The sequence below is a fragment of the Python bivittatus genome, unplaced genomic scaffold (assembly GCF_059951505.1).
Source record: "Python bivittatus isolate LINGU-HERP-01145 unplaced genomic scaffold, Pbiv_v1 ctg000080_np1212, whole genome shotgun sequence".
NCBI lineage: Eukaryota > Metazoa > Chordata > Lepidosauria > Squamata > Pythonidae > Python > Python bivittatus.
The window spans coordinates 21897177-22011070 of NW_028277035.1; the positions used below are offsets into that span (position 1 = coordinate 21897177).

General features: G+C 38.9%; 2 protein-coding genes and 1 long non-coding RNA gene across 5 annotated transcripts; 2 read left to right on the forward strand and 1 right to left on the reverse strand.

The window, feature by feature from the left end:
• The first annotated feature begins 2858 nt into the window (after positions 1–2858).
• On the forward strand, positions 2859–9998 carry LOC103059878 (uncharacterized). Its single transcript, XM_007421113.3, has one exon. It carries the CDS (start codon positions 2925–2927, stop codon positions 5793–5795), a length of 2871 nt encoding a protein of 956 aa, XP_007421175.3. The 5' UTR covers positions 2859–2924; the 3' UTR covers positions 5796–9998.
• Positions 9999–14561: 4563 nt separating this feature from the next.
• On the reverse strand, positions 14562–18726 carry LOC112541167 (uncharacterized). The gene is made up of 3 exons (XR_003085205.2): positions 18547–18726; positions 18308–18437; positions 14562–16363 (listed from the first exon to the last, which is right to left on the reverse strand). It is a non-coding gene; the product is annotated as an uncharacterized LOC112541167 (long non-coding RNA).
• A 122-nt stretch (positions 18727–18848) lies between these two features.
• Positions 18849–69131, forward strand: CSNK1A1 (casein kinase 1 alpha 1). 3 transcript variants are annotated; one of them, XM_007421098.4, is made up of 11 exons: positions 18849–19412; positions 20208–20314; positions 40821–40947; positions 44943–45041; positions 47146–47229; positions 51072–51211; positions 52988–53066; positions 53893–53967; positions 54279–54385; positions 55494–55606; positions 67657–69131. In XM_007421098.4, the coding sequence occupies exons 1-11, from the start codon at positions 19290–19292 to the stop codon at positions 67662–67664; spliced, it is 1062 nt and encodes a 353-aa protein (XP_007421160.1). In that variant the 5' UTR covers positions 18849–19289; the 3' UTR covers positions 67665–69131. The 3 variants fall into 3 exon arrangements, with proteins under 3 accessions (XP_007421160.1, XP_007421158.1, XP_007421161.1); XM_007421096.4 differs by having other exon boundaries at positions 18850–19412; positions 55494–55642; XM_007421099.4 differs by lacking the exon at positions 47146–47229 and having other exon boundaries at positions 18856–19412; positions 55494–55642.
• The last annotated feature ends 44763 nt before the right edge of the window (positions 69132–113894 follow it).

Genomic DNA, 113894 nt, shown 5'->3' on the forward strand with positions numbered 1-113894 from the left:
CCAATCCCACAGCCAGTCCAGAAGGATACCATGGTCAATGCTATCGAAAGCTACTGAGAGATCAAGAAGCACAAGCATAGACCCACCACCCCTATCCCAGCTCCACCAAAGGCCATCAACAAGAGCAATAAATGCCATCTCCATACTATACCCCAACCTGAAACCTGACTGAAACAGTGCAGGTGTAGGGCTTAGATCAATCCCAGTACTTTGAAATGTGCCTGGAAACCTATAGGAAGCCAGTATAGCATCTGCAAGATAGGTGTTATATGGCTGTAGCAATTGCAGCAACTGTATTTTCTAAGTAGTTTTCTTCAAAGGCAGGCTATAGTGCAAGGCTATAGTCTAATCTTGTAGTGATTATGACATGTGTTACCATTGCCAAGGCCTCCTGATCCAGACAGGGCCATAACTGGCACACCAACCAAAGTTGGGTGAAAGCTTCTTTGGCTACAGTCTCCACTTACCAATTCAACAGTATCAGTAAGTCCAAGAGAACCCTACATTTGTGGACTTGCTCCTGCAGGGGGAGTGACATTCCATCCACCATTAAAACCACAGCAGAAAGCCAGATATTTCTGGACAAACACCAATTCTATCTTGCTAGAGTTCACCTTCAAACTCTTTTAACCCATCCAGACCTGCACAGCCTCCAAACATTAGCTCAAGACCTCCACGGCATCAGTATCTATATCCCAGAGATATACAGCTAGTAACACTTTGCCAAAATATAATCTGCCCATAAAGTACAGAAACATCTAGTGAGAGCCTGTTGAGCCCCACTCCCTTGTAAAGGACATTGGCTGAGGGTCAGCTGACAGGTCTTCTTAATGGTGGCCTCCAATCAATAGAACACATTACTCTCAGAAGAAGTGGTTCCAACCCTCCTTGCTCCAAAAGCAAATTAAATTGGTACTATTCTATGAGGCTTTCAGCCGCTAGTTGTGTTTGAGTGGCCATCACAATCTTCTTATTGCTGACTGTTTTAATTGTATATTGGAATTGTTGCTGCCAACTTGAGTCCATATGGATTGGGCAGACTTTAAATACTGTTAATAAATAAATGATGATGCCTGAACCTGAAGTGACCTCTCTCAGTTGTTTCATGTAGTTGTGAAACAACCAGAAAGAACCAAACTCTGTAGTAGTGCCCATTACATTGACCTATCTTCTTTTCTCCACTGACTGGAACCATCTACCATGGTAGATGATACAGAATGCTACTAAAAGGTTAAATGAGACCAAAAGGGGCACATTCCCCCCATCCAGGTCCCAACAGTCAACCACAAGAGTAGTCAATGCTGTTTCCATCCCTCACTGAGGTCTGACTGAAAGGGGTCCAGTTAACCTGCTTCCACTAGGGTACTAATTAACTGACACCCAACCATTTTCTGAAGAAACTATCTCTAGATTGGAAGCTTGGATGCAGGGGGACAATTGTCCAATATATCTCAATCTAGAAAAAGCCTCAACCCTCTTTTCCATATTTTTTACAAGAGAAAAAGGAAGATAGGTCCTTCATGTTTCTTTGTACTGATGGGTAGCTAGCTGCTGCAGTGTTCACAGGAATAGGAAGCTAAGATTATTATTCAACTATGGCCAATATCTAGAGAAAGAAACTAGAAAGAGGAAGGAGACCCTGTGATCAGTGAAAGGTACTGAGTGATCACAGCAGTAATATGAAACTGATTAAAGGCTTTCTTGGTTGTTCCCTTTCTTCTAGCTGGGAAACCAGAGAGAGAGAGAAAGATTTAAAAGTACCACCAGACTGCATATCCTTCTGAAACAGTGTAATCCTATTCAGAACAGGCAGGTCTATCACCTTCGTAATTAGGGCCATAACAAGCACCTTCATCTTATCTGGATTCAATTTTAATTTATTATCTCTCATTCAGCCCATTACTGACTGCAGGCAAGTATTCAGAGGAGCCACATTACTGCACAGAAAAATAGATTGGATATCATTAGCATACTGAAAGCACCCAATTCCAAATCTCCTGATCCCTCTCGGTGGTTTCATGCAGATATTGAAATGCTTTGGGCATAGAATAATTGCTCCCATTTTGAAGAAAAACTGTCTCCAAGTAATATAATCAGAACTCTACCTGACAGATAGGAACAGAACTACTGCAAAGTTGTGCCCTCATTCCTGAATCTCTGAGTTGCTCCAGAAGGATACCCTGGTCAAAAGCCATTGACCAGATCAAGAAGAACCAATGGAGTCACATTCCCTCCCTCAATTCTCAGACAAAAATAATATCTTAGGCCAGCCAAAGCAGTTTCAGCCCTCTAGCTTATCCTGAAACCCTTCTTAGATTTTTCAGACTAATCTGCTTCTTCCAGGACTGAGAAGCATCACTCTTTCGGTCATTTTGCCTAATCATGGGAGGTTACCAGCTGGCCTTTAATTGCTCATCTCTGTTTGATCCATGGCAAGCTTCTTAAGAAGGAGCCTAATACCTGTCTTTTTTCAATAAGGAGTCATTCTGCATTTTCTCAAGAAAGTGAATCAACTTTTTGGACAAAAAAAAAATTGTATCATCAAAAAATTAAAATATTTATATTTAAGAAAGGAAGGAAGGAAGGAAGGAAGAAAGAACGAACCTTTTTACAGACAGTAACACTGAAGCTGCAATCAAAACCACTCTAAGTATCCACGTATATGTCAAACCAAACCCAGAACAAATAGAAATTAAACCTCAAGTTCATCTGCACCAGTTTTGCTTCCTTTTTCTAACACGGAAGAAAAATAAGAAAGTTCCACACACCCCCAAAAAAGAAGTTCAAATTTTATTTTTGATGTTCCTCATCTAGAACATTCTTCTCATTGCACAATCCATTGGATTACATACAGATATTTCACAGCAGTAACAACCATTTCAGACTCTCAAACTCTCACAGAGCTGTTAAAAACTGTTAAGAGGATGTTTTTCCTGACAGTTCTATCAATGTGGCTTCTTGTGTTTAATCAAGATCAAATAGTGACTTCTTACACATTTGACAACTGTGAGGTCCATGAAATCTTTCAAAACAAAACCAAAGTTCTGTGCTACAATCGGCATTTGTCAGAAGTCCCAACCTATCTACCAACCAAACTTGTATTTTTGGATTTATCTCAGAACAGTATCCCAAGCCTGAGGAAGAATGACTTCAAGAACTTCAACTACTTGCAAGCTCTCAACATTTCCCAGAATAAAATACGGAAAATTGAAGATGGTGTTTTCATTCACACAAGCCACTTGGAATTTTTGAATCTTACTGCAAATCAGCTGCAATGTCTCTCCAGCTCTATGTTTGATGGGCTCATGAATCTTACCACCTTACTGCTTGCCAGCAATAAAATATACAGGATTGATCCTTCTGCCTTTGCCAACTTGGGGAAATTAAAGGTAATCGATTTATCTTCAAACAGATTGTATACCCTGAATGCTATGCATGCTGTCTTTAACGTGGAATCTTTAAAAGAGTTGCACATCAAAGACAATCACTTGCAGGACTTCTCAACCAAAGATATTATTAGTGCACCTCCATTGCTTCATGAGCTAGATGTATCCTATAACCCAATTTTCCTCATTAATATTACAACTCCAGTTTTGCACAGCCTTATTTCACTTGATTTATCATTTTCCAGTGCCAGTGCCTCTATTTTATGGGAAATAGAAGATCCTTGTTTTCTACAAGGCTTAAAGGCATTATATTTAGGAGGGATAGCAATGAAGCCACCTGAAATATCAAAAGTGATCCAAATGCTGAATTGTTCTCAGTTAGAGATTATCCACCTAAACCAGTTAAACATAACCGAGTCAGATAATCTTATTGAAGAGGTATGCCAATGGCAACAGCATGTACAAAGTCTTAACTTTCAAGGCAATATGTTCACAAGTGTTAAGGCAGGGGCTTTTGAAAATTGCACAAATTTAAAGTTTTTGAATATGTCATTTAACAGGTTGAAAAGCCTACCAATGACATCCTTTCAATCACTGAATTTGTTACATTTCATTTCTCTGTCAAACAACATATCCACTCCTGTACCAATTACTACTCCTAATGTATCATTATTAGAAAGCCTAGATCTTTGCTTTAACAAAATCCATAACATTTCCTCTGATGGCTTCAGACATTTAAATAATTTAAAGACCTTCTACATCAATGGAAACCACATCACTTCTGTCCATTCACATAACTTTGGTAATCTAAACAAACTACAAGAACTAAATCTAGGGCAAAATGGTTTAAGGACAATCAAGCAACCTTTCTCAGGAAGCTTAAATAAATTGGAAGTGTTGGTGCTAAGGCAAAATAAGTTGAATATTATAAAGAAAGGTGTTTTTAAGAATCTTTCTTCCCTTCGGTTTCTTAATCTGGCAGACAATCAGATTGCTGCAATAGAATCAGGAGCTTTTGAAGGTCTGAGCAATCTACAGACTCTTATTCTCGGACACAACAAGATCACTGAACATACTTTTCATGAAGAGACTTTTCAAGGGGCAAGCTCTTTAACAGACCTTGATCTTTTTAATAATTATATTAGCTATGAATCCTCAGATGTGCTTACCAACCCACCCTTTAAACTTCTGAGGTCTTTAAACAAACTAAAGATAAACAGCCAGGGTCATGATGGACTTAAGAATTTTCCAGTAAATCTTTTAGAGGGTTTGGAGTCCCTTGTACAGATCCATGCAGGCAATTTGGCAATCTCTTCTTTAGAACCAATGACATTTAGCTTTACTCCTACTCTTCAAGAGCTTGATTTGAGCAACAATAAACTTAATTCAATAAGCAGTATGTTATTTGGGCCTGTATCAAGACTGAAAGAATTGCACCTGAATAGAAATGGGCTAAATTCTCTCAGTTTTTTTCTCCATGCCAACCTTTCAAGACTGACTCTCTTCAGAGCAACTGGAAATCTGATAAGTGTTATCACTGAAGAGCAAATAAACACTTTAACTTCCCTTCTTTTCCTAGATCTCAGGCAAAATCCTTTCACCTGTACATGTAGTAACCAAATGTTCCTCCAGTGGTCATTACAGAATCCTAAAACTCAGGTGCTCCATTTCTGTCAGTACACTTGTGCTTTCCCACAAAAACATAGGGGAGACCAACTGTGGACTTTTAAAACATCTTCTTGCTTTATTGATTGTGAGTTTATCCTGTATATTGCAAACACAACAGCAGTTCTTTCACTTATGCTTGTCTGCTTCTTTTATCAATGGAAATTGCACATGATCTATATGTTTCATCTATTACTTGCTTACTATGTTGACAAGAAGCAAAAAAGAAAGGGGCAAGATATGGGATTTGATTATGATGCATTTCTTTCCTACAACACCCATGATGAAAAGTGGGTGATGAATTACCTACTTCCAGTGCTGGAAAGCCAATATTGTTGGAAACTTTGTTTGCATCACCGAGACTTTAAACCAGGACAGCCCATCATTGAAAACATTGTAGACAGTATCTACGCTAGCAGGAAGACCATTTGTATAATAAGTCGCCACTATCTGGAAAGCGAGTGGTGCTCCAAGGAGATACAGGTAGCAAGCTTTCGCATCTTCGATGACCATAAGGATGTCCTGGTTCTTATTTTCCTGGAAGACATTCCTACTGAATATCTCTCCCCCTATCACAGAATGAGAAAACTGCTAAAGACAAAAACTTACCTCAGATGGCCCCAGGATGAGCAGGAAATTCCATTGTTTTGGCACAAGCTCAATATGGCTATGAAGACAGGAGATGGAAAAGAGGATGAAAATTCAGTTTTGGCTGTATTTGTTCCTAATGAAATTCCTCATTGAGTATAGCTACAGTATGTTTAATCAACACATCTCCTGTCTGCTATTTGTCATTGGGCCAATTGTTTCTTATGAAAATTTCCCCCCTTCATTGAGAAATAGTAAAAAACAGAACTTTAAGAAAAGTTTGTTTTCTTCATGCTTTCATGTTGAGCTTTTCATATTGATCTGTTGCTTTAATATGTATATCTGTGAACGGGAAATGTTACATCTAAAAACTAAACTTACAACCTGTTCCTAGGCATCTTTATCTAGAAATTAGTCCCACTGTGTTCAATGGGTTTTATTCCCATGAAATGTTAAATACAATTGGAGTTTTCCTGTTTTCAGCAGATTTACTGGGTGTAAATTTTATTAAAGTCAATGGCATTTACTTCTTCATCAAATAATTTTACTGAACATCTACAACAAGAGACAATACAATCCTATACTCATCTGAATTTGGGGGGAATTGGACTACAGCTAGAGAGATACAAAATAGAAAATAACAGCTAAAATGGGAATAATTATGATATCTAATTAGATGTTGAGAATTCAAGTATAAAATCATCATTATTTCTGTCCCAGAATATATTAAGGGTAATAGACAACATAGATTTAAGCTTGTAGACTCACTTGAATTTCTTTTAAATGTATACTGAGAAATAAATAGAAACCATCAATATAGTTGTCTTGGAGGAGAATTTGTTCAGGAGTTTTGAATATAATATTGATAATTATTCAGACCTATTTCTAATTTGAATTTATTAAATCAACAGAAAATTAATATTTTCAAAATATTAAATTAATATCTGCAATGCGTATGCCATCTCCATGTATGATCCCTTTCTTCAAAGAACAAAGTTGTCTGTAATGGTAATAAAGCTGTTAAATGTTGGTCAAGAGACTTTAAAGCATGTTTTTAAAAGTAAAAATGGGGTTAAACAGTGTGTTTGTGAGGTAAATTTCTCCAGCATCTTGCTACTTATTCACATATTTTGTATTTCTCTAAACTTCGTAATCTGTGTTGTTTTGAAATGATAAAATTGGCCAAGTGGAATCTTATGCAAATCATATGTAAATCATATTCCAATATGTTTTTTGGATGACTTAAAAACAATGTGAATCTTTAATTATTCTAATGCTGTATATAAAAGTGTTGTGCTGTTTCTTTTTGCATGCTTCATTCTGTTATCTTGCTTTTCTCTAGCCATACATTTATTTAATGGAAATATTCTTACAGTTTAGAGCTATAATTTGGGTGTTCATTCTGAAACTCTCAAGAGCAATTTAGTTGTCCTCATGACTCATTTTCTTGTAAACATGTACACACATAGACCTAGTTACATCTAAGGAAAGATGGATGGAAGCAAAATGGATTGTTTCTTACTGAGGATTATTAAGTATCTTATAGTTCCTGCTACAAGGAGCAGAGAAGAGAGAAGGGTAACAGATAACCAATTATTGATATTCCATGCCTGGTGCTATTCATAAGGAGGCTGGAGAACAGATAAGCACGCCATTTTTCTGTCAAATGGAGTACAATTAGTTGCAACTCAGTATTTTGTTTGGAAATACACCCACCTGTCCATAAAGAAGGCTAATAATAGCATCAGAGGGAGGTTCATGGTGGCATTACATGGGATGGTGAGGAACAAGCTTGCCAGTTTTCTTCTGTGACCAATTCCACCTCCCATGATAGTCACTTTATGATTAAGTAATCTGTTCCATGTGCATGAAAGCCATTTTGTGAGAGTTCTCATTACATGCTCCCAAATTCCAATGTGCCCCTCAACCCCAAAAGGTTGGCCTACTGAAGTGCAGGAAAAGAGAGGTGGGTGGAACTGTAAGCAATGAAGGAACACCTTTACCATTGCAATTTATCTAGCTGATTCTGTCATAATTCAGCTACCTCCAATTCTCTCCTGTACTTTAACAGGTTGATTTGACTCTGAACAACACAAAAACTTTGCTTTAACGACAGACACAAATGCAGAAGAGAATCATGATGTAATTTTAGAGAAAGAGATAAATTTATAAGTGTACTTGTAACTGCTGCTGCTGCTGATTGAAAGCCACTTCTTTGTATTTTTTTAAACTAGAATTTCTGAATGTGCTAGGTACTCTGATTAGCATATATATATTTTATGGAGATTTCCGATCTGCATGTGTTTCTTTTTCATTTGGCAATGCGGTAAATGGCCACCTTAAATTTAACCCACATTGTGCTAGGTCATTATTTGCTGAATATGCCACTATTGACTGCTTCACACAACATGTTAAACCATAAACTACAGCTGACAAACCAAAATATCTAGACCCACACAATGCTCTAAACCAAAGTCTACCAGACTTGGTTTAGTGAGATACATAAATTGGGACATACCACCTGAACCAGTTCATAAAATGTGTGTGACCAAGAGTAAATGAAAAGCAATAAAAAAGAGAAATTCCACATTTTCTCACGTCTTATGGCGGTCTCCAAACTTTCCCCATGTCAGTTCATTACTGATTCATTAATTATTCTGAAATGTGATTATAACTCTACATACAGGCTTGTTGTTGTTCAGTCGTTAAGTCATGTCTGACTCTTCGTGACCCCATGAACCGTATTGCACCAGGCCTTCCTGTCCTATACAGGCTTGTATGACATATAAAATTTGGGTTTCTCTTACATTGTGTCTTTAATTCCTCAGAAATTACTGTAGTTCTCAATCTCATTTTTATGATTTATTCTGCTGTTATTACTGCTTTTCATACTCAGATATTACTTGAATTTTAACAACTATTTGTATTTTTGAAAACAATATAGTATATTCAGTTACTTAAAATTAATGAAATATTGAACATTGTCATGTTTTTTAATTCCCTACTTGTACTCTATTTTCCCTTTCCCATTTTTTCTTTATTTTTTCCTTTTCCTTAAAAAATTTAATAAAAACATAATGAAAAAATAATAATTCCGAGATGAATATGATCCTCAAGCAAGAGCCTCAATATATGTAAAGGTTTAAATTTTTTAGCTTACTTAGAAAAGATACTCATTTTGAATTAACACACATTTCCAACTCTGAGTAATATTGCCTTAATAAAATAAGCAAAGTCACGTGATTTTTCTTTGAGAAGGTTTTAGCAGCTTTATAGAAGGGACAGTAAGAAGGTTTTTTTAGTGATAGCAACTGTATACAGGATCAACATTAAGATTTAAACAATAATGCAGGTATCCATTAGGTGGCAGTATTATTATAGAATATTGTAAATCTAGAGCAGGAATGTGGGCCTTTTGCTCTTCCACACCATATATGGTCTACTTGGAGGCCAATAGATGGGAGACCTGTTTTTCCTGATTCTCCAAGTAGATATGAGTCAAGTTACAACAGCTTCCAAACAGCCCAAATCTCATAAAGAGCATTCATAAAAGAGAGATAGGGAGTGCTTTATGTGCTTTTTAGTTATTGATGATACATAATGATCCAAGGAATACTACAAACAAATTAACACCAAATATCTTCTGATTTAATCATGATTTTTTTTTTTTTATTAGAAACATCAACCATCCCTGAAACCTTTTTCAGATAACTCTTCACAGATATAACTGATTCTTGTGTCAGCAGTATTTTGCAACTTAAGGGAGGGTTAGTACGGGTGTGAGGCAGAAGAAGGCTCAGACATACAGGAATAAAGAACTAAAAAGCAGGCAATTTTCTGAACTACCAAAGAACGCTGTAAGAAAATAGCTTTGGAGAATAAGAGCAAACTTTTCAGAAAAAAAATAAGCAACATGGTGTGAACAAATATATCAGGTTCACAAAGCACTGCTAAATTAGAGCAGCTTCTTTACAGTCATCCATAGGAATGCATGAAAAGCATCTGCAGAAAGAAATTGTTGCATACCTATTGCAAGGGAAATCCTAAAAGGCCAGGAGCTGATCAAGAAGGGGAAGGGGATTTAATTATACTGGTCTGGATGTGCCAAACTGTAGAATGCTGTCTTAATATGTGCTAACAAAGTCAAGAGGGAAAACATCACTTCTTATGTTCAGTGCCCTCAAAGATAGTAGTGAATTAGAGATGCTAAATATAACTTGATGTGGGTGTGTTTTTAAAGCAACTAAAGTAAGACATTCATTTACTAATGAATTTTCTGTGCAATCCTATGCATCTCTATTTACAAGCAGGCTCTGAATTCAAAGGGTCTTGCTTCCAGATAAATGTGCAGACAATTTCAACCTGAGCTTCTTTGATTAAGCAGTTGACTTAACCAAGCACGCAGAGGAAAAATATATAAATGTTTATGGGAAGCAAATAAGGGAGTTTATATCTATATCTATATCTATATCTATATCTATATCTATATCTATATCTATATATCTATATCATGTATGTATACATACATACATACATACACACACACAAACACATACACACACATACCATATCTGACAAAACAAAAACAAAAGTAGCCCCTTCCACAAACATAGATGTGCTTCATTACATACACGCTCATCTCTCTGAATGATGCCCTGCATACCAATATTGGTAAACAGAATTCTGGAAAAGAACATTTTATTAAAATGATTGTTTAGATTGCTGGCAAAAAGATATGGCAAATTAAAATATCTACTTAATAATTTCTTTGTGTTTTTTTGTTAATGGTATTTAGTGCTTAGTTTAAATTATTTTTAAAAAGTGGCTTTTCACTTACAGGTTTATTCAAAAATATTTAACTCAGCAGTTGCTGCTTCACACAGCTAGATGGTTAAGAAATAATTACTGACTTTGGCCTTCTGCACATAACTGGTTAGCAGCTCTCAAGGGCACAACTTTATTCATCTGCAAGGGGACGGGTACAACTGTGAGCATGGGGAAGTAATCTTGATCAGTATGGCTGGAAGAATTCTTCTCTGTTTTGTATTTGCTGCTGAGACAGTTTGCTCGTATTCTCATCTTTTTGATGCCAAACAAGAACAGCAAACTCACCACTCCAAATAAAGAACTTCTATGCAAATATGATCCTCTTTGTGTGATAAATTCCTCCTGGATTTCTGAACAAATTGTGTCTTAACAAATTGTGTCTTAACAAATGGTTCAGTTGTATAGGACAGGTTTCCCCAAACTTAGATTCTTCAGAGGTTTTGCTTGTGTGCTGCTGACTGGGACAATACCAGGAAAAAATAAGGATGAGGGCAGGAAATCTTTCCTATTCAGGAAAGATGCTGACTCCATATAAACACTACATAATTTCTGCTTTTCTATTATTTCACAGAGACATTATTTTGAAAACCTTTTATAAACTATTTTGAAATTCTCTTGGAACTATAAAATGGGCTATAGATATCTATCTAGATACCTGCATATGTCTTCCCAAGAAGCTTGTGAAGAGCTCAAAGCCTTAGTAAATATCCATTAAGTACAGAGAGGGGGTCTTTGAGAGGACCTCAAGATATGTCATCAAATCTTGGTTTAGGGGAAAAGATATGGACCTGGCACCACAGATCGTGTACATCTTTTTTCAAAAGATTTTTTTTTAAGTCCTGCAATGCCTGCACATGTATCTTTTCACCCAAAGCATCAGAGGAAAAAAATAGAAAAATCAGACAGTGACCACCACCACACCAAAAACTGCCTTACAAGAAAAGATTAAATAGATTCCCCTTTTTGCCACTCCTCAGATCAAATTTGCAATCCCTAGTACCTACATTTTCTCTTCTAAATGTCAGGAGATTTTAACTTTAGTTACAACTGAGTAGAGCATTTTTGATACAGGTCAAGAACTAGATTGAGGCCAATTGCTTTTAAAAACTTGCAGTTGATGCAAATTGTTTGTGCTGTGTACTATATATTGTACAATTATGTATTGCTTCATTAACCAGATGCTTCCTGTTTCTTGTGTTATGAGAAACAGAGAAAAGCAGAAGGACAAAGTAACAAAACCAGGAGCTTTTTTCTTATTCTAGAACCACAGTAAATGAGAGGAAAATGAGGAAAATTCACTACAATGAATTGAACATAATTTTCTTTGCTTATAATACAAAAAAAGCTGAGAGTATGTATAGATAAATCATGGGTCAGTAAAGTAAAACAAAATGTGTATTTTGTTGAGGTGTTCCTACTAGAGGACAGAAGCCTTACTATAAAATGTGTGAACTCATAGGATGCTTTGTTCAGCTCAATCCATAAACTTACATTATTTACAACTAAGCGTGGAAAAGGTTGTTAAAAATAATTGGAGAAGTTCAATTCATCTAGGTCGTTGGTATAAATGTCAGCATGGATACAAAGAAATAAAGATGTCATATATATCAAATTTATATATAGAAAAGAACAACATTTGTATATTTCCCACCTCTTTATTCCTGATAAGGAAGTCTGCTTGACTCTGCAGATTTAGACATAACTATAATTCAAATCTATGTGTTTAAATGTGGATAATATTTTCCAGCACCCATTTGGAAAAAAGAAGCTATGAGAACGTTTGCAGGATTACACTGCTAAATTTACCCAATTGGAGAAGTTGCATCACCCTTTTCTGGGGATAAAACAAGTGCCACCTTGGGATAGTAAGATCAATCACTATAGAAGATGTTTGTCCCTTTGGACAGTCCTTAGGATGGCTTATCTCACTTGCCACCATGAGAGAAGATGTGGATTTTACAGATGAGGAATTTCTTCTTTTGCTGGTTCCATTGAATTGTTACTTGGTGGTATAGGATGTATTAAGGACATAATGAAAGTGTGGGGAATGGTCTGGGAGCAAACATTAGAGCAGTAATGAATGGGAGCAGATATGGTAGGAGGCTGCAACTTGACCATTACAAAGAAAAAAGAGTTGGCTTGTAGTTGGCTTCTCCTACTTTCAGGTTGCAGTCTAATCAAGGAATTCTAGATGAGAACAATAGTAGACTTGCCAACTTAAAAGTGCTCAACACCAGGCCAGTTCCTAGTAAAATCCCCTTATACAGAATTTAATCCTGGATGAAAGCCTTGACCTAGCATGTATTACAGGGACTTGACTGAGAGTAGAGGGGGTAGTTAATATTTTCCTGTCCCCTGGGATACTCTGTGTTGCAGCAGGCCAAGGTTGGGGGGCAGGGAGGTGTTACAGCTGTGGTTTATAGGAATTACATTTCACTGGCCAGAAGCTCTATTGAAAATCTGCCAATGTAGAATGCTTGTTGCTGTATTTGGGTGGCCAGAACATGTATGGGTTCTGTTAGTGTACTGTCCATCCCACTAAACAACACTCTCTCTTCCTTAGCTAGCCAAGGTAATCTCTCACAACCCTAGATTTCTTGTCCTGGGAGATTCATTGTCCATACCATAGTTGTTGAATTAGGAGTGGTTCCAAAGTTCATCTGATATGATGACCATAGATCTATAGTAATTGGTATCTGGCTGCGTGCATGCAGCAGGACATCTGCTGAATTTGGTATTCCGGCTGGTGATGGTGTTCTTGATGGAAGAGCTCTCTGATGTCATGCCCAGATTGCTTTCTGACCAGTTTTAGACTGCAGTTGCCGTAAGTATCTGCAGAAATGATGAGTTAGCTAACCTAAGTGCTTGATGGATCTGGAAGTTTTTTGAATGCATTTGGGGAGCTTCCAATCTGTTGTTAATACTGCTGAAGCTCTAGTTGATCTGTGGAATGTAGAAGTGGACTGGTCACTTGGCACTATCACTTCTAACCACATTCTTCCTTCCAGTAGAGCTCAATCATCAGTTTCTTGGTTTACCAAGCTGATAAGAGTGATGAAGTAGATGGGCAGAGGGTTGGAATGCAAATGGAGGAACTCTCACAGTGAATTGGTTTGAACACAAAATAGCTCCTTTCTTCATGTGGCTTGAAATCATACTGTGCAGTAGTACTCTTCTGCTCTTCTGCTTCCACTGCACCTGTACAAACAGGTCAGTGATGTTATACCACACTGGTCTATTCTCTATCAAGATGCTGGGAGAAGGGAGAAATTGACTATGAGCGTTTTTTGTTATTCTTTGTGCACGAAGTTGGTATGATTCACCTTAATTTGGACTCCAATATTGAGGTAGGCCTTAGGGAAGTAAGCCTGATAACCGCCTGTCAGGTTTAAGTGACTTCCTTTTAACTTGCAGAGCTTGAGATAGACAGTGTGTGTGGAGAAATGAGGACTGCTACTTATTTACTTGGTCCTTGCCCTTGTTGGCTGATTAAATCAGCCCAGCTGAGACTGACCCATAGTTAAGGGAGGTGATCAATGTTTCTCTGAGTGCAGGATGTATTCCTATGTACTACTAGTCATAAAAAACCCAACACCCTTTATTTAAAAAGCCATCCCTTACCCAGAAAACCTAATTATAGTCCAATCTCAAATATTCTGTTTTGAGACAAGGTGATTGAGAATGCAGTGGCCTCACAGGCTGCAGACTGCAGCTGGATAAAATTGATTTTCTCGATCTATTTCAATTGGGGTTTCATCTGGGATATGGTACTGAGGCTGATTTGGTCTGCCATATGCTGGAAACTGGATGATGGAATGCAACCCTGCTAGTTCTCCTGGACCACTCAGTATGTTTTAATACCATCAATCATAGTATCTTTGGAGGCACTGTTTTGCTGTGGTTCTAATCCCTCCTGTAAAGTCATACCCAAAAAGTAATGCTAGAACTACAATTTCTAGGTCAGCGACTTAGGCTTTGATCAGGTTTCTATTTTATCCCTACAGCTTTTAACATATACCATATTTTTCTGTTAATAAGATGCCCCCATGTATAAGACGCCCCCCACTTTTCCAACCCAAAATTAAGAAATCAGTATTTTAAAGATAAAGCAGCACACATTTTTATTTAGTAATTAGGTAACATTTACATGATACACTCAGTGGGAGCAGGTCCAAACTGTCTCTCTGCAGCTCTATTTCCATGCTCTTTTGCATAACTGATTACATTGTTTGAATTTTGAAGAGTAAGACATTCGCTTATTTTTTTATTTTCCGACATCTTTATGGGCTCAGAATGCTCTGACATTACCAGTCCCTGTCACATCTGCACACTGCCTACACGCTCTCCACCTCCAACGGGATGTGTTCCAATTGGTTTGTTCAGCATCAGCTGACATCAATTACATAAGGCTCGTGATTGGAGGAAGTCTGTTTGCAGAGACAAGCTATTGGCAGTTTCACTTGTGATTGGAGGCTCGTGATTGGAGGAAGCCTGTTCGCAGAGACAAAGTATGGGCAGTTTCGCAACCGCACGGTTCTCTCCTCGGCTTACTTCCTTGCATAAGATGCCCTTCAACTTTTAGTGTAACAATTTTAGAAAAAAGTATTGTCTTATAGATGGAAAAATATGGTAACTGAAAACTTCTGGGAGAGGTCATCTCGAGCTTTGGAGTTAGGTGCCATCAGTACACTTATGACATTCAGTTCTACTGCTCCTTACCCTCTAATTCCAAGGAAGCAATCAGTATGGCTGAATGCTGCCTAATCTCAATAATGGGCTGGATCAGAGAGAACAAGCTGAAATTAAATCCAGATAAGATGGAGGTGCTGTTAATAAGGAAAAATCTGGACTCAGGGACTGAGATGAAGATTTGCAGTTTGGCGTGTTTTTTGTTCCCTAACTTGCACTTGCAAATGCCACCATGGCAAGGAGCACATTTGTAAACCACAACACAGCAACAGTTATCTATACTATGGTTGCAACCTACCTGGACTACTGCAATGTGCTGTATATGGGGACATCCTTGAAAGTGTACAGAACTTGAAAATGGTACAAAATGCAGCAGCTAGGCTGCTGATTGGTGCAGTGAATAGGGAATCGTATGGTTCCTGTCCTGAAATATTTGCACTGGCTATCAGTTGCCTATTGGATACTGTTCACAGTTTTAGTAGACTTAGAAAGCCCTAAACAGTGTAGCGTCTCCCTGTAAGAGTGCTTCTCCCATTACGAACCAGCCCAACTACTCATATCAGCAGGAGCAGCCATTCACTGTCAGAGTTTCATCTATTTATTATATAGGAAAAGACCTCCTATGTGGCATCCAGACCATGAAAACATGGCTCCCACTCTACAAGCATTTAGGTAGTTGGCAAAGCACATCTTTCTATCAAGCCTTTAATTGCTGATTGTTTATTAAGATTTTAATTGCTTTGTTTCTATTTTGTATTTTCTTTACAGTCAAGTTGCCCTGATTGTTAAACAGATAAATCTGGCAAGAAATTAACAATAAATAAAATTCTTCATAAAGCAATGCTGCATGTTATTTTTTTTTCTAATATCCTACATGACAATCTTCCTCCTCTTATTTTGTACCACCTTTTCTCATCTCCATTCTTCCCATACATCACTGCAAGTCCAATCTGAAAGGTTAAACTAGAATTGCTTGATACAGGTTATGTTGTAATGCAAGAATATGTTGACAGCAACTCTTGATACAAAATGTTTATTCATCTCTAGTTTGACTGTGAAGGTGGTTCTATCCCCTAATCCCTCAAAAACACTTTGAGGAAAATCTATGATGGTCTGCACTGACACTGACCTATCAGGGAACTAAAATCAGTGTCCTGTTCCAAGTTGTCACAGATCCTGCAGCAGCAACAAAACCCATCCATTCCCTGCTAAAAGAAAGAAAGGCAAATTATTTGTACTCTAGCCCATACAAACCCTTCCTTTATATTGTGTTTATTTGTCTACCTATATGCACAATAATCCAAGTAATTCCTCTGAGGGGGAGCAGAAAAGCTGTCAAACAATATTTCCCCTTGAAAATTTGGTTAGTGTGGCTTTAGCCCAGGATGCGGGATAAGCAAAAGTAGGGAATCACCATAGAGTTGCGGTATCTCAAAAACAAACGACCTTCCCAGCAGTTTCAAACAATTGGCTGAGTTGTAGAAGAGGAATGACATTATGGAACCACAGCCAATCCTGGAGCAATGAAGACATTTGGGAACTGACTTCAGCTCCTAGAATGAATCTTCTTGTGGAGAAAGGATAATTTCCCATTTCATTTTTCGAGATTTTCCACTTTCTTGTGCTACCCTATCAGAACTGCAAAAATCTGAGAGTTATTTCTTTGGTACCATCTAGAGGTTGACCAGATTTTTGCAGCTATGCATATGGTAGCTCTATACTTTCATCTTAAATTTTTTTAAAAAATATGCTCACTATTCATGTTACCAAAACATTAGGAATTAAGTAAATTGAAAGTGGATTAAGTTGCACATCCAGAATGTAAGATTTTGTTTTATTGAGAGGAAAAATAAAAATGAAACTAAACACAAAAAACATTTCAGCTATTTTTGCCACGGGTGCATATTTGATAACATGGGACAAATTAAGAAAAAAAAATTAAATGTACCTCAATAAGCTTTGCAAGGAATATAAATTTATAATACCAAAATAACTTCAAGCAGTTTGAAGTATAGCGTCACAGAAATACCAATGATTAAATAGAAGCATTAGAATTAAGATGTCTTTGTTGTTTTGTTGCTTAGCTTTACTCTGTAGAACTGCTTTGAAAATCTTTTGCTAGTAGCATCTATCTATCTTCCCTGTGGCAGCCCTTTAAGTATTGGAAAGACCACTATCATGTCTCCCCTTAGGCTTCTCTTCCTTAGACTAAACTTACCCAGTCCTTTTAACTGTTCTTCACAGGATTTTGCACCATCCTTGTTGCTCTTCTCTGCATTCTTTCCTCACTGATTCTGCACATTGTGTTACCTGCTGCATGCTATATGCATCATGTAGTCTTCTTGATTCTGTTATAGGCATTTGTTTTACGGTACTGATAACTCACCCCAATCCCAAAGGATTCTGGGTAGCATAAAACCAGCCATTATGGTTGCAAACCTTGGTTTATGTTATCTATGCCCAGCCATGCATGGCTCATTCTCTATAGTTAAACAATCCATGGCTTAGTCACACACTCATGTCCAGTCCCAGCCACTACAAACCCACAGGGGCGTGGCTCTTTCATACATCCTCCTCACCTGACCGAGCTTCCAGTATGCCTTATCCAGAATGGTGACCTTCCAGACCGGCTTACCCAGATCTGGTCTATCCTTCCACTCTAGCAGGCTGAAAATCCCCTCCCGCAAGATGTTAAGGGGAAAGGAAGCAGGCCTCCTTGAGGGCAGCCACCTTATTTTGGAACAGTTTGCTCCACCCCAGGTTAGGATGGGGTGTTCTTTCCTGAGAAAGGAGATAAAAACATTGCTTTTCCAACAGGCCTTTGGGCCAAAGGGTACAATTCGATTGGAAGCAGCTGATCCAGGGAATATTTTCCTTAGTTCAGAGACCACATGCTTTATTCTGTTCATTTTTACTGTTTTATTGTTCATGTTTTTATTTTATTGATAGCCACATAAAATCTTAGGGAGAATTATTTATATATGTATAAATATATATGTATAAATAAATATTGCATTATTCCAGGAATCATAAGGGATGTATCCAAACAGTGCTGTAAAATCCATTTATTTTAGAAAATTTCCTAACAGCTTTCAATCCATTATTAATTTACCCCCTCCTTTTGAACAGAAAACAATGATCGCATCTTGTACCTTGAGGAAGGAGCAGTGATTAATCTTTGCTGAATTAATACAAAATATTCGTACAGTAAGTTTCATTCCTTTCTCTATGAAATAGCGTAGTTCTCCCATTTCTGGATTACAGTTTTGTATACCCGTCTACCTGAAAAAAAGTGTTGATGAACATATGAGGCCAGTATATAAACACTATACAACTGACAGAGTTAGGGTACAAGTGGGCTTAATCTAGTTTAACAGTATACTACACTCACCCGAGTCTTGACATATTCCTAAAGCCTCTTCGCTTCGGAAAGCGCATGCGCATAGCCGGCCTTTTTGTACTTGAACGATAAAGTAACAAACCTTTTTTGCATGTGTGGAACGATGGTAACTGCGTAATTCTAATTCCCTAAAACGGAGGGCGGGGTTTCTCCGCTTCAAAGAACAAGTCTGCCGCCTTTTGCGCATGCGCATGTTTTGAACCAGCCTCGCCCTGCTAAGGCGTTAAGATCACGCACACTTCCTGCTTGTCCTCTTTTCCTCCCTTTGGGAGACGCATGCGCAGGCTGGTGTTCTCCCCAGTTTCCCAGAGTACTCAGCGCGGTGAAGAAGCGTCGGTCGCGGGCTGGAGGCATTTTGTGTCCTGGATATCGGCAGCGAGAAAGAAAGCGAGCGAGCGACAGACAGACAAGATGGCGGCGGCCGAGTGAAGCGCCAGTTGGTGGCGGCGGACGGACGGACTCGCTCGGCCTTTCTTTTCCCTCCCTCCCTCCCTCCCCTGACCCGAGAGCGCCTGTTCCTGAGAAGGGGAAAAGCGCGCTGACAGCCGGGAAAGTGCGTGGGACGTCCACCATCCAGAGAGGCCTAGCGCGAGCAAAGCCGCCCGGACCAAAGCCCTTCCCTCTTCGCCCTCCCCTGTCCCGTCCCTGGCCGTGGTCGAGCAGGAGCTCCCCGAAGAAGAACTCGCGGGCTCTCAGCGTAGGAATAACCCCCTTCCCCCGTCCCCTCCGTCGCCATGGCAAGCAGCAGCGGCTCCAAGGCCGAGTTCATTGTCGGGAACAAATACAAGCTGGTGCGGAAGATTGGTTCGGGCTCCTTCGGGGACATATACTTGGCCATCAATATCACCAATGGGGAGGTAAGGGCCGGCGGGTGCCCGGGCCTTTCCTTTTCCCTCCTTCGACGTCCGCTGCCTCGCCAGTAGATAGAGGTCGCGTTCACTCAGACGGGCTCTCACGTGTGCGCCGGATCCGGCCGGGTGTCCGTTGCATGGGAAGGGTGGGGGGAGCTGTTCCTCTCAAGTGGAGGCGCTCAGAGTTATTCCAGGTCGCATTTTATTTTGAGGTCTGATCACCTTCCTTTCTGTAATTAGGCTGAGTGTGCTTGGAGAGTGCTGTCGGACTTAATTCCCGTGGTTTAATTTTGCATTTTGGCAATGTTTAAAGCAAATGCAGGTACTTCTGCCAAATAGGAACTTAAATTATGTGGGCAGAGGATAAAAACTAAGATAATGTGGATGCGTGGGATTGCAGTGTTTGATTCAAAGGATTGGGAAATGCCCCCTTTCACATAAAATGTCCACATTTTGTGTAAAGTAGTGATGTATGAAGTAAATAGTGCTGTATAAGTGCTTTCATTATTTTCTGGGAACCAGTGAAAATACTCTTGTAAAAAGATTGCACTCTTTTTTTTCCATGTAGTCACACTGATCTTGTCCAAAAAGTAGGACATGATTTAAAAATATGGCAGAATAACTTTAGGTGCCTGAAAGCATTCTTTTCAAGAATGGATTTCTGTACAATTATTGTGTAGAATATGTTCACAAAGGTTGCTTATCCTGAGGATAAATGATTTTTCCTATCCTCAGTTTTTGTGAAGCAGAAACCCTCTTAATCAGTAGGACTGTTGACCCATGTCTCCTTTTCCACTGTAGGAAGTAGCTGTGAAGTTAGAGTCACAGAAGGCCAGGCATCCCCAGCTGTTATATGAAAGCAAACTATACAAGATTCTGCAAGGGGGAGTTGGCATCCCTCACATAAGGTAAGAACCATAGCTTTAGGCAGGTAGAATATTTACTATCACTTTTCTCTCAAAGGATCAGTTTATTTTGTTCTGCATTAGAGGAAGTGTTATATGTTACTGAGTGTTGTGATAAACTACACATATAAAAGAAGTTGAGGGCTCCTTTTCTTTTGGCTGCTTCATATGCCCCCAAGTTTCACATGAATTCTCTGATCATTCTCTGAAATACAAGGGGTAGCTGGCAACTCCTGGGATGTACCAATGGAAATGGCTGCTCTCTTTTGTGTTTTTGTTCCAACATGTCTTCCTCCTTTGCTCAGAAAATGGCGGATGTCAGTACTTGAACATTCCTGAGAAGTAGGGAATGTTGTTTCTTTCTATTCCCTTCTAATATTAATGTAATATTCAGGAAAAAAATTGGGCTTGTGAGGACCAGGGAGAGGAGATACGTGGAAGCCCCTTTCTGTTACTGAGAACACATACATCACTGAACTAATTATACACTCTTGCTGAAGCAGCTGCTTTCTTTTTGCTCTTTGAAGCTCAGCACTTTTCTGGAATTTTATGGTGAGTTATATTTGAATGCTTGATTTTGGAAATGGGAAAATTTAGTATCTAGACAAGACAGGAAATGCATTAAAGATTCAAGGAATATTTTCATATAAAAACACTTTATAACATCTAAAAGTTCTACAACAACTGTTGATATGTGCCATAGATATCTGAAAAGAAATGTTTAGTGTTAGTATTGAATATTGCTAGTATTAAATTACAGCATGGAAGTATGCAGATTGTTAAACTGCAAATTTACTTTTTAAAAATCTTTGTGGAAGAGCTCTTCTGTTTCTCTTATAGATATTGCACTGTGTTATCTGCCATTTATACCTAAGCTTTTGTTTGTGCTGGCAAAAGTTGATTTTTAAAGTTACTACTTATAGTTATTCTGAATTAATTTTCTATGTATAAATAACTTTTGTCATTTTAAACTACAACAATAGGAAATGATGTCTTTGCTATGAGAGGAGGCTGTATAATTGTGAAATTCATAAACTGCAAGGAAGTATTATGACATAAAGCTGCGTCTTTTACAGAATGGATATGGGATTATTTGATGACGCATTTACATGAAGCAACTACTCCCTCCCTTATCCCAGCTGTAATTAACACTATTTAATTGTGATGATAAAATTGTGTGTATTGTGTAATAGATTTTTCTGTTCTGTCTTTTGTTTTTAACTTTGACAAAATGCTCTGTTCAGGCTTGTCCTGTGTTAGGCATACTTATCATATACAGTTGGGTGATTTTGCTTAAAAATCAGTTTGGAGTTGCAGTACAGAGTTTACAAGAAACAGTGCAGAGGCATTTAAACCATTTAGATATCCTGAATTTTTTATGTGTGGTACATAATTTAAGGCAATTGATATTTAAGTGCTTATATAAGTAAAATTAATAGAATGAAATAGAGTACACTCTGTATATCATATACAAAATATGCTTTGGTTAATTTAATACTTTTCATGTTTTCATTAATAAATTTTCTGGAACAAAGCATTACTTTTGAGAAAGGATGTACAAAATAGTTTAGACTCAGAACACATTTGTTCACTAAGTTGTGGTTCAAACACAAAACAAAACATGGCTGTTTTGAGTGGAAAATGTCTTGCCATTTAGAATGGAGTGTTATACTTTGAATTTTCCTTTCTAGGCTGGTAGAGCAGGAAGGACCTGTTGTGCCCCTATTACTATTGGCTTAGACTGGGTAGGGTGATTTGGAGGTGAAGTTTTTGAACAAAGCAACAGGCATTTTAAGGAACTTATTTGTCCAACTGCCTAGCATGGAAACCACTGCTTTTTTTGGGTAAAGATTCCTGTAGGGAAGTTGGACTTCTGTAGCTTTGTTACATGTGTAACCTCCTTTAGAAAAGCAGGTGGAATGTAAATGCAAAAAGTATTAGTATAATATAGGTTTGATTGGCCCACTGATTTGTGTAGCTGTTTGAACATAGGCTCAAAAATATAGTTTTTGTTTATGACAGCATTTTAAAAAGCAAAAGGGGAAGCTCTGGTTAATTGGCTTGCTGATCTTTTATCTTCATCATTACACTCTGTAGTCTCTTTTGCCTCTTTGTGGTGATTTCAAATGTTTTTAAAAATGCGAAATACTGTTTGATGTGATGTGCACTCTGTTTATGCTCTTGTGCAATATTGATTTAGTAAGTGGTGCATTTTGCTATAAAGGGATGTTCAAACTTGTAGATTTGACTGTTTGCTGTTCTGTCCCCTTTAACTATTCAAGCGTAAAAACAAGAGTTCCTTTGCTCAGCAAGTATGTGTATATGACTTCATGATTATATTTATTTTTTGAGTGCTTCTGAGGATATAAATGCAATTTACTTTTAAGGTGCACGTGTTGGCAACCAGGCAGAGCAGTTTGTATGTGTGTATGTTTCTCAGGGTGGGGCCTCTTTACTGGCCAGCAGTTCCCTCCCTCCCTCTAATGTTCTAGTTCTACCTGGTAGAAACTGCAGTTGTTTTTGTTTTTGTTGTTTGTTTTATCAGCTTGCCAGGTGCTGGGAAGTAAAAGGAGGTAATCTGTAGGTGAACCTTTAAATAGTGGAGTGGAAGAATGTTCCTGATTTTGGGGGTGTGGGTAGGTTTAGGTATACACAATTTAGATTAAGAAGGGGGTTATTTTGAAGCAAACCCAATTTGGGTTACTGGAGTAGCCTTCATTTTCTGCATGAATTTCCTCCTGCCTTGGAGGAGATAATTGATTTGAAGAGGGATTTGATGTGGGAGATTAAGGTCTATGATGATGGTGGTTACTTTTAGCATTTGTCCTGCTTGGTTGCAGGGTCCACTTGGTCGCTCTGTGTTTGTTCACATGACGAAGCCATCAGTGCATGAGTAGATGAAGGGTTTGCTTTTCTGCCAGCTTGTCACAGAGCTGGTGCTGTTTGGGGACTGCGAGAGAGTGTCCAGCCCAAGGTCACCCAGCTGGTTTTTGTGCCTAAGGGAAGAATAGAATTTGGATCTCCACTCCTAATCCAGGTCTTAACCACTATTGGCTCTCCGAGTAAGGTCTGTGGTGTTTTTGCTTTTAAAGAGAGGGAGACTGGTAATTACTCTTTACATTCCTTTCTTTAAGCATCTTCCAAAGACAAGAAGGATGCACTTGTACTTGAATTCTTGGAAGGCAGCATAGAAGGAGGATGAAACAAATACTTCCATAATGGGAATTTTCGAAAAATTGTTAAATATTTCTCTGCCAATTTTTCTGCAAGCTGGCTTGCTGATAGCACTCAATATGAACTGCTACTTTATCTAGTCTTGTGATCCTGAGGTGAAAAGAAGGGAGCTGGAGACTTTTTTTTTGAGTTCCTATTATTTCATATGGCTGAAACAGTCAAAGTAAAATATGGGATGGTTTGATGAAATACAGTACTTAAACTAGTTCTAGCTTTGTTTTGTCAGATCACTTCAATTGATCAGTAAGGATGAGATACTGTTTTAAGTACTTCTAGTCTTAAATGTAGGTGAGATTTTGCCTTAATGTTTATGTCATGATAACCTGAGAATATCCAGTTACTTAGGGGGATACATAGCATTGAGTTACCCAAGACTAAATTTGAATATTGTTATCATTTTGTCTATCTTTTAAATGCTTCTTGAATTAATGTTTAGTTACATTTACTGAGTGGATTTATACTTTACAAGAAGATAAAGCCATTTTTTGTGAGTGTTGGTTAATATAAAATTGTGGTTTATAAAACTTGGTTTGTGGCATAGCATGATATAAGGACTCCGCCACTCTGGCTTATTTAATAAACTATGGCTAAAGAAATCTAACCTTTTTCAGACATGTGAATCAAGTTATGGTAGACCTGATTATTCAGTTCAGGCATGGAGAAAGAAAAACCTATTGTGATTTGGTGTAATGTGCAAAATGACAAGGCATTGTTTCAGTTAGCTGGTATACATAGTTAGCATTTGATGAGTTTCAAGTGCTTTGATTTGTTATTAAGTTTATACTGCCAAGCAGTTGTTTGTTGTTCTGCTTCTAGAAGCTACTAAGTTAGATGCCTAGAGGAAGGAAAATGAAAGTAAATTATGATTTGTTGGTACACTTGGAGTTTCTGTGGGTTGTACAACCTAGTGTAAATAACATCCATATGAATTTATACTGTTTCCCTGTGTACCCAGTGTAACATTTTCTTGAGATTCTAAGCTTATTAGTGTCGACAGCTTGAAGATTAATGATAATTTATGGTTAAGTATGCAGATAATTATTGGATGAATGTGCATAAATCATTGTTATATTACTACTAAATTCTGAAAATATTTTTGTTAACCAACATTGGTTAGTTTCTAGTTCTGTTTGCTAATTCTGTGTTTTGACTATATATTGCTTTTCATTCATTTTTGTAAGATGATTTGGAGGGCTTTATGCAGCTGTAATTAGAATACAGATAAGAAAGCATTTATTTGTGTTTGAGCTGAAAGTGGTAACATTATTGAAGAGAGTACACTGAAGATAGAATAGCAAAATTCTGCTCCTTCAGTGATGCTAATAATTTTGCATTGTCAGTTACTTGTATATAGAGAAATGAAACAGCAGAGGTCTGTTCTATAGCACTGACAGTTTTTCCAGAATGTTATGCATATAATTGGCAAATTGTATTGTTCATAAACAAGTTTGCAATTGAAGTATATTGTCTAAAATTGTATTCCAGTGAAAGCCTGAAAATACAATTTCTAGCCCTAAATTGTACCACATGTGATTCCTTCCACATCTGTATTGTGAATAAAGGAGTTCACTTGAGTGCAGTTACTGAAATAATCTGTGTGACATCAGGATAGAACTGCATTGTCATTGCTTTCTAAGCACCAACATTTTCTATTAGAACATTTATCAGTTAATGAGAAATGAGCATTCTTGATGACCACAGGATGTCAGAGTTGGCACATGGGGAATGAAAAATAGAATGGATGGGATATATACCGGAACATCCTGGAATGACTAGCTGGAACTCTGAATAGAACCTCTCTCCGTAATGCAACATTTCGTTGCAGAACTTAATGTTCTGATCCCTGTTTAACTTGGTGCATCTTGTGTGTTTGTCACAAACTTGAATTCAGAAAACAACAGATGAACTCATATCTTTGAAAGCTTTTCTGAAAGCTTTTTCTTGAATTATTATTCTGAGGCTTTGAAAATTGTTTTTGCCATAGCTCAGGAACCAGCAGTTTGGATAGAGGAAATACTAGTGCTGTAGGCTAAACTGAGAAGTCAATCTCCCCTCTCCCCCAAAGATAACATTGGGAAACCAATTTCATATAGTTGCCAAAAAGACTGAATAGACCTGTGTACACTAGGAGTGAATTAACCAAGAGAATTAAGAATGCATACTTAATAAGGAAAGTTTACCTTTTCATTTTATTAAGTACTCGCTGTTTAGTGAAACACAGGTGAAATATTTTTGCACAAATGTCAAATGCACATTTCTTGTTTAGACTGTTATAATTTTAGCTAATAAGAAAAGGCTGGAATTTAAATCTAAAAACAAGATTGTACATTGTTGAGAAAGTGACCTTTCTAAAAGTTTTGACTGATTTTGTATAACAAAGGGTGTTAACTTGTGCAAAAAGTGAGAGAGATCCATCCACTACTAGTGACTAATAATTTTGTGACAAAATGATAGGCATTTATACCTAAATAAAAATGAGTTGTGATAAATATGCTGATGGGAAGATGTACAATTGTCCATTTGTCTATTATACAGATTAATCAAGCCTATTACCATTGTCTGATGATAATTTTGATTAAATATTTGGGCTGTAAAGAAAGTTTTAAATTGGAAAATGCTGAAATAAAATTATCATAAGTGGCAATCCTTTGCATGACTAGAAATAAGTAAATTTGATTGAATATTAGGAGGCTTCCAGAATTATCTTTTTGTCTATGTACTACTAGCATAAGGGACAAGGACAGTGTGCTACCCAACATATATTTTATCATTTGTAATTTATAAATATTTAATTGTAAGTGATTAAAAGAAGGATGGGTAGCTGTTGCCTTCAAGATAACAGCCTTTGGGGATAGAATGTTCTTGGCCAAAAAGATAGTCACAGTAGTGCTTCTCACATGCCACAAAGCCCCGGGCCTTAACATAGAAGAGTAAATGATCTTGCTAGTACAGGTCCAGTTTTAAATCCTTAATCTGAAATACCAGGTTGGGTAGTTGTTGCAACCAGCCTCTGTTTTCTCAAATGTGTCTGTGGTCCTACTCTCAGCATTACAGATGGACATTGCATTAGAGTTGATTGCTCAGTGGAGGAAATAGGAGTAGGGCTGCTGCAGTCTGCTGACCTTGCACTTCTTCATTCAGCACTGGGATCACATGTTATAGAAAGAAAATCATCCCAGATACAGTGGAACCTTGGGTTACGAATGCTTCTGTTAACGAACTTTTCGGGTTACGACCAGCTCCGGCTGCAAAATTTTGCTTCAGTTTGCGAACTCCGCCTCGGGGTACAAACAGGATACACGGCCATTTTCCCTCCCGTGACATGGTCCGCGGCCATTTTCCGCCCCTGACACGTCCGCGGCCATTTTTCCGCCCCTGGCACGTGGTCTGCGGCCATTTTTCCGCCCCTGGCACTTGGTCTGCGGCCATTTTTCCGCCCCTGACACGTGGTCTGCGGCCATTTTCCGCTCCTGACACGTAGTCCGCGGCCATTTTCCGCCCCTGACACGTGGTCCGCGGCCATTTTCTGCCCCGACACGTGGTCCGCGGCCATTTTTCCGCCCCTGACACATGGTCCGCGGCCATTTTTCCACCCCTGACATGTAGTCTGCGGCCATTTTCCGCCCCTGACACGTGGTCGTAGGGAGGGGGACTCTCCCTTCAAGCAATAGCCGCCTCCCTGTCCTCCATGCCAGAACGGATTAACAGAATATACATTGAACCTTATGGGGAAATTTGCTTCGGGTTGCGACCAATTCAGGCTGCGACCAGAGTCACGGAACGAATTAAGTTCGTAACCCGAGGTACTACTGTACTGTAATTCCTGCATCTTGTATGCTTCTGAAGATGCTTGGAGAACATATTAAAGTTGATGCTAGGGCAGTTTCTAAAGCTTTTAAGTACATTACTATGCATGACTTCTGCATCTTTTCTGTCCACACAGCCATGAATGGACCACTGAAAAGAGGTAGATGAACTACCTCTATGGGAGCTTACTATTCATATAATTACTTGAATAAAGAGACTATGTATTGGCAAATTAATTATCTTTTCTATATGTATTTGTTTCATATAGCATGGTTATTAACTTCTACCCCTTTTGCCAGCAAAATTATCAAATTGATAGAGTTACTGTTGTGAGATTCTACATGAACTAAATCCAGTCTTAGGCAAGATTAGAGAGTGCCAGTGTGGTGTAGTGGTTAAGGCATCAGGCTAGAAACCGGCAGACCATACATTCCAGTCCCGCCTTAGGGACGAAGCCGGCTGAGTGACCTTGGGCCAGTCACTCTCTCTCAGACCTAGGAAGGAGGCAATGGCCAACCACTTCTGAAAAACCTTGCCAAGAAAACTGCAGGGACTAGTCTGAACAGTCGCCAGAAGTCAACACTGACTTGAAGGCACAAAAGAAACAATCCAGTCTTACATAGCTATGCTTCCCTCTAACTCTCCATTCTTTTCCAGTGTAGTCTCAGATCAGTTTTAGAGCATATTTGGATGTCTGTGTAGAAGTATCCATTTTGCTTGCACATTGGGATTCAGCCATTATTTATGGAACAAATTAAATACTAAACTGGCAGACTGGCAGAGATTTTCCTCTTGTCCAGTCCTTTGCTAGCTGCATGCAAAACTTGAATGTGTTCATTCCCAGAAAGCACAGAATCATAGAACAAGAAAGGACCATTAAGATGATTGAAACCAGCCTTTGTCCAGGAGTGCAAATCAGATCATCCCCACATCAAACCCCAGTCTAGCTTTTGCTTGCACATCCAGTGAAAGTGCAACTACCACCTCCCTGACTTATTGGCATTGTTTTTGAATTACTGTTACTGTTAGGAAAATTTTCCTAACATTCAACTATAATTTGCTTTCATGTAACTTAAATATATTTTCCTGCATTTTTGGATGATAGAGAACAGGTCTTAGCTATCTTCAGCTCCTCAGTCGTACAACTAAATATTCCTAGTTCCTTCAATTTCTCTTTACAGTACTTAGTTACTAGTTTCTTGATTATCATCATTTTTTATTCTCCTAGCTTCTTCCAGTTTCTCTGAATCCTCCTTCACTGTTATACCCAGAACTAGACACAGTAGTGTGGAGCCTGACCAATACAGAATAGAGTGGGACTATCAATCCTGTTGAATGTATCCTAAGATTGCATTTGCTTTTTCTGTAGCTGCATCCTACTGCTTCAATTTTCAGTCAGTTACTACTTCAAGATCTTTTTTAAAGAATTACTGTTAAGCCACATATCCCACATCCTACACGTTTTTCATATTCATAACTTTGTACTTCTATTTAACTATTTTTATTCTGCTTTTGTTGGTCCATTTCTGTAACATAAAAATATGTTTGAATTTTATTTCTGCCTTCTACCTATCATTCTTTTGTGTTCACTGCAACTCTTTATTTAAGTCATAAATCAACATGTTGAAGATTACAGGCCCCAAACTGTATGTTGTGGCAGTCTGATTGAGATCTTACTCCAGTTTAATAAGGAATCATTGATTAGCATTCTTAGAATCCAATTTTGTGTCAGCTATGTACTCGCTTAGTTGTCAGCCCATTAGCAACACTTAACTAGCCTGCTAATCAGAATGTTATGGGGTACTTTATTCAGATGCTTTGCTGAAATCAAAATATCTACAGCATTTCCAGAGTCTTCCAAGGAATTTAGCTGATCAAAAATGTCATATGGTTAATCTGGCAAAAGAAATCCATGCTGATTTCTGGAAATTATATCATTGTTTTTGTGGTACTTAGAGATGGATTTCCAAGATTTCTAGAATCTTTCTGGGTATGAAGGTCAGAATGTAATTCCTTGGATGTTCCCTTTTCACCTTTTTGAAGATTGGGACATGTCAGCTCTTTGAAGAAGGCAAGTTCAGGAAACTGGAGTTGCCATGAGTGTTGGAATGTACTCAAATGCGATTAGGGTATTGCAACAGAATTATGAAAGCTTCTCTACTTCAACTTATACCTGATCCAATTAAGGCAGAGTTGTCTTGAGTTTCTCGTGCTTTCTACTTTCCCAGGACTCAGCCATATTTTCTGTATTGGTTCAGCATTCCCCTCCTTCTATAAGTCAGTCCCACATTCTTTCACATTACCTTCTCTGTCTTGTGCACAGCAGTGTGCCCAGCAGCTCACCAAGGTCAGTGGACAAGTCTGAATATGGTAGGGAAATTTAGATGAAACTGGAATGTCCCCTCCTCTTCCCCCCCCCCCAAATTGTGGAGAGAGCAAAGTAACAGAAACAAGGAGTTAGCAAGTCCAGGGGCAGTTCAGGGAGGCAAGGTTTACATCAATATTTTGGGTGAAACTGGCATTGCCATTTCCCAGAATCATTCCATATTGGGGTAACTTGCCCAGAGAATTAAATATCCAGGCTTTCCTTTCCTGCATTTAGGAGCCAAAATAAACTCTACCTTGTATTCTTATTCCCCATCTATGAGAACTGGTGGGGAAGAGAAAGGTACTAAACATAAAGGACAGGGAGATCCTTCTTGCGCAAGGGAAGAATGTGAAAAACTGGAAATATCTTTATTGAGGTGGGCAGTTACAAATGGAAGACCACTAGATTGAACTGACCTATGACAAGGAAGCAGCCAATAAACGTTGAGTTTAGTTTCTAGGATGAACAGGTAGAAGATAAAAACTTAATGGAATGCCACACAAAATTTCCCACAGCAGTTATCTGCTATACATTTGTAAGCACCCTTGGCCAAATCTAACTGTTCTTTTAAGAAGAGCTGTGCTGCTTTCTTTTCAAAAAAAAGATCAGAAGCTCATTTATGGTCAATATACTTAGAGAAAATTGGTATAAGAGGTTCTGTTTATGATATATTGCCTCAGTATTGATTGCTAAAAAGACAATTCATTCTCTAAAAATAGTTGGGAATACAATAATTAGCTTGGATCTTTTTTCATATTTGGTGACAATATTGTAAAGCCCGACAATTCTGGAAAATGGTTTACAATAGAATGAAACAAATTTTAGAGGTCAGCCTGCTATTATTTAATTAAATATTACTGAACTTTATAATCCCACAAAGTATACTTAATTGATTTTGGACATAATAACAGCAGCTAGAATTCTCTGTGCTTATCAGTAGAAATTAAAAGCAATTCCTTCTGTAGAAGAATGGCAAACGAAGTTGTGGGAGTATACGTTCAATGTCAAACCAACCTTTACATTTTAAAAACCTGATACAGAATTTAATACAATACAGACACCATTTTTGGATCATAATCTTATAAACGGGCTCATAATGACATTCAAAACTTTCTATCATCAGATTACATTTTTTTAAATGATCTGTTAAATTTGCCAAATGTTCTAGATTGGGTAGAAAGTACTGCAAGTAAGAAAGTATCTCGGTTTATCGTAAGTTGAGCTTTCTGGCCACAGTTGTTACCTATTGCATAATATATGCATGTATGTATACATGCATGTATGTATGTATATATGGCATTTCGAAACCTTTTAATTTTATAATGCCTATAATTTTTTTTTTATTCCTTCCATGTTTTTTCTTTCTTGTAAAATTTATAAATTTGTTGGGAAAGGAAACAGAGACTTGAGGAACTGTAGAGGTAGGAGTTTCAGAGAGCAAACATTGGGGATTATAGCCATGAACTCTTTGAAAGGGAGACATGCTGAACAAACAATACAGAGAGTTGTATCCAAATTCTGCAAACATAAGAAATACAACAATGAAAAAAAATGTTCCAACATAGTGTTAGTCTTTTCTACCCATTTGATTATGGGTGGTGAGATGATGACAAATATGAGTATTCAGCAAGTGGAAGAGGGCTTTCCAGAACTTGAAAATTGAGGACTGCAGTCTGAGATCACATGATTGACTGAACCCCTACTGGTAGTCCTCACTTACTGATCACTCATTCAATGACCATTCAAAGTTATGACAGTGCTGAAAAAAATAACTTTATGGCCAATTTACGACCTTCACAGCATCCCTCAGTCACATGATTGCCATTATAGTCAATACGTGTTGTCCTGTACCTGACCTGTGTTTTTTTCTTTTTCCCCACTTGTAGAGCAGAGAGATTGAAGAGGAAGGCATTGCAAGAGAGTAAGGTGTTTGCTCTTCTACACATTGAAAGTAATGCTATCATGCTGGCAGTGGGAAAGGGTCAGGCAAAGGAGAGCTTACCTACAGAAATTGCTTGCTTTTTTTCCTCCCCCACTCCCCACAGAGCAGAGAGGTTGGAAAGGAAGAGATGTCAGGAGAGTAAGCTGTTTGTGTAGCGCACCTGTGGCTCCTTGTCCCAGGCTGCTGGCTCAGTCGCATTGCTTTTGATGTGTACAAGACAGTAAGCAGGCATCCAAGCATTCCAATGGGTGTGGGAGTAGTTAGGACACAAGCAAAAGCTGAAGGTATGAAACTGAGTAGTCTTGTCTCTTTCCAGCCAGAAACCACAGTTGTGGTCACGTGATTTCCTACTTAGCACTTGTTTCACAGCAGAGTTGCTGGTCCCAATTAGGGTGGTTAAGGGGGAACTATCTGTATACCAAAAAATGTGGTCTAGAAAGGCTTTTGCAGTGTCTACAGCAGATGTTACCCCTTACATGGAAGAAAATCAGCCATCTTGCTAAACAGGTCCACTTGCACATTGGGGAATATCAGTAATGTAATCCAGGAATTTGTGGTCCTGCAAGAGAGTGGAGTGGTTGAAACTGTTCAGCTTAGCAATGGTGTCCTTGGCCCAGAAATGGTATCCTTGGCCCAGTAACAGACACGACAGGTTGACAGGTCTTTAAAATCTGCTCTCACCTTTGGCCACCAGAACTGTGGAGTAAAAGATGGAGCATTTTGAACAGTCCCCCCATATCCTGCAGTCTTACTGTCATGGCGAAGTTTCAATACGTCTTTCTGAGAGGAAGAGGAACATATAAATGACCACTGTGAAACCTTCAATCACAGAGAAAGGAGAAGAATCAATCTCTAGGGCTCCCTAGAAGTCATCCATCTGAACCCTGATGAGCGGGTCTTGTCGCAAGTGAATCCAGTTCAACAACTCTACTGTCTGCCACGCTGCCACTAGCTTCTCTAGAGTTCCCTTTGCTGGAGGCGGGGAGAAATTTTATTTCAAAATCATGGTGGGAGAACAGGCAGGGAATATTAAATTCAGGCTTGTGATAGGGCATCTGGTAGTTTATTTGGTGAGTTAGGAATATCGGTGATGTGAAAAATTACGCCCATCTGAAATTATGCTGATATGGGTCTGGTCTTCTGTAGATGCTCCAAATTCTTGTGATCTGTCTGCAGCTATCCTGGATGGGTTGCTTCCTCTGTGAAATGTCTCCTTTGTTGAAACGTTGCTTTTATTGCCAGCAACGCTTTGAAAATATAGTTCCATTCAGCCAGAAGGAGTTTCAAGTAGAAGGTGCAAGATAAGTCTTCCTCTATATTCCACCAAAACCTGAAGGAGAATAGCTCCCAAAACAGAATTCAAGGCATCAGTTTATAGACAAATGGGATGAAAAGAAATTCTCCAAGCCCTGGAAGGTGGCTTGCTCTTTAGTTGATCACTCATTGGCATTGTTTTTTCAGAAGTTGAGTTAGCAGCTGTGCACTCTCTACAAAATCTTCTGTAAAAGTTGACAAAGCCCAGAAAATACTGCAAATCTTTTAATTTTTCTAGGTGCCTGTCGTGTGTGGATTGAATTTTTTTCAGGCTATATCTGTACACCTTTGTAGAAATAATGATACCACAAATAGTCTAATGAAGATCAAAAGCAGATTTTTCAAATTTAATACAGAGTTTGTTCTTGCATAGATGCTATGACACATTCCTGACATACATAGAATGTAGAGAAGGGTTCTGAAAAAACTCAAAGTATCCATACAAACTACTAAATCTTTGTCCGGCATATCTGTGAATATTTCATTTATGAATCTGGAGAAGACAAATTTCTTCATAGAACAGCGTTTACTTTCCCCGGTTTCATCCATTTTCTAGGATTTCTCTGTGATAATCCACAACAATTCAGCCAAACCAGCGAGTCCTGTTAGTACCATAAGATACAATTCAACTAGCCATGATGATTTAAAGTTAAAGTAACAATGTATTCTAGAAATTTAGAAACTACTGCAATAACTGCTGGTACTTTAGAAATTGAGGATCTTGTTTGTATCTAAGTATTTAGATATCCAATTAATATCCCATTCTCTCTTCCAATTTTTCTTCACAGTAGTAATCCTATAGTATAGGTTGGTCTGAAAAATTGATTGTCCTGAAGTCATCCTGACTGTCCTGAATTTCTGGCTGAGGATGGACTTGAACCTGCATATCCCCAGTGTTTTTATATCGTAACCATATTTTTTTTAAAAATTCCATAGCAAACAACAACAGAAGCAGCAATTAACCAAAAATTGCAGCCTTCGTGCAGTTTTTATTTATCGAAACAAAATGTTATTGTGATCAGTTTTTCTATACAGGTAGTCCTCGAGTTATGACCATTTGTTCAGCGACCGTTCAAAGTTGCAATGGTGCTGAATGAAGGAACTTACAACCAGTCCTCAAAATTCTAGCGGTTGCAGCATCACATTTTGGTCATGTGAACAAAATTCAAGCTCTTGGCAAGTAGCTCGCACTTATGACTGGTTGCTGTGTCCCATGGTCACGTGATCACTATTTGCAACCTTCCCTGCCAGCTTCCCACAAGCAAAGTCAATGGGGAAGCTGGCAGGGAAGGTTGCAAGTTGTTGGAGTAAGTCTCCCCCACCCTACTGCCCCCTCAGCCTCCCTGCGCTCACACATACCCCGTATTTTTCCCGGCCTCCCTGCACATGCACACACTTGCACCCTCTTTCCTCAACCTCCCTGCACTTGCACACACGCACCCTCCTTCCCTGGCCTTCCTGAGCTTACACTGCAACAACCCCCTCCCCCCTCCCCAATGGCACGTGTGGCCTGTGCCGGGTGTCCCCCATCTCCCTGCGGCATCTCCACCCTCCTTATCTGGGACCCCTTCCACTCCCTGCTTAACGACCCGAGTGTCTTGGGTTACGACAACAGCTGGGGCTGCCTGGATTGCTGTCACTAAGTGATATGGTCATGTGATATTGTGCTTTACAACCGCATTGCTTAGCGACAGCAATCCCAGTCCCAGTTGCAGTCAGAACTTAAGGACTACCTGTAAGCTGGGGTGAGAAGCAATCCTACCTATTTGTATGGCTATTGGCCAAAAGGAGCAAAGGCTTCTTTCAAGATCTCGTTCTATAAAGTGGAACACTCCAAATACTTTGAGCTTTGTTCCACTATTAAAATGTTAGGAAATACTCTCTAGTGGTGATATTCAGAAAGCAAAATATTTTCTGAGCTCAAAACAAAATGCTTCAAGAGAACATTTCAGATGAAGCTATTTTATTTTGAGCTCAGAAAATATTTTGTGTTTTCTGAATACCACCACTAGAGAGTATTTCCTAACATTTTTTTCCATCATAACTATCACAAAGATTTGTACAATCCGTCTTTAAGATTATTCAGCGTGCAGTTGCCCAGTGCTGTGTGAGAAGCACCATGTGACTATTCCCCTATAGAACTTTACATTTATAAGAGTATTATAATTATTAAATGCTTAATAGAGTTCTGCAAATGATGTAAAATGGCACTTTAAATACTATTCCAATCCCAAAATATGGTATAAAATGGTGACTGGGTTCAAAAATGCATCTTTATAATGCTGAGAAATATAGAGTGGCTGTGCACCTGAAATTCTAGAGCAGATAGTGGTTAATAATTGCAACTGCAGAGTTCTAAATGGACTGTTACAGTAATGGAGAATCTGTGAACATCTTGACATTATTGGGCTCAAGTCCCAGCATCCTAACATTAGCCTTCATAATTAGCAGTTTAATTGTTTAAATGCTGATTTGGGGAAGCTGAACCATCTACTTGGTGTAAATATTCTAAACGATGTATTTTATTGGTAGATAATGATCTAGAATAGATCAAATATATGTTGCGTTTAGGGAGAGATTTTCAGCGTTTTATTTAATTGACAGCAAATTGATGCACTTGAATGTAAGTGTAGTTAAGTCATACCTTGTTTTTTATTAGATGATAAAATAATGAAATATGTCAGAAATTAAATGTAAAACAAAGAACATGAATGAAAATATAGTCTTTGAAATTTGAAAAAAATTGAAAAACTTTGCCCTGAGACATTGAAGAGCTGCTGCCAGTCAAAATAGATGTTTAGTGTTTTCTATTTTTGTGAAATAGACAGTTTTCATTTTCTTCTTGAGCACTTCCAATGGTAAACATGTTGTTACAGTGCCAGCTTTATCGAAATTTTAAGGGTGTCTGTTGGCCAAAAGAGCAGGTACCTTTGGATACCTAACTAGATGTGTAAAAAACCTGGTGTAATATTAGTAAGCCCCTTGTATTTCACATTGTCAACTTTATTCCAGAAGAAGGAATAGTACAAAACCTTTTGTTGAGATAATATAACGTGAGCATCTACCATAATCAGAAATTTGTCTTTGAAACTGCTCTATAGTCGTTGGATAGAGAATGTATTCTTTGCTGTGGTTTAACTTCAGGGTTTTGAAAAGCTATTAGTAAACCTGGATATTGGGTTAAGCTTTGTATTAAAACGGAATTTTTCAAGATGCATCTTTAATTTAATTAATTAATTAAACAACCCTAGCTGCATAACTGCATAATACTTATATAATGTATCCTTAGATGCTATTTTAATTTTTTTTAATTAAAAGCTGTTTTTGAAAGGTCAGTAGTTTTTGATTTCTTTATTTTCATGACTTTCAGAGAACTGAAAGTTGATGTAAACAGAAACAGTTTTTCTATGTCACATATTTGCTTATTACTTTTTTAGTGTGCGTTTCCAAACACAGATTAATTACATGCAGATACATGTACCTGCTCATGGTGATAAACAGTGTTATCCAGAGCACAGAAAAGGAATAAAAAATAGTAAGCAAAAAGAAATTAAAGGAACCTGATAAGAAAAAAAAAACATAACTAAAAGCAATGTATATTATATGTCTCCATACTTTCCAGTCCCTACAATCTTCTTTGTTTCCACCACTTCCATGCAGTGCTTTTGTACATTGCCTTTTCTTCTTTAAATCACTTACCTCTATCTGGGGGGATCCCATCAACCCCATCCAGTCACGGCTTTCTCAGTCTCTCAACCTGCCTTTCAACCAGGTGAGTTTTCCTTTATATATTGGTTTTACAATTTGATTCTGATTCATTCTCTATGACCAAATCACCTCAACATACTACTTTCATAGTGGTCACTCATTTTTTCTGTAGTCTGCATTCATCCATCACTAATTCATTCTTAACTCTCTGTTCTACCACACATGCTTACTTGAGTTGCCAATTTATTTATTTATATTTATTTATAAATCAAATTTATATCACCGCCCAGCTCCCCCACAAGGAGGGACTCTGGACGGTTCACAACCAAACAGTTAAAACCAATAAAAACATAAATAGTACAGCATAAATACAATTATTAATTATGATAAAATCCAAGTGATAGTGGTATTGTTGCAGCCTGGGGCCAGATAATATTGGTCAGGTAGGACTAGGGAACCAGCCATCCCCAAAACTGACCATTCCCATCCCCAACCCATGCATAATAACAAAACCAGGTCTTCAGTTTCTTTCTGAAGTCTTAAGAGGGAGCGGGCCAACCTCACTTCTGGGGGGAGAGTGTTCCAAAGGGCAGGGGCTACCGCAGAGAAGGCTCGCCTCCTGGACCCCGTCAGGTGAAATTCTCTTGCAGACGGGGTCCGTAGCATGCCCTCTCTGCATGACCGGGTGGGACGGGTTGATGTGATGGGGATGAGACGGTCCTTCAGATACCCTGGACCCATGCCATGTAGGGCTTTAAAGGTAATAACCAGCACCTTGAGTTCCTATGTACTCAGTTTATTTTTCTCCTATATACCCAATTCTCATTTCCATGTCACAGAGTGAGCTGAAGCCATTTTTGCTTGTTTTGACTAATATTCATTCCTGGCAACAAATCACATGCTACCCCTTACCTTTCTGTCAGCATTTGCATGTCTTAAAATTTCTTCATCAGTTTTCCCATCTTTAGTAAACATTGCATCAAGGTATGTAAATTCATTTACTTCCTCTAGGTTTTCATGATATATCCGTATTGCAATCGTTCATTTCCTTCTTAAACACAATTAGCTTGCCCTTTGATACATTACTTTTCAGATCCTTGCTGTCCATTGCATCACAAAATCTGTATAAAATTTGCTACAGATAATTTGGGTTCTCAGCCAATGACATGGCATCATCTGCATTCAAAATTGCATGCTCATTCATGTTACCAACCAATTTACTATCCTTTATATAAATAAATACATTAAAGCAGTGGTTCCCAGCTGGGGGCCATCTGGCCTCCTGGGGGCCCTAGGATATTTCAAGGGGGCCACAGGTAAAAACATGTAATGGGGCATGGCATGTGCCGAAGGGACCACAGTAAAGCAAAGTGTATTATACAACGAATACTGTCTTTATTATAAATAAAAACATATATTCTATTTACAAGCCAGGTGTGTAAATGGCAATCTTTTTCACTGATAATAGGACCTGAATAGGAGAGCCAGAGGAGAAAAACAAGGTCAGAAGGGGGCCATGGGCGAAATAAGGTTGAGAAATGCTGCATTAAACAACCAGTGTTGAACCATTTGCTAAGCATTACTTCCATAGCGAGCTGCTTTTATAGCATTCAACAACCAACCTTCAATCCCATTTTTGGACAAAGATTATGTATTCATTTTATTATATGCTTTCTCTAAATCAACAAATGTACAAACTATCTTAGATTTATACATTTCTCAGTGACCCGCTGAATAGCAAATGTATGCCTGATATGAAACCTTAACTGTACTTCACAAGTTGTGTTCATCACTATTTCCTGTACCCTTTCAATCAGAATCTTGCCAAATATCTTCCTAGGCATACTAAACAAGCTAATCCTATTGAATCTTTTCTACCTTTGTCACTCTTGCTACTTTTCCTTTTTGTATGGGGACAGTAACTCATTCTGAGACTTATCAGGCACAGATGCACACATGTACTCTAAAAGCAAATCACATCCATACTTTAACATTTCTTCAGTTATTCTGTTTACATTGTGTCTTTACCATTTTTCAGCATTTTCATAGCACTGATTGCTTTTTCATCCATTCTTTCTTGAGGACTACCATTTATAGCATTCATTTCTGTTCCACAATATATACAGTGTATACAGAAAAGGAATTTGAATTAGTATGAAAAGATTTTTGGGCTGTGCGCTTTTACAAATTGTAATTGCCTAATACTGTTTATTCATGGTTATTTGAAACATTTTGGGGAAGCAAAACCATAGTTTAAGTAGTGTTTTAAAATACTGCACTCATTCTAAATGAGAAAATACATTATTCTATGTTTTAAGATTTATAAAGGTTTCCCAAAGTTTGCAATTTTTTTTCCTATTAGAGGAAAGGTCCATTAAGGGAAATTTTCCACATTTAAAAAAAAAAATCACATTTTTGCCTCCATATTCCAGTCAGGTTGGCAATAGCATACCTATATATATATATTTTTTTAGAATCCATTTTTATTTCTGTGAAGTGATGTATGAATATAGTGGAAGGAGGAATAATTAGTAAGGATAGAAAGGTATGGAGGGGTATAATGAATTGTGTTGGTTTTAGTTATGTTTCCTTTTCTTTTTTAATTCCATGCCTCTAACTGACTTGGCTTATTGTTTCTGTGCTCTGCATAACGTTTTTTTACCCCAAAGAGATAAGTATGATGGATATGTATGTATCCATATATATATATATATATATATGGATACATACATATCCATCATACTTATCTCTTTGGGGTAAAAAAACGTTATATACATAACGAAAATACATATATATATGTATGTATGTATGTATGTACCCCTGTATTCATCATAATGCATAATAATTATCCCCATTTCTCAGAAAACTTTGCTTATACTTCCGTATAGTGCTACTTAAGTGGAACTATGCTGACTATCAGATTTTTTTTTTAAGACATGATAGCCAATGTTAGAGGTTGTTGTCTAGGCATATGAAAATAATTGTGGTGATCTTGCCAATAGATCAGAAATTTGACACTATTAATTGTGTGATTGAATTGCTTTCTTACTCATTTTAATTGCTTTTGCATTGCTATTCCTTAACCACTTACAGTAGTAGTGCACAGCTTCCATCAGCTTGAGGACCATACAACAGGATTTTCAACAGATGACTTTCTAGCTGCTTGTTCTGCCAGCAAAGGAGAACCCATCACTTCCTAAGTCAATTTGTTTTGTTATTGAAAACTTCTTGACAATAGGAGGAATATTCAATATGTTGTGGATTTTCATTGCAGTTTTCACTCTTTCTTTATCTGCCTTGTACAATAATAGAGAGCAGCTCTACTCCATTTTCTGTGTGACATCATATCAGATATTTCAAGACTTATTTTTCCCCTAATCTTAACCATTTGTTCCCACAAGTTTAAATGTGTAGTTGTTCCTTTTCTTTGTAAGTAGTCCCACATCATGACTTAGTTGCAGCAGATGTTTGTGTTACACGACTCTATGATAATTTTCCAAGTCTAGTAATTATTGAAGAAACACAAAAATAACTGAAAGTCTTGGGGTGAACATCTAAAGGCACTATTTATGTCATTATACATATATTGTAGCTTTTATGGTAGTTAAATAAACCAGCCTCCTGACTACAAAATATCTTATTGCTTATTTTGACATTGCCTTTAAAGTAGACTGAGATTCAAAATGAGATTATCCATAAACTAACTGAATTATCTGGATGATTGAGACTATAACATTGATGCAAGGTGCAGTATAATCATGCTACTCTGCCATATATACTTTTAGCATATATAAAACCATCAGTATTCTTGTCTTTTTCACTGCTTGCTTATGGGAGTAAATGCAAAAGCAGAACCAAACAAAAAGTAAGGAAAAGTCATTAGACTCCATGTACTAATAATTTTGATAAGTGCTAGACAGTGTGGATACTTGATATTGACCTATTGCATCATGTGACATTGGGAACCATTTCTTAAACTATAAACAACCATTATGGTTTTAAATGGGTTTTGAAAAATTAGTTTCTTCAAATTTTTAAGAAAGGGTATATTATTATTGAAGTCACCTTTAATAAATAAATAATGCTATTTAGTTCTATTTAGGTTAACACTACTAATGATTTCTGTTTCTTTGCAGGTGGTATGGTCAGGAAAAAGATTACAATGTTCTAGTCATGGATCTTCTTGGACCCAGTCTTGAAGATCTCTTCAACTTCTGTTCTCGGAGGTTCACAATGAAAACAGTACTTATGTTAGCAGACCAGGTATGTGAATTTCCAAATATTGCACTTGGGTGGGGATACTAAAGTTCCCTAAAATGTAGTTTTCTTTGTGTTTTCAAGTATGGCAGTATTACTGGCTTTATAATGTCTGCACTCCATTTAGTATTTTAGCCAGATAGAATGAAAAAAGAATAAAGCTAATGGGAGATTACCTGATGAATAGCACAAGATTTGTAGACCAAATCATGCAATAGTATTATCTCATACTTAACATTATTTGTAATCTTTATATTAAATCTTAAATTCAGAAAAAGAGTAGCTGCAATAAGTTCTACACTGTATACCTTCTGTGCCAAAATGCTTTGTGGCTATAACTGCCAAATGGTAGTTGGTAAATTGAAGCTAAGTAAAATTAGGAAAATTAACTGCAATTTTCATTCAATCCTTCAATGCAACATGTTTGTATAAAGATTCAAATCTGAAGTATGGGAACATAATGCAGAATTTAAAAGATATTGTTTCCTGCAATTACAGAAGATACCTGTTAAATACCAGTTTATTTCTAGAACTTGTTGCATAGATAATTTTTGCCAGCATTTAATGTGGGAATTACCACAGAAACCTAAGACTATTCCAAAATTAGCAATTTAAAATTCGTGTTTAGTAGGTATATTCATTCCAGGGATGGAGGGAAGGTATACTCCCAAAAATGTTTGGACCACCCCTGGAATGGCCAGATTAGCCTGATCCAGAGGAAGAACAGTTCCATTTTGTTTTCTATATCAGTAGTTTTTAGTGAAATAATGATTTAGAACAGAGATAGACAACATTACTCTGGGGCATGGTAATGATGCTATGAGGAGTGGAGCTGGAGTTTTCAGGCTGTTTCAAGGTTGTTTTTATTTAAGATGAATGGAATAATCCAGTCAGAAGTATGCTGCACTTTTTAAAAAGGCTCATTTTCTATCGGAAAATAAAATTGCTACAACGCTATCAAATTTAACCACATTATTTTGGAGGGTGGGGGAATGGAATAGTTGCATAGTTGGGAATGGGAGGGTGCATGCAGGCCACATATTGTCTGCCCCTAGTTTAGAAATTCTCCGGTAATTCCAAGGAAGTATATTCATCATTTGACAACGACATAGTTAAGAACAGAAATTTAGGTTCTGTTGATATAGAACTTTAAGTAGAATAGACGTGAATAACATATCACTTGGTTTTCTATGGTCAATAATATGAATACATGTTGTACATTTTAGTTCTATAGAATAAAAAGGATAGCACTTTTAGCATTATGTATTTTTTATATCCTGCTTTTCTACTCAAGCAGATATTCAAGAATGCTGACAAAAATTGTAAAAAAAAACAAAATCTGCAATCCAGAAAGTTAAAACATGTATGAAAATTAATAAATTAACAGTTAAAAGCCTAGCATAACAGATGTGCCAGTGGATCTTTTAAATGTATTCCATGAAGCAATATAGAAGACCCTCTTTCACATGTCAGATATTTAGATTTTTTACAGCTTCTTCAGAAGAGTCCATTCAGCAGATTTTATTGGAAAGACAGGATAATCGTCAGGCCCCTCAGGGCTTTAAAGATTAATGTCAAGAATGTGAATAACAGACATTTCTGGAGAACTGTGGTATTTTTCTGTTTCTTCTTTGGATCATACCAATTCTTCCATTCCAGATACAGTCTAGCCTTATTTTGTTAAGAACAGCACAAACTACTTCCAGTTCACTGGATTTACTTCAGGAAAACCACTATACCATACCATACCATATTGAGATTGGTATAATCCAAAGGAGCAACAGAATGTTCCAGTGTTCAGGGCTGCTTGAGTATTCCATTTTCCTAATGTAGGTTTTGGTCATATCTGACCAATAGCTTAAACTGCATCTAGTAAGCAAACAGCAACTAATACATGTCTTTCAATCCCAACATCACATGATCCCTGTACTTCGTACCATATAACAGCCCTGCTTGCTGTATTTTGTACCAGTTACAACTTGTGGGCAGTTTTCAAAGGTGGTCACATAAAAAAACACATTTCAGTGGTCATGATAGGATGTAACCAAAGCATGGATAATGAAAAAAATTCAAGAAGGGTCACAGTTGGCACAACAACCATAATTGTGTAAATGTGTTCTTGTAATGATCTGTGGGAATAACCTTGAGAGACGGGAGGAAAAGGCACAGCCTAGACAACTGTCATGCATGAGATATCTCAGCCCACAGAAGGAAAAGGGGAGGGCAAAGCATCTCAGAAGGGACCCTCCCTAGTTTTCTCGAAAGTAAAAGGGAGAGGAGAAGTGCTTTCAGGTTTGCAAGATTTTATTACTGTAACCTTACAATAAAGGTAGTGTTAGTATTCATGGTTTGTGTTTCTTGTCTGACTACCTCAAAGGGCTGATAGCTCTTCACCTCCAATTCTAAATCCAGTGTCACCTAAAGGATCAAGAAGAATTCTTAGATTATGCACTTTAAATGGGAGTGCAGCTCCATTTAAACAGACTGAATTTTAATCACTGAGTGCAGTTTTCTGTTTAACAACAGGATCTCTATCTTGTATTAATTTAATTTTGGCTTGTTCTCATTGACCACATTATTGAAATCAGGTATGATTCAAAGGTATAGAATGCTTCTTGGAATTGGTTGGTTAAGAAGCAATAGTTGGACTCCTTCCATTCAATTTCCAATATGAATAATCCACAATTTGTTGCCAAAGCAGCCTGATGCCATAGCCTTTGTATGTCCTGTAACTACATATTTTAGGCAAGAGTGAATCCCTCCTGCAATTTGGCATTGGGGTCTGCCCTGATTGATTAGCTAAACCAGGACAGGCAAGGTTTAGGTAAGCACAGATGCTTTGTTTACATCTTGAGATTTACAAACCACAAATAATTCAAAATAACAAAACATTTGCGGCAGTTGAGGGCCACAAAACGGATGGGATTACATTGCTCGTGTTCAGGAGGCAAGATTGTGGAGGGAGTTTTGGAAACTTGAATCTTCCATTTCAAAAGTGGAAGCTGCACTATTCATTTTCTGCAGTCATGATCAGAGAGGGCAAAAGAATCATAGGGTGTTTATCCTTGCTGTAGACCATGCTACTCTCCTACCCACCAGTCCTAACCTGCTGAATCCCTCTTCTCTCAGCTAACTCTTAATGATACATGCCAGGGTAGTGCTTTCAACCAGATTTAGTTCTGAATAATAAATGCTTAATCAACAACAGATCTGGCACTGAAGAGCTGGACTTTTACTTTAGAGGGGTTGTCTTCATTGTCACCTTGATCTCTTTGGGTAGATGGTAATCTGAAAAGAAGTTCAGACTCCAATACATGCAGTAAAGTTGCAGCTTCTTCCTATATATTTTCCTACTGGTTATTACTTTCAGTGTGTGTGCTTCCCAGGTCATTTCCAATTCTTAATTTTTCCTTCGTTTCCCTAACACAACTCATAATACAGTACTAGGCGCTGGTAGAATTAGAAGTCTGGTTACCGTCATTAAAAGCCCTGCCCCATCCCAGTTCCAACATGCTTTCACATTGAGCTAACCAGCCAACAACCTTGCCTCTACAGCAAGGTTCCTTTGAAACACCAGGCTCAGGAATCTGATACAATCCTAGACAGATGGCTTTTGCAGGGACACAGAGTAAAAATACTGACTCTGCAGGGAAAATGTTTTCCACAGGCAGCCATTAGGCTAGCATATAGCCACTCAGCCAGAAGTTGATGTCCACTGACCCTCCCTTTAATTTACCTGGGTAATATGGTAATCTTCTTAGGTTCCACTCTTGGGGATGTTGATGATAGCTCCATAAGATAGTGTTCATTTTCCCATTATCTGATATTCAAATGCATTAGTTTACAAAACATTGAGTAGTTTTATTAACTTGTTTAGGCTATTTGTAGGTAACAGAATTGATGCAAGTATTTTTAAATTATAGGGCAGGTTATTGCTGAAATATGTTGAAACCATACCTGAAATACTTTTAAACCTTGACCAATTTTCTTCTTGTTTACAGATGATCAGTAGAATTGAATATGTGCATACAAAGAATTTTATACACAGAGACATTAAACCAGATAACTTTCTAATGGGTATCGGGCGTCACTGTAATAAGGTTAGTTTAACACTTTTTTGCATGAAAAATTATGATAAAATACAGTTTATTGAAAAGTTGTGCTGCTTGAATTAGCTATCGATTAATAGTATTTATCAAGAGAAGAAACTTTCAATCCTACTGTTGCAGGCAGATATGACCTATGATCCCAGCCTTTGGTCAGAGCTTAATTATACGTATCAGTATGCTGTATAACCTATTCTTCATTGCATACCCAAGTTCATTGTATTAAAATATTCCATTGATTATTCAAAATCATTGAATTACAGTAGCACAGCTTGCCATAAACTGTGATTTTGTATTGTTTGCTGCATTTACTAGCATGGTGGATCCTTGACTTCCAGTTATCTAGATTTTAAATTGGGTATAATCAATTTATAAAGAAACATTGGTTTGTAATAATATAGCTCTGTTTATTTAACTGCTTCCTGTGCATTCACAAGCTTGTGAAAGTTCAGAATGCAGTTTATGGGTAGGTATAGATTAACATTTGCTTACTGAAATTATTGTTAATATTTTACTGGATTTTAAGTGTGGGTAGAAGGGAGTGATAGATAATTGAGCTGGAGATGCATGTTTTCTTTTGACACTTGGTTGGAAAATATTCTTGGCTAGCTTGTGAGAGTAAAATTTGCTATACTCTACATTGAGCTCGGGCAGACAGGCAGCATTGGCAATGCATTTAAGCATGCTGTTAAATAGAAATTTTTAAGTTTGGGAGAATGTATATGATATGATTCTATATTGGCAGCAACATTCCCATACAGATTGGATCTTCATAAGCCATCAGTGTTTTACCTTTAGATATTTTTAGCTATAAAATGTTACCTTTGTTTGCCTGTATGAATGCCAACTTGGAGCCATTACTGTAGAGCAAAATCAAACCAACAACCACCTGTTGAATTCTGCTTTAAAGGCGTTCATTGAAGCATTAAACAACTTTGAGGAGTTGGGGTGGGAAGAAATTGGCAAAAGTCAATTTAAAAGATGCTGTCAGTCCTATTTCTATTAAACCTTATCTCTAAATTTCATACTCTTTTTTCTTTAATGCAGACCTTTAATTTTCTGACAAGAACTGGAAGTGTAACTAGAAAAAAAAATTAAACCAGTCTTAATTTGATATTTCCTCTCTTTTTGGGCCCTTTCTCCACATTCTTTGGCAGTAACAGTGAGCTGGCATTGCAGCATTTTATTTTTTTCTGTGATGTGGAAAAGTGGTCTGGAAAATGATGTTGTGCTTTATTAGGTGACCTTATTAGAGTCACGTTGGATGATGTAAAACAAGGACCACATTTTTCAACCCTAGCAGTCATTTAGATAAGAGTGCCAAGCATTAAATTGTAGATATCAGTTTGATGTTGCAAATAATCCTATACAGAAGATTGTAACCCCCTTTGTTTAAACAGAATTTAAATCAATTTTTGCTTTAAAAGTGTGTTATCAGCAGTTCCTTAAAAAATTGATATGTTGTGCAGTTTTCTTCCTTTAGCAAAAATGCACATGGATTTTGTACCACATATCCATTTCTTTAAGATATGGTTGGTGAGGCTATTTCATTAATCAAATTCCAATATATTATTTTCATAATAAACTAATTTAAAATATAGGTAATAAAATTGGAATGCTGTATTTCTAAAATTTATTTTTAAAATTTATGTGTAGGAATTGTCTTACTCTTAATATAAGATCTTCTTTCAGCCTCTCCTAGAATAAGCCCTGCATGCTTATGAAAGTGAACTTAAGGTGACTAAATGCCTTCTACCTCTTCCTTACTGAAGATTTATTTCCTACATGTTGTTTGGGGGAAGGGCAGTACATATGTAAAAGCCAAAATTTATTTTTATTAAAGCCAAATATTGCCATTGCTATCCCTGTTCAAGGCAGTGTCATTTTGAAGTGGCATTCTCAAATTTATCTTGCCACATCTAAATTTTTTCTGTGTAATATGATCTCCTTTGGAAAACTGTAGTGCTTGGTGGAAGAAGGATGGCATTTGGCTACCCTATTCTTTCTCTAACGCCTCGGTGTTGCCTGTCTGCGCCAGCCATTGTTGCAATGTAAGCAATACTGTTTGATGCACTGCCACCCTCTATTGTTTGTTCAGTGTTTAGAATCTCCAGTGGGGAAGAGGAAAAGAAGCATGACTGTTAGTACTTCTCAGGACCCATCTTTCTCAGGATTAAACCAGGTCTGAAACTGTCTCTATTCCAACCTCAATCCCAAACTCATATGCATTTTATTTTATTTCGGAAAACATGTAGATTTGCAAAAAGCACCTTCTGTTGGCATTATTCAGACATACTTGGCAAACATGTAACATTACTAAGCGCTTGTCTAAACTATATGGTTCTTCTTTTCTCCATGTTAATGTGACTAAGGATAACTGCCCAAACTTTGTATTAATCCTAGAGGAGTACCTCTGTGTTCTGAAATGTGACAAGGAGGATACAGAATGTATTGTGAAGGATCAGAAATGCCTATGTGTGCATGGTCTGTTAGTAGGTCTTGATAAGATTTCTCTCCCTCTTCATTAATGTGATGTGTGTGTTTGGAAAAAATGCATTTTGGATGGGGAGAATCAAGACCTACTATACTTTTTCCAAAGAACATACAGTACTTTGTTTCCAGCAGTAAATTTAAACAGAAACTTTTGAGTATAGATCAAGAAACTAAGGTAATTTTATCTTATTACAATTTTACCAAATTCTAGTTAATGACTACCTAGTGCCTTAAGCTATTTCATTTGTTCATTAAAGCTGAATTTTATTATGTGCAGCCTCCTTTGGTGCTGTTGTTATCATGTGCCTCAAATTATGCTACTTACCCAATTTATAACATTGTTTAATGGAACATGTTCAAAGTGAAATAAAGCCCCAAGCCAGGTTTTAGGATTTCATAATATCTCTTTCTGCGGAGGAGGAAAATTTCAGGAGACTAGTCTCAATTGCCATAGGAATTGGCTTCTTATAGAAGAACTAGAGATTAAACAAGCCAGCTGTTTAAGCTGGACTGCCTAATCATAGTTTATTTCCATGGATGATCACTAGTTTGTATTTAATAAAATAGTTTTGTGAAAACTGAAACCGAAGTTGGCTTTACTTTGTTGTATGGGAGTGGGATAGAAGGGAGAAGGGTAAACATGGACGCTCACTGCCTTATTCAGATCCATTTAGGCTTGTTCAGGTAGTGCCAAAAATGGTTTAGTATTACATAAGAATTGGGCCAGTGTGAAGTTTGGGTGCTATGCCAATTAACAGGAAGTCATACTTCTTGTTCTAAAATTACTTTAGCTAAATATGGAATAGAAGTAGAGCTCAAAAGTATATTGTACTATGAATAACAATATCCTTTTTGTGTTAAAATGTGCTGTTTTGGAGAAAAGAATAGTGCAAATAAGAGCTTCTCTCCCAGTGGAAACAACAGAAGTACCTTGCCAGATTCAGATTGGAATCATTGAGTTTCCCTTACATCCCTGTCCATCATTCCAGTTCTGACTGGGTTCCCTTGTTATTTACTCTGAAACTAAATCAGCAGTATTCAAGAGGGCAGAATAAGTTAGGAAAATTTGAAAGCCAGTAGGTTAGAGTGAGGCTTATTGGGTGAATAACATAGTATCTAGCCTCACAAGTAATATCCTCACTTCTCAGCCAAAGCAATTTAAGAGGAAGTGTTGTTATGCTGCTAAGTAACTTTGCTTCCTAGCATTCTTCCCAGTAAAGAAGCATGCCTTTGGTGTCTGATATTGTGAGAATATATTATCATGGAAGAGTTATATAGTAAAGTTCTCTCCTTGCCATAATCTACCCCGGTCATTAGGTCAAATACTTACACCAATGAAATCTGATAAGTTCACCTTAAAAAAAAAAACTTGATGCCATAGAACTCCAAAATGGCTCTTAGACAATGCTTTAAAATACTCTGCTAGTGAAAGTGTATTGTAGATGATCCATAAAAACAACCTCATGCTGAAATGGAAGTTTTCTGTAACTGTGTCTCAGAGGGCATCTTGACTGAGATCAAGAATGCTTAATTGCAGTACAAGAATAAGTAATAAAAGAGACCATTTGAATTTACTGATTTCTGTTTCTAGAAATTATAAAATGGTCAATATTGGATTGGCTTTATGTACTTTTTTTTTTTTTTAAATCTGAAACATCTCAAAACTCCTAAAAGAAAATGCCAGCCATTCTTGTACATCTGGGGTAATTATTTGCCCAGTTCTTTATAAAAGCATGGCCTTTCTGTACCCTGCATTTGTCCAAATCTGATATACATTATACATATATCTCTGAAAATTATATTTTCAACTACTTTTTGAAAGTAGTTCAAAATTGTAATGAGATAATCTTTCATGCCTTGTACTAGTAGGGAGAAAGATCACTTAAAGTGCTAACTGGCCTATTAATATTTCAATTCATAAGGTTTACTTGTTTGAATCAACTAGGTATTCTGTGTTTTGTACTGTTTTTGGATCATCCATCATAGATGGTTAAGTCTCTTTCATCTGCATTCACCTGTAACATAAACACAAGTGTTCAGTTAACTTTAAATCAGGAGTCAACAGCATTATGCCTACAACACACTTGAATAGTGCTCATTGACCTTCAGAATTAATACCTTTAAAGATTAAGCAAAATCTCATGGGATATGTTGTTTAGATTGGATTTTTAACGGATTATTTATTTAACTATTTATGGGGGGATTTTTAATTGTTGATGGTGTTTCTGATTTTAATTGTGAGCCGCCCAGAGTCACCCGTTGGGGGGAGATGGGTGGCATACAAATTTAATAATAAATAAAAATAAATAAAATATCCAAATCACTTTTCTCATATGAGATCTCAGTAAATGTTAAATCATTTTTTACTTTCAAAAATGTATTTTTAAAAATTAGTTCTCATAACATGTTAAAGTGTATGATGATGCCCACTGACTGAAAAAACTGTTGACCCTGCTTTAAATGCTGTCTTTCTTGCTCTCTCATTGATTCTAAATTCCCAACTTCACTGTGGCAAATTACAAAGGCTCAACAATTATTTATTACTTACTTACTTACTTACTTACTAGTACATTAGTAACCTGAACATCTGTTAAAGGATTGTTTTCAGTTGTTTTCAAAATTTTAGTTATGTCAATTCTGTGCTTTTGTTTTAGGGAACTTTTTTCTCCTTTTTTAACAAATCTCTTTTTCGGTATTGGCTGTGGAAGTTTGGCATAAAAATGTACAGGAATGCCTAGGAGTTTTAGCACACATCCTAAGTTGGACTAGACAAAACTCTTAAAAATTGTCTTACTCCATTAGTCTAGTCTCAGTTCTCTATAGAACAAAACTGATGAAGTTTTAAGTAGATTATTTATTTATTATATTTATAGTCAATCTAACAACTCTAAGATTATTTGTAACTGATCATTTTAATTAAATTTGATGGTGCTTTAATTTGTAAATATAGAAGTCATTCTGTGGCAGTTTGATCTTGAATTCACCTGTTCTGGTATTCTTTAGTAATAAGAATGCTTCAGCATATTGAAAAACTTTAAAAGAACAAAATTATAGCAGTAAGTGGCAGAAAAACAAAATTACTTGAGAAATTAACCCAAAACACAGTTTCATAAAATTGGCCCCTTTTTCTTTTTTGTAACTTATATAATAAGAAGGTGTTAAATTTTATGTTGCCAAGGTTTATTTAATTACTATTTATTTCACAATATTTTAATATTTTCCAGTCCTTACAGATTCTTGGTGGCATGCAAAAAGGTCAAGTTAAAATATAGAACATTCATAAGGAAGTAATAGTATCAGCAGAATTTTTAAACAGTAAATCTCACTTTGAATAATAAGTAGATGAGAAAGTTTAGGAACATTTTATATTTTATTTTTCAAGTACTAATTAAGAGTTGTGCTTGTGCTTCCCTTGCCTTTAAATATAGTTGAATCTAATTTTGTTAATCTGAAGTAAGCATATACTTCAAAGTTGTGGTGATATTTCCAAATGCAATCTAGAAATTTGAATCTATTTTATCTATTTTAAAGTTATTCCTTATTGACTTTGGGTTGGCCAAAAAGTACCGGGATAACAGAACAAGGCAACACATACCATATAGAGAAGATAAAAATCTCACTGGTACAGCTAGATACGCAAGCATTAATGCACATCTTGGCATTGAACAGAGGTAAGTGTTCAAGCAATTTCTGTAATGACATTAGGCACTGTAAACTGGGAGTGGGAACTTGTTAAACTCTAGAAATTGCTGAATTGTTTCTAATATCCTTTATTATTAGGTTGCCAGATAGGGCTGCTGAGATTGTAATGTAGTAACATTGGGAAGACCACAGATTCCCTACCAGTGCCATAGTATTTGGGATCTTTAATTATTATTTTATGGCTAAGAAAGGAAAATCAATTAAGATGTTCTTACAATAAAGCAAACGTTTGCATTGTGAAGCTTATAGACACTAAAATATCCACAACAAGTATGTTTTTTAATATTTCTATCAATTTTATCCATACCTGCATGCTGCAAATGAAATCATTTGCTTATAGCAGAGTGAATACACAACATAAAACCATCCTTAGATGGTTTCTACAAAACTCCGAAACTGAATAAAAATGTAAAAGTGGAAACACTTTGCATCAGAAGTAGCGTATATTTTCAGATTAAAATATTTTCTAAAGACTTTATATCTTAAAAGATTTCTGTGTTTTTATCCTCTTAAGAGATTGCCATTTTTAAAATAATAAAATAATTTATTTTTGGTGTGTATGATATTAGACAATGGCACTTCATGCCTAATAAGATTCTCAGCCCTGCATTATAGTACCTTCAGGTGAAGTTAACTTCTTCCTTAACAGACCAGGAGTTTTCATACTTGTTTAATGATATGTGAATCATAATTTATGAATCGGTGCCTTTTCTTTCATTCTGGTGATATTCTGTAATTTTTTAATTGTGTTCAACCTCTTTTAATGTAGCACTGTTCAGTTGGTATTTTGGACTTACATGTTGTCTTATTTTGTTAAAACTGTCAACAAATGCTTTAAAAGGGGAAACTTGCATATTGTTTTAAATTACTGTGGTTGTCTAAAATGTATAATTATGTGCAACATTTGTGCTTCTGGAAAGATGATTGTTGGATATCATCTGAGCCTTTGTTGGCATTACACTATCAGTCATCAAATATATGAAAGTTGGATTATTTCTGCAATCAATATTTTCATAATTTTTCAAAATTCACATGTTAAATGTAGCTTTCAAATGTTTTCATTTATATTTTGTGGACAATAAGAATCAGAATCATTCACAGTGTTTATGCTATTATGTGTTGTGCTATTATATATACACAATTTCTATGCTTCCATGATCTCACAGTTGTACAGTGTCAAGATAGATGTGGGTCTGAAAGGAGCTCATGTAGCATGTTTTATGCACAGTCTTTGACCAAAGTGGAAAATGATTCTAAGATGAGGGAATATAATTTCAGCAGTCATTGAAGTCCAAAGTTAATATTTGCTTTTGCATATAAATATGTATATTACCAAAAAATGCTTGATCAAGAAGATTATTTTCTTCTCCCAGTACTCCATCCCAGGATAAGATAAAAATTAGGAAGTTAACATTTGGTAAAGAGAAAATGCTATTAAAATAGCAAGATATAAATTCTGATATGCCAGGAAAGCTTGTATGCGCTTTTCTATAACAGTTAAGCAGTATGCTAAAATTTGAAGTGCACAGTTAAATCGTCTCCGTTAAAAAAAACAAAAACTAGAAGAAATAATGTATGCATAATTTCAAAATTCTCCAGATAAGTTTGTTAAATCTTATTTATTACTGATGCGTGTCAGTGTGTTGCAAATGTTACTAACAATTCGTGTTCATAACTTGTTGAGCCCTGAGAAGTGATGTGATGCAATTTAAGAATAAGCACATATAACTGACTTTTTTCCCCAGTCGTCGTGATGATATGGAGTCACTAGGATATGTATTGATGTACTTCAACAGAACCAGCTTGCCGTGGCAAGGATTAAAGGTACGTTACAGAGTTGTAAAAGACAATACTAAACTGTTGGACAAGCACAATATTGAATGTTTGTCATTCAAATACTGTGAAATCGATAGCATGTCTGGTATGATATGCCAGCTGAAACTATGCTGAAGTATAATCAAAGTATGCGCCAGGCTGCTTCTCTCCCCTCCCCACTATATATTTCTGACAAATGTCTTACAGGTAGAAGATCCTCAGAGAAAGACATTAGGGATGAGATAGCCTTAGAGGCCATCGTCTAGTCTCAATAATCATTCTGAGAAGTTATTGGAAAGGATGCCTTTTCCAGAGAACAATGGTTATCCTGAGGCCTTGCTTAGATTATTTCAGCTTCTCCATCTTCAAAAGGATTATGGATGGGGACTTAAAAAATAAGGAGAGATATAAATTTGTAGAAACACATACTCATTCACTCATACTCATTGAGATAGTGTGCAAGTGTGCATGAGAGAGAAAAATATGCTGGTACTTTCACAAGGGGTTATATAATTCAGATGATCATCTTGAGTTCACTGATGGTAGGCACTAGCAATTTGCATTGGAAATGTTAAGCTGTCAGATGCAATCTAATACAAGTGCATTATGGGATTTCTATACTTATTCATCATCTGACAAAAATACTAGAAATAGCCAAATAAGATAATCCTATCATGAAGTAATTGGGCTGCAATAAATGACACTCTGCTGCTTTAAAGCTTGCAAGAAAGATTTGCAAGTGCATCCTCTTTGCAGTGAATTCTGGAACTTGGAGGTAATCATCTGGTAACAGAAGTAGTATCGTGACATTTATATTTATCCATATTTTCTACAGGCTGCAACAAAGAAGCAGAAATATGAAAAGATTAGTGAAAAGAAGATGTCTACTCCCGTTGAAGTTTTGTGTAAGGTACAAACTATTTTTAAAAGTTTTACATATTTGGCAAGGAATCATGTTTTCTTTTGTAAGTAACCCAGTCATTTTTGGATGCTATAGTTATTATCAATATTAAATAGATGTATGATTCTCTGTACTAATGGAATTGTCTTTATAGTGTTTATAGCTAGTCTATCTTTAATTTTCAGTGTCACTTTTTCTTTTCTTTTTCTGGGTTACTTCCCATTTTCTTAAAAAAAGAATGCCAAAGAATTGAATTTCTGGATATAAAAGTGGCAGGGAATTCTGCCTATAACTCTTGCTTTGATTGCTTCTGTTTACAGGGATTTCCTGCAGAATTTGCAATGTACCTGAACTACTGTCGTGGCCTGCGCTTTGAAGAAGCTCCTGATTATATGTATCTGAGGCAGCTATTTCGTATCCTTTTCAGGTTGGTCTTGTAGGATACTTCATGAACATTCAAATAGAACAGTTTTAACAACGATGTTTGATTCATTTGGTTAGCTTTGGTAAATAACCTAGAACACTCCACTATTTTGGATTCTCATTCCCATAATTCCTCACCATTGGCTATGCTGTCTGTGGGTTTTGAAAGACGTGTCCAAAACATTTGGAGAACAACAGGTTTCTGAAACTGTGCCTTAGTTCTAGAAATAAACCTTAGATCAGAAACTAAACTAAAGTGAAACTAAGCAACATTTTGTTATAATAAAGTACACTCTGTCATGTCACATTAAATTGCATTGGGTCTGTAAGCAAATTTCCCCTATTTGACAGACGTCTGGCTGAAAATATAAAAATTATGGAAAGAAATTTGGTTATTCTAGAAATCGACTTCATTGGGAAGAGCTTGTTTCCTGATATAGTATCAAATTTATTTTGTGTCTGAGTAACCCGCCTCAAGTTGCACTCTGGTGTCTGTTTTGTGACTGGCTATACTGGTCAGGTCAGCCATCTTGGAACTAAGCAAGCTGTATTCTACAGCAGCTATTTTGTGAGGTATTTTCTTTGGTCCACAAAGGTTGGTTTCAGTTCAGCATAAACTATACTTGAAATTAGTGCTGTGTTGTAATTGTTAGCGAATCTTTATTTTTGCCATACTAAATTGCTCAAAATTAATGTTAACTGCAGAGGAGGTTGGAGTGATCAAAATCACAATAGCCATACATGGTCGTTTGCAGAATTGCAAAAGTTTTTCCCTGCTCTTAGTGAACCTAATGCATGGTTCAACTAAAAAAAGGGAAACGGAGATGAAAATCAGTGTTTCCCTTTCCCCTGTTAATCGGTGGAAGAGCTTTACACTTTATGCATGGGACTCTTTCAACCCCAGCCAAAGCTTCTGCAATTCTAAATAATTACCAGAGGACTTTGAAAGTTGCTGCAAGCAGATTTTAATTATTAACCACAGCACTGCATAATCTTCAGTGTTTTACAGAATGTTCCATTTTGAATGTCAGTAAAACTTGCTTATACAACAGCAATTCAAGTATTGTATTTCAGCGACTGTTTCCTTACTTTTTAAATTTTGCCCTCTGTAGGACCCTGAATCATCAATACGACTATACATTTGACTGGACAATGTTAAAGCAGAAAGCCGCACAGCAGGCAGCCTCTTCCAGTGGGCAGGGGCAGCAAACCCAAACTCCCACAGGCAAGCAAACTGACAAATCCAAGAATAACATGAAAGGTTAGTAGCCAAGAACCAAGTGACGTTACAGTCCAAAAATAATAAACACTAATTTGGATCATGTTGGTGATAAGTGTTAGCTCAAGGAGGTCATTAAAAACATTTATTTGGCTACTTAGTATTAAAAAAAACGGACGTCCTTGGAAAATTTGACTACTAACTTTAAACCAAGTGTCCTTGTTTTCATATCATTTCTTTGGGTATGTTGGGTCATTTTAACCACTGCATCTTCTGCTCCCTCATTAACCCCTCTTCAAAATAAACTGGCTTGGTGTTGGGAATATACTACGATCCAAAATCCTGGACCTAACACTTTAAGGGAGAAATTTTCTATTGACTTTTTGTATTGGGCCAGTCTGTAAGCAGCTTTGATATGGGTTTCTTTGGGGGAGAATAAAAACAAATGACTAAGAGGTAAATGTTTTCTTTGAATATACCCCCCTCCCAAACTACATTGATTTTATTATTTCGGTATTAATATTAATGTACTATTGTGAGCCACAGAGAGGCTTAGGAAGCAACATATGCATTATTATATAAATAAATGAATAAAATTACTGTACTTTAAACTGTTTTTTAAAGAAATTAGGTCATAGATAACCTCAGTATGATGATAGCCTACATTCTGTGAATATTCTAACTAACAGTAGTACAGGGAGATGAGAGTTCACGTGTTCATGCACAAACACAGGCAAACCTTTCTCACCCTCTCCCTCATGAAAAGACAAAAAAGGCAGTGATCAGAGGATTTAGGAGGGTGGGTTAAATGTAGGCAAGAAAAGTCAACATATGTATATATGCGAGGGATATGAAAAAGAGGGAGAGAAATGGAAAGTAAACAAATTCAACTGAAATTACTTTGACATTCCTGGGAAATCTGTTTCTAATTTTAATTGTACCTCTGTTTGAGATTTATTGACAAAATAATAAAAGAAATAACTTTCTATGGCAGCAGGCAGTAGAAGGATCCCATTTGGGAATATGTTAATTATGTTTCTGTATCTGTAAATAAGATGGGCAAAAATGCAAAATGCAAACAGTGTAACAAAGAAATGCAAGCCCTAAGTGCCCAAATGAAACATCATGAGGCCTCTTTGAAGACACTGAAAGCAAAATGAGTCAAGTCTACATATGCAAGATCTTCAGGTCAGTAAATACTATTGTCATACTTGTTAAAATTGGGGTTGTTTATTTTTCTCTGTTTTGGGATTGGTTTCTCTTAACTTTTTGAATTATGTACAAATAAAACTATAATCAATACTTTCATTTTGATTTAATTGAAATAAAGATGCATATTCCTTTTATAAGTGGATATTTATTAGTGCATGTAACAAAGAATATTAAAAGGAGCACAGTACTAACGATATTTTTTTTTTATTTAGGAGAATGCATACAGGACTCTGGTAACTGACTACATGCACCATTTTCAGTGTCAACATCACTGTACCATTTTAGAATTACCTGATTAGTATTATTCCAATTACATCAAATATGTCAGAAAAATATATTTGAAAAAGACTTTTAGCTGGAAAAAGAAGAATAAAAGTCTACCATCCCACAAGTAGGCACAGATAAATTTATGATAACAGATTACAGCAAGAGGTAATTGATGAAAAAAGTATCCTTTTTATGCAGCAAACCCTCTTTTCCTTATGGATGAGAACACATACATCGTTGATGCAATTCAATCTCTTTGACCAGGATGCAGTCTACCAAAGCAAAGCAAAGATCATAAGCACATTGTTGGATAAAATGTATAAGAAGGAAATAGAAATGTGTGCAAATAATCTAGAAGGAATCACTGTTTGTCAAAGCTTGTGACGAGCATTCACGGTAATCCAATCATACATGCTTCTGAATCAATAGAAAAAAAGGATCATTTCCTTACTGAAATAATTGAGACATCAGTAAAAGTATATATTATTGAATGCTTGCAAGAATTCCAAACTCTAAGAATATTTTTATTAAAAGGCTAATAGCATTTTTGTCGTAATGCTGCAAAGATAACCAGGATGAGAAGAGATACAGAAATCAAGAAGACCAAAACCAATAAAATACCATTACAGTGCTTAGTTGAAGATCCTTCAAGCAAATACTCCAGTTGTTCCAGAAGTTAATATTGCTGAAATTGTAAAATATACGTACTGTACAATAATTTGGTAACTGCTGTTCTGCAAGCAAGAGGAGTCATTTTTACACACACCATTCAATAATACTAATTAGTAATTATTGAGCAGTATATAAATGGTGACCTAATGCCACTTAAACAAAAATAAGGGAAGTAGAAGTGGAAAAATAGTAGCCAGAATTTTTTAAAAGATGGGGCTAAAGCAAAACACCGAACATATGCAGTCTCTCTTGAAGCCTGTTTCCATAGCCCTTGGAACTAAGTGCAAGAAAATTATTTTTTTTTCTGCTGCTGTGTTGAAGTGCAAAAGGAACTGACTGAGATTTTTAAATTGTAATTTCCAATGATGGAGTTAAATTGCAGGCATTAAAATGAACTATTTCCAGCTCATTTTCTTGTCACTATTTTCAGTATTCAGTATGTATTGGGGCAATCTGTAACTGTTAAAGTAAAGGAGTTGGTTATGACAGGGAGAGCCAGCAATAATCCTTTATTAATACCAACTGTACTCAATTTCAGGCTAAGTCAGACTTCTTTAAGGAACATTTTTTCTTATGGAGTTTTAAAAGCAAGTACTCTTAATGACCTGTATTTGATTTCAGGTTACTGAAGTGATAATCCAGTTTCTAACAACAGTATTCTCCTTCTCTGCACTTTTAAAGAAAGATCTTTCCCTTTTTTCTTTTTTCTCCTTTTCTTTTCTTTTCTTTTCTTTTCTTTCTTTCTTTTTTTTGCATTCATTCTAAATTCAGAAGTAATTTGGGATTTGAAAAACAGGAAAGCTTTTTCCCCAGATTATGAATCATGAGAGTTGAAGAATGATGTGTTCAGTGTTTTCACTTGGCTGAAGTTCCCTGTTCAACTCTTAAAAAAACAGCACTTTATAGCTAACTGTTCAGAAATATATGTGGCTGTTACTCAAATATTGAGTTTATTGAACACCAGAATAAAACAAGTTGATTGATATTACCTAAAAATTAGTGAGTAGTGGTGATGGTGACAAATGTTCTCCCAGTAGACTATGACAAAAAATCCACTCAGATGCCACTAATTAATTAAACATCTGTTTTATAGGAGAGTGCATGAAATGGAGAAAGTGCTGGATTGTTAATAGGGTAGAAGCCTATGGATGGAAGTGAGGAGAAGGAAGAAATACGTTTCCAACGGTGGAGTTGGAAACAGAAGGCGATCATGTTGGGGAAGATTATAGGAGAAGGAGGACAAGGGCAGGAAAAAAAGAACTGGAGTTGGAGACTGAGATGTCGGGGAAGAGAAAGTGTTATGTAAAAATTTGGTGTAGGAGACAAGTATTGGAATATTTATAGTTTCTTGGGGGGAGAGTTAATGGTAGAAAGGGTGGAAGTAAAGGTGATTATAATAAGGGGAAGGGGACGTTTCTGTGAGTTAGTGTGGAAGATCTGACAGAATGGTATGGATTTAATGTTGGGAAGGAAACTGGGGAGTAAGTAGTGCTGAGAGAGATAGCCACTTTCCTCTTTAGGTTTTTTTCTTGAATGTTTACCCTCTGCCATGAGTGCCATTAATTTCTTGCAATCTGATCTCCAGCTGTTTGACAGTCTTGCTGATCACTCCCCTCTGCAGTTTTTATCACAGCCACCTGTATGCAACAAACTGGATTGAATGTTGGGCCCTTTTTGTAATGAAGCCTATTATCTCTAACTCAGTGTCCCCATTTGTTGTTCTTGTAGGATCTAAATTGATAGGGCAGGATATTTGTTCAGGTGAGCGTGGGTGAATGTGAAGGGATGGAGAGATAACATAATGGGCCTGGAGCAGATTATTCCAAGGAACAGAGTTAGACAAATAGTGTCATCCCTCTCTGGCCATCAATTTAGTGGAGGGGGGAGGTGCACCAGTAATTCATCCCTGACCTCTCTTCTATTAAATGCCTGATTGGTGGCTAATAATATCCATCACTCGAGGGATCTCATTCAAAATGGTGATGCTGATTTGGTTTGTGTGATGGATACTAAGTTATGTCACTTGAACCCAGATTCTTCCACCACATTTCTATGTGCTGTATCAGATACATGATATGAACTGGGAAGGAAGATTCCCATTCCAGAATTCTATGTTTTTCCAGGCTCATGCTATAGGAGACCATGAGATCTGAGTGTATGTACCTGGATGCACCAGATTTGAGGTTCTCAGCTCAGGAGTTTATGGTTACCATGCCTTCCATGGCCCTGTCGCAACAGTCATCCAATTCTGTTCTCCAAGCAGGATGCATGCTGTTTTTGTAAACCCTTGTCATGAGGGATCATCATTGGGCTAGTGTATATCTGAGGGTTCCATCCTTCTCCTGTAGGAGTATAAAGCTGGTTTTGAGCTTGTAGCAGCTTCTAGGTCCAGTTGAATTCCAAAATTTGCTGGTGGGTCGGTTTACTATGATACTGACCCTTATAACAAGCATTGATGGTAGCATGGAATCTTTGCTTGTTCCAGACTATAGATGATTTAGTTCATAAGCAATCTTTACTTTCCCATTTTGTCCATAGATCTTGATTTACTGAGGAGCTGCAGGTTATGAAGTAGGCAGGGAGATGTCTAGTATGCAGGTGGTGGAAATCCAGAAGTGAATACAATTGAGCACAGCTTATAGTACATTAGAATGCATACCCTGTGGTGCTGAGAGGAGAAAAAGAGTGTTTTCTCCATCATTGCACCTGTTGAAAATAGCCCAAGAGAGCTGACATAACCTTAGGGTTATAGAAGGCATCTTTGAGTCCTCAGTAGAAAATTGGCTTTGTGATTTTTTTTTCCAATAGAGTTGCTCATATCCAGTCAGATTGAAGAAATCATTATTAAGAGAATTGGAAGGATAATAGTGCATGTGTTTGCCCACTTTTATTAGATAATTTTTTAAATTTCCTTTGAGGACATCAATAGGGTCCTTGGAAGAGCTTAAACAACTATATATCCATTGAACTCAGCTCCTGCTGGCTAGTTCTACCTAAGAGAGATTTACTGAGGGAGGTGTGATGTTATGTGATTGATGTCTCCCTCTCTGAGGACATGATGCTGACTGCAGTAAAGGAGGCAGTGATGTACTTTTGTTTTTGTTTTTTTAAATAGATACCTCCTGGTTGACAGCTATAGTCCAGCATCTAATTCAGTGTTGGCCATAGGCCATGGTGGCTGAGTAACTAGGCATTCCTGGATGATACTGATTATCTAAATTTGTTTCAGTCTCATTTTACAGTGACAACTTTGGTCTGCCTGATGGACAATATGTTGAGGGAATACAATAGAGTGTCCCTTTTTTAAAAAAGCGGGGGGGGGATTTAATCTATAGCAAGGAAAAAGATAGTAGCCAAAAATAAATACCAATAGAAGTGGCAACAGAACTAAAGCAAAAAAGACAAGGAAAGAATGATGCATGTTATAATTAATTTTATTTATTTATTGCAAGCATTTATATGGTTACCCAACTTAAGCAATGTACAGTGGAACTCAGGTTTTACAAGTTACACTTTGACCACACAGAATCTTATTAATAAGATTTTCCAAATGTTAATAAAAAGTCAATTTGCATGTAGAATGTATAGAGTCATCTTTTATACATGCCAGCTTGTTTTTGGTATCATTAACTGTAGTATCTTTGTGGACTGCCCAAGGGAGTGGTAGTTGAGGCATGGCTTCATTTTGACTGACTCCTATCTTGAACATAGATGCCAGATGGTAGTTTGGGGGGGAAGTATTGCTCCTCCCTGCAGTAATATGTATATGAAGTTGCTGAGAGTACAATATGAGAGGTGGGCTGTCTCTGTAAACCAGAGCTATGAATTCTAGAAGGCTAACAGAAATAATGATGCAAAGTGACATTTAGCCTCTGGTAGAAATAATAGCTAATGCTTTGCTTCAGAGTAAGTAGTTTTTTGTCCTTTGTGAGAATATGGGGCGGGGTGGTGGTGAAAGTTTAACTGGAATTCTTTTTACCCTGGGAGTAAAAAAAAGAGGAATAAAACATGTAAAATATGGACCTTAAAATGCCAGAAACTGATAGAAGAAAAAAGGATAATCTTCAATAATGTGTTCAGGTGTAAAATAAATGATATAATTATGGTGGTATAAAATGCCTTTATGTGATAAAGTTGTCTGATATCCTTTTACCCAGAGGATCAGGGAAGATGAAGCAGAGGTGAACTTACTGGTCTTATTTTAAAACCCAGTCTTGTCTAGAACCTAGCTGATCTTGGCTAATCTAGAATGCTGTGTTGGATCAGATCTAGTTAGATGGAAGCCCAGAGCTGTAGGTTAAACTGCAAAGTAGAAAGTAATGGCAGACAGTTCTGTATCATGTCAAGAAACATGCGTGGATGTTCCACTGTAAATCACCAGGAGTTTACCTTGATCAAAGTTGTCAGCTGACTTGTAGTGGAGTTGGGACTGGCATGCCATCATAGATGTTGACAAATAGTTTCTAATTTCTTTGCTCATTTGAGTTCCCTTGTTCTCTTACTGTGTGCTATCCAACAGAACTACTGTCACTGTTTCCAAAATAATACCCGTTATTCTTAACAGCCAAATAACATGGATTATAGGGTGTTTTTGTTTGTTTGTTTTTTGTTTTGGTGAACCGCACATTAATACACCAGAAAACATGGGTGTTTCAGTAGGTAGTGTATGTTAAACATGGGTGTTTCAGCTTGGTATCTGTGTATGTAAAGAGGAAGGGAAATTTACATTTCTTATTACATAATATTACGTACACAGCTAAACTTCTGTTATGGCAGAGATATGTGGGCTGCAGAAAACCTTGCTGGAATTTTGAAATAGAGCCTATTAGCTATGACAGTGCAACATAAAGGAATTCTGCTAATAGAAATAAAAGAACAGTTATATTAAAGCTTTTTGAATACAGAGCATTAATTTACAAATGCTATTTCAGTGGATAATTCAAAATTTTTGCTTCATTTAGAAATTGTTCATTCAAAGATGAGAAATCAGGTGGGGGATGGAAAAACTATTTGTACAATATATGAATGAGAATTGCTAACTAAAACTGTTGAACAGCACTGTAATATTTATGTTCTGTGTAGTATCTCTATACATAGAATGGTAATTGATAGGATGCAGACTAACCTATTAAATAAACAATATATCCAGAAAAATTCCAAAGTACAGACTGCAGTCTGATAACTACTTTAATGAAGGTTAATTTTAGCTGCCAGTCTGCTACAGGTCACTCTTGTAGTTCAGACATCATAATAAGTCCTTGAAATAATTTAAGGATTCAAAAATTGCATTCAAATGGAAATTCATATGCAGATAGTAGTTATAATAATCAAAATATTAAGTTTATCCTGATTTGAGTATTTTGTAAGGCATTATCAGTCATAGCGTTATGATTGTGTTTACCTTTCCAGCTTGTGCATTCTGTACTCCTTTGCAACTTAGCTTTAAACACTTGGACTATTTATATGTTCTAAGGAATGGTTAAGTAGCACTTCCATTACTCTTTACTGAACCTGTGACTAGGAATTGTTCCAATCACCAGACTCTTTTCTCTAAAATACCAGTGCAATAGGTACTGAATTTACTAGAAGTAGCGGCATGTATACTTTTGGAGGAGGATATAGTTGATCTCTGATCTCTCTAGTATTTATTTTGGCTCAGTACACAGTGTAACTGCCTGAGTAGAGCTGGGCAAGATGGTCATGGAAACATATCCATACCTGGTTTTCCAAACAAATGATTTTTTTTTCTGGCTAGGACATCAGTATCCTAGATACAGTGCTTGTGTTTATTTTTTTCTATCTGTGTGATAACCAGCTTAAGTTAATGGAAAGTGTCTAGCTCATCTCTGGAAAAGTTAGAATTTAATAAAGAATATAGTCTACATTTGAAATGTGTTTTACAAGTACAGTCAAGAATGGAAAGTCAGTCAATATTGTGTAAGTGGTAACTTGCTTGACCTACCCTTAAGAACTTTTCACCATGCTCACATGAGGGGTGAATGTATTTGGGAGTAGAGAATCCTGGGCTGGCATGAAGTCTTTATTCCAAATACCCAAATATATGATCAGATGGGTTGGTTTTGGGGGGGGTTTGTTTAAAGTTTACTCTGGGGCCGCTCATGATATTTTTTCTCCTTTTTATACTTTTCTTATTTTTTAAGCTGCAAGTCCCCCAGAGTTGACCTCTAAATTGTAGAAATAAATAAATTAAATCTTTATTGGGCTTTCTGATTATGCAGAGGATTCTACTTGAACTCAAGTGAAAGCTGATAAAAATATTCTTCAGACCTGAACTCCAGAGAGGAAGACTAGAGACATACAAGTATCTTATTTCTGCATGAGTCTAGAGTCTAAAAAAATGAGCATGTTTGCTTTAATGAATTGCTGAAATGGGCTGTGCTTAAATGTGTGAAGAAGTACTACTTCTTCATCTTTTTCAAAGCCTTCACAGTCCAAATATGCATCATAAGGCAGAACACTCTTTAGAAATTACCCTCAAAGTATCATCTAACAATTCTTTATTAAGCACTTTCTCCCAAGCAGGTCTGGTGTAGCTTAAGCCCCTTGGAATTTAATAATTTAATGCTAAATCAGAACTGGGAGGCTGTCATTAAGATAATCCATTAGTGTATCAAGGAATCAAATATGGATTTATACACTTCTGCAGATTGTTCGATTAAAGCAGTGAACATTTAGTTTAACAGATACAGTAAAGAAGAGGTGTCGATTTAATTGAATGTCTGTTAGAGATAGAAAAGGAGAATTATACTATATTTGAAAGGACGGAAGAAATTGTAATGTGTTGTCCAGACATGTTAGTCCCACAAGACGGCATTATAGAGTGGAAGATGTAAGTATAATTATTTTCTCCCATAATTCCAGTGAATGCTCAGTAGATATTTCCATCCATGCCTGCTGCTTTGGCCGTTGAGATTGCAGCTCTTCAAAGAAGATACTACAACCATTGTGCACTGTAATCTGGAAGCAGAAGTAACCCTCTTCTCCATGTATACATTCTGGTGGGCTTTGCTCATATTTACAGTCCTTGGGCCCAGATTCAACGAACAAAAACTGAAGATAATTACTTAGGTAAAAGTTGCTGGAAAAAAATAATACTGAAGACAACCTTATCTTTAGGGTAGGAATAAAAAGAGTTTTGTGCTCAAACATCTAATCCATCTAATACAGCTTTAGAAATTTTCTACTGTAAATCCTCTCACTATTTAGGAAAAATTGAATGAAGCGTTATTATAATATCTATTTTGTGCCCACTGTTTGAGATTCTGAAATGGAAGCAGAAACTCTTACTTAGTGCAGAAATTTGCACAGTAATCTGGATTTTGGAAATTTCCTATGAAATTTGCTTGTGGTAAATTTAAATTTAGTGATTGATTTAAATTTATTGAATGGTCCAAAATCTGCATATAACAAAAGTTGAGTAAATAAATCTTACTAGCAGTTTACAGTTAGTATAACTCTTTGGGATGGCCTTGTACTTATGGAATTCATGTCCTTGCCTTGTTCTACAGACTGATTAAAGTTTCTTTAACAGCTGCTTACATACAAAACAGTATAATGAATAAATGGTTTGCACACACTTTTGATTCTATTCTGCTGATACTGAAGCTTGATAGTAAGAAAGCAATAGTGCTATCAAGAGGAGATGATTGTTATTTATTAAATATGCATGCCATGAGACTGGGCTGTAAAACAAACATCTCTGGAAATCTGTAAAAAGTATGCTTCAGTGTTGAGGAATAATGGCAATAACATACAGTGGTTACTGAATATTAAGAGATCTAATTTGGGAATAGTTTAAGAAGTTATATCTGAGAAAACTCCATTCCATGTAAGAATAGATTGCCCTAGTAGTAATCAACATGCTGGAAATCTTCAGGCACCCAGCATCATGTTCATTTCTAAGAATGCCTCTAGGTTCCACACAGATGGGATACAAAATAAAAGATGGTAGACTGCTGCCATTCTGGTATTTGTTTAAAAGTGCACATCTGGCCAGGGTGCTTTGTGATGAGCTGTGCCCACCATTCCAGGCATTTTGTGAATGAGTATATTTCAGATGGATCCATCAATCCAGAAGGGCTTAGGACCATTGACCTGTTCTCCTTGTAGGTTCTTGATAACTTTTCTTAACACATTCTAGCTTCCCATTTCTTTCATGGACACTGCACTATTCATATTATGTTTTTAAAAATTCTCCCTCAACAGCAAGAATGTAGATGATTTTCTGTAATATCACAGCAGCACAGTCCAATGTTGATGGGTGGCCTTTGCATGGAAAGTAACAAAGTATAGACTTGCAGAGAATATGGTTACTTACTAGATATATACTGTTTTTAAGCAATTTTCATCTACATATTCTTGGCAGACTGCCCCACTATATTTTGAAAGACTACATTCTTTTTGGAAACTTGAAACAATTGTAATACGTTTGGCTAATTTTTATGTTTATTTGCCTGACATAGTGCCTTGAACGCTATAATAACATTTTTATAATTTTGTAATTTTTGTAATTTTTAAGGAACAGCATTAAATGGTGGCGAGATTTGTTTCAAATATTATTAAGGCTGTTTTCTTTTGGCACTAACTGATTAAGCAGATGATATAACTAATCTCAGTCACATACAACTTGAAATGTAACTACACCACGCATTAGATGAGGAATCGTGTTCCAGTAAAATGGGTTCTTACATGAACAGAGTAAAATTTCTGTGGGTAACAAAACTGTCACGCTTATATTCTTCTTGCTGAGAATAGCTGGATAATGCTATACATGAGTAGACAGAAAAATTAAAGCATTGTTCACTCTAAACTGTAACTGGTATGTTGTAATATTGACTGCTAAGCAAATCTGTCAAATCAGCTGAGTGAATTTGGACCAATCATAATCTTTTGCCCAGCCCACCTCACAGGGTTGTTATGGGGAAAATAGGAAGCGGGAATATTATGTACACCTCTTTGAGTTGTACAAATAAAGAGAGGATAGAAATCTTAAATCCGTGTAGGGAGGTTGTATGTGTCTCTACATGTGCCATTATGGAACATGTTTCCTTTCGTAATGCATGACAAGATCTATGCTTTTACAATTTCGGATACGCAGTAACCATTTCCTTATACAAACAACAGACTTTTAAAGACTAAAGTCATAAGCATGTATATTGAAAATAAGCATACAGAGTAAGTCCATGGGGGCAACAATATGCTGTTATCTGTGAATCTTATTGCCACTGTCTTAATTATACTGTCAAGTTGCATATATTTGAATTTGGGCTGTAAACGTTAATTGATTTCATTGGGGGCAACTTCAGATGATAGAATTAATATGCAGTGTTGGCTAGTTTACTTCATGAATCACTTTTCTGCTGAATATCGTATGCCCTCTCTGTAAGTAGTACATCTGATATAGTGTAATGTTCATAAAAACATATGCCTTTTAGTAAAATATATTAGTCTGAAAAGGTCTCCCTCTGATTCTCTACTGTATATGTAGAAGGAAATATGTGAAAAGTCTGTTTTTAACATTTTTAACAGTGACTTGATCAATTTGTGATGTAATATTTCAAACTGGCAATATGCAAAACTGTTAGAGTATACTTGATATGGCTGTTTAATCAAGAGCATTGACCTGTCAAAAAGGCTGGTGGCTGGGTGCAGTTTTCTCTGAAAAAAAGTAGGGTGCTTGCACGTTTTTCTCTTGGTGCATAAATGGGATACTCACTCTTGGGGGCACTACTGTCAGTAACTGAAAAAAGCACTTGTAAATTAGAAGACTAGTCTAACTTTGAATGGAATAGGTTTTTTTCCTAATGAAATCATAATAGTCTCTTTTAAGATTTTCTACCCAGTTGGTTATTTCCAAATATCAAAGTGTTTTGTTTGTTTTCCAGGTTTTTGAGCATGAAGAAGAGAACAGATGAGGCAGAGCAGAATGGAGCAGGATGTATCACCTCCCAAATCCTAGAAATTTTAGTTCGTAAACACACATACCAGTGGTTGTGGGCAACCATCTACTTGATGTAAAGAACTTGCTTTCGGTATAAACTGGCTCTGGGCAGCACCATTGATGCTGCATCTCTGAGTTGTAGCAGCTGTAATTGTGAATATTACTGAGATAGTTGAACATGGTGTCCAGTTTTCTATTGCATTTTTTCAAGTGGAAAAATTAACGGAGTGGTTGACACACAAGTGGTGGAGAGAATTGTGCATATGCCAATTTTTGTAACCTTTTTACTTTGAACTACACTGCTTATGAGATCTCATTATTTTGGAAGAATGGCATGAACAAGTCTTCAGAACAGTTGCGATAATTGTAAATGCTCACAATTGTGCACTCCTTCTGGGTATTCCTCCCTGGTTCTGAAAGTTGTACACTTAAAACATTCTTAAAATTGCTGGTGACTTGAGTGGTAACAAGCCAGCTATTGTGGTAGTAACCAAAGATTCCAGTTTTAAGCATATGAAAGACTCTGCCTGCTTACCTGTGCTTAGAAATAACAGCATCTAAAGTGAAGACTTAAGAGAAATTTAGCGACTACTAGATTATCTTTAGGACTTTGCATTAACTCTATAATGTTCTTGGTATAAAAGGAGAAACAGCATATTTGTCACAAATTTAGTTAACAACCTCCAACTGAAACTGTATGTAAGTTGCTTAGATAAATGTAATCACTGTAAACATCTAGATGATCTGGGATTTTGTTTTTATTTTGAAACGGGAGCTTTTTTGTTTACAAGTTCATTAAAAACTAAATGTTCCTGTAAGGATTTTTTTTTTTTAATTTGCCTTGATAATTTGCAAACTAAATTAGACACCACCCTTTTTTTAAATGGCAGTTACAAGACCATTTGTTAAAGCAACAGTCCTGTTTCTTAATCATTTTAGATCTAGTGTTGTAACTCTTCCTCACTTTTGTTTTTAAATAAATTTTGTATTTGTTTTCCTGATGGGGAGGGGCACTCTTGCATTTTTATAATCTGTTGCATTGATACCCAGCCCGCTGTAACGAGATCAAATGAAAATAAAGGCAACTTTTCAGACCCATTGCAACAGCTTACAAGTCTTGCCATAACCTTGCATTGGCTAGACTGTTTGTTCATTTAAAAAAAAATGCAGATTTAAAATGAAAGTGTGTGAAGGGTATTAAAAAGGAAGAATTTTCTTTCAAGTTCTTGTGACACAAATATGACAGATTTACTCTTGGTCTCAGGCAGCTTCTCACATTGGTTACTGGTTACGCCTTAGGCTATCTTTTCAATCCAGCTGAAAAATATTCTTACTGCTGGTGATTCATATAACAGTGTAACTTATTCCTTTATAGCATGTCAGAATAAATTTTAAAAGTTGTCTGAAAATGCTGCCAGATGCCTATTGTGTATATGGTTTTTATGACTTTCAGACCTCTTCTGTGTTTATCAGGTTATGTTCCAGTCCATATTTTAATATGAGACATTGAAGCTCCCTTAAACAACTGCTTTTTCCACAAAGTGAATACTTTTATTTTACAGTATTGTCATTTAAGCATGGATACTTGAAGGACATTGTCAAGATATGGAGTGTACAAATAAGGACCATTTGGATTTATCTTTGTGCAGTTATGCTCAGATATTTTTCATTCTTGAAAATGCACTGCACTGAGTCTTGGAGATTTCCCAAAACTCATTCAGGTTTCGTAATTCTTATTAATGTAACCTTCATTTCCTTTAATAACCGAAACTGTACAAATGATGGTGAAGAATGGATATTTTGAAGACTGTAGGTTGCATATATGTGCAGTTCAGTCATGCTAATGGAAGATGAGAAATAAGTGGGGTGAGTTGGAGGAGAGTTTAAGGAGAAAACTAGTCTTAATCTTTGCAAATATATCCAGCTATGTAAAAGCAGAACTTCACATTTTTATAGTAGCTAAGTCATTGTTCAGGGAGAATATGCTTATACTTGTTAAGATACAAACTATTATGTAAACGTTTCATTCATTGTCAATATGAAATAGCAGCATAGCACACAAAACCAGATTGGTTAAATTGACAAAATGCTTCCTGCTTGTGGATCTTGCACTGATGAATTCCTAACTTGAAAATGATCAAGTGAATTAGTAGTTTAATATGATTAAGGAACCTTTAAATTATATTAACCAAAACAATAGTTCTAAAGGAATGAGGCGGGGGGAAAAGGTACCTATCCCAAAACAGTCTCTGCTAATATTTTGGCAGACTCTCTCTTAGCCATCCCTTCTCAATATGAGGAGGATTAATAACATCTAGACTTATAATAATAAGAGTTAATTAAAAATTAACATTTAAAGGGAATGGCTGATTTAATTGGCTCAGTGTAGCTTTACTTTTGTTCCTTTGATGGAGTATACTGAACAATTAAGTATGCTAATAAAACTTGATACAGAGAGCTAATGCTGGTTCTCTAATTGCTATCAAGTGGCTAGTTGTCTTTAATCAAGGCCAGTAAGTACTGAATATACAGATTAACTTTCAAAATACTGGCTGGGGTTTTAGTTAGTTTCTTTCCACATACTAGAAGTGATAATAAAGGGAAGACTTGATTTTGCAATATGTATTATTTTAAGTGCAGATAGAAAATCAAGACTAGGTAGCCTAAACATTTTCCTTCCAATAACATGCTAAAAATAGATCAATAGTACGTCTTTGCATTAAGTTGCAAAATCAACCCCTATCAGTTCTCATCCAGGTTAGGAAGTTTTTGCATAGTGATCAGATAACTAGTAATTTACATCTCTTCTAATAGTTTTATGGTACCTTAAATAGATAACAATCAACATTACACAAGTAAACTTCTCACACGCAGCAGAATTTCCCTTTGCTCTCCCCTGTGCCTCATGGGATCAGTGTTCCAGATTGAACTTAGAGGGCTGTGCAACATTAACTCAAATTTATTATGTCAAAAACTTGTACCTGAAATCCAGTGAGTGTCCACCTTCAAGCCACATGGGGAGAAGGAATCCTTAGTAGATCATTGGGTCCTTCCAGTTATGTTGTAGGCCATGGGCCATAGAACATATTGAAAGATAACCATGGGAGAAGGAAAATAAAATCCTCTTGCATGAATAAAACTATTTTTCACAATATTGGACATAGGTCTTTGTGGATTAAAGTATCGGATAAGAGGAGTGAAGTGTCCAGTTTTCAAGGGTCTCAAAACACGTGAGATTATGCAGCACATACTGTCAGGAGAAAAAAATACACAAAATGTTGCTTATAAACAGAAATCTTTGGTACACTCACTCTCAATTGGCTATTCAGCGTCACATCAACTTGTCTCATGGAGGTTTCATATTTTTATGGTACTTGTTTTTGATTCCATATTTGTCCTCCAGGGTTATGTTTACAGAGATTTAACCATCTCTTTACACAGGGCAAAATTTGGGCTGAGTGTAACATACGTGCAAAATAGTTATTGGCATGAGGAATTAATGAAAGTAGGTAAGCAGTGCAATTAAAATTCAGGCTTTTTCAAAATGTGAAAACAGCTCCTTTTCTACCTAAAAGAACTGTTGTGCACAACCCGTTCTAGAGCTGCTCTTCCTAAAATTTGAGAGAAACCTGCTTTAAACAAAAACGTCACATCCAGATTTACTTCTTCAGCATGTCTAATGTATCGTACTAGTAAAAGTCTTAAGAATGTTTAACAACCCTTAATGGATTGTAGCAAAGCTGCATTTCACCAGTGTCACAAAATGTTGGACTCTGCGATAGTGCTTGAAATTGCAGCATCCGCCACTGAGGAGACGGACTCTTGAAAAGGTAAGCAGCAATACAAGAGCTCACCTGCAGAAGAGCTGAAAAAATTACTTTGGAAGGGTTTGTTAGGAACTTCAAAACTAATTTAATTTCTCACTAGAAAGAGTATCTTTTCACTCTTAAGAGAGTGCTGTTGTATGGGTTTAGATTATTTTTGTTCAAATATACTGAAGTAATGAGCTTTCTATCATATTTCTGTAGAAAACTGCTTTAAAGGCAGGCATGCTTTAGTGCAAGATTATCAGTGTGTAATGTCCTACGTCAAAATTATGTAGATATAGGCCTCAGTAAAATGTTATTGATCAGTTACTGGCCTGTCTGTCTGATTTGTAAATTTGCCTGTCCCAGGGATGTACAACGCTGTTACAAATTTATTTGGAATGTGTTTTTGTGCTATTGTTAAGGGTTAGAGATAGAGAAGCTGTAGCACCTAAAACTAACAAAATAATATGGTTCTTGATTACCAGTCATCACAGAGAGATTTAAAATAAAAAGTATATTTGGGAGACGAGTGTGTTTGTGTAGACTGTATATTACAATAATTGGGAAAGTATCATGATACTTCCATGTTCACTAAAATCAGAGTGCAGAAGGATTACCAGTAAAATATTACAGAATTGTAAAAGGCTTTAGCAAAAAGGTGGAATCTCTAGATGGTCTTTGAAAAACCTGTATTGCTATGTTCTATTTGTTTTGCCAGTTTGTACAGATAATTACAGAACTTAATGGATTTATTCTGCTGCTTTCAAAAAACAAGTCGCATCTTAGTAAAGCAATTAGTTTAACTGCACCAAACTTATTTTATGCAGAAATGGATAGGCTTCTTTGTTCCCAGTTATTTGAAATAGCTTTTAAAATAATTGTTTGGTTATTTTAATTCTTGCTAGCTTGCATTCCAGCGTCACTGGTACTTTGCAAACTCGGGGCAGGTAATGTTGGTGGATTTTAGGAAGATAAAGCTGAGAGCATTTCTTAAAAATGCGCTGACTGAAAATATACTTCTTTCACTCTGCATTAATTGGCATCTGATTTGCCGTGGAAGACTGGAAACTGAAATTTGCCTGTTTACTTTTGTTGACGGTATAGAAAAGCCTGCTCAATACCCTTGCTTGGGTTGCGGCAATCCACCAGTGTATCAGATTTCCCCCCTCTATATTCCATTGCATGGTATCTGTGTTTCCTCTGGAAGGTTGGGGATTCCTCTGAAACAGATTTGGAGAGAAAGGGAAGTCCTGGAACTCAGCTTTGTATGATTGTTGCCCTTTAAGTGCAGTCCCTCCATGTGCATGTTGTACTTGGGTGCTATTGGCAGAAATAACTTCAGTCTTAAGTGGCAGTACATGGTGGATGCAGGGATGGTATTATAAAGGTTAACAGGATATACTGAGCTCTAGTCCCCAAAGCAGCTGAGGCTAATGACTAATCTGCATCTTAGGAAATAAACAAATTCCTCTACTTTAGAATGCAGGGTCAAGGCATGGTGCATGGTGGCATGTTTTCTAGCATTGAAACACCTTTCATGTAGGAAGAAGGCGCTAAGAAGTCAGGCTGTTAGTCTAATTGGCTAAATATTTGTGTTGACAGCGGTTCTCCAGCTCTATCCAGAGATGTCATACTTGCTTAGAACATGCTTTTCCACTGAGCCGCATCACTTTCCCAAGACTAACATACTGCAGCTTGGGTAAAGCCACCTTCTAATATATTTTCACAGGGTTGCTTTTAGCATAGAGGTTTATTTGCCAATTCTCTTCTAACAATCATCCTTAGAGAGTTTTTTCCTTCAAATTTTAAGGAAGGCCTTTACAGGTTCCAAAAGGCTTCTCTGGCTGACTATCCAACAACTTTGTATTGATGATAAGTGATTCCAAGATTAAAGCACCATACAAACAGCTAAATGAATAAAAACAAAAACATAGAAGTACACTTGTCAAAATGAGTTTGTCCATGCAGTCACCAGGAGTTGAGCACCTAACTAACATGATAAATAGGAAATTGCCTTGTTCTAGGAAAGACATTTGGCAGAGGAACTGAAATCAGGTACTGCTCTTAAAATATAGACAAATACTTGGAGAAATCTTTCCGTTCCAGACTATTTAGGATTTTCAAAATGAGTAAGCAGGGGAGATATGCTGCAAGACTCTAAACCAAATCTATTACCTGATTCAATTTGTAAGTAAGGATAATACACTGTTTTGCTACAATAAATTGTTCTAGGAATACCTTTGATGGATCCCATGTTACCCATTTTTAAAAATGTCTTTTTCCTTTAGTGCCTCCTACTAAGCCAGACTTTGGGCCTAGCTTGTCCATAATGTCAGTCTGAGAAACAGCAGCTCCCAGGGTTTCGTGGAGTTTATCCAGTCCTCCAAGATGCCAAGGGTTGACTTGGGTCTTCTACATGTAAAGGGTATGCTCTTCTATGTCTCTTCGCTTAAGTAGCCAAGCAGGGGGGGAAAACCCTATAGATTTACAGTGGAAGTGGAGAGTCATGTTAGACGGTAGCAGCAAAAAACTCGAGTCAAGTAGAACCTTTTTAAATATATATGTATGTATGTATGTATATGTGTATATACATACATATACACATACACACACACAGTACTGTGCAAAAGTTTTAGGCAAGTGTGAAAAAATGCTGTAAAGAATGTTTTCAAAAATATAGTAATTGTTTATGTTTATCAATTTACAAAATGCAAAGTGAGCAAACAGAAGAAAAACCCAAATCAAATCAATATTTGGTGTGACCAGCCTTTGCCTTCAAAACAGCATCAGTTCTTCTAGGTACACTTGCACACAGTGTTTGAAGGAACTCGGCAGGTAGGTTGTTCCAAAAATCTTGAAGAACTAACCACAGATCTCCTGTGGATGTAGGCTGCCTCAAATCCTTCTGTCTATTCATGTAACCCCAGACAGATTTGATGATGATGAGATCAGGGCTCTGTGGGGGCAAAACCATCACTTCCAGGACTCCTCGTTCTTTATGCTGAAGATGGTTCTTAATGACATTGGCTATATGTTTGGGGTTGTCTTGCTGCAGAATAAATTGGACCAATCACACACCTCCCTGGTGGTATGGCATGATGGATAAGTATCTGCCTGTATTTCTCAGCATTGAGGACACCATTGATCCTGACCAAATCTCCAACTCCATTTGCAGAAATGCAGCCCCAAACATGCAAGGAACCTCCACCATGCTTCACTGTTGCCTGCAGATACTCATTATTCTACCGCTCTCCAGCCCTTCGGCAAACAAACTGCCTCCTGCTACAGTGAAATCTTTCAAATTTTGACTCATCAGTCCAGAGCACCTGCTGCCATTTTTTTGCACCCCAGTTCCTATGTTTTCATGCATAGTTGAGACGCTTAGTCTTGTTTCCACATCGGAGGTAAGGCTTTTTGGCCGCAATTCTTCCATGAAGACCACTTCTGGCCAGACTTCTCAAGATGGTAGATGGGTGTACCTGGGTCCCACTGGTTTCCCCAAGTTCTGTGCTGATGGCACTGCTGAACATCTTCCAATGTCAAAGGGGAGTAAGCATGATGTGTCTTTCATCTGCTGCATTAAGTTTCCTTGGCCGACCACTACGTCTACAGTCCTCAACATTGCCCATTTCTTTGTGCTTCTTCAAAAGAGCTTGAACAGCACATCTTGAAAGCCCAGTCTGCTTTGAAATTTTTGCCTGGGAGAGACCTTGCTGATGCAGTATAACTCCCTTGTGTCTTGTCGCTGTGCTAAGTCTTGCCATGGTGTATGACATGAAACTGTCCTCCACAACCTCACCTTAGTAGCAGAGTTTGGCTGTTCCTCACCCAGTTTTAAGCCGCCTACACAGCTGTTTGTTTCAGTTAATGACTGTGTTTCAACCTACATATGAAATTGATGACCATTAGCACCTGCTTGGTATAACTGGTTAATCATACACCTGATTCTAACCCTACAAGATCCCTGACTTTGTGCAAGTGTAAGAATTGATGCTGGTTTGAAGCCAAAGGGTAGTCCCACCAAATACTGATTTGATTTAGATTTCTCTTCTGTTCGCTCACTTTGCATTTTGTAAATTGATGAACAATTACAATATATATTTTTGAAAGCATTTGTACTTCACAGCATTTTTTCACACCTGCCTAAAACTTTTGCACAGTACTGTATATCAAAAGTTATAAGCATTCTTGAGTTGAAGTTCATTCTGTGCCTCTGATGAAGTGAGTTGCAGCTCACGAAAGCTTATGCCTTTTAATAAAATTTGTCAGAGGAGGTACTACCAGGCTCAAGATTTGTTTTCAGTTGAAGTGGGACAGCTTTGAACTTCAAAGACTTATTTCAGGGATAATTGGCCTGCCTGTGGTGGAGAGGTTGGGGACCCAGCTGAAAGTAGATATGGGTACCCCTTTGGGGGGCTCATTTAATTTCTAATGTCCTTGTCGCCAAACAGGTAAGTACCAGGGTAGGGTTAGAGAGTAATTTATGAGACAACTATAATAATCACTTGCAAGGGATATTTGACATCAGGACCACAAATTGTGCACTTCCAATTTATAGTAATCTTGAATTATTCGTTTGTAGGGGCTTGCTCCTCTCTGTATTCCAGGAAGCAAAGTAGCATGAGAGAATTATAGGTGAATGAGTTATAGACCACAAGCTCCCCATTCCAAATGTGGTTTCAGCCATGAACTTATTGGGTGACCTTATAAAGTTTCACTCCCAACCTCGATCTCTTTCCAAGATTTACTGTGCAGAATTTAAGACCGAACATGCTTCTGAGACTCCTTGAGCTGTTACTAAACTCTACACAAGCTCTTAACTTGTGTGGAAGATAATGTTCTGAGCGACTCATTTCCTCATCTAGTTGTCAAATATGAGGAGCTGCAAGAGCACTCCTGGGCTGTGGAACTCCTGCCTTCACTTTAAAAACAACCCATAATTTGAAACATCAGTGGCATTCTGTTATTTACTCCTAATTATGTAGCTTAGATTGGGCATTTTATTAAGTCCCAGCAACAAAACCAGGCTGGGTTGAGGTGTGTGTGTGTGTTTTTTAAGGTCACATGAACAAGCTGCCATACTTGTATTTCAAAGTAGGGATGAAGATGTCTACTTTTACTGGCTTCCTTCCATTATTCTTTTTAAAGAAGTTAAGGGGGGAGGTGTCTGTTACCAAATAAATGACAGGAAATCTGTATTAGTTGGCTCCAGAGTATACTGCCTATTAAATATTTAAAGGGAGAATGGGATTCAGCAGCTGGCCAGCTTATAAAAAATGGAGCTTAGTATCCCTTTCGCAGGGTTGCTTAGAAACCAGTCAACAGAGTAATGAATAACTCTTGGGGAGTGAGGAGGTGATGTCAAACTTTTCCTGCTGTTAATGCTCAGCTGTTTCACCTTCATGCATTCATCCTAATGGCTTTGGGAAGTGGGAGAAGAATGGGTACATTAAACATAGGCTCTTCTCAGAGTTAAACTGGATCCCTCTGCAAGAAGTCCTATAGTGTAATTTCATATCAAGATTCATCAACAGCACCAGAAATGGTGAATTCAGACAACTCATGCTCTCAATTTAATAGTCTTCAGAGGGGAGACTGTTCATATCACAATATATGTCTGTCTTTGGTGAGCAGGATCTGCCACACTTGGGAGCCTTCCTGATCTCCAAGTCCAGTGTACCCAGGAAATAATCCCCAATAACCTACTTAGCTTGCAGTATGTCAAATTTTGAGTGAACATTAACTTTCTTTGTGGTGGTCCCTAAAATGTATGCTTCTCTATTACTTTATACTAGTTGGGCTACTGGGAGTCTCCAGAAATTGGACAGAGGGTTCTTCCACGTGCAAGAGTCATGCTGATTTGACTTTGGCATTGCCCTAGCATGTCCCCACAATATCATGGAGGTCCTAATGGTCTTGGAAAACCGAGCTACTTAGTTCTGCAAATGAAACAGCTCAATCTATACTCCAGAGGAAACACTTCTTTGGATCTGTAGAGCAACTGTCTTCCATTGGATGGAACTCCTAGTCCCACCCCCAGGATGCTCCTCTTCAATCATAGCATTGTGGCAATTTGGTGTTTCTCCCATGGTTTCTGGCTGCTTTGAGTGGTGACTTAGCCACTTCCCCCATATAACATTCTGCCCCCCCCCTTTTTTTTGCTTTCGCTTTATTTTGCTTAGTCATTGTAGACAGCAAATGTGACTGAGGTAGGAAACCACCTGCCAACTGATGCTTTTTGTATTCCCCCATTGACCCACCGAAGGGAACGCTAACAGCTTAATGGGAAATCACTGAGGATACTCGCATGGTTGTGCAAAAACAGAGAGATGAGTTGTGGGGAGAGGTAAAACTGGGGGCAAACTCTATTGGAGGTGCGCAGAGTGAGTAGAAGTGCTATTTAATTACAACAATATTCCAGGATGGGTTAAACGAGAGTTCTCTCTCAGTCCCTTTGGCCCAGTTGTCCCCTCCCTCCAGTGGCAGTCTGGGATTTTTATTATGCTGCAGAGAATGCTTTTCTGCAAAAGTTGGCAGCTTTGTGTTGGCACCAGCTAATGGAAATAGATTGAAGAGACAAGCATTTCCCTCTTTTGATAGCGCTTGTGCAGCACCTTCCTACTGGAAAAAAATAATGTTAGTATGTTTGTGAGGGAGGACTTAACCAAATGGTAGAAATCAGGCAGTGCAAAGCATCTTGGAAAGAATGGAAACTCTCTTGGAAAAAGCAAACTTTTGCTTCCTGAAGTTTATCAGGAAGAAATACATAGGCTCTTTACCCAACAGATGATCTTCAAATGTTTTGAGACAACAATTCTAGAATTGTAGGGAAGTGTGCTAGTTAGGAATTCTTAAGCCGTGAAATATCTAGAGACACCTGAGTGGGGAAAGCTAATAATCCAGCAGCAGCTCTTTCTGAGAAAAAAATGGTAGGTGGGCATTATCTATTTATTCCTAGAATAACATTAATTACACCACTTGATCGATTATGTGCTATCAAGTTGGTGTCAGCTCTTACCAACCACATCGTTATTCTCTATGACAGTTTATCCCCAACCTGGTCCTTCAGATCTTCCAATGGTGCCACTGTAACTGAGTGCATCCATCTTGCTGCTGGTTGTCCTCTTCTTCTCTTTCCTTCCACCTTTAAACATTTGGCTAAAACTGCTGGGAAATCAAGGAAAAGTTAATACTCAAAAAAAGAAAGTACCTCCTTTATCTTTCCCATCTAGCTCTTGAAAACATTAAATGGAGATATAGAGGCAAATTATTCTTTGAAGCTATACTTTCTCCCTCTGTTTCATTTTTTGTTTCTTTTCTCTCTTCTGGAGTTTAGCATTTCTCCTCTTCCAGGATTAATTTTTATATATAGTTTCCTTACCAAAGCGCCACTCAAGGCATGGCATCAAGTTAACTTTATGAGAACGCTGAATACACAGTACCACCCATAAACATTCCACATAATTGTGACATGAGACTTAAGAAAGGTGGGCCCTGCCTTGCAATCTATCAGGCAGTTGGAGAAATGCCCACTTCTGTCCCCAGAATAAATCAGAGAAACAATGAGATGCCAAAAAAGCAAGGAGTCATGCATTTCGTGATATAGTATATAACTTGCTTCTGTTAAAAGGAAACTAGTCCAGCTTGCCCTCACCTAGCAATACTAGGTGTTGCAGTCCCAATGACACTAAGCAGTATTAGGCTGAAGAAGGCTAATGAACGACTGCGAGTGGGTTATAGTGTGTCCTGCCATAATAAAAAAACTCTCTACATACCTTACCTAAATTCTTAAATTTAGTGGGAAAACTTCACCCACTCAAAAATCTCAAAAAATCCCAGTAAGGTACCTCTCCCATTTTGCATTATTACCCCATTTCCCAACACTGTTCTCCCTCCACTCCCGCCCCTCGCTGACCATTATGTACAAGCCCAGCCTTCCAAAATTTTTGCATCCCTTTGCAGAGAGTTGACATTTACACAGTATGTTCTGCTAGGCCAGTGTTGTCCAAACTTGGCCACTTTAAGATGAGTGGACTTCAACTCCCAGAATTCCCCAGCCAGCATGGCTGGCTGGGGAATTCTGGGAGTTGAAGTCCACTCATCTTAAAGTGGCCAAGTTTGGATAACACTGTGCTAGGCTAAAAGGCAGTTAGTGGCTTCAGATGTTGTGGGGACCCAGCCATTGTCTTTGCATGTTATGTGAACCAGGCCCTCATATTAGGGATACTTAGATACAGCATATTCTGCAAACACAGTAGTTGCGTTCCAGTGCCTAAATTCCTACTGTGGAAGTAGTTTCCTTATCTCTGAATATTTTGGATGTGATGAAAAAATGTAAAAAGGAAAATCTCCTAGGAGCTGCATCTTACTATGTCTGCTCCTGGCAAGGCAGATGGAACCGTAGCCTGCATGGATGAAGTAATTTTGCAAATATACTAATGGTATATAATTTCATAAGTATAAGTGGTCATTTTCTTTTGCATTACCTCCAGTGAGTAATAATACGGAAACAGATGTAGAGTACGCCATGGACCTGAGCTTAAAGCTCTCTTTAGTTCTAAAGAGAGGGATCTGTATTTCACTTGCTTCATTAACTATCTGGCTCTTTTTCAAAATGGTTCTTTTGCTAACTGAAAGGTTGATTAAATATTGGAAGTGCCCAGTAAGAGGAGCTAGTTCAGTTTCAGTATATATACAAATCAAATTTGGAAAGGATGTAAACTATTTAATGTGGGACATCCCCTTCTAAATTCCAGATTTGCTAGCAATTTTTTTCCTATCTTTACTGTAATTAGTCAAGAACACTCTATCTAAAAGGGCTGACTAGAAAAGATTTGACATGCTTATTAAGGTTGCCATTTTATTGTTAAGAGCCCTGTGGTTCCATTCGTGCTGATGGGAAAAGTTGTATTCCTCAACAGTTAGAATCTTTTACAACCCATTCTAACTTCAGAAAGATTTGCTCCAAAAAACAGAAGGCTGAAAGTAAGATGGCAAGCAGAATATTGCTTTCCCCCCGCCCCGCCCCGCCCCGCATTTTCTAAGCAAGAGAAATAAGGAAATACTGTACGAGCCTTGCTTAGTAACATGGGGTATTGAACCACAAAACAATGTCATCTGGTTTACTATTCCAACTGGGTATTAGATTTTTTTTAAATTATTGGAGGAAATTGGGAGAAGTGGATTACCCATAGTTTACAGTTAAGTATGAACATGCTGCAACTGGCTAGTTTTTTTCTGTCTGCAGAACTCAAAAACAGACCCTGCTGAGTTGTGTGACACATGCCGTATCACCTGCCCACAAAACTTGCCATCACTGACTACAGGGGACAAAATTAAAAATAACATATGGGCTGCTATATGTTTGTTCCTCTGGTAACAGCGGTCAGATCTATATGAAGATGGCATGCTAAACCTTAACCTAGGAACGGCTGTTTTCAGGCCACACAGGTTGAGCAGAGAAACCAGCTGGTGCACTCATACTTAAGCATAAACTATGATTATCTGGCCATGTGACTAACCCTAGCCTTGGACTAGGAATGGGATGACACAGGTTTAAATAGCTTGCTAAAATTTGGAGGCAGTCCCTAATCTGAACCTAATTTGGGACTGTTGCAATGATAATATGATAGGGGAGAGAAATTAGTGGCCTTTTGCCAATCTAAATTCACATGCTCTCTGCCACCCTTCAGTTAGCAGAAAACTGAACCTGGATGAAATGTGCGGTCTCTGCTGGCAGTCCCTCTCCTGCTTCTATTGCATCTGTCCTGAGTATGAATGTGATTGGCAGAGTTTTTTCCCACCAGCTTAGCCTATCAGGGCACTGCCTACCAGTCTCCCTGGACAAGCTCAAGTTCCTTCCTGTGCCTCTCCTCCTGCCCTCCATTCTGCTGTAGCTCAGGCTGGATAAGTTAAAAGGAAAAATCAAAGTCACAAAGGAGCTGGGCAATTAGCAGTTCATGTACATAGGGTTTCTCTGTCCTTTCCTTTTTTACCCAACAAACACCAGCATCCTGATTCCCCTGGGTTCTTCATGGAGAAGAAATGGGGCAGGGGGTTGGTCCCATCAATCAATTGCCATACGATACCAGTCTATTCCAGCAAGGGCTATAGGGTTAAAATGCTCACAGCAGAGCAGTCTAGCGCTATTGTGTAATTGTGATAGATGGTTGATTAAATTTACTGGCTGCCAGCGCCACATTGTGCTCTACAGGAAGTCATGTTCTTGTGTCAGGGAATGGTTTGCACATGGCCAAAGCAAGGTTGCCAGAGAATTAGCCCCTCTGCTAAAGAATAGAGCTCTATCATTCTTGTGCAAATCTGAAGGACTACCCACACAGTACTGCTATCTATAGCTCTTTAGTGAGGCCATAGCAGCACATCGGCCTGACTATTGATCAGAAGGAAGGGGCATGCCTACCTTCATCTGAAGTGACCATAAGTGCCTCTCTCTTATCTCACTCCCTGTCTGGTGACGTATCTTGTGGGTGTCTTAGGATGCTTAAAAAGGAGGCTGAAAAGCTCCTCCTATTCTATAGATTTTCATACCAATCTAACAGCAGACTACTAAAAAGAATTTCCACCTTCTCCTGGGGTGGCCACAGGCATTTTCAAACAGGCAACAGCATATAGTCCCACACAAGCTATATAGACTTGGCTCAACAGGACTTGGGCAATGTGTCCAGTTTAGGACTGATGGTCATCTTTCTGTGTTAAGACTTGTTCTTTTATTAGCCTTATGATTGTATTTGTTTGCAATACTTTCCACCAGTTCACCCAGAAGAGATGTTAAACTTCCTACCTTGTATATTGTGGATTCCCCTTGAATCCACAATTGAATCTTGAATCTTGAATTTATGCTTATGTTGGCTACTTTCTATTTTTCCATTATACGGAGGTTGACATTAGGCACTTGTTGCATCAGCAATTTCACATTTCAGACCTTTAAGAACTCTTGGAAAGACATCATATGGACCAAGTGGTCGGTTTCATTTGTAAATTAGGAGCAGAACGGGGATGGGGAACACCCTGTACAGATAGTACAGATGTTCTGAATCTGAAGTTCCATCATCCTCAGCCAGCAGAGTCAATGGCAAAGGACTGTGGAAGCTATAGTTCGAAACCTTTGGAAGTATTTGGTGCCTTTATCCTGGCACAGAATTTCATTTTGCACTACCACTCGTTTCTTCAGGATCTCAGGCTCCCTTCCTGAACATATTAGTTCAGCCATGCGTGTTATCTGCTCTACATCTTCCACAGTAAACCAACAGAAACAATCATCTTGGTTTCTTCACACTTTCCTTATCTCTTGCAGTGGTTCTTTTATTCCCTTGTCACTCAATAATCCAGCTGTCCTGCTCTAGCCAGTTTCTTGCTTGTGATGACTTTAGATCTTTTTTATGATTAGTTTTAGGGATATATCCCTCCCAAACCCTGTTTGGTGCCTATCTTCTTGTATTCTGTTTGCAGATGTTTTTGTCCCTGTCTGAAAAACAGTTTTCCCGAAGACTGCAGCAGTAATTAGAGAAGCACTGATTTCACAGAGACACCAAAATCTCCAGTTGCTACTTTGTCTCTGGTCTGCTTTTAGCTAGGCTTTCAAATGGATCCATTTGCTCACTGCAAGCATTGGACTATTAGCAAATGGCAGCTGTCCAAAACAGCATGGCTGATCAGACACAGTAATGCTAAATCCTTGTTCAGCTTGTTCTCTTCCTGTAGAAGGCTTACTCGCCTACAGGGTGAATAAGAACAGCAGTCAGAAACACGACGTGGCATTTACTGTTGACTTGGTATCAAGGTGATTGACACAAGAGTTGATATTTGCAGTCTCCTTTTCCATTAACACGTGATGTTTTCACAAGTGAATAGAGGTAATAATTTGCAATTATGTAGAGGCTTCACTCTGTTGCATAGAGTAGATTAGCCTTTCTACATAAGCTAAGGCTGATCTTTCTGTTTCTTATGTTTATATCCTCCCTTCTCTCTGGGAGTTCAAGGTGGCATAGAAAGGCCAGGTCTCTTGTTCCAGAGTGTAAATGTACCTGGTGACATCTTTTCACAGTCATGTCCCCATAACATTGCCTTTGTCTGATCCCTAACCTGAGGCAGACTCAAGTTGTCCTTAACTGTACTGGTACTAAAGTATTGTTTTCCCTCTTAAGCCAACAGTATCCCACAAGAGGTGTCACCAGACAGGTGACCATTAGGGAGTGGGATAAGACAGAGGCACTTATGGTCATTTCAGATGAATGTAGGTATTCCCCTTCCTTTCTGATCAATAGTCCGGCTGCTGGGCTGCTGCTATGGCCTCACTAAATAGCTAGAGATAGCAGTATTGTGCGGATAGTCCTTTGGAGAGCTCTCCCAGATCATGCTGATAAATTTGATGGCAGGCCACTAAATTACAGAAATGTGATTTCCCTTTTTACAAACAGTCTATTGGAAACTTCTTAACAAAGAAAAAAAAGCCATACGCTCTGTAGTGATGCGATCACCACATATTGGTGTGTGTGAATTAGGCTGTGCTCAAGGGTGTCTCCTCCTTGACCATGACAATTTTGGGGATGAGGGCAAATTGCTGAAAAGCATTGCTACCATCAAAGGAAAGCCCTAGCTCTTGACATTGCATTCCCAGGGAGACAGCAAGGTTTAGAAAAGGGCTTCAGCAGGAAAGATGCCCAACAAGCAAATTATGTGCTCAAAAGCAATTGTGTGGGAATCATTGTGATGTGCAAGCCAATTCTTTCAAGCATTGTCAGGGCTGTCCACATACAGTATTTAGCATCTTTATTTACCCTGCCAAATATTACAGGGGCATAGGCTAAGAGAACCATCAGGGATTCGCATTTATTTTAAACCACAGACTTCTCAGTACATGTTTTGAGGGGGGAAGAGGGCTCTTTAGAGTTATTCTTTGAAAAAAACAGGTTTGCTGCAGGGACAGATGGCATGAGAGAATATTATGATATGGAGAAAATTTACAGAGATAAAAGACAATGTTATTAATAGCGATAGTCCTATGCTCAATGGAAGCTCTACTACTTTTGTTTAATTTTCATCACCTCCAACATGCATTTGGTAATGTACATGTGATGCCCCTCTTTAAAAAGTATAAATTAAGTAATATGCTGAGCCTTTCGTTGTAGCAACAGCCTGAAGTTTGCATAGCAGTCAAGATTTGCGATAGTTTATGAATTAAGCTATTGTCAATGAGGTGTTTTTTTTTCAAAGTCAACCTTGCTGTGCTTTGCCCTTTATAATGTTCAGTCCTATTTGATATTCCAAGCTTCTGTTTGTTTGCCTTTAGCTGAAACTCATGAAATGACAATGCAAAACATCTGGGTGTAGCTCAGATGGGCATCTGTCTGAGCTGGAACACATTATGACTCCTTCCAGTGTCTCTTCAGCAAACTTGCTTCTGACTCTAATGGAAGCAATGGCTTGTGTGTCTCAGCAATATATTAAAGAGGGGGAAAGGGAGGGGTCAAGAATGAGAGATATAAATTTGCTAACAGAATATCTAGCCAAAAAAAAAAAATCTGGTTTGTAATATTTAATCCACATAGGTCAGCCATTCCCAGCTCAGTGTCCTCTAGATGCCTTAGTTGTGCTGATGGGGCTTGTAATCTAAAACTATATGGAAGGAATCAGGTTGGCTTAGGGAAGCCTTTATTCTGTGAATGTTTAGGATCCTTGCATGTAATGGCATTTATGATAACTTCTCTTACTCACTTTTTCCAGCTAGCCTAGCCTCCTTTAGACAGTAAAGGCTTGGCTAGCTTCCAAAGCATGCCAATTATTCCACCCTAGATGATTACCCGAGAACAATCACTGAGAAGGGGTATATGGTGTGAATGTTAACAGGGGCTGAGGACTGGAGGATGGGTAGTGAGAGAGATAGCCCTGTTGGGTGTTTGAGGTTGAACGGGGAAGAGGAGGAGGAGGAGGAGGGAAGGATCATGATGGTTACAGGGAGATATGGGGGGAGGCATGGTGCAGGCTGCTTTTAGGAAAGGGGGCTTGGAAATTTGAGGCCAATCTCCACCACTGGCCCCTTGGCCTTTTCTCAAGGGCCATGTTGTTCAGCCTTTGAGGACCTTGAATACCAGGTCTGCCTGGAATAAAGCTATCCTCACCCTGATTTGATCATGGATGAAAGGCCCTGTATCACTGAAACCGGGATGGGTGAGGAGAGTGGTTAGCATTAGGGGAGGCAAGGAGGAGCAGCAGCTGTTTCTTGGGAGGCTCTCTAGGTTACCCAAGGTTCTACCACAGACAACTGAAGGGGGGGGGTTGTTTGTGAGATAGAGCTTCAGGGCCAAGTTGGGATTATTGTTGCCATTCCATCCCCCCTACTACATGGCTGCATCTCTGCCTGAGCTGCTGGACTCACTGCCAGGCTTCTGGCGTCAGTTCTTCAGTTTGCTTTTACCTTGGATAAGTCACAGGCAACACATGAATTCATGACCACCATGGACTTGAACCAAGGCCATAAGGAGACCACCCAACAAAACATAGGGGTCACACATTAGATCTGGTTTTAATCTCAAAGCAGATGGGACATAAATTCATGTCTTTATCACCTCTGCAATTTGCTGTACATGGGCTGCCCTAGAAGATCATTTAGATTTCCACATCACCACCATTTCCCTTAAATCACTTTTGTTGAACTGATGTAAGGAACAAAAATTACCCAACTTCTGGCCTCCCCGTCTGGCAGTAGATATATGTAAGGCAAATGGGGGTAGAATGGGAAGAAAAGGATTTTCCTATCTCAGCTCTGTGGTTAGCGCTCCACAGCTTTAGAAAAACCCAGCCTACCTCCTATAAATAAATATGGAACAACATCACCTAACAGAACTCATCTTCACTTCTATAAGTTGCACAGAAAGAAATGGCTTGAAGATTCACATGGTTGTTTCTCTATTTCTGGAAATTATCTCTGCTCTCTATGCCTGGATCAGCTATGGGGCTGGGGGGTCTACCCAGCTAAGGAAGGGTTGGTTAAATTGTCTTAAGTGCTATGCTATTATTTTCAACTTAGATGAAGCAACACATTAGTCCTGTCCCTGTTAAATTCTCAAAATAACTCTCAGCTCTTCTATCGTTTTTATGGTTCTAATTCTACAGAACATGATTTTTAATTTCAGAGCACCTAGCTGGATGAGAAGAAAAGAGTGTCACTATCATGACATAAAACTTGCTCTACATAAATAAACATATATAGATATACCATCCAGATAATATCTCATTGAAACAATGTATATTGAGTCCTCTTCCAGCCAGATGCCCTCTAGAAGAGCTGGGACTGCAAACCCCATTACTCCTATCTAGAAAACCAGTGATTGTCCCCATATATAAACCCACCCATCAAAGGAGCACTAGGCACTGGCAGGATGGTCTATGACAATGTCATTTCATTCAGCATCTTGCCCAGTACTATAACTTGTGATGGAAGCGAAACAGTGAATCAGAGTGTGAGTTTCTGTTTACAACAGGAGTGGGCAACCTGCAGCCCCAGGAGCACAGACAGGACTCAGCCAATTTCAAGGCTGATTGCAAGTAATCAATTTGTAGCTATGGCAAGAACAACCTGACTTTCCTGCTTGCAAAGAGGAAGAGAGCACAGAGGACTTAAAAAAAGAAACGAAGAGCTTGAGAGAGAGAGAGAGAGAGAGAGAGAAAGAAAATTGGTAACTCTGCCCAACATTGCCATGTGATACAGCCCAAACTTGGTTTTCAAGACCTCATCACTAAGAGTTAAGTGGGGCGGGGGCCTTTGTTCCCTGCAAAATCTAGCTAGAGCTTGCAAAATGATTTTTTTAGTCTCTTAGGAAAAAGAAAAAGAGGTTTTAAATAGGACATGAGGAATGGGGATACTGTATTTTCAGGAGCAGAATCTTGCCGGCTTCATGCAATTACTCCCCTGGGTTTCCAGGAGCTTTGTTCTTCATCTTGTACTTCTCTTTATTCCCCTCCCCATCCAGTTTCCACCCTGAGTTCTCAACTGTGCCTCCGCTGCAGCTGGCTACAGAAATAGAATTACCGGTTTCAGGATTAAGCCTCATTGTTCACAGCTCGGCAATGAACCTGTAAAACAATCTGCTGACAATAAACTGGGAGCGAGGGAAGCCTGAAGCAATTCTGTTTCCAGGGTCTTTACATCTGATATTCCCATCTCTCTCTCTTCTGTTCTTTGCCTGCATTATGGAGAAAACAATGACTACAAATGTTAGTAGCAGAAACTGCAGGCCCATGCTGTACCTCTGGGTAGGGGAAAGGAAGAACAGCTTATTTTCCTCTACTCCAGAGCAACTTAAAAGGCCTCCACCATGTAGACACGGGGCACACTGGCAGTACTCAGCTGCCTTGCTGTGCCCTTCACAATAACAAAGTAAAGTGTGCGTAAGCAATGAATTGAAAGCAACAATAGAAAGCATGTTATGTATCAACACACCCTTACCTGCCCCCCTTTCCTCCTGTGAACAATGTGAAAAAGCAGAGTCCTGTTTCTGTCTCGCTCTCTAATATGCGTATTCTGAGGTCTTTGGGGGCAGCAAGCATAGAGGAGACCCCACAATCCCTAAAGTAATTGGGCAGAGTTGGGCAGCAGTGCACAGAGTAAGGAGGATGGGATAGAGAAGACTCAGGCTCCACCCTCAGTACGTTATGTACGAAAAGGGGTTCTGGAGACAGGTGGGCTGTGCTGGTTTGCGTCACCAGAGAGGCCTACCTGATGACTTAAAGAGCAGGACTCCCCAGAGAAGAAGGGCAAGCAATTGGGTGGCAGGACCTCAGAGATGAAGAGGTAGGCCCACTAAGGGCCCCTTTGCCTAAGGCCTTCCCCACCTTGGTGTTAGCCTGTGCGTTCACACAACCCCTGCTGCGCACTGGGAAAGAGAAGACTCTGAAGAGGAAGTTACCAGGGAACTGAAAGCAAAGAGCCAAACAGTCATGCCCTGTCCTGGCTGCTTTAAAGGGCTCTGCCTTGTCTCCAAGAAAAGAAGTGCTTTACTCCTGCCAGTAGAAGAACCCAGCTAAGTGTCCTGATGGGGATCCAAAGATCAGCTGGCGGGATGGATATGATGAAGAGTTGCCAAAAAGACGTCACTGGTGCGTGTGCATATGTACGTTAGCAAGGGAGAGCCTATTTTCCACCCCCAGCTGCTTTTTTCCTCTACGTGTCTGGACTTGCCCGGATCCTCCGTGCAGCCACTTTCTTAACTGAGCAACGGCTTGAAATATGATCCTCGGAGGCCTGGTGCCACGTGAGCGATGGGGCATTGGGCTGCTGGAGGCTTCTAAAGTGCTTTATGTAAGGTTCTTTGGCAAACAGAAAACGTTTCGTGGCAGACCTACCCACAGCCCCACCTCTACCCTCCCTGCTGACTCCGCTTAAATGCCAGCCCCCTCCACCCCCCCACCCCCCAGGATGGGGAATCATGCAGGCCAGTAATTGAGGCTAGGTGCTGGAGGTGGGGGGGGGTGAGCAGAGAGGGGCATTTAGCTTTTGTTTTCCTCCAGCTCTGCAAATGCACATTATAGGAGGCCTTCTGTCTGAGAGCCGAGCTGGGGGTAAAGGCGGGCTTGGGCTGGGGGGAGACGGGCTTGGAATCCCAGGCCTATATTGGGCTGAAAGGTTGCGGTAACAGCTCTTGAGACTGTTTTCAGTACACTCTGAACAGATGGATCGGAGAAAGGGCAATTAGGCTATAATTCTCTGCCTAATTGTACGTCTTTAGCTTTTCCTCTGCAAGGGGGGGGGGCGGAGAGAGCGAGCCGCTGAGAGAAAGCTGAACCTTTAGAAAGTAGCCTGCAGTTGCCCAAGCTCTTAATGATCCCGCTAGTCCGCCCTCCCCCTCCCTTTCACGGAAACGGAGTTCCACTTGGCCTGCCAAATTATTGACTTTGGAGCTTTTTGTTGCTTTTGCAAACATTTCAGCCCCCTCTGAACTTCCCTGACTCAATTTCCTAACTGTTTCAAAGTCAGTAGAAAAAGCAAAAACAGGAACAAAGCTCAGCAACGCAGCCAAGCGAAGCAAACCTGCTGGGCAGGTTTAGGAAGGAGAAAAGGGCATGCTCCTCCTGTCCCCTCCCTTCCCTTCCGTTCCCTTCCCTTCGCCCACCCATTCCCCAGTGCCAGATTGGCTGCAGGATGAGGAGCCCATGGTCAGCAGTGTACAGTATCCTGAACATGGGTGGCTTATGGTGCTGGGGGTAGATGGGAAGCTTTGAGACTCAGAAGCAGATTAGAAATGTCTGAGTCCTCTCGGTGTCCAGCCCATGAGAGTAACCAGCTGCATGAGAGGTCTCAGCCTCTCCTCACAAATTAGAATTACTGGGCTATAAAAAGCAAAGTTTCTTCTCCATGTTGTTGTTCAAGGCACAGGGCCATCTTGAATCCCAGGAACTGTAAAAAGATGTGAATTGATCTGACTTGAGTGTTGCTGCTGCAGTTGCTGCTAAGGCCCAAACCTTCAGCTGGTGCCCCGCCTTGTTTCTTCCTCCCTGCGCCATCCTAGCTGGCAGAGGCATGCCTGATGAGAGAAAGTCTCGCCAAACTGAAGGAAAATCACAGACACACCCGGCTTTCTCTGGGTTTTGCTGCAAGGGAGAAAAAGAGTCCAGAGTGCTCACAAGAATAACACAACGGTGCCAGCTCTCAAGCTTTAATCTTAATTTTTACATGGACTTGCAGAAACCTGAAATCCCGTACTAGGTGTTAAGAATCTCTGATTCCATTTTTAAAAACCTTTAAAAGTAGGACTAAAAATGATGCTCAAGACTCAAAAAGCATTTTTGTAAAAAATACAATCCATCCATTTTGTTCTTCAAATGATCATCCTTTAATTATTTTGAAGTTACTCAGCTTATGCTCTTTCTTATGCTTCATGTACAGATCCAGTATGGTAAATACGATTGCAGACAACGTTTTAAGGGTATAAAGTAAGGCTTGATGGGTATGGGTTACTTTTAATGGAACATACTTCATAAAATCATGGAATTATAGAGGTGGAAGGAATCTCAAAGGTCATCTAATCCAACTCCTACTCAGTGTAAAGTTTGCTAAAGCACTTCAGACATTCAGGTTAATAGCTCTTATAACCAGGAAACCCCTTTTACTCTCTAACCTGCATCCATTAGTTTTGGCCTCTGGGGCAACATAATGTAAGTTCACTCCTTCCTGTATACAACAACCCTTTAGTTTGAAGGTTCCAGTCATATCTCTCCTCAGTTTTCTCTTCTGCAGGTTAAATATATGTAGTTTCTCTAACCATTCTTAACAGAATTTTATTTCCAGTCCCCTCACGATCTTGGTAGCTTTCCTTTGAACTTGCTCCAGTATGTCAATGTCCCTTTTAGTCCATGGTGCAAGAATCTAAGCAACCCAATTACTAGCATTTATGAAAAGGAAGGTTAAGGTTACATCACAAGAGTTCCAGTTAATTATCTGTACTTTTAAATGGGATATCTATATATAGGCAAGCTGTGATGGCAAAACTCTTGTCTGTATCCTCCCGACTAGAGGGGAGAAGGCTTGTCTCTTCTGAGAAGGCAGGGTAGGTGTGCATCTGTTTGGTCTTTTGATAGCTGCTACACTTTTTGTCAGTATAAGAACTCCCACAGATGCAAGGCTTTATATTTCTCCCTTTTAAATGCCATCCTATTTACGTCAGCCTATTATTCAAGCTTATCAAGATATTTTTTTAACTTTTGCTTTCTCTTCTGCTTCCACTCCTGCTAATTCTGTGTCATCTGCATATCTGATAATCATCCCCTCAATCTTTAATAAAAATTTTGAGCAGCATAAGGCCTGGAACACAGCCGTGTAGCACTCCTTTCAATGCTAATTGCCAAGCTAATGCAAATTCATGTATAAATACTCTCTAGGTGTGGTCATTCAGCCAATTATGAATCTCTCTAACGTATCATCTAGTCTATATTTTACCTTTTTATTAATGGGGATACCATGAGAAACTTTGTCAAATGCTTTGCTGAGGACAAGGTACAGTATGTTAAAGGCATTCCCTAGATCTATTAAAGTAGTAGCTCTGTCAGAAAGGGGAGGTAAGGTTAGTCTGGCATGATTTGTTTATGACAAATCTATGCTGACTCTGGTTATTTGTTGCATTCCAATCCACGTGCTGTTTAATAAGCTGCCCAGTATATACATCAAGCTGACAGGTCTGTAATTTCCTGGCTCCTACTCCTTCCCTTGTTGGAAGATAGGGACACCTTTGCTCTCCTCAGTCTTCTGGGACCTCACCAGTTCTCCAGGGGTTCTCAAAGATTCCAGTTAGCAATTCTGCAGTCACCTTTCCTAGTTCCTGCCTAGCATGTAATTCAGCTGGACCTGGAGACTTGTATTCCTTTAGGTTAGCTAAATGTTGTTGTTGTTGTTGTTGTTGTTAATCCTCTCCTTGTCCATTCTGGGCTACAGTTTCCACCTTCCATTAGTGGCACAGTGATGGCTAGCTTGGGCTTTGTTTCCCTTTTGAGAGGAGAAGACAGATATAAAATACAAGTTAAGATGTTCTGCTTGTCACCTTCACCAATTCCACCCCTTTCTCCTTACTACTTTGCCTTTTCTTTTGTTTTTAACATACTTGAAAAGTCCTTTTGTGTTGCTGTCAGATTATTCTAAGCCTTGGCCTTTCTGACACATCCTTACAATTTCTGTGACTGCCAGTCTTACTTTGGGCATTTGCCCCTCCATTTCCTATATTTTTGTTTTCAGCATTTAAAAAAGTTCTCTGTATATGTATCGGTCTCTCTAAATATCTCCACTTTTTCTTTCTAATAGGAATGATTTGCAATTGCACCTTCAGTGCCCTCTACTACAGGATTTCCCATCTCTCCCACTTCACTCATTCAGGATTTCAGGCCATTGGATTTGACCTATCTTTCATCTGAGTTCATCAAAATCTACTTTTCTGAAATCACCGATACAAGTCTGATCCTTCTGTATTCCTACTCGCTTTGATATTATGAACTCAGGGATATTTATCTCAAGATTCCAGTCACTTTCACTTCTTTAACCAATTCCTCCTTGTTGGGTAAGAATTAGGTCCAGAATAGCAGACTTCCTTGTTCTTTTTTCACTTCTGACTAAAGAAATTTTTAGCAACACAGGGCAGAAATGTGTTGGACCTCTGTCTTTTGGTAGTGTCTTTTGGTAGTCCCAGCAGATGTCAGAGTCACTGAAATCTCTCATGGTCACCATGACATGCCTCTTTGAAAGTTTAATTCACTAACACAGAATAACCTCATCCATGTCTTCTAGTTGTCCAGACAGTCTATAGTTTATTGTAATTATTTTGAGATATGTCTTTGTTGCATCCTGTCAAGTAAAGTCCTAAATATTTCACTGGAACTTTTGTTATCTCACAGCCAGTCTCTTTTTTCACAAATTTTTCTTCCTCAGAAGTGCCTTGCTATTTTCTTTGTTTTCTTTTCATTGATTTTATATCCAAAAAAACAACCAGAATCTTTGATTATTTTCATCAACTATTGTATGGAGCTTTGTGGATTCATAATTGTTGATACTTAATCATCTGCATAACATTTCATCTTGTAGACCTCTCCTTGAATTTTGATCCTGATTATCTGTTTATTTTTTCAGATCTTGTTGGCCAAGACTTCCAGAACAATTAAAAATTGTAAACAAACACTCTCAACAGGATATCCATGCTCCAATTTGTGAATTTCTATGCAGGCATATACTTTATTTAGGTACTTCCTCACCTTCTGTTGAATGTATTCCATTTGAATAAATTGCCTTCCAGGGCAATGGAAAATCATGTGTGTTATCCACTAAGTTTCAGTGATGCGTATGACATCATATGTGTCCTCCTGAGTTAGCGTTTCTGTTGTTGGCCCCAGTAAATTTGGTTCTGGGCTTTAGCCACCCTCCTTCTTTTGCTCTAGTTTAACACCCTCCTGAAGAGATTGGTGAGGCAGCTACCAAATACATCCTTTGCAGTTTTCATGAGATGTTGCCCATCTCTCATCAAAAGACTTCCATGTAGATAGCGAAGTCTGTGGTTGATGAACCCAGCCTTTTCTTGGTGACACAATCTCCCTAGCCAATTCATTTCTTCTTATCTCTCCTTACACTGTAATCCCCAGTTGGAATAACTCATGAGAACACACTACCTAGGCTCCCAGTTTCCTTCATCTTCCTGCCTAGAGCTTTGTAGTCTCTGGAAATCAGTTCAGAGTCTGTTCTGGCAGTGTCATTTATCCCTACATGATTCAGTGGGAAGGGATGATCTTTGGTTGGCTTAAAGCATTTTAGCAGCCTATGTGATACAGCATAGAGCACCTGGAAGAAAACATACCTCCTGCAACATCATGTCAGGTCTGCACCCTGTGGCCTTATTTCCTCTCAGGAGGAAATCACCCACCTCTGTGCATCTTTTCCTTCTTGAAGCAGTTCTTGAGTTTCTTTAGCCCATGGGGACCTGAGTGTCTTTTACCTATACCATGAAGCCAGAGTTGATGTGGCTTACTCAGGCGGTTGCTCTTCTAAAGTGAGAGCCTGATAGAGGTTGCCGAGCTGCACTGAGTACCTCCTGATCCTCTTGCTTCTTTGAGACACATGTTTTTACTTGTGTTCCTCTTTTTGTTCTCTAGTATACATTTCCCTTCTCTGCCCCTCCTGAAGGGCTTCAGCTATACTATCCAGGAGCTTCTTATCTTCCCTAATACATTGCAAGATAGAAACTCTGTCATCAAGCTTTTTAATCTTCTTTCCCAATAAGAACATAAGGCTGCACTTCCAGCAGGTATAGTTTGGGTTCTCTTCAGGCAGGAGGACAAACATTGCATATACTTTGCAGATTACCATATTGTTTGTGTTGCTTGGAATCTCCCATGCACGCTCTGCCTACCAAAATCCCACATAAAGCTCCCTGTTTGTTCCCTGTTGTTACAAGCTCCTTGAAGGTGCTTCTCTGGAAGATCTCTAGTCTAGCTTTGAAAGAACTCTAGGCATTAGAATGTAAGTGCTTAGACTTTAGATGTTTGAGAGTAATTCTACGATAACAGTGTTGTTTGCTAGAAAATGCATTCTTATAAATGGGGTACCCCCACTGCCCTTTTTGCAGCTCCTGTTTGTCCTCATACTTCGCTATGTTCTCTTTCTTATTCCAAGCTGCATTTGGCACAGAGCTTTGTTTTCTTATTTGTACAAAAAAGGCTTGGAAAGGCTCTTGCTGCAATTCAGCATTTACTCAATTTCACTGAATGCTGACTAAGCCCGTGTAGAGGAGTATGTCATTCTGCCAGATAGGAATTCCTCTGCTTTGAGTTTGTGCTCTGATGGGCAAAGGGCAGGCTGGTCTCACATGGAGACTGGCAGGATCCTACACACATACCAGCTTTCTCCTTAATAATTATTCACAGTTTGTTGCATTAGACCATAGGAAGAACTGTGCTGGATTTGACCAAAGGCCAAACAAGTCACACATCTGTTTCCACCTGTGGATTTTGTGAAGTCTACAAGGAACAACACCTTCCTATTCATACTGTGTAGGAAGTGGGATTGGAAGGTATTTTGTCTCAGTACCTGGGAGGCAGCATACGGACATTGTGGCTGTCGCTATTGCCTGAGTCTCCATAAATTGGCCTAATCCCTTTGAAAACTGTCCAACTCACTGGCCATCATTACATCTTGTGATAGCAAATTCCAACTTTAGCTGTGCTTTGTGTGAAGATGTACTTCCTGTCATCACTTCTCAGTTCCACCATTTGGCTACAGAGAATGATGTTGTATTGTGCATTAAGTGTTACAGGAGAAAGATCAAATCCTCTCTTTTCATTCCCTCACACCATGTCTAATTTCAAATTGAATATGGTTGCCTTACTAACCTTGTTTTTCTTAACCTAATCCCCCAAAGGTTGCAATTTTTCTTCATAATAAAATTGTTTCAGCCCTTTGACCATTTCAGATGAACTTATTAAGAAGCACTAATCCCAAGAAAGATCTTTGGCAGAGATGTGCAACCACTGACTGCTTCCCCAAAATTAAGCAAGAGCTGAAATTATAGTAAATTTCTCCAAAAGCACAGTGTGTAAGGTCATTATGTTTCCAAGACTGGAAACATCATATGTTTTCCCGAAAATATAGATTCTCATTCCCAAATGTCTCGTTTTCTCAACATTCCAAACCATTTTGGAATATTTTGTTGCTGAATGAACACTGAATTTCACATCCATGCACCCTGCCTGGTTGCTCACACTAAACCTACTGGAATAATTGTATGGAAGATCTCATGCAAACAACAGATTGGGTACTTTGGATACCTTATGTGAAGACCCAGCTCTCTGGAGAAGGTTCTAATGCTGAGGAAGGTGGAAGTAAAGAGAAGAAGAGGATGACCAGCAGCAAGGTGGATAGGGTCAGAGTAACAATGAGTGCACCATTGGAAGGGCTGAAGGATCAGGTAAGGGACAGATTGTCATGGAGAAAATCTATTTATGTGGTCACTAAGAGTTGCCAACAACTTGATGGCACATAATTTTTAAAAAATCATTCTAGAGGTATGGCAGCTATCTCTAGGGTCCTGTTCTCCAACTGTGTTGGATTACCACTTCCATGCTGGCTGAGCATTCTGTCCCAGCACATCTAATGGGCCTCCAATATGGGATTATTATTACTGTTATTATTTCTCTACTCCTCCTTAAAGCTCCAGGATTGCATGTTATCAAATGAACATGGGTGCTGCTTTGCTGCATCATCCATGATCAAGTCAGTGTAAATATGCAAAGGAATTCTCCAAACTTGGCCTCAACACCGAATAGCCCATGAATCAAAGACCTGAGGAGGGGAGTGATGTTTTCACATTCTCTGTTTCTTCAGTTACATGTTAGCAGGGAAAAAGGATGGGGAAAGGGGGGTGGGACAAAATGGTCCGAGCCAGCAATGGGACGTGGGGGTCAAATTCTCCAGTTTGGTTCAGTGAAGATGCAGTAGTGCAGTTGAAATTACCAAATGCAAAGGAATGAAATTAACTTCAAACAGCAAATTAAATATTGCTTCCATCTTTGCCCTCTTCAGATACCTCTGTTTCCAATATGCTTATGACGTTGCCTTTTCCCAAGCATCCACATTTACAACATGAATTTAAGGAATGCGTCTCTGTAAGCATTAAGGCTTCCATATAAGCATGAGGTGTTTACTGAAGCCTCTTTCAGTAATATTGTGAGCATGATGTTACTTGGCCTGCTCATGTGTGGAAATAAAACACTTTTCCATTATGCCTAAAAAGGCCTCTTCAGTGGCCATTGGCAGGACTGGCTGCACTGGTGCATTTGATAACAGTGTGCTCCACAGAGAGGGCAGCACAAAATTCATTCTGCGCAAGAGTCTGTATCTTGGAAACTTTCCACCAGAGCCAAGGCTGGAGGCCATCTGTCATCATGCCATTTGTCCAACCGGTAGGATTTGGGAAATTATGATATTGTCTGCTTATTTTCAGATTCTGAAAACGACTAAAATGATTTGAGTCTTGTAAGCTTCTCCATCTTGATCCTCCTCAATTTAAGAAAAGCCTGTGATGCTCCATAAGTTTTAACTAAGGGAAAAATGGAGGAGGAGGAGGAGGAAAATAATGTCAACACATTAACAGTGTTTTCTCAGTATGCCTCAGCCTGAAGGCATGATCCAGATCAGCAAACAATGGAAGAATTGAACCCATATTGAGAAGTGTTGTAAGTTATGGTTTCTAAAGAAGCATCAGAGTAGCAAGGAGCAATACTGTCACTAACTAGCAATCACTCAACTAATGTCTGATTCATCTTGCGTTGTGCTTTGTAAATCAAGATTTATATCTTCAAGCATTGTGTCAATCCGGCTAATCTGCTTACACCACAAGCCATGTTTTAATGTATTGTGTTAACTCAGCTGGAATCTGTATTACTAACCTAAAGCAAAGGGCCTCTGAATGTAATATGCATGGATTCCCTCAGTTTCTTAAGTTAGTACAACAGTACACACTGAACCATAAAGCAGCCACAGAGTCTGAGTTCACACAACCTACTTAGCTGAAATGTGGTGGTTGTCTGGTCTGTAACTCAGTGTCTTGTGTGAACACAGCCCAAGGGCTCCTGCCATGGAGTTGCTGGAGCCTGCTCCTTTGGTTTGCCTTCCTTATGTTGCTAGAAAGGACCCCTGCCCCCCAGCCCCCAGCCCCACACACTAGTTCTGCCTGTTGTTAGAATCTATACCAAAGAGAAACTCTCAAAAGATTTCAGGTGTGAAGAAGCCGTGTCTTAAGATTGTGGCTGGCCTGGGTTTCAGCAACTTTGCACGAGTAGGTGCTGTGTTGCTGGGAGCCGCTTGGGCCTAAGGCCGCTGCGCTTTTGTTCCTGTTATTTTCAACAATGACAAATGGAAGGCCATCTGTGCTGAGTGGGTGGCGCTTCCTAGCCTTGGAACTTGTGGCACTGCCAAGAACAATTGAAGATGCCTGCTCCCTTGGTGATAGTGTCCTGTCTGCCTTTCCCGTGGTGTGACAGAAGAATACTTAATTGGCAGCTGGAAGGGGACTCTCCTCGATGGACAGGTGTTGAAGCAGAACCAGAGACCTTACAGCTTCATTCCTGAGGTTTCCACCTCCCCTCAGAATAAGGTCCAGTCCTCCCTAGCATATAGCTAAGTGGAGGAAAGCACTCTGTTTCCTGAGCCTCCAGTTTTCCTGCTCATGGATTATGACTGAATGCCATTCTTTTTATTATGCTTTAAAGCACCCAAAACAGGAAGCCTCACATCAGAATGAAGGGGTGGCTAGAAGCCATTTGAAACTGCAGCTAATGACAAACTGAAATGCACATCCCAGACGTTGCTTTTGCTGGCTAAACAGTCATCCTAGGCCAGGACTGCTCAGAGAGCCACCCACAGCACCTTATTCTTGCAAACAATAACGAGATGATTGTGTTTGTGACAGACACCAACAAGAAAGAGACAGAAGTGGCTGATGCACTTGTAACTGGGAGTTCATAGACTCTTAATGCTGCCCTGGCAAGAGACTTCCAGGGCGTGCTTGGCAATGCACCCTCTTCCAGGCACTGAGTCATCTGCACAGCCCATCTTCTCGCTGCTCTGGCAGTCTGATTCACTAGCTTGACTCAGTGTTCTTGGCCAGCCATGGCTTGCTCTCCCATCCCTTCCAAGGAATCAGTCCTTGATCTATGTTCCTAGCTCCATTTGGGGCATGTCACTTGCTCCCTTGAACAGCCTCTCTCAGGAATGGTGGTCAAACCCTCTCTTAGGCCAGAGGTCAAAGGGGAAAAAGTGGAGATTAGCATTAAGCTGATTCTGATAGCTAGATCAGGGAGCGGTTAGTTTACATCACTGTTCCAGCTGCTGGCAGATCGCATGACACACAACTTGCCAGAGACTGGAGGGTGGATTAGAACTGCAGTGTCAGATCAGAGATGTGGGGATGGAAGCAAGGAGAAGCAAACAAGTTTCTGTCAGGGCACTTCTACTTGTGCCTTCCTGCTGATTAGTCTTGGGGCCCGACCTTGTGCACACCTGTGAATCACAGCTCACAAGTCAAGGCAAACTGTGACTAGATCACAGGGAATGGAAGTGCTGAGATTATCAGAAACAGGGGCTGCCTGGAGCTATTTTACAGGGCCAGTTTTATAATTCAGCAAAATTTAAATGAATCAGCCATAACCATAATAACAGTTAAATAGCACACAGACATGAAATAAAACATAATGAGGTCAAGCAAAATAACAATCTGATTAGGGAGATTGAATTATCCAGCATTGGAGGTCTGGTGGAACTGCTTCCAGACAGCTCATGGGCAATGCTCTCTCTCGAAAGAGTCTTGGGGTCCCTCAGCCAAGCAGGATCTGGCCATTGTATCTGCTGACTGTCCTCTTCAGGCAGAAGCACAGGTTGGGGCTGAAGCCTCCCCAAGAGGTCTCAGTAGACCCTAATATAGACACTTGAAAGGCAAAACAGTAAAACATGCTTGGCAGGGCAGTTTCTGCTGGAAGCTACTACAGAAAGAAAGAAATATTCCCCAACCAGATGCTCTCCAGTTGTATTGGACTATCGTTGCCTCAACCACTAGTAGTGATGGGAGTTGTAGTGGGAACTGGGGTGATGGGAGTTGTGTAGATAGTTGGATGTCCTACACCCATGTGACAGACAGCCTTTCCCTAGCATGTGGTTGCTTTTCTTAGCATTTGTCCTGCATGGCTGCAGGGTCCACATGTTTTTGCACTGTGTTTGTCCAGTTCTTACAGCAAAGCTATCAATGTGTGATGTGAGGAAAGGTTTTGTTTATCAGCTGGCTTGTCACACAGACTGACTCTGATTAGGGCTGAGAGGGAGTGACTGGCCTAAGGTCACCCAGCTGGCTTCCATGCCTAAGAGAGGGCTCCAACCTGTGTCTTCCCTCTCCTGTCTAATACCTTAACTGCTTCACCACTTTTCCCTAGCACGTATTGATTAATTGATTGAGTCATTCATTCATTCATTCATTCATTCATTCATTCATTCATTCATTCATTCATGTCCCATCTGTTTTCTTTCCCTGCCCCCTTTCCTTGAGGATTTCTTCTCTTTTAAAGGAGTTGTCATTACTGCATCTTGCTTTTCACTTCTGTCATTGTGACAAATGCAAGACCAGCAGTGTCCCCGTTATTTGGTTATGGCAAAAACAAAAGAAATAGGTCTTAGTAAAGTGAAAAAGAAGTTTTGCTTTGTAAAAGAAGGCACAGTGAAAGTTTAACATGAAGACATGAAGATCTGCTATCTTAGCTAGCCTTAGCATATGAAGGGTGCTTTAGAATTACTTTTAATGAAAAGTTGGCTAGAAAGGGTTATGAACAGAACAGAACAGAACAGAACAGAATAGAATAGAATAAAGAGTTTTGTTTCCCAGATAATGGATGGAAGAACTTGAGATGTTCATCATATCAATCAGCATTCTCCAGACTGGCACCTCTGTGATGTGTTGGGCTACCAATTCTATTTATCCTAGGTCTGTATCATTACTAGGGATGGTGGGAGTTGTAGTCTTGCACAGCTTTTCCAAACTGGAGTGCTATCCAGATGTGTGAACTCCCTGGATTTGGGAAACTGAAGTCCACCCACCTTCTGGGCTGGGGAAGACTAATCTAACAAATTGAAAGGGTGCCAAGCCATGGGAAACTGATCTAGAATACAGACAGATACAGCATGGGCTTCAGTGGCTCGTTTCCCAGCCTGGGGGCCCTGGTGAACCCTGGGGAGTTTAGCCTGCAATCTCTAGCCCAACTGAGCTGATGGAAACATCCCTACTATTAATGGAAGCTCTGGGCAGGATGGCTCAATAGGAGAAGACAGATCTTCCCTTCCCAAGGACCTTGCCCAAGAGGCAGGGCTAGTTCCATGCTGTAAGCACTGAGGTTCAAAAGGATTGAAATGGTATAAAAGCACAGCATAAATACAAATATTAAGAATAAATATGAGGATCCCTGGAAGCAGACAAGGATTGCCATGTCTTAGAAGATCTGCTTTAAGAAGACCTTAGAAGACCAACGGATGTGCAAGAACACTGACTGCTTCATTAAATATAGTCTAACCATTCTCTTGCCATTAAGTGACTTGGATGATTTTGTTCTCTGGTGATTTTAGCCCCTGATCTTGGGCAAGGCTCCTCCCACATGACTGGCAGAAAGTAACATGAACACAGTTTGCCAAGCAAGCTACCAGCAGATGGGGTATAATATTCCCTCCAGGTTAGTGTCAGTCACAGTTAGCCTGAATGACACAGTTAATGGTGCACCATTTTTCTGCAAGCCCCTTTTCCTTTCCGTGCCTCTGTGTGTGCATTTTGCCTTTCTGCAGCCTCAGCAGGACGTTGTGCATCAGGAGCTGGTGTGGAGAAACAAAGAGCAGCAAAGGGGCATGAAAGAGCAGACAGCCCCAGCAGAATGAGGAATCCACAGCACCTGAGACATTGTGGAAATGTGCAGATACAAGTGATGGCTGAAAGGCCTGGGATTATTTATCTCTGAGCCTGAGAGGACAATGCAATGAAAAAGCATATTGATTCAGGATCATGCTTGGCTTGAGGAAGCAAATTGTCAACTGACAAGAGGATCAAAGGAAACTAGAAAAATAGCGAATCCAAAATCCCTACAAAGGAACACTGTCTCTATATAGAATGAATGCATAATATAACCTGAGGGTTTTCAGAGGCATCATAAACATTGACAAAAGTTGAACATATTGAATTAATTGCAACAGGCTATTTTGGCAAGCAAGCCAGAGGCTCGCACAATTGCTATAACCCTATACTGAGCTACAGGATAACAGATGGTAAATTTAATTTTCCCTCTGTTGTGTATCTCGCTTGCACCTACTGTTGGAAAATGTTCTCCCAAAATAGTTGATAGGAGGGGTGTGCAGAAGATCTGATTATGAACCACCTCAAATTCAAATCACCATTTTGAACTTGAAATGCCCATTTTGAGCGCAAAAGAGTTTTTGAGTGTGCAGAAGGCTGTTCCAAACACTTTGGAATTGTTTTGAATGTTGTTTCAAGCACAAGACTCTTCCCAAAAGCTCAAAGCAACTCTTTTCAAGCTTGAGATAAAGTGTTGGAAATCAAAATGATTCAAATTTGAAATATTTTGCACATCCCTAGCTGAGAGCTGAAATAATTTAGAATTTTGAACACTGCGACATTTGAAGGTGAAGCACAGTAAAGGACACACAAAATGCTAGGATTTAGATGTGTGGAAATGTGTGTTTTCTAGAGAATACAGTAATTAAAGTAATTAACATAGTACTTTCTAAAATCCGTGTGTGAAGTATCTCATCAAGTATACCCCCTATCGAACTAGATTGTTAACATGTGCTTATAGGAAACCCACAGTGCAGCTATCTACCATAAAATAAAAGCAATGGTATCTCTTTAGAAGATCTAGCAAATCCTGGAGGTAAATTGGAACCCCTTTTCCTGGATGAAAGCTACTTTCTAGATATTGATGATTAGGATGAACTGTCTGTGGGCAGCAGATTATCAAGTATTTCTTCCACCTAGCAGCTGATATAAACCATTGTCAGATATAAGAACAAAGGGGTGCCCAATTCAGCATCTCTTCATTTTTTGGTGGGTCATCAAAAACTAACTCCTGAAGGTTGCTTCTAATTGTTTATTTATATATTTGATTTATACTTCACCTTTCCGTTAGGAGCTCAAGACAGTATACAAAGCATTTTTTCCTCCAGTTTTTCCCTGCAAGAATCACCTTGTGAGGTGGGTTGGGGTGAGAGGTACTGCCTGTCCCAAAGTCATCTTGTGAGCTTCCATGACAGATGTGAACCTAGGTTTCCCACGTCTTAGATGAATACACATCCAACACATCTGGATAATGGCCTTCAGTTTTCAGGTCATGTTTATAGATGCTTTTTGTTTTCAGCTACAGTCCTGAGATTCTTGACCAATGTGAAAATCTAGGTTTTGAGAGTAGAGTCAGATACAAATGTGAAACTAATTATTTGCTATAATTTCTCTGAGCCATCTGTTGGGATCATCTATATCTATGAGTTACCACAGGTGTGTGTGTGTGGGGGGGGGAATTCTACTGCTTACTAAGAAGTGGCTATTGTTAAACTACTAGGAGTCAGAAACTTTTGCTGATCTCTTGCAAACTACCCTTGAAAGTTGTTCTGTAGCTAAATGCCAGGAGACATTTTCCCTCTGCTACTGAGGGGCTTGTGGTTGTTAGTACAGTCTGATGACTATAGAAGTGTTCAGTTACCAACACTGAATTACACAGCATCACAGTCCTCCTCAAGGAGACAGAAACATTTGACATCAGGAAAAAGCTTGGTTTGATGTGTTCAAAAGGAAAACATGAAGGGGAGCATTGCTGGGAATCTTGTTGAAGGATTCCATCAGCTGACAGAAGAGCATTATTAACCCTTTTCTGCAGTCAGTCCCAAACTTATTGTTCTTGGAAGAAGAGATAATTAAACTATCAACAATTCATTTAAATATGAGCTAGTTATTAACTATTACCTGGCTGCAGTGCATTAAGGACCTCTCTATAAGAATTCAAGGCTCACAAAGAGCCCTCTTTCTTTGGTAGTTTCTCTTCATTTCTTTATTTTGGGGTGATGGGAAGAGATTGTTCTAGCTACAAGTTAGACTTCTGAAAGAGAAATCATGGTGAGTTTTACATTAATACTCTGAGTCTGAACATTTCTTTGAGGTTAAGTCATATCAATGTTATAATCTGAAACATGGATTTCCTTCAGACAACCATGGCATTTTAGCAATCAGGGAAGGGCAATCTCTTTGTTGAGAATGGCACTCCCCCTTCCTCCCCTTTTTTTCCTGCCAGTTTTAATCACTGGTCCACATTTAACCAAGAGGTGCTAAAGAAGTGATAGAGTCTTACAGCTACAGTATTTGTTTTTCAGAAGACTGAAGGAACAAAAACCTCCATATAAATTATCACAACAAAATGTGGGTGATATCAGAGTGAAGGGGGTTATGACAAGATTGAGGCCACAGTTTAGAAAAGACTTTTGAAAGAATCATCTCTAAATTATACCTGAAAGCAATAGGTATATCAGACTTTTTTTTCCCTCACCATTAAAAAAATGGAAGTTCCTGTTCCCAGGATAATCACTTCTAGTCTATCTGATTTTTTACAACATTTTTATCTGTTCTATTAAGATGTTTCACCTCTCTACAGGGATAAAAGCTGAGAAGCAACTTCATCTGTACAAAGAGAAGCAGCAACTTGAGGGTGGAGCTTTTTGAACATGACTTGCCTTTAGGGAGGGTCTGTCCTCTAAATATACATGACCTGGAAATTCTTGCCTTGCTCCTCTTTTTCTCTGACCTCCTACCCATTAGCATGGCTTCTGCTGACAGAGTGCCATTGCATCTCTACTTGGAAAAGCACCTGCCTTTCCCTCAGGGACAATCCATAAAGTATATCACTCATCAAAGCAAGCAGGCAATAAAGACATTGTGACAAAGGAAGGGTTGGGCCTTGGTTGAAAGGAAGGGAAGCATTATGAGGGAGGCACAACATCACTTTCAGAGCAAAAACAACATGCATGACTGAAAAGCTATTTCATTGACCCAGACAATAGAGATACAATCAAGCTGGGAAGCTGGGATATCCATTGGCTGGGTTTATCAACAACTCCAATTTCTGTCACAAGGAAACTCCTATCCCATGCATTGCAGTACATTCAGTTAGTCACTGCTGGCCACTCCAATCACCTCAAGCCTTTGATCTCTGCTAATGATAGGGTACTTCTGTGACTGTTCCTAGAAATGACTCTTGAAATGTCCCTCACAGAGATGCAAATGGATGTATTGTGCTGTATAGGCACACATACAGGAGATAACGGAAAATGCCACTCCACTCCAAGAAGAGGGTGGAAGGGTATTTTTGTGAAAATGGGTCTGAGCGGAAGAGAATATGCATGAATCAAAGGTTAATTATGAAGTAACATACTCCTCGGCTGAAAAGAGCTACAGGTGTCAGGTACTACAGCTCCCATCAACTTCAGACAACATGGTTATTATAGTCCCATACATTCAGAGGGCGCCAAGTTGGGGAATGCTGGTTTCAAGCAAGTTACCATGTAACTGTCGTGTGTTCTCTGGGTCATCTTCAGCAGTTGCCTAGTCATCAGACTGGCTATTTGTTCCATTCCTGGATCTTCTCAATCTGGACAGAGAAAAAAAATCATGGCTGCTGTGAAATTCTAGAGGAGACAAAGCACCCAAAGACAAGAAATCACAGATAGCTCTGTTCTAGCAGTTCTTCAGGATGATCACTGGAGATGTTTTGTGACTTACTATGCTTTAAAGCCACTTCTGAGTGAGACTCAAAGATTGATGCAGAAAGTGTAAAGTGGCTTTCCCAAACCTGAGGTCTTCTATCAATCCCAGTTGGCATGACTGGGAATTGCAAATCTTTTGAAAAAAACAAATAACCAGCCAGATTGTGCAGAGGCCAAGGGCTCCTATTATGGCTGCAGCACTCTCGCCACTAGTGATAGAAAGGAATTGATTATGCTGATTATGGAGCCAAAATATCTCTATGGTTTTGCAGGAGATGGGGCTCATTTTTGTTTCTGTTTTTGGAGGGCTGTCCTATAAAACTGGTCAATCCAACTGCAAGAATTCAGGATGCAGTGTAGCCCTAGGTGCCAATAAGAATGCCTTCTCCTGTGGGACATGTTTGTTGAGGTCAGCAATATATTTGGCTACTTGCTTGGTTCATCTTCATTTTCTGATTCCATTAGTAAGAGTCTGGTCTGGCCTTGGCTTTATTTATTTATTACTAATATTTCTATTCTGGTCTATTCCACGCTGGCTCTGATACATCACTGTGGAGTGACAAGAAGAAAAATGAGGGGGGGCTGTAGCTTTCCATATGCTGCTGTACTGCAACTCCCAGAAATCCTAACTGGAATGCTCAGTGGTGTGGGATGCTGGGAATTGTAGTTTATTTGCACCTGCAAAGCCATAGGTTCCCGCACCTAAATGCAGAAAGAGGAGTTTCTGAAGGACAGGTTTATAAATGGCAGCCAGTGGAGGAAGAGAACATTTTTATAGGCCTTACTGGAATGGGAGAGGGAATATAGCTTTGCTTGCTGGATCTGAAATTGTATGAGGATATGAGTAAGAGCTGGTGTTCTCAGCAGTTTTTATTGCCCTAGCCACTAAGGGTTTTGTGTTATGAATTAACACTGCATTTGTCATATTTAGGCTGTAGTCCCCTTACCATCTCACTTGGGAGGGCAAATCCAGTGTGACCTCTTTCTGAAACTTCAGAAGAGCAAAGCAATCATCAAAGCTGTTTTTTCTTCTAGATACCCTGACATCACTCACTCTTCCCCTGCTCTGTTTATTCTCCAACACAGTGCATGCAGATCTTTTATATCCATGTGAATTTTGGCACCAGTTCCTGGAGAATGGGGAATTGTCTGTATTAAATCTCGTATCAGGTAATCCACATGCCGGATTGTTGCTGATGGAGACAAGACTCATCACTTTGTCTAGCCTAGTTGAACTCTAGGTTTCAGCACTGGATTCCTATTCAGGGAAAACACCTGGAGCAGCATGGACCCCAAAGGAAAGAAAATAATTGTTCTTTGTGCAGCGGGGAATGTGCATTTCTGTCAATTATAGTTAAGTAAAATATATGGGGGACCACAGTTTCATGAAGACACATCAGTTCTGGATAGGAATTGGGAAAATGCTGGAAGCTAACTGGAGGAAGGAGGTAGAACCAGCTCTTCCCTCTCTTGGGCTTGCCTAGGTTTGTTCTTTTCACTAGCGGCACATTGAACGCTTCCTCTGGGTGGATACCTCACTGGGGTGTGTCCCACCTGCACTGTACAAAGTTGAGTCAGCAACTGCTGCAGTAGAAAGTGAATTTCTATTAACCCTCTGGAGACCGAATGTTTCCCAACCTGGTGCATTCCAGAAGGGATGGGCTACAATTTCCATAATGTCAAAACAGTTGTGGTGGAGTAATAGGGATTGCAATCTAACATATCTGGAAGACATGCGATTGGAGAGGTGGGGGCTGCAAATGTACAACCCCACTACATTTCCTTTCAAAAGGTAAAGTTTTCTTTTAGTTTAATTCGGTTCTGGTGACTTCCTGGACATGTCCATGCCATTGTCTTGGCAGTGTTCCCAAGATAGCTTGTCGGTGTTTTCTGCCAGAATGTCCCAGTCTACAGCTTTGCTATTTCCTGAAGGAATCCTATCAGCCAGTCCTGACTGATCCTGTGTAGCTTCCAAGCCCAGGCCAGGTCAGCTGAGTCATGTATGTTCCTAGAATCTAAAGGACATAAATTGTCATTGGGTAGCATGGCAGTACAGGGTCAGGAATCAACTTCACAGTGCTGTCTGGTAGGAAAATAACTGATCAAAATCTCCAAAAGCAGGTGTGATCCAATAACATCTAAGCCAGGTACATAGGAAGCTGCCTTTGAGCAGACAAGACCTGGCCAGACCATTGGTCCATTTAGATCAGCTTCACCAATCTAGTGCCCTCCCAGTATGTCGGAACTATAATCCAAAATTCCCAGCCAGCCAACCCAAAAGACCGGTATACTGAAAGGTGCCAAGCTGCTGAAAGTTGATCACGATCAATACTGTTTAGCAGTAGGTCTCCAGAGTTTCAGACATAGGTTTTTTTCTAACCCTGACTAGAGTCATCAAGGATTGAATCTGAGATCCCTTTAGGGCCATGACGATAGGGCAGGAGGTAAGGGGGGGTCCAAATGAAAAAAATGCGTTCCAAATACAATGGAAGCCATGTATGTACCCTGAGATGGGTAGTGAGTGGTTGTTAATAAGACATTGGTTGCTTCTCTAGCCTAGTTAGCAAGATGTCTTGAGTTATACATGTGCAAAGTAAGTGTCCTGCCACTGAACATGCTCCCTCACTGTGACTGCTCCAGTCAAAGCAGAGTAAAATATGGGTGCGGTTTGACTCAGACTGATTATGGATTTGTGGGGCAGGTACTGAATTCCACCTACAGACTGCCACTGTAGGTGGCACTGATCCACCTGATCAGTCCCTTAAGTTCCCTTGTAAAGAGAGTCTCTCTGAGAGGCAAAAAGCCTGGGGGGAGGGTGTGAAGAGCACAGTGCTGGTGTGGAAGAGACTGAGCCTCCTTTGCCGACGTCCTCCTTTGATGCTGTCAACTACAAGCTCCCTTTCCCATCCTCCCATTAGAAGTGACAGGCCAAAACTCTGCCTGATGTGAAGGCAGAGTATGCCAAACGAATGAATGCTTGAGGACTATGTTCAACAATTTTTTGGACAGTTGGGCAGAAGTGGTCATACTTATGTTATATGCAGAATCCATGGCAAAGGTCAACAGATGTTTTTCAAAGCAAGCGCCAATAGTGGTTAAGCTATTTGTGAACTGTCAATGATCTGGGTGCAAGATAAAAGGATCATAAGATTGCTTTGACCATTAGTCTTTGCTCTGGGCATTTCCACATAAGTTGTTTGTGCTTCTTCCACATCAGCAATGCATCTGCTTTCTGACTCAGCTCAACTGCGTTTCAAATTGCATTTCAATTTATTTACCTTTTGCTGTGTTGAAGCTCTGCATGTGTAGTTGGGTGAGCTGGTTTCCCATGGGCTGGAAATCTTATGTCCTCCCAACTCTTGTGTTGAGCCCAGCCTCATCACACTTGGATATTTGGAGAAATAATGCACGCAACAGGAAAAAAAATGGACAGGGAGGGAGCCACTGATACAATGCCAATTTTTGTGTTCTGCAATGGGTCTAGGGCCAGTTTGGTCTAGTGATTAAGGCTCCAGGAGACTGTGAGTTCTAATCCCACCTTAGGCATGAAAGCCAGCTGGGTGATTTTGGGCCTGTCATTCTCTCTCAGCCCAGCTCACCTCATAGAGTTGTTGTTGTGGGGAAAATAGGAGGAGGAAGGATATTGGGTGTGTTCGCTGTCTTGAATTATTTATAAAAATAATAAAGGCAGGATAAGAAATTTTAAAAAAAAAACCCAAAGGGAGCATTGATTACCTCATGGTTTTCTCAGCATTTTGAGGACAAGCAATGAAGTAAGGCTTCAAATTGCTTTGGAGGAATTCAGGAGTGGATATGGTAGTAATACAAAAATGCCCTTACTCAGTGTAATGTCCTTACTCAGCTTTTTGAAGAAGAGTTAAAGCAGATTTGTTAACACTGGCATTGTAGTGGTTTTACTATTGTCTTAATATGCCTCGTTATGTTTCAGGGTTTTGAGTTTATCTGATTTATTGTATACACTCTTGGTGACATCTTCATATGTATGGGTGGGCATGTATCAGAAAGAGAAAGAACAGTGGAGTGATGACAAGATGTCCTCACATGATCTCTTCCAATGCTGCAATTCTTGACTTTAAGGTTTCCATTGTTGTGTTCATACAACATGCTAAGCCATAGTTTTTAAATCATGGTTTGGCAAATAAGCCACAACTGGTTAGATTCTCACAGTACATTGTGTAACAAATTACAGACTGGGGGGGGGGTTCATAAACCTGCACAACCCAAATTAACCACATTATAGCTTAATACAATTTATATTCCAGGACACTTAGTATTCTCTAGGCCAGTGTATCTCAACCTTAGCAACTTTAAAGATGTGTGGATTTCAATTCCCAGCATGCTGGCTGGGGACTTCTGGGGACTGGAGTTCCACACACCTTAAAGTTGCTAAGGTTAAGAAACACTGCTCTGGGCAGATGTCCCGAGGCAAGAGTTATTTTCCCCTGACCAAAGACCTTTCCATATACAAAAGTTGCAACAGTATGACATTTGAGCTGCCCTTGTCCCCATTTTTGTTCACCTCATGGCAAAAAGCAAACATGGTAAGGGAAGAACAGAAAAGAGATGCAGAGTGTCGGGTAGCTGCTTTTTAGCATTTTTGCATTGGCCAGCTGGTGGGAGTGCTAACCAGCTCATGAACGGGGAGGTGAGGACACCTGCAGTGTGTTGGCACACAGTAGCACAGAAAGGAGTGAAGGTATTTGGAAGGACCAAAGTTGGTAGCCAGTCACATTTTCATCTTCAGTTCCAAGAGGGATCATATAATGATGGGTCCCAAAAGGCTTAGATGATAGATGGAGATGACTTAACTTCCTTCCTCTGATACACAAAGAGAAGAGGTGAGAAGTTTTTTTATACGTAGCAGGACATAGCAAGTGCTGGATGTTGGTCTGAAAAAAGAGTGTTTTCTGCAGAAACCTCTATGACATCATGAGTTCCCCCAGAAATCTGATGGGGACCAGGACTTGCTTGGAGTCTTAATGCTGTTGTGAAACCAACCTGCCTTCGTAGGACTCTGGACTGTCAGCTCCAAACACAGACATGCCCAGTGTACAACTCTGCCTCAAAGCAGGATCTTCCTAAGTGGGACATGCTGCTGCTCACATAGACAAAAAGGGATGTCCCCTCCCAACCCTTCCTTGTCCAGAAGAAAAAGCTTTGTCTTCTTCAAACTGGGAGAGAGCACACTATGGAAAGGAAGAAAGCAAAAAGTGCTCTAAGCTGGGAAAGCTGAGACTATCTCACTTCAGCCTTAGATTTAAGCATGGAATTTCCAGAAAACCAAAAAGCAAGTACAAGCAAGATTGAATCAGAAATTCTGATTCAAAGGAACTGTCACTTATTGTGTTGCAGTGGTTCATGAAAGCTCATGCCTTTTAAAGTAATTGGTTAGTCGAAAAAGGTGCTACCAGACTCCTCTGGATTATTGTTATTATTAATTATTATTAATTATTACTACTATTATTATTATTATTATTATTATTCATACCCTGCCTGACTCCCCCAGACTTTTTGCTACCATAATCTAACATGGCTTTCCTCCTACAATGTCTACAATTAGGTAAACACAGGAAAATGTCTAGTTAGCGTTATGCCAAGGTTTTTCATTACTTTCTGTGTGCTGGTTAAGCTTTTTTTTTTTTTTAATTGTCTCTGATCCTTACTTAATATATGCAGGCTTGGTTATTGTCTGTTTGATGCACTTTGAAATTTCGTGCTGCAGAATCTCCCTGATTATTAGCTGTTCATCTCATCCTGTGATCTGCCTTAAGTTTATATTCTCTTTCTAGCAATCCATGGGGGATTCTTTTAAGATGCTCTCTGTGATTTTAGCAGTATTATATTTTAATTTCCTCCACTATTGTTTTTACATGGGACTGTCTAAAGTTCAAAGGGAATTTTTACATTTTTTTAAACTTAATAAAGTCTGATTTGAATTATACCTTGTGATATTGATCTAACCCCCAAGAGAAGAGGGCTGATTTCCTAGTCTTACACCCCAAAGCTATAGGGCCCAAAGAGGTGGAGCCAGAGAATTTATTCTATTTTTATCATCTTTTCTCCTTCTATTGGCCAGTAAGGCAACTAGGCTGTGGGATCCTTGTCTGTCTCCCATGTTAGGGGTAGGGAGGAGGACTCCGGGTTAAGGTATCCCTCTGGAACAGGATTTCTCAACCGTGGGAACTTTAAGAGGTGTGGACTTCAACTCTCAGAATTCTGGCTGGGGAATTCTGGGAATTGAAGTCCACACCTCTTAAAGTTCCCAAGGTTGAGAAAGACTGCTCTGGAAGATAGGAAATCAGGAAACTGAGGCCAGGGTGAAACCCAGAAGGCTTCCAGGAAAGAACAGCTGAGACTGCCCACCTTTGACCATATGGCCTCAGCTCTCCTGCTAAAAATGCTATAAACCCTTTTGCTCGGCTAGTATAGATGCGTAACCAAATGTTGTGTCACGGAAATGCCATACATTTTCAATAACTTCCCAAAGAAGCTGAATTCTGGATAATGCTGGAAAGTTAGACACATCTTAATGCTGAAAAGCAGGCTGCACACACATAGCAATGTTAAATGAACTAGATTGCCTGATTAATTGGGAGCATACATTCACTTAGCTTAGAAGTATTTGAGAAATCAACAAACCTAAATGTTTAAAAGAGTTTCCCAAACTGTGAGGTGTACCTCCCTTGGGGAGGTGCAGACAGAGTTCAGGAGAGGTGTGAAGAACCCTTTAGTTGTACAACATTACAATACAGGTAGTCCTCATTTAGCGACCAGAATTGGGACTGGCAATTCAGTTAAGAGAAGTGGTCGCTAAGTGAAACCACAACTGGGTTTACAATCTTACTTCAGCTTTCCCTTGCTTTACAGACCTGTGAAAGTTGTAAATGTGAGAATTGGTCACAAAGTTACTTTTTCATCACCGTCGTAACTGCAAAAGGTCGCTGTACAAAGCAATTGCTAAACGAGGTCTAACTGTAAATCCACCTTTCCCAAAGTTTCATTGTATTGCTTTCATTGTTCATTTGTGTTCACTTTGGTGTTTGGATTTTTAGAGGAGAGGTGTACATTAAGATTACACTAAAGGAAGGTGTGATGGCAAAAAGTTTAGGAACCCCTGGTTTAAATTTACTAAGAGCGTAATCCCAATATGTTTAGTGGATAATCCAATGTTTAGTGGAGTTTAGTTCTAGGAAATTATGCACAGGATTCTGCTGGGTGATGGGTAAGTACACATACCTTTTTCTATTAGTTTGGAATTATCCCGGCTTCCTTTGGGTTTAAAAATACCCAAATATAAATATTTGGTTTTAAATTTTAATTTAAAAAGTTTATTAAAGTTTTTTTTATTAAAAATAAAAAATAGGGATACATCAAACTCTGAAGGATTGGGCTGGAGCGTTTGCTTGCTCTTTGCTCCTTCACAACACGGAGTCTGTGGGCTGGTTCAGATAGCCTCGGGAACCAGCTTAACTAGTATTATCTCTCGGGCTCAGTGTTTCCGGGGAGTGAGTCACAAGCGGCGGATCCTCGCAGTGCCAGCTCTGATTGCTCAGGATCAAGTGAAAGGTTGAGACACAGTAGCAGCTAGCCTTGCTGGGAACGATGGGAGCCGCAAGATAAGCATCTGGAAAGCTCCAGATGTCATAAGGTGGTGCCTTCAATAGGTCAGACTGGAAGGGCCGGAAGTCCCCTGGGAGATTGAGCGCTTCTGCGAATCTACGCGTTGCCTCCGCACCAAAGACACGCCCAGTTCCCTTTGAGCAAAGCTGAGTTGCTTTGGATCGGGCGCGGCGGCGGAGCGGGCAGCCTATCCGCCCTCGCAAGGTGGCAAAACAGCCTATTAAGGGGAGGAGGCGGGTGGGATGTTCCCCCTCCGCCAGAGCGCGTCCCACAAAGGCCCACAGCAGCGAAGCCCGGAGCCACCTGCGCCAATGCGACGGGGGACTGCGAGGGGGGCGCCCGCCTGGAAGAGGCAGGCCAGCGCCGTGGGACTCCGCTTCACCCTGAAGCAGCAATGGCTGCCCAAAGGTCGCGGCGCTGCTGAGTGGCGGGGCGGAGCTGGGTCGCTGTGGCTGGGAAATTCTTTCACAAATTATACGTAACGCGGCTACAATCCACGCCACGCTTTGCCCAAGCTGACGACTCCCGTCTCAGGGAGGGAAGGCCGCCTCTCCTGGCGGATCAAAGGATTCCAGAGCAGCGGGGAGGCCGCCTTTCGTACCGCAGGCAGGGGATGTACGAAGGCAAAGTATTATTACTATTATTATTATTATTTTGAAATAATAATAATGATGATGATGATGATGATGATGATGATGATGTTCGGAAGTGCCTCTGATATTTGTCCTGCCCCTTCCTGCAGCGTGCATTGGTTGCAGCTTTCGACCAGTAGAAGCTGCCCAAAAATCTGAGCAGCGCAAGTCCGCAGCGCCCCCTGCGGTTCCCAGGGTGCCTTTGCAGAGCACCCTTCAGGGATTTCTAGTTACGGAAGCGGGTATGAGGGACGAGGAATGCTTTCATTGG

Bases quoted from the DNA above. Each gene is read 5' to 3' on its own strand.
- LOC103059878 (XM_007421113.3), top strand. From the start codon at position 2,925: ATGTTTTTCCTGACAGTTCTATCAATGTGGCTTCTTGTGTTTAATCAA.
- CSNK1A1 (XM_007421096.4), top strand. From the start codon at position 19,290: ATGGCAAGCAGCAGCGGCTCCAAGGCCGAGTTCATTGTCGGGAACAAA. The intron at 19,413-20,207 runs GTAAGGGCCGGC...TTTCCACTGTAG, and splicing joins TCAATATCACCAATGGGGAG to GAAGTAGCTGTGAAGTTAGA. The intron at 47,230-51,071 runs GTCTGAAACTGT...TCTATTTTAAAG, and splicing joins CTTTCTCAGGATTAAACCAG to TTATTCCTTATTGACTTTGG.